The sequence below is a fragment of the Accipiter gentilis genome, chromosome 9, assembly GCF_929443795.1.
Source record: "Accipiter gentilis chromosome 9, bAccGen1.1, whole genome shotgun sequence".
Lineage (NCBI taxonomy): Eukaryota > Metazoa > Chordata > Aves > Accipitriformes > Accipitridae > Astur > Astur gentilis.
Window position 1 is genome coordinate 1,205,199 of NC_064888.1, and position 136,393 is coordinate 1,341,591.

Genomic DNA, 136,393 nt, shown 5'->3' on the forward strand with positions numbered 1-136,393 from the left:
TCCCCATGTCCCAGGACCCCCCAGTACCCCCCTCCCTGGTGTCCCTATATCCCAGGGGACCCCCCTGCCCGTTGTCCCCACGTCCCAGCACCCCCCAGGACCTCCCTCCCCGGCGTCCCCGTGTCCCAGGGCCACCCCTCCCCGGTGCCGAGCGCCCCCCGTTGCCCAGAACCCCTCGTACCCCAAGGCCACCCAGTGTCCCGGTTCCCCCCCCCCACCTGGACGGTGACAAGGAGGATCTTGGCCAGCTGCAGCCCCAACTTAACGGGCCGCCGCCCCCGGGCCCGGTACTTATCGCAGGGACTCATGAAGAAATACTTGAGGCGGCGCCGGAGCTCTTCTTCCTCCGCCACCGCCGGGGATTCCGTCGTGCCGTAGCCGGGGCCGCGGCCTAGCAGCCGCTCCGTTTCTGAGGCGGAAACGGCCGTTCACCGGCGAGTACCGGGGGCCTCTACCGGGGGTAAAGGGGGACGGCACAGGCCGGTACCGGCCCCCGCCGCCCGCCTCGGCCCGGTTCCCCCCCGCCCCGCCGCCGCCTCAGCCCGGTCCCCGGTTCCCGCTCACCGGACGGGGCCGCCATGGCGCCGCCGCACCGCGGCTTCACCCTCCCGCCTCACGTGACCGGAAGGCCCCGCCGTGGCCCCGCCTAGCGGCTCTTGTTGCCCGTGGCCACGCCCACTCGGCGCCTTCGCTCCGCCCCCCTGCCCCAGGCCGGGAGGGTGACATGGGACACGGGGGGGACACGGACACGGGGGGGACACGACACGGGGGGGACATGTGGCCTTGGGGGGACACGTCCGTGCCAGGACAGTGACATATGGTGTGGGGGGCTGTGTCCATGGATGCTCACATGTGGCCCAGGAGGACATGTCCATGTGGCATGGAGGGACACGTCCATGCCAGGGTGGTGATATGTGGCCCAGGAGGACATGTCCATGGATGGTGACATGTGGTATGGAGGGGACATGTCCGTGCCAGGACGGTGACGTGGCATGGGGGGACACCTCCATGGATGGCGGCATGTGGCATGGGAGGACATGTCCGTGCCAGGACGGTGACATGTGGCATGGAGGGACATGTCCAGGCTGTGAGGTGGCATGTGATCGAGGAGGACACATCCCCACGAGCCCCACCACCCCACCTCGTCCCCCTCCGTCCCACCACAACGCCGTCCCCTCCGTGCCATCGTTTATTCACCGTTCCTCCCTCGGGTGGGACATCCACCACACGGGGTGTCCCCTGTGTCCCCGTGTCCCTCAGGCCACCTCCGGCAGTGGCTCCAGCAGCAGCCAGAGCCCATCCTCGGTGCGGAGGATGAGCTCGGGCTTGCGACGCGGTGGCCGCCCCGCGTCCAGCTTGATGGCAAAGCGTGCCACCGTCAACGCCGCCACCACCTTCAGCTCGGCCATGGCGAAGCTCTGCCCGATGCAGTTCCTGCCACCGTGTGCCCCTCTGTCACCTCCGGCGGGGGGACACGCAGGGGACAGCAGACCCCCCTCCCCACCACCACCATCTGGGTGGTGGAGCAGATGGTGGAACCTCCCCAAAACGTGGGGATGGCGTTGTCCCCATGACACCCAAACGTCAGGGCTGGGGGACAACCGCCACACCTTGAACCCGTCCAGGCTGGGGGTGTGACACGTGGGGACACCCGTGTCCCCACCATGCCTTACCTGGGACCGGCAGAGAAGGGGATGAAGGCCAACGGGGACCGTCCCTTGCTGTTCTCCGGGCTGAACCTCAGTGGGTTGTAGACCTAGAGTGACAGAGACACCATCACGCCGTGGGGACATGGTTGTCCCTGCCCACGGTGACAAGGATGTCCTACTGTCCCATCGTCATGCCACCAGGGCCAAGTGGTTCTACCTGGGGCTCCGGCCAGATGTCCGGGTTGTGGTGGGTCCCATAGATGCTCATCAGGCAGATGATCCCTGGTGGGATGGAAACGGCGACCTTAGGGACAGGGGGACAAGAAGGGACAGTGACACTGGGGACACCTTGCAACCTGGGCGAGCCGTACCCTTGGGGATGATACGTCCGTCACGCAGGGCGATGTCCTTGGTGCAGCACCGGGACACGGCGGTGACGGGGGGATGCAGGCGAAGGCTCTCCTTGATGCACATGGTGGTGAAGGGCAGGTGGGACAGGTCCTCCCTGGGGGCGAGGGATGGTGGCATCGGGGTCCCCAAGCCAGGTGGCCGAGGGATGACACCGGGGACCTCTCACCATTTGATCTCCTCCGCGTCCCTGCCCTTGAGGAGCTCGCGGACCTCCTGGCGGCACCGTTCCTGGTAGTGGGGATGGCAGGCCAGGTTGTAGAGCAGCCATGCCAAGCCGCTGGCCGTCGTGTCGTGGCCTGCGGGGACAAGGGGTGAGCGAGGGGACATGTGAGTGACCCCTCTCCGATGGCACCCAGTGGCTCGCGCTCACCCTCGAACATGAAGGTGTCAGCCTCGGCCGCGATGTCCTCATCCGACAGGGTGTTGCCGTCCTCGTCCTGCAAGGAGGAGCTTGGTAGCCAAGGGGCCCCCCAGGGCCACCAGTCTATAGCCAACCCTCCCACTGGCCACCACCATGCCGCTATGGCCACCACCCTATGGCCAACCTTCTCCATGGCCACCACCATCTCCTTGGCCACCACCGTGCTGCTATAGCCACCAACCTATGGCCACCACCCTATGGCCAACCTTTTCCATGGCTGCCACCATCTCCTTGGCCACCATTATGCCGCTATGGCCACTGCCCTATGGCCAACCTTTTCCACGGCCATCACCATACCCTTGGCCACCACCCTACGGCCAACCGTGCCCATGGTCACACCACCTCACCCCGGCACTACCTTAGCAAGCAGGAGAAGGTCGATGAAGTCCATGCTCCGTCCCTGGTGGTTCTCCAGCCAGGCCTGGCGGCCAAGGCGGTCGAGGGCCTGGCGCCGGCGCTGCACCACGGCGGCGGTGAAGCTGTGCACGGTGGCACAGGCCCGGGCGAAACGCCGCCCGTCAGCCGAGAGGCGGTAGAGCCACGTTGAGTGATGGAGCAAGCGGTGATGGCGTTTCACCACCAAGGTGCTCAGCTCCACGATGGCTTTGATGTACTCGCTGGGCTGCCTGGGGGGCATCGGGGACCACTGGCAACGGCCACCACGGGACACCGGAGATGGCCACCCCCCCGGCCATGGCGAGCTTCGGTGGGGACATGGGGTGGCAGAAGGTCCCCTGCCCATGAGAACATGTGGAACCAGGCTGGGGTGACATCGGGGGGGGGACCCAGAGACCTGGGGAGGACACCCTGATGGGAGAGGGCAAAGGTGGAATAAGGGGGGACCCGAGGGGGGACAGAGTTGGGGTGGGGGGACCCTGAGAGGGACAGTGTTGGTATGGTGGGACCTTGATGGGTGCCAAGCCCAAGGGGAACCCCAGTTGGGGACCAAACCAGGGCAGGGGGGACCCGAGTCAGGGTAAGGGGTGTCCCTTGTGGAAGGACCCTGGGAAGGGGGGACGGTGCTGGGGTCCCTGGCAGGTGACAGGGTGACACTCACTCTTGGCAGTGGCTCTCGTGGCTGAAGATGCATTTCTGGAGGGTGTCCAGGGTGAGGAGGCTGAGCTGCTCCAGCACCTCCAGCCCCGCCTGCCCTCCCGCTGCCTGCGCCGCTGCCCGCCACTTGGCCTGCAGGCAGGGGTGGGGGTCTGGGTGCTGGTCGGAGGTTGGGTGCAGGTTGGGGTTTGGGTGCAGGACAAGGGTCTGGGTGCAGGTTGGGGTCGGGGTGCAGGTTGGGGTCTGGGTGCAGGACTAGGGTCTGGATGTGGGATGGATTCCAGGTGCTGGACAAGGTCTGGGTGCAGGCAGCGGGTGTTGGTTGGGGTTTGGGTGCAGGACAAGGTCTGGGTGCAGGACAGGGCTCTGGGTGCAGGCAGCGGGTTCTCACGTGCATGACGTGGGTGCTGTGGTTGAAGGCACCCACGTAGGACTTGAGGATGTCCCAGTGGAAGGCGGGTGTCAGCAGGCGCCGGTGCCGAGCCCACTTCTGCCCGTGGCTCAGCAGCAGCCCGTCCCCTGCGGCGAGACACACGGCTCCGTCCGTGGGGCACCCGTGGGTGCTGCCTCCCCCTGTCCCGCCACCCCTGAGCACCCACTCACCCAGCCAGGGCTTGAGGAAGCCGTAGAAGAGCTGATCCTTGGGAGCGATGAAGGCTGCGGAAGAGGGGAGCCGGGGCTGGTGAGGGGTGCCACCAGGGTGGCATTGGGTCCCCTCAGGAGCTTGCAAGGTGGGTGGGGGTCCCTAGGGAGAGGGGACCCTCTGTCTGCACCCATAACCACCACAGGATGGGGTTTGGGGTAAAACCAGGCCACTGGGCTGGCCATGGGTCACAGCTCTGGGTGGCCCTGGGGACCCTCAGGGAGAGGTTGGTGGCCACCATGGCATGGGCATTTGGGGACTCACTGGTTGGCCATGGGTCACAACTTTGGGTGGCCCTGGGTCACACCTCTGGGTGGCCCTGGGGACCCTCAGGGACAAGTTGGTGGCCACCACAGCATGGGCGTTTGGGCACTCACTGGGCTAGCCAAGGGTGACGCCTTTGGGTGGCTCCGAAGAGCCTTAGGGTTGGGTTGGTGGCCACCATCAGATGGGTGCCTGGACACGGCCAGGTCACTGGGCAAGCCACAGTGACACCTCTGGGTGACCCTGGGGACCCTCAGGGCTGGGTCGGGGGCCCTCGTGTCCTACCTGAGGCCAGGAGGATGGGGCGGAGGGTGTCAGGGTGGAAGAGGCGTAGGATGGGCATCCATGGCGAGATCCACCACAGGCAGCCGTGCCGGTACTGTGCCACCAGCTCGTCCACATGCTGCAGTCCCTCCTCGGTGCTCTTCCCCTGTGTCACGGGCCACCGCAAGGCTTGGTGACAAGCTTGGGGACACCCTTGTCCCCATGGTCATGGCCAACCTTGGGGACATGCTTGTGGCCAGCCTTGGGGACGGTCTCAGCTTGGGTTCCTAGGTGGTCTTGGAGTCACCCAGAGCTCATGTGCCAGCGCTGTGTCCCTGCTGTCACCCCCCCGCCCCCAAAGATGCCACCACCCTGTCTCCACCATCACCTCTCAGGTGCCACCATCACCTCCCCGCTGTCACCCCCGTCTACGTGCCACCACCCTGTCCCCAGCATTCTCTCACAGGCTTCACCACTCTGTCCCTACCATTCCCTTGCGGTGCCACCGCTGTCCCACCGCTGTCCCACCGTTGTCCCCCAGCGGGTGCCACCCCCCTGTCCCCACTGTGCCCCCCCAAGGGTGCCACCACCCTGTCCCCGATAACCTCCCCAGGTGCCACCACCCTGTCCCCACTGTCCCCCATCCTTGGTGCCACCACCCTGTCCCCACTGCCCCCCCCAGCTGCCACCACCCTGTCCCCCCCACCCCCAAAACCGACCCCTCACCAAACCGGTGTGACCCAGGATCCAGCTGCGCCACGGCGGCCGGGGGAAGCGGCGCAGTTGGTGACAAGTGGCCCGGAAGCGGGTGATGGTGACCGCGGTGTCCCAAAGCCACCCCAGCAGCAGGGCCAGGAGCAGGGTGACGATGGCCACCCCACCCAGGGGACCCAGCGCCCAGGTCACCGCCGCCATGGTACCCGCTCCCTGGGGACAGGGCGAAGGTTGAGCTGGCGGGGGGGGGTGTGGGGGGGGCACGGCACCGCGTTGTCACGTGTCCCTGCGCCGAGGTGTCATCCTGCGCGTCCGGGTGGCTTTCGTCGTAATGTGTGTCCTGGTGGCATCGTCCCCTGACGTGCGTCCTGGTGGCTTTGTCCCCCCACGCGTGTCCTGGTGGATTCATGCCCTGACATGTGTCCTGGTGACATCGTCCCCCCACGCGTGTCCTGGTGGCTTCACGCCCTGACGCGTGTCCTGGTGGCATCATCTCCTGACATGTGTCCTGGTGGCTTTGTCCCCCCACGCGTGTCCTGGTGGCTTCATGCCCTGACATGTGTCCTGGTGGCTTTGTCCCCCCACGCGTGTCCTGGTGGCTTCATGCCCTGACATGTGTCCTGGTGACATCGTCCCCCCACGCGTGTCCTGGTGGCTTCACGCCCTGACGCGTGTCCTGGTGGCATCATCTCCTGACATGTGTCCTGGTGGCTTTGTCCCCCCACGCGTGTCCTTGTGGCTTCATGCCCTGACGCGTGTCCTGGTGGCATCGTCCCCTGACATATGTCCTGGTGGCTTTGTCCCCCCACGCGTGTCCTGGTGGCTTCATGCCCTGACGCGTGTCCTGGTGACATCGTCCCCCCACGCGTGTCCTGGTGGCTTCATGCCCTGACGCGTGTCCTGGTGGCATCGTCCCCCCACGCATGGTGGCATCATCCCCTGCTATGTGTCCTGGTGGCTTCATGCCCTGACATGTGTCCTGGTGGCTTTGTCCCCTCACACGTCGCCTGGTGGCTTCATGCCCTGACGCGTGTCCTGGTGGCTTTGTCCCCCCACGCGTGTCCTGGTGGCTTCATGCCCTGACGCGTGTCCTGGTGGCATCGTCCCCCCATGCATGGTGGCATCGTCCCCTGATATGTGTCCTGGTGGCTTCATGCCCTGACGCATGTCCTGGTGGCATCGTCCCCCCACGCGTGGTGGCATCGTCCCCTGCTATGTGTCCTGGTGGCTTCATGCCCTGATGTGTGTCCTGGTGGCTTTGTCCCTCCCCATATGTGTCCTCGTGGCATCATCCCTCCATCATGTGCTGGTGGCATGGTCCCCTGACGTATGTCCTGGTGGCTTCATGCCCTGACATGTGTCCTGGTGGCTTTGTCCCTTCCCATATGTGTCCTCGTGGCATCGTCCCTCCATCATGTGCTGGTGGCATGGTCCCCTGATGTGTGTCCTGGTGGCTTCATGCCCTGACATGTGTCCTGGTGGCTTTCTTACTCCATGTGTGTCCTGGTGGCTTCACATCCCGATATGTGTCCTTGTGGCACCCACCCCCCCCTTCTGCACGCACACGCACACGCACGCACACGCGCACGCACACACACGCCGATGCGCGTGGGCACACCCGCGTGTGCGCAGACACACGAACGCACGCGCACACGGCGTGCACACCCCCACGCGCACGCACGCCGTGTGTACACACGCGTGCATGTGCACGCACACCCCACGCACACGCAATGCACACACACGTGGACACGCTTTCTTGTGCACCGCCCCCACGCCCCACGCACACACATGCGCACACGCGTGTAGCCCCTTCCTAGGCCCCCCACGCGTGTGCACGTACGTGCTGCAGAGCCGCCCCGCTGGAACCGCCCATGCAACACACACACGTGTGCCACCCTGCCGCACCCCCCCCCCAAATACGCGTGTCGTGTCCCCCGCCCCCGGTGACATTTGCGCTTGGGTGCGGGGACAAAGTCCAGCGAGGCCACGACACGGGACGCAGCGACGGGGGCCGTATCCTGCAGCATGTTCCCGTGGCTCCTCCTGGCGCTGAGCGTCTGCGTCTGGCCCAGCACAGGTAGGCCCACGACACGCCACAACACGCCACGACACGCCACGACATGCTACAATGCGGCAAAACACGCCACAACACCCCACAACACGCTGTGACATGCAACAACGTGACACAACGCGCCACAACGCTCCCTGACATGACGCAACATGCTAAAACATCTCACGACACGCCACAACACCCCACAATACCCTACAACATGACACAACACGCCACAACATACCATGACATGTCACAACATCCCACAACGTGCTAGAACACACCACAACATGCTACAACACGTGGCAACACCCCACAACTTGACATGCCATGACACAACATGCCATAACACCCCACAACACCCTACAACATGCCACAACACACTGTGACATGCTACAACACCCCACAACACGCTAGAACACGCCACAACATGCTACAACATGCCACAACACACTGTGACATTCTACAACACCCCACAACATGCTAGAACACACCACAACATGCCACAACACACTAGAACACAGCACAACGTCCTACAACACGCTGCGACACCCCACAACACGCCGCAACACGCCACGACACCCCACAACATGCTAGAACACCCCACAACACGCCACAGCACCCCACAACGTGCCGGAATACACCGCGTGCCACAACATCCCGCGACACCCCGCAATATGCTAGAACACACAACATGCTACGACACGCCACAACACCCTACAACGCCCCGCAACACCCCACGCCATGCCAGAACACCCCACAACACGCCACACCACGTCACGACACGACACAGCGTGCCACAAGCCATCACAACACACCCCGGCGTCCAGCCACACGCTACAACACGCCCCAGCATGCCACTACACGCATGTGGTGACCGCGGGGTCTTCTCCGAGCTCCTTTTTGGGGCCAAAATGGCTCTGGTTGCATTTTTTTCCCTAATTAGGGTGATTCTAACCGAAAATTTGTGCCCACCTGGGTGGTGTCTGGGGGGGTGGAGGGTGTCGGGGGGGGTGGGGGAGGGGCTGCACCCAGTTTTGGGTGCGTTCGGCTTGGGTCGGGCTTCGCGTGCTCACGATGGGTGCCGTTGCGCTGGCTTGGGGTGGTTTTACCCTTTTTGGGGGGTACTTTGGCTTTTTCGGGGTGTTTTCACCCTGGTTTGGATGCAGTCACCCAATTTTGGGTGCTTTTGCTACTTTTGGGGGTGCTTTGGCCTTTTTTAGGGTGCTTGCACCCTGTCCTGGGTGCTTTAGTCCTGGTTTGGGGGGTATTTTCACCCTGGTTTGGGTGCATTCACCTTGTTCTGGGTGGTTTTACCCTCTTTTGGGTGGTTTTGCCCTGTTTTGGGTGCATTTGTCCTTTTTCTGGGTGCTTTCACCCTGGTTTGGGGTGCTTTCACCCTGTCCTGGGTGCTACTGTCCTGCTTTGGGGTGTTTTCACCCTGGTTTGGGTGCATTCACCCTGGTTTGGGTGCTTTCACGCTTTTCCTGAGTGCTTGCGCCCTCCTCTGGGTGCATACACCCAGTTTTAGGTGCTTTCACCCTGGTTTTGGGTGCATTTGCTCTTTTCTGGGTGCATTTGCTCTGCTATGGGTGCTGTCATCCTGGTTTGGGTGCATTCGCCCTGCTTTGGGTCCTTTCACCCTGGTTTGGGTGCTTTCATCCTGCTTTGGGGTGTTTTCACCCTGGTTTGGGTGCGTTCACCCTTTTCCTGGGTGCTTGCGCCCTCCTCTGGGTGCTTTTGCGTTGCTTTGGGTGCACTCACCCAGTTTTAGGTGCTTTCACCCTGGTTTGGGTGCATTTGCTCTGGTTTTTGGTACGCTTCCTCTGGTTTTGGGTGCATTTGCCCTTTTCTGGGTGCATTTGCTCTGCTATGGGTGTTATCATCCTGTCCTGGGTGCATTCGCCCTGCTTTGGGTGCATTCACACCGTTTTGGGTCCTTTCATCCTGGTTTGGGTGCTGTCACCCTGTTTTGGGTGCTTTCACCCTCTTTGGGGTGCGTTTCCCCTCATTTTGGTGCAGTCACCCCGGTTTGGGTGCACATTCACCCACGCCGGGAGACTCTTGCCACCCCACGGGTGCCCCTCGGTCCCCTCCCACGTCCCCGTCCCCTCCCCAGGTCTCCCACCGCGCCACATGGACTCCGTGGTTCAGATCGTGGAAGCCCTTGAATCGACTGACCACGGCTTTACCGGCACCGTGCCGGAGCTGGCGCGGGCGCTGGGTGGCTGCAGCACCCCTGGGTGCCGTGCGGTGCTGGGAGAGCCACCCGACGTCCCACCAGCCCCACCAACGCTCAGCCGCGAGCAGTGGCTGCTCTTCACCCAACTCCTCCACCACGACGCCGCGGCACCCGAGCGCGGCGCGGTGCTGGCACCCGACGGCTCCACCGTCGCCCTCGGTCCCCTTCTTGCCGGCATCGAGGTTGGCCTCAAGCGGGCGGCAGGGTGGCCCGTCCCCACCGTCGAGCCACCCGTCGACGCGCTCTATGCCGTCACCATCGCTGAGGCTTTGGGGACATCCTTCCTCTTGGCTCGTGACGGCGATGGCAACCGAGCCGCGCTGGGACCCGGCGGCTGTTGGGATGACGTGGATGACCCCCAAAACTACACCCTGCTGGGACCCCCGTCACCCATTCCCGATGCTATCGCCAACGGGGCGATGGATGGGGTGCTGTTGGGTGCACGCCTGGCCCGAGCACCCATCCCGCTCGCCGACCTTCTCCGGAGCTACTACGGGACAGGCAACGGCACAGAGAAGGGGCGACCCCCCAGCAGTTACCGGCGGCGAGATTTTGGGGTGCTGACGGGGCCGGAGAAGCTGGAGGAGGAGGTGGCGGCGATGCTGAGGGTGCTGCGGGTGCTGCCACCCACCCGGGAGCTCTTGGAGAACATGGGGCCGGAGGACGTGGCGGCCATCGCTCGCCAAGCGGCGCGGGACTTCACGGAGGTCTACGTGGGTAGGGAGATCAGATTTCTGTGTCGTCCCCCACCCCCCCAAAAAAATTGGGTGGGAGGATGGGTGGAGAGCTGCACCCTGGGCGAGGTCCCCAGTGTCACTTTGGTGTAGGTGGCACTGAGGGGAGTCAAGCTCTGAGAGCTGACTGGTGACATGTGGCCTGCAATGGTCGGACACCACCATGTCCCCTGGATGGACATTGGTGTGTCCACTGGCTGGACACCGCTGTGTCCTCTGGATGGACGCCAGCGTGTCCCGTGGGTGGTGGTCCCTGGACAGGCACCACCATGTCCCCTGGATGGACATCGGTGTGTCCCCTGGATAACGGGTCCCTGGACACTGCTTTGTCCCCTGGATGGCGACCGACGTGTCCCCTGAATGGCCACCACCATGTCCTCTGGATGGACACTGGTGTGTCCCCTGGAGCCAGCCATGTCCCCAGCCAGAGGACACCTCAAGCAGATGCTCCACGTCCCCTAGCTGAGGGCACTCCAGGAGGACACTGCCATGTCCCAGGCCAAGTGGTTCCCAAGCCGGGCAGATATCCCCAAGACCCCAAAGGGACTCTGCCGTGTCCCCGACTTCCCATGGGACCAGGCGAATCCCCTTTCTTCCACCGCCTGCCTTCCCTCGCAGAGTGCCCGGCCATCGTACCCCGGTGCATGTGGGGTGCCCGTCCCTACCGCGGCACCCCCAAACTCTTGACCCTCCCCTTGGGCTCCGTCTACATCCACCACACCTTCATACCCAGCACCCCGTGCCGCACCTTCGCCGCCTGCGCCGACGCCATGCGCTCCATGCAACGCTTCCACCAAGACACCCGCGGTTGGGATGACATCGGTTACAGGTAAAACCCCGTCGCCGTCGCTCAACCGCGGTCCTCGTCGCCCATCTCCGGGCAGCTCAGGTTGACCCATGGGTGCTTGCAGCTTCGTGGTGGGGTCAGATGGTTACCTGTACCAAGGCCGAGGTTGGCACTGGGTTGGTGCCCACACCAAAGGTTACAACAGCAAAGGCTACGGCGTGGGCTACGTTGGAGACTTCTCGGCCACCTTGCCGGACCCTGACATCATCGCCCTGGTGCGGGACGGGCTCCTGCCGTGCGCCGTGCGGACCGGCCGGCTTCACCACAACTACACCCTACGCGGCCACCGCCAGATGGGTCACACCGACTGCCCCGGCAACTCCCTCTTCCGTGAAATTGAGACCTGGCAAGGCTTCAAGGTGAACACCAAGCTTCGTGGCATCTCCAGGGGTTGGAGGTTGGGGTGTCTGGTCCGCTCCGGCGTGACTGGGAGGATGGGGGTTTGGTGATGGTGGATGTGGGAGGTGATGCTGGGACTGATGGTGGTTTCTTCTCTCCTCTGCAGTGAGGATCAGCCCCATGGGTCCTGGTCTGGATGGGTGCGGGCAAGGTTGGATCAAGGTCTAGATGGGTGCTGGCCCCATGGGTGATGGTCTAGATGGACCCTGATCCACCAGATGTTGGTCGGATGGATGCCAGCCTGGGTGGACCCTGGTCCAGGTGGACACCAGTCCCATGGGTGCCAGCCTGGATGGACCTTGGTCCAGACAGAACCTCACCCAATGGATGCCATCATGGATCAGCCCTGGTCCAGCTGGCCACCAACCCAACGGATGCCAACCCTGATGGACGCAGGCCGAGAAGAACCCCAGTCTTGAAGGCTACCAGCCTGGACAGATCCTAGCCCAGACGGGCACCAGCCCGGATGGATCCTGGCCCCACTGGCCCAGCAGACCATCCCTGTAGCCACAAACCACTAGAAATCCCCCCGCAATAAAGTCAATGCCAGGACATCAGCTTTGGAGAGCGAGAGGGAAACTGAGGCACGGGGTGGGGGCAGCCATGGGGTCATGGGGGAGGAGTTAAGCGAGGGACCCAGGTGCCCAGGATCTGCTGCAGGGCTGGGTGCTGTGGCACACGCGTGCGTGTGTGTGCACACGCATGTCCGAGCAGCACTGTCCCCCCTTAACCCACCTTGGAGACCCCACATGACCCCCAAGGAGACCCCCACCTCCATATCCACCACCCCCGAGAGAAGCACCCACCCCCCAGGTGGGCATCCAGCCTTCAGAGGTGCCCATGTCACACCCCACACTGTAGTGGCCAGGAGCTGCCATCTCCAGCACCCGTTCACTCTGAAACCTAATGATGGCATTTCAGCTGGATGCACGCAACAGGCCACGAGGGTACCTAGACCCCACCGCAGGGTGGCCCGGCGTGGCTCACCCTTCTCGGTGTGTCCCAAGCCATGGCCCAGCGTGAGCCTGGCCGAACTGGGAGGGTAGATAACATCATCGGGGCAGAGGCGGAGGTGAGGGTGTGACTGAAACTCCTGCCTGGTCACATGGGGAAGCCACGACAGGAACCGGGGCAGCCGACTCCGGGTGCCGGAGCAGGCAGAGAACAGCCGAGGTACCGCGGGACGGGGCGGGGGGTACGTGGGGGGGGCACCCTGGGGTGATGCTCCAGCCTTGGGGGTACGCAGGGGATGCAGGGTGCTGGGGCAGGGTGAAGCAGCACCCTGAGGAGTAAGGGGTGCTGCAGGGGAGAGTATGGGTGATGGGGTGCTATAGGGTGCTGCATGCTGGGGTGGGGACCCCAAAAACTCTGGCACCCCCCCCCCCCCACCCAGGGTTTGAACACCCTCCGCAGCTCAGCTCTAGGGTGCTGGCACCCCTAAATTGGCAGGCGCCAAAGCCGTAGGTGCCCACAGCTGGCTTCCACCCTGGAGGCTGCTGCAGGGAGATGGTCCTGGGGTGCAACCGGCCCCATCCACCCCCCCCCAACCCTGGCCCGCACCCGTGTGTGCACCCTGGGGTGCTGGGGGGGTGACCCCAAGGCCTGGGCTCGGCGTGGGGTGCAGGTGCCAGGAGGAAATGCCGTGGCGGAGCGAGGGGAAACGCGGCCACGGCAGCGACGGAAGCATCTCCGGCACCCGCCTGCGCTCGGAGCCGAGGTGGTGGCGGGCCACCTGCCTGGGTGTCACCGTGTCCCCGGTGTTCACCGCGCCCCGGTGTCACCGAATCCTGATGCTGCCGCACCCCCCGGGTGCCACCGCGCCCTGGCAGGGATGGGTGCTGCAGGGGGCAGGGGCCGGCGTGGGTACGGTGGTGTGGGCACCCACTGGGTGGGGGACCCGCTCTGTGGGCAGAGGCATCGGCACCCACAAGATGGAGATCCTTCGGTGGGCAGGGGCACCCCAGAACATCAGCATCCACAAGATTGGGGACCCTTCGGTGGGCAGGGGCACCCCAGAACATCAGCATCCACAAGATGGAGACCCCCTCGGTGGGCAGGGACACCCTGGGGACATGGGCACCCACAAGATTGGGGGACCCATTGGCGGCTGGAGCACCCATGGAAATGGGGACCCCTTGGTGAGCAGGGACGCCCCACAGCAATGGGCACCCTAGGGTGCCCCAATGTCGGTGCCCAGATAAGGGTGCCCTGGATAAGAGGACCCAAATAGGGGTGCCTGGATTAGGTGCTCTGGAGAAGGGCACCCAGGTAGGGGTGCCCAGAGAGGGGCACCCAGATAAAGGTGCGTAAATAGGGTGACAAAATAGAGGTGCCCCAATAAGGGTGCCTGGATTGGGGTGTCGGGGTGGGGGCACCCGCATAAGGGTGCATGAATGGGGTTGCCTGGGTGAGGGTGCCCAGATAGAGGCCCCCAGATAAGGGCACCTAGATGGGGGTGCACTGGGTGTAAGCACCCAAATAGGGGTGTCTGGATAGGGTGCTCATACAGGGTGCCTGTAGATGGGTGCCTGGATAGGGACACCCAAATGGGGGTGCCCGGGCTTGGGTGCCCAGATAGAGACACCCAGATAGGGGTGCCTTGGATGGGGGTCTCCTGAATAGGTGTGCATGGGTGGGGGTGCCCCAAAAGGGATACTTGGATGGGGCACCCAAATAGGGGTGACTGGGTGGGGATGCCAGGTTGGGGGTGCCCAAATAAGGGTACCCTTTCCCCCCCCACCCCATGCCAGCCCGTGGACACCCCGTGGCTAACGTGGCTCTCCCCATCCCACAGATGGAAGTGGAGAAACCCCCGCTGGGACCCGAGCCACCAACTCTACTGAAGACCTACAAATGGCGAACGGCAGCACCCATGGGTGACCGAGAACCCGAACGGGGCACGGGGTCCCCGGGCAGCCGGCGTTGGACCCGGTTGCAGGGATGGAAACGTTCCTACAGCCAACCCGAATCCGATAGCCCCGATGATGGGGCTGGAAAGGGCAGCTCCGGCTTGGGGGCACCAAAAGCCAGCACCCGCCGGTCCCTCTTCCAACGGGCTTTTTCGGCCCCCTCCAAGGGGACCAAGGAGACCCGGGGACCCGAGGGTGGCAAGGCCACCCTGCAGAAGTACCTGCGCTCCATGTCCAAGAGGAAGGGCCACGTGGAGAGCGGTGCCAGGGCTGAGCAGGTGCCCCAGGATGCTGTTCCAGGTATGGGGGTGATGGGGAGGGTGGGGGTCAGGGTGCTGGTGCTGGGTGACAGTGATGGGATAGGGGCGGTGGTGGTTGGGGAGGAGTTGGGAGTGATGGGTTGGGGGATGATGGGTGGTAGGTGGTTGTTGGTGATGGGTTGGGAGCGATGGGTGGGGGGTGATAATGATGGGTGATGGGGTGGGGGGTGATGGGTGATGATGGGTGATGGGTTGGGAGTGATGGGTGGGGGGTGATAATGATGGGTGATGGTTGGAGAGTGATGGGTTGGAGGGTGATGGGTGGTGATGATGATGGGTGATCAACTGGGGGTGATGGATGATGGGTTGGGGGCTGATGGGTGGTGGGCAATGGAAATGGGTGATGATCTGGAATGCAATGGGTGATGGGCGGCGGTGGGTTGGGGGCAACAGTTAGTGGGTGATGCTGATGGGTGATGGTGACCACTGGGGTCTGGGAGGCGGTGGGTGATGGTGGGAGACAGAGGGGTGTAGGATGTGGCCAGGCTTTGCTGGTGTTGGGGATCTCCTGCCTGCAGGTGCCCTCCAGGGTTGGGGAGGGGGGCACCCATGGGTGCAGGATGGCTGGGTCCCACCTGGCCCCAAGGCCTGCTCCCGGACTCACGTGGCCCTGGTCCCCGTGTGTGCCCGGCACGGGGCTTGTTGGCAGCATGTGGAGCCGTGCCAGCCCCTGCGGCACCCGGATCTGGCAAAACCGGCTTGGCCCCGGCAGGGACACCCACGGTGCAGGCAGGGCGCTGGGGCAGGGCAGCCAGCCGGCTTTATCCCCGTCACGGCGTGGCCACGGCCAAGCGTGGCCTGGCATTGCCACACTGACGGCGGCACAGCCACCTGTCCCCCAGCATTGCCGCCCTGGTTGTGGCACAGCTGCAGCCACACGTCCCCCAGCATCACCATACCCATGGTGGCATAGCCACAGCCACACGTGCTCTGGCACTGCCACACCGCCCATGGGTGATGGGCGCATGGTGAGCACCCGGTCTCCCCCTCACACCCTGCTCTGCACCCCCAGCAAGCACCCATGGGGTGTCATCGATCCCGCTGGCTCCAGCACCCGATGCCCCGGTGTGGGATGTCTCCAACTTCTCCTTGGTGGACGGACACCTGATCCTCGTAGGCAAGGACGAGGAGGTGAGGACAAGGGGACAAGAGTCCCCTGGGCACCCAGGGGCTCGTGCCGGTGTCCCTTGGGTGACGGGGTGCACAGATGGGTGCTGGGGACAGCGGTGCCTGACCCCTCCGTGCCACCAGGCTTCGTGTAGGAACAGGAACCGGACGGGGAGCTCCATCTCCGACAGCACCAACCTGTACCCGGCAGGCGGCAGGAGGGACCCCGGTGAGCGAGGTCGCCCCGTGCCGGCACGCACCGACGCCACGGGGTGTTGGCACGTGCTGGTGTGACTCGTGTGTGTGCAGGTCCCGTGCGGCTCCACTGCACGGAGCTCCTTGGCCTACGTGCCATGGCACGCCCCGTGCCGTGTACCATACGATAATGCACCGCGCACTGTGCCAGGCATCGTGGCCGTGCCCCGTGCCATGCCCTGTGCCGTGCACCGTGCCGCTGTGCGCCATGATATGCACCGTGCCAGGCGCCGCGCGCTGCCCCATGCCGTGCATCCTGGCTGTGCCCTGCGCCGTGCCTCGTGCCATGCGCCGTGTTACCATGCACCGGGCAATGAATCGTGGCCGTGCCCTGTGCCGTGCACCGTGCCACGCTCTGTGCACCGTGCCCCGCACCTCATGTTCTTGCATCATGGCCGTGCCCTGTGCCATGCCCCATGCGCTGTGCTGTGCTCCACGGTCATGCCCCATGCCGTGCCCAGTGCCGTGCACCGTACAGCACCCCATGCCATGCCCCGTGTTGTGCCCACGCCGTGCCAGATGCCAGACTTTGTGCCGTGCCCATGTCACACACCGTGCCATGCAGCAAGCCGTGCCTCATGTCGTCTACCCTGCTAAGCCTCACGTCACACCGTGTCGCGTCCCGTGCCATACACCACGCCACGCACCGTGCCATGCACCGTTTGTGCACCGCTCTGGGCACCACGCCGTGCAGCACGCCGCATCCCGTGCCAATGCCGCATCCTGTGCCACGCACCACACAACGTACCACGCCGTGCCCTGTGCCATGCCCCACGCCGTGCATTCCATCGCACATCACGCCCCGTGCCCCGCGCCGTGCCCTGTGCCGCGCACCGCACCGTGCCATACCCTGCGCCGGGTACCGTGCTAGGCACCGCGCCGTGCTTTGTGCCATGCACCCCGCCGTGCCCCGTGTCCCTCACCAAGCCTGGTGCACGGAGGAAGCGCTGGGTGCGATGCTGCCTCGTACTGTCACCGCTTCCTCCATGCTGCTGCGTCTGCTGATCTGAGCGATAAATGCTTTCGGCTTCCTCCCCGCGCCCCTCACCGGCGTGGGCAGACGGCGTTGCCGCCAGCCATGGGGCCCCGCCGCTGGCTGCTCTGCACCGCGCAGGGAGGTGAGTTACCCCCACGCTGGCACCGGGGCTGGCACCCGCATGGCACCGGGGTGGGGACCATCCTGGATGGGTGCTCGGCATCGCAGCACCGGGGCTGAGCGCCGAGGCTGGGCGCTGGCGCCGTGCACTGGAGCTGGGGCAGCAGGATACATCCTTCTGCCCCCTTCTCCCTTGCGCCCATGAGCACCCATTTTCAGCACCCAAAGCTTGGCTGCATCTCCGGGCTGTAGATACTGTGAGGTGCTGGCAGGATTTGGCACCCAGGACAAGGTGCCTGGGTCCTTCTTCCAGCTTTGGTTGATGTTTCCCGGGGAGGGGGCGTTGCGTATGGGTGTATCCTGCCCCTTCTCAAGCCTGGCGTGGTGTTGGGGTGCTTGGGGTGCTGGTAAAGGCGGGGGGGGGTCCTGATGTTGGGTGCCCCTCCAGACCTGGCTGCAGATGAGAAGAGCACCCGGGGTGCTGGGAGAAGCGCCGATAGCGAGACCTCCTCCACCTCCCAGTTCACCAATGTCAAGGTGGGCACCTCCCCCCCCTCCCCACAGCCCCAGCCCCCCCTTCTCTGGGGTGCTCAGCCCCATCCATGGGTGACATGGCAGCCATCTCCTTACCCCATCCAGGGGTTGTTGTGGAAGAGGCTCCGGGAACGGAAAGGTCGCGGCGTCCCCAAAGTCGAGACACCGGCAGTGACGGTCCCCAACGGTGAGAGGTACGGCACCGCAGAGGGTGGCGGTGGGGTCACGGGTGCTGCTGAGGGTGCCCCGGTGATGGTCCTGTCCCCGTAGGGTCCCCAGCCGGAGCGGTTCACGGGAGTCGCTGCTGCCACCTCCCAGTGTGGCTGAACTGGACCTCACTGGGGACAATGTCATCATCCGGCCCGTGCACGGCAGCATCGTGGGCGAGAAGTTTTGCTTTCAGGTAATGGGCTTGGGTGGGTGCTCGGGGTGCCCCGAAGAGGCACCCGGGACACCCTGGATGGACACCCAGAGCACCCCAGGCAACCTGAAAGGGACCCCAGGGCACCCCAGGCACCTTGGAGGGGCACCCAGAGCATCCAGAGCACCCCAGGCACCCTGGGGAGGCACCCGGGGTATCCTGGAGGGGCATCCAGAGCACCTCAGGTACCCGGGGCACCCAAGACACCCTGCGCAGTCATCCAGGGCACGCAGGACACCCTGTAGGGGCACCCAGAGCACCCTGCCCAAGCCCCCAGGGCGCCCCCACTGAGCACCCCAAAGGGACACCCCAGCACAGCCCTTAGCCATGGGCACCCACACCCCAGAGCGCAGCACCCCCCAGGCACCTTAGGGTGCCCCCCTCCCGACACCTTCCCCGCACCCAGGTCATCACGGGCGAGGGCAGCCGGTCCTTTGGGTGCACGTCCCTGGCCGAACGCGACCGCTGGATTGAGAACCTGCGCCGGACCGTGCAGCCCAACAAGGTGGGACCACGGGGACACCCATGGGACGCCCCTGCCACCCCCAGGGGACGGGAATCCCCAGCACCCAGACATGAGAGGTCACCCGCTGCCCTCCTGCCTCCCCAATGGGCAGGATGAGGCCCGCTGGTAGGGCTGGGTGGGGAAACTGAGGCACAAACCCCCCACCCCACCCTGGAGCCCTGCAGGCACCCACAATCCTGATGTCCTCCTGGGGACTTGGTTGTCCCCCCATGTCCCTTCCTGTCCCACCATGCGTTTGGCTACCACCCATGTCCCCCTGAGGATTTGGTTGTGCACCCATGTCCCCATGTCCCCTCCTGTCCCCCCATGTCCCTTCCTGTCCCTCCATGTCCCCTCCTGTCCCCATTCCCACCCCATCCCCCCCATCCTGTCCCTCCTTGTCCCCCCCATTCCCACGTGTTCCCCTGTCCACCATGTCCCCTCCTGTCCACCCACAGAATTCCCTGTCCCCCTCAACCCCCCCGCAGATTCACCCACCCCCGCCATGTCCCCCACTGTCCCCTTGACCTCCCCACCCATGTCCCCCACCCCGGCAGGACAACTGCGAGCGGCTGGAGCTGGCGCTGAGCCTGTGGGTGTACGAAGCACGGGACCTGCCACCTCGGCGTCGCCTCCGTTGTCACCTCCACCTGGATGGCACCCTCTTCGCCCGTACCACCGCCAAGGTGGCCGGTCCCGACGGCGAGCTTTTTTGGGGTGAACTCTTCCAATTGGCCGCCCTACCACCCGCCCGTGCCCTCACCCTCACCCTTTGCCGTGATGACCACCCCGGTCAACCAGTAGCCTCCATTACCGTCCCCTTGGCCGAGCTGGCGGCTGCCCGGCAGCCCTTGGAGCGGTGGTACCCGCTGAGTGGTCCTGGGGGAGGTGAGCGGATGCCATCGGTGAGGGTACGCGGGCGCTACCGGGAGGTGCGGGTGCTGCCCATCGTACGCTACAAGGAACTGGCTGAGTTCATCACCTTCCATTACCGGGAGCTGTGCGCCCATCTGGAGCCCACCATCGCCGTGCGGCACAAGGAGGAACTGGCTGGTGCTCTGGTCCGCGTCTTGCAGAGCACTGGGAAGGCCAAGGTGGAGCGGGTGCTGGCCATCGGGGATGTGGGGAGGGTGGGTGAGGGCAAGATGGGTGCTGCCTGGGGTGCCGTGGGCATGGCGGTTGGGGTGGGAGGGACATCATGGGTTGGGGGTGCTGGGAGAGTTGGGGTGGGATGGGATGGGGTGGATGGGTTGGGATGAGTTGGATGGGTTGCGTTTGGTTGAGTTGGGAGGGGATGGGGTGGTTGGGTTGGGTTGGGCTGAGTTGGAATGGGATGGGACGGGACTGGAGAGTCAGTTTTGGTCGGGATGGGCTGGTCTGGGCTGGATGAGCTGGGATGGGGTGGATGGGAACTGCAGTTCAGGGGAGCGCCAGGAGGTCCTGGCACTTCCCAGGGTGGGTTGGTCAGGTCGGTTTGGGGCCATGGGTGCCCACTGAGCCCTTCAACACGTCCACCCGGCAGTCATTCCTCATCGACCTCGGTGTGGCCGAGCTGGACCGCTTTGACGACCGCGAGGCACTGATCTTCCGTGAGAACACGCTGGCCACCAAGGCCATCGACGAGTACATGAAACTGGTGGGGGGCAAGTACCTCCAGGACACGCTGGGTACGGCTGAACGTTACACGTCTTTGTGGGACGTTAGGGGGTGTGGTGGGGTGCGGGGCATGGACAGAGCATTGTGGGGCTGTAGGACACCCCCCGAACATCCACGGGGATGTGGTGGAGGCTTGTCACGGCCATGCCCACGGTGGTGGTTGGTTGGTCCCCTTACGGGTTGTTCCTTGGTGTTCAGGTGAGGCTGTGGCCCAGCTCTGCACCTCGGATGATAGCTGCGAGGTGGATCCCAGCAAATGCGCTGGCCTTGACCTCTCCGACAACCAGAACAACCTGCGACAGGTCTGCGAGGAGACCTTCCAACGCATCGCCACGTCCTGCGAGTGAGGGACAGCCCCTGCGCAGGCCATGGGGTTGGGCACGGAGATGGCCATGGGGGTGGGCAACTGCCCAGGGATGGGCTTGGGGATGGACACTGGCACGGGCAATGGGAGAAGCCTGGGGTGGGCACCAGCACCATGAAGACCTGGGGACAGGCTTGGAGATGGGCATGGGCACAGGGATGGGCTTGGGGACAGGAATGGGAATGGGCAGGAGGACAGGCACTGGCACCAGGATGGGCATGGGGATGGGTTTGGGGATTGGCATCATCCTGGGGATGGGTTTGGGGACTGGCACCATCCCTGGGATGGGCATAGGCACCAGGAAGAATCCCGGGACAAGCTTGGGGACAAGCACAAGGGACTGGCTTGTGGACAAGCACAGGCATAGTGGGCACCATGTCCCACGTGGCTTGCTGGGGTGGCTCCAGGGCCAGCCACCTGCCCCAGCACCCATCAGGGTGTCTCTCCCCACAGCGCCTTCCCGGCAGAGCTGGGCGAGATCTTTGCGGCATGGCAGGAGGAGTGCGTGGCGCGGGGCAAGGCGCCCATCGGGCAGCGCCTGGTCTCGGCCTCCCTCTTCCTACGGTTCCTCTGCCCTGCCATCATGTCCCCCAGCCTCTTTGGCCTCGTCCAGGAGTATCCCAGCGAGGCCACTGCCCGTACCCTCACCCTCGTGGCCAAGGTCATCCAGAACTTGGCCAACTTCACCACGTACGTCATGGCAGGGCACAGCACCAGCACCGGTGGGGAGGGACAAGCCCATGGGGAAGCCATGGGGCAGCGGGGACATCCCCTACATGCTGTGTGGCACATGGCGTGGACAGTCATGGGGCAGTAGGGTTGTCCCCAACATACCATGGGGTGGTAGGGTTGTCCCCAGCACGCCACGGAGCAGCAGGGATGTCCCTTAAATGTCGTGGGGCAGCAGTGACACCTCCTACATGCTGTGTGGCAAGCAGGGACATCTTCAACATGCCATGAACCAGCCATGGGGCAGCAGGGAACATCTCTACTCCATGCATGGGGCTGATGTATCCCAGCAGCAGGGCCTCACGAGTTACCTGTGGTGACCTAACCTATGGGTGGCTTGGTCCAAGAACATGGCAGTGTCCTCACATGTCCTGGCTTGTAGCCAGGGTGGTGACATGGTGCAGGGTCATTGCAATGACATGGTGCGTGATCCCGGAGGTGGCCTGGCCCATGACCATGATGGTCGCTCGTGACCATGGTGGTGGCCCAGGCCGTTGCCTTGTCCCCAGGCAAGCAGACATTGTGGTCCCCAGGTTTGGTGAGAAGGAGGCCTACATGGGCTTCATGAATGAGTTCCTGGAGCACAACTGGAGCACCATGACAGAATTCCTGCAGAGCGTGGCCAGCCCCGAGAGCAACGTCCACATGGCCACCTATGACGGCTACGTGGACCTGGCTCTGGAGCTCGCCACTCTCCACCTCCTGCTCTGCGACATCTTCTCCAGCCTGGACCAGGTGCCACCACCCATTTGTCCCGCAGGGCAGCTGGCAGGACTGGCTACCTCCTTCTCCCCACACAGAGAGCTGGTGTCTACCGCCCCAAGACCACCCATTGTCCCCATAACGTCCTTGTCTTGTCCTGGTAGGCCACACAGGAGGAGCTGGAGCCCCTACCCACCATCCTCACTGCCATCAGGGAGGGGACCCCCGTCCCCGTCTCTGTCCGTCTCAGCTCCACCACAGAGAGAAGTTACCGGTGGGTGGACAGAGGGACATATGGGACCAAGGTGGACATGTGGGGCCAGGAAGAGCTTTGGTAGAGGCATGACACTAGGATGGGTTTGGGGTGGTTCTCGTCCTGGCGGGGTTCAGGGGATAGTTCTGGTCCTAGTTGGTTCTAGGGTGACTCTGGTCCAGAATGGGTTCAAAGTCACTGGTCCCAGTTGGGTTCAGGGGATGGTTTTGGTCCCTGATGGGTCCAGCAGATGGTTGCGGTCCAGCTAGGGGATGGTTCTGGTCTGGACTGGATTTGGTGGATAATTCTGATCCAGGCTGGGTCCAGGAGATGTTTCTGGTCCCAGATAGATTTAGGGGGTGTTTCTGGTGCTGGCTGGGTTCAGGGTGGTTCTGGTTCTGGCTGGGTGTGGGGTGATTCTGGTTCTGGCTGGGTTTGGGGTGGTTCAGGTCAAGGCTGGTCTTGATGCTGGTTCTGGTTCCATTTAGGTTTGAGGGATGTTTCTGGTCCCAACTGGGTTTGGGGTGCTTAAGGCCCAGGCTGGGGTTAGGAGATGGGTCCAATCCCAACTGGGTTTGGGGTGCCTCTGGTCCAGACTGGGTTCAGGGTGGTTCTGGTCCCTCCTGGGTTCAGCACCACCCTGGTATCTGGCCATGCCATCACCCCATCTCCCCTCACAGCCCGGCAGAGAGCTTCAAACCAGGCTTCGTGCCACCACGGGACCTGAGCAAGCACAGCCCCCTCATCAAGAGCCAGTCCCTCATCAGCATCCGCCGAGTTCGGGGCCGGGAGGATGGGCCGGAACCGGAGCCAGCACCGGCACCGGTACCATCACCACCGTCCAGCCGGGAACGCCGCAACGTGCAACGCACCCAGAGCGTGCCGGCGCAGAGCAAAGCCACCCGGCGCCTACGCAAGCAGACCAGCGCCGAGCACGTGGCGGAGCCACCGGTCGATGACAACCCAGGATCCCTCGTCCCCCACAATGTCCCGGTAAGCCACGGCAGCCACCACGCTGCCCTCGTGTTGGGGCCGGTGGTCCGAGGAGTACGGCGGCGTTAATAAGTGCCGCCGGTGCCGTAGGGTCATGGGAAGCTGCGCTCATCGGCGTCGCTACCGCGCAAATCAACAGTGCCGTGGCAGCGCTACGCGGAGGAGGCGGCGGCGGCGGCGGCACAGGGCGAGCTCTATGCCATCCGCCCCTTGGAGAAGGTAACCCTGGGGTGGGTGACAGCCAAACCTACTGGGGTGTCCACCGATAACCCCCCCCACACACACGTCCCGTCCTCGTCCCCCTCCAGCATGGGCGGTTGATCGAGGCGCTGCGGAAGGAGGTGGCGGAGAACCGGGAGAAGTTACGGCTGGCAGAGACGCGAGCGGGAGAGATGGAAGCCCAACACTGCGGGTTGCAGCAGGAGCAGGGTCAGCACCGAGAGCAGCTCGAGTGTCTCCGGCAGCAGTTGGAGGAGGCGAACGCCCGTGCGGCCAATTTGGGTGCCAGGTAGGGATGGGGATGGGGAGTGGGTTCCCCAAACCGGTGGGTGCTCCACGCCAGCGGGTGCCCCACCACTGGGTCAGGGTCTTGGCTCATTCTCAACCCAATTAGGTTGACGGTGGCTGAAGGCACCAGGAAGAAAGACCTGGAGAGGCTGAAGACCAGCGAGGAGAAGAGCCGAGAGCTGGTAAGAGCTGGGATGTGGGTGCACCCATGGGTGACAAGAGGGACCAGGGTGGGGGCTGACGCGGTCCCCTCGCAGGAGAGACGGCTGTCGGCGCTGGAGAAGGAGCAGACGGAGCTGCGGGACGCCATCGCCCAAGCCCTGGGCCACCCTGGGAGGACGGGTCGCTGGATGGCGGCACGGGGTTGGGACGAGAGCGGTGACGACTCTCAGGCCACCAGTGTGTAACCGGTTGCCCCGATGTCCCCAGTGTGTCCCTGCAGCCCCGTCACCCGCCGTCTCCTGGGTCTTTCTGAAGGGCGTTTAATCCTGATCCCGTGGGGTGTCCCCTCCCCAGGCAATAAACAGCGTTGGTGTCACCGCCACGAGGTGCTCGGTTGTGTCCTGCCACCGCTCGGGGCTCTGTCCCCAGCACCCTACGCCTGCCTGGGACATCCTAGGACCAGTGACAGGCATGGCAGGGCCATGGGGACCTGGAGGAGACCCATGGGGACCTGGGAAAGTGACAGAGATGGCAGAGCCATGGGGACACTTTGGGGGTGACAGGACCATGGACACTCCTTGGGACAGGGCCATGGGGACACTTTGAAGGTGACGGCGCCACAGGGACCCCTCAGGGCAGGGCCATGGGGACTCTTTGGGGGTGATGGGGCCATGGGAACTTTTTGGGACAGGGCAATGGGGACACTTTGGGGGTGACAGGGCCATGGGGACTTTCTGGGACAGGGCCACAGGGACCCCTCAGGGCAGGGCCATGGGGTCACTTTGGGGTGACGGGTCCACAGAGACTTTTTGGGACAGGGCCATGGGGACACTTTGGGGGTGACGGGGCCACAGGGACCCCTCAGGGCAGGGCCATGGGGACTCTTTGGGGGTGACGGGGCCACAGGGACCCCTCAGGGCACGGCCATGGGGACTTTTTGGGACAGGGCCACGGGGACACTTTGGGGGTGATGGGGCCATGGGGACTTTTTGGGACAGGGCCATGGGGACACTTTGGGGGTGACGGGTCCTCTTTGGGACAGGGCCACGGGGTCCCCTGGGGGCTGGCAGGCCCACGGGTCCCGCCGGGGTCCCCTCAGGGCCGCCCCTTTCCCCGACCAGCCAGACCTTCCCCCTCCGCCCCCCCTAAAATGGCCGCGCGGCGCCGCCGTCGCTCTCCGATGACGCAACAACCCGCGCCGCCCCCCCCCCCTCCTGGAAGGTCGCCGCGCCGCCTCTTCCCTTCCCTCCTCCCCCCGCCACTCCCAAGATGGCGGCGGCGGCGAGCCGCCGACGTCATCATCCCGCGCCGCGCTCCGTCGGGGAGAGCGGCGGAGGGCGGCGGCGACGACGACCGCCGCTCCGTCGGGGCGGGCCGGCGGGCTGAACGGAACGGCGCGGCCCTTAACATGGCGGCGGCGGCAGAAGACGAAGAGAGGGCGGCGGCCGCGTCGGCGTTGGGTTCCCGTTCGCCGCCTTCAAGATGTCGGCGGCGGCCCGGTGGCGCGCGGCGTGACGTAGTCAGGCCCCGCCGGCGGGAGGGGGGCGGGGGAGAGGCCGGAGAGGCGCAGGAGGAGGAGGAGGAGGCGGCGGCGGCGGCGGCTGCGGCGGCGGCGGGACCGGGACCGGGACCGGGACCGGCCGGGCCCCCGGGGGGGGATTTAAAGGGACCATGTCCCCGGCGAGGCGGCTGTTGTGGAGGCCGGAACCGGGCAGGAGGCGGCGGGGGCGGCGGTTGCAGCAGCAGCGACGCCGCTGAGGAGGAGGAGAAGAAGAAGAAGAAGAGGCAGCGGCAGCCCGGTGGGCCTGGCCCCGGGGGACCGGTGGGGTGAGTACCCGCCGTGGGGGGGGGGGGGAGTGTGTGTGTGTGTCTGGTTCGGCCCGGTGGGAGACAAAACGGAGCCGTTACCGGGGGACCCGCGGTTGGGCTGGGGGGAGGTGACGCTGACCCCCCCCCCCCCCCCCCCCGCCTCGTACCGGCTCCGTCCCGGGTGCTGAAACGGGTTTGGGGGGGGGGGGGGCATAGATGTTTTTTTGGGGGGGTCCAGGGTCTGAGGTAACCGGGAGGGGGACCCAGGTGTCCGCGGGGGGGGGGAGGGCGTACGGGGAGCCAGGGGTCCCGGGGAGGGGGGGGGGGGTGGTGGTGATGGAGGGGTGACCCAGGTGTCTGGGGGGGTGTCTGTGTTGAGGAGGGGACCCAGGGGTCTGGGGGGATATAGGGAGGTGGGGGGGGTGTCTGTGTTGAGGAGGGGACCCAGGGGTCTGGGGGGGTCTGGAGGGGAAGGGGGGGGGGGGCTGTGTTGAGGAGGGGACTCAGGTATTTGGGGGGGGGCATCTGGAGAGGAGAGGGGGGTCTGTACTAAGGAGGGGACCTAGGGGTCTGGAGGGGGGGGGGGTGTCCTGTGCTGAGGAGGGGACTCAGGGGCCTGGAGGGGTCTGTGTTGAGGAGGGGACTTGGGTGTCCGGGACTGGCAGGGGCGTAAGTACAGGCAGCGTGCAGCAGGTGCCAGGCAGTAGCACTGGGACACCCAGTACCGAGCGGTGATGGATTTGGCATCCGCCGGCTGGGAATGTGGCAGAGATGGATCCAGACCCCTGCTAATTCTTCCCTTCACCCGTTCCCCGTGCCTGTTCACCTGCGTCGCGATCGCCGGCACCGTTCCTGCGCTGGTGGAAGGAGGCCGACCTCTGCTGGGCTCGTTAACCAAGGTTAAACGAGCATCCGGCGATGGGCAACCTCGTAATGTCCACCGGGAGCTTTTAATCTTCCCTCTTCCACCGGCCAGAGTGGTGTCGCAGCCGGCGGGGGGCTGTAAAGATGGCAATGCCACGGTGTTTCACTCCATGCCGTGGATGGGCCGTGCCGCCGGTGGGTTTGACGGCGGGTTCGGGCACGGTGCCGGGAACATTTCCTCTTCCCAAGCAGCTTGATGGTAGGGAGCAGGGTCGGAGCCCAGCCGGCACCGCTGCTGTATGGCACGAAGGCGAGAGCAGTGCCACCGTCACTTGGAGCAGCTTTCGGCTCATCCTGGCATGGCTCAGCGCCGCTTGGAGCAGCTTTTGGCTCATCCCGGCATGGCTCAACGCTGGATTTCCCTCCTTGGCACATCGTTTAGAGGAGCTGGCGCGCGGATCGTCTCTGCTCAACGCCACGAAATCCCCCTCCGACAGCGCTGACAACCCCGCAGCTGAGTTCCCTGAGGATCCCAGCGCCAGCAAAGCCAAGCATCCCAAGGAAAGCCCTCGGCACAGGATTTGCCAGCTTGTAGCCATGACCATCAGAGCAGAAATGGAAGAGCTCCCTGGGGGATGTGTCCTTTGCTCGTTCAGTCTCCGGGATGGGGGGAAAAAGCCACTTTTCTGCTAAACGAGCTCGTTAACTCCAGGGAGGAATGTCGCCAATCGCTTGAGGTTTCCCCGTGGAAGGAAATTATCCGGGATCCCAGCTCGAGCCCTGGGAGCTTCCTGGATCCTCCCTGAATTCCTCTCGCATCGAAATCCGGAGTGCTTGCTCCCCTTCTGAGTTGTTTTTCATGGCCGCAATGTGTTTTGCACGTAAGCGGCGTTGGCGCGAGTGTGCTGGACACTGCGCACTTGGTTGTGGCCTGGGACGGAGGGGGAAAGACCGGTGCCGTCCTCCTGCGTTGCAGCTCCGCTCTGCCATGCGAGGAAGAAGAAACCATGCTGGGAAGAAACACGCAGCTGGAGTCTGCCCGGTTCAAGCGCGCTGGGAGCGTGCTGGACCCTGCGATGTTGGCCGTGACCTGGCACGGAGGGGTAAAAACTGGCGGTGTCCTCCCACATTGCGACTCTGCTCTGCCAGCAAGGAAAAAACAACAACAAAAAAACACGTGGGGGGAAAAACCCCCACCCCTGTGGCTGGAGTCTGCCCGGCTTGAGCGTGCAGGACCCTGCGAGCTTGGCCGTGACCTGGCACGGAGGGGTAAAATTGGTGCCGTCCTCCTACATCGTGATTCTGTTCTGCCATGTGAGGAATAAAAACCATGCAGAGGGGAAAAAAAATACACAGCCGCAGCCTGCCCAGCTCAAGTGTGCTGGGAGCATGCCAAACCCTGCGCGCTTGGCCATGACCTGGCACAGAGGAGGGAAAACCAGCGCCGTCTTCCTGCGCCGTGTCTCCGCTGTGCCCCGTGTCTCTTCCGGGGAGGAAAAACAAAAACAAACCCCGCGGGGAAAAAAACACGCGGCTGTAGTCTGCCTGGCTGAAGTGCACCGGGAGCGCACAAGACCCTGCGTGCTCAGCTGTGACCCAGCATGGAGCGGGGAAAAAACAGTGCTGTTCTCCTGCATTGTGGTTCTGCTCTGCTACAGGTTTCTACCAGGAAGGGGGGAAAAAAACCATGCGGGGGAAAAAATACATAGGTGTAGCTTGCTTGACTGAAGCGCACCAGGAGCACGCCGCCCTGCGTGCTTGTCCACGGCCCAGCACAGAGTGGGGACAAACTGGCGCCGTTGTCCTGCATCGCGGTTCTGGTTTTGCCATGCAAGGGGTAAAAAAAAAAAAAACACACAGGGGAAAAACACGTGGTTGTAGCCTTCCCGACTCAAGCGTGCCTGGAGCGTGCCGGACTCTGCACGCTTGGCCATGAACTGCCACGGAGGGGGGAAAAAACGGCGCTGTCCTCTTGTGCTGCAGGTCCACTTTGCCACAGGCTTCTCCCAGAGAGGAAGAAAACCCATGCGAAGAAAAAGCCATGTTGTTGTAGCCTGCCTGACTCAAGGGCGCCTGGAGCGTGCCGGACCCTGCACGCTTGGCCGTGAACCACTACGGAGGGAGAAGAAACAGTGCCGTCCTGTTGCGTTGTGGCTCTGCTCTGCCACATGTTTCTCCCAGAGACGAAAAAAACCTACAGGAGATAAAAACACATGGCCAATAGCGTGCCTGACTCAAGCACGCCGTCAGTGCGCCGGACGGACCCCGCGCGTTTGGCTGTGACCCAGCATGGAGCGGGCAAAAAACCCTAGTGCTATTTTGCACCGTGGGTCTGCTCTGCCACAGGTTTCTCCCATGGAGGAAAAAAAAAAGTAACGTGGGGGGAAAAAATATGCGGCTGTAGTCTGCTCGGCTCAAGCATGCTACAAGCGTGCTGGACCCTGCGCGCTTGGTCGTGATGTGATCTAAAGGGGGAAAAACCAGCACTGTCCTTCTGTGTCATGGTTCTGCTCTCCCAGCAAGGCAAAAAAACCCCAAAAACAAACCCACGCAGGGAAAAAATACGTAGCTGTAGCCACAGCGCACCCAGCTCAAGCGTGCGGTGAGTGTGCTGGACCCTGCACGCTTGGCCATGAACCATCACTGAGGGGGAAGGAACCAGTGCTGTTCTCCTGCGTTGTGGCTTTGCTCTCCCTGCAAGGCAAAATAAAAAAAAACAACAAACCAAACCAGAAAACCCCGCAGGGGAAAAAACACCCGGCCAAAGCCTTCCTGACTCAAGCGTGCAGCAAACTCGCAGGGTAACCCACTGCAGAAACTGCCTGGAGCCGTTTGGCCTGGGGAAAGGCCCCTTCCTCTTGACTTCCAGGGAAGGCAGCGATTGTCCCCACTTAACCGGTTTAGCATTTAAATTGTCCCAATTCTGCTCCGCCTTTGCATGGCTCTGGGGCGATGGGCTGGGGGAAGGGTTTCCGCAGTCCAGCTCCCACCCTTGAAGCGAGCAGAGCTTGGGAAGGGAGCAGAGCTTGGGAAGAGGCTTTTTAAAGTTTACGGTGAGCGCTCGGGTCTTTTTAGGGTGCTGCTGCGGAGTGAGCCGGGGAAGAAAAGAAACTCCCTTTTATTTCCCTCCCCCCCCCCCCCCCCCCCGTCCTGATGAGCTTGAAAACAGCCAAGCGGGTTTTTGGGGAGGATGGTGGGTTTTTAGGTGCCGGGACATCAGATGGATTCATCTGTGTTTTTTTGGGAAGGAAAAAAAGGGAAAACTTGGAAAAATCTGTGTTTTTTTGGTGAGCAAGGTGGGAGACGTGGCACCAATGATGTGTGTCCCCCCCCCCGTCTGCTCCGGCTTGTGCTTGGTTGGGTTTGGGGTTTTGGTGGGTTGAGGTGCTGGTGGGTGATGTCGAGTGTGATGCCGGGGTGGGGGATTTGGTGTCATTCCCGGCACGGGAGTTTCGGCACAGCCACGGCGAGACGTGTTTCAGTGAGCAAAGGCTTGGAGCGAGCCGGCAAACGCGGTGCCGAAGGGATGCTGCGATTTATTGCCAGGGAAAGGAACTGGCAGTCCCCGAGGGATGCCAGATGCCGTTCTGGAGTTGGCTCAGATCAAACCCACATCCCCCCCAAAACCCGCAGCTTTTCAAAATAAACCCATTTTGTGGTTTTTTTTTCACCCATTCTCACCTGGATGGATCCCCCTGGCTCAGGGATGCGCTGGGGTTTCCACCGGCCTGAGATGTGGCTGCAATTAAAAAGGCAAAACTCCTCAATGGCTTTTCTCCCCCTGGATCCCAGGTGCCCCTGCCTGTCCCCTGCCTGTCCCCTGCCTGTCCCCTGCCTGTCCCCTGCCTGTCCCCTGCCTGTCCCCTGCCTGTCCCCTGCCAGCTTTGCCGGCACATGGTGCCTTGCAGTGCCTTTTTATTTCCCTGCAGCGCGGCGATGACACGTTTTGGGGCGACTCCTCGCCGTTTGACGGCACACCGGCAAACATGGGGAGAAACGCCGGTGCCGAACCGGCTGCTGGGCTCCCATCCTGCTGGCGCCGCTTGATGTGGAGGCTTCTCCAACGCTCCTTGCTGGCACGATGGATGAGCCACTGTGGCACGATGGGAGATGCGGTAAAAAGGGAGTGCCGTGTGTGTCGGACTGGATTTAAGCTGGATGGTGGTTAAAGATGATGCCGCAATCCACTGTTTCTCTCCGGTTAGCCGGCATGGATGGCTTCATCCCGGCGGAGCATCCCTCATCCCAGCCCACTGGCACCAAGCCGACACCGCAGCAAATCCCTAAACGTCAACAGATTTGGGGTTTGCTCCCCAAAAACCTTCCATGGAATTGGGGGAAGTGTCGATGTGGTACTGCTCTTCGGGGCAAGAGCGTTCTGCCGGCACAGCGTTGGCATCGGGTGCCATTTCAGGGCGATGTCGGTGGAATATCCGTACAAATCGAAGCCAGCCAGAGCTACCGATCCTCACAAAAGAAAGACACCGGCGCGCGGAGCCAACTTACTTTTCATTTATTTAATTGAATTTCTATTTTAACTTCCTATTGGCAAACTAACCCACATTGGCTCCGGGCATTGTTCCCCGGGGAAGCGGCAGGCACCGGTCGCTTTGGGGCAGGAGAGATTTTGGGGTGGCATTTTGGGGTGGCCGCCGGGCGTTGGGGTTTGCTCCATGGTTCTCCTCCCTCAGCCCCTGGGGCGGGGAAACATCTTGCACCAGCTTGAATAATTCCCTCTTCATTTGCATTCTTACCTTGAAGGTATTTATAGTCTCTTCTCTGCCTTCTCCTTTCTCGCTGGGGTAAATTTAGCTCATTCACTCTCCTCCTGTGCCTTTATCCTCCAGCGGAGCTGATAAGCCCGGCTTTTTAGCGCCTCTTTCCTCCTATTTTTCCCTGCTCCGCCTGCTTGAGTCAGGATTCGACCTGGCATCTTCACCCCGCAGAGATGAGGATCCTGAGCACTCTTCTTTATTTCCCCTAATGATTTTATTTTTCAGCCTTTAACCTGCAGCTGCAGCAGCGTCGGCTGGTGGAAGGTGTTTTGGGGTGGTGGTTTGTTTTTTGGGGGGGATCCACACTTGAGCAGCCGGCACCTAGTTGGCATTTGAGGGGTCCCCAAACCCTTTGAGTGTCGCCCAGTGTGAAGGTACCACTTTGTCCCATCTGCTTGAATTTATCCAGGGAAAAGGATGCAGCACAGCATCCCAAAACCCCATACGTGCTCTGGTTTTGGGGTCAGCTACCCCGATTTTGGGGCAGCTGGTGGTGGAGCAGAGCTGCCAGGGGTGCAAACTGGCACCATTCCCAGCGCCGCATTGTGGTGATTGAATGTTTTGAGGGATAAATAATGAATTTGGGGGTGATTGGGGTTTTTTGTGGAGTGTCTAGCAGAGGGTGGAGGGGGTGCTGTTCCCCTGGCAAATGGTGATGCAGAGGGGAGGAAAGAAGGTTCATACTGAGGAGAAGTGGCACCTTTTGGGATCTGTTGACACTGGCAGGGACCTGGCACCGTGTTGGCTACCGGCAGCACCAATTTTTGTGAGGGGGGAGTGATGGGACCCGATGTCTTGCCTGGCTCCAGGACACTGACAGCTTTGGTGACCATGGCGAGGCAACGAGACTGTCGGGTTTCCCGGCATGGGCGCAGCCGCAACTGTTTCTCCTCCACCTTGGCAAAATCCAGTCTCTTTTCTAATTTTCTCCTCTTTTATCTTATTTCTTGTAGATTTTTCCGGCAGTCCCTGGCCGCCAACCCTCCCGAGTGCCGGCGCGGTGTTTTTTTCCAAGTGACACAGCACAATCGGCAAGGGATGGAGAAAGCTGTCCCTAATTTCTCAGAGCGCCAAGGAGATGGAGGCAGAGCCCTGTTAATGACACCAGAGCCAAACAAAGAGACTTTTCCTGCCCTTGAGTGCCCCCAAGGCGAAGAACGAAGAGCCGCTTTCCTTCAAGATGCAAAAAAGCCCCTGGAGAACCCGGCTTTATCTGGGACGTCGGTGGAAACAGAGACAGAGCTCGAGGAAGATGCTTTCTACGCTGGGGATGATCTGGCGACAATGAGCAGGGAGGGGAAGGGACCCTCCAGCACCGAGCTGCACTCGTTGCAAGAGGATCCCGACTTTTTCTCGTCGCTCTCCCGTCAGGAGCCCGACATCGCCCTGGAAGCGCACGATGTGGCTGGTAAGTCCCCGGTCGGTGCCATTGGGGTGGCTTCTTGGGGGACAGGGACATCTCCTGGCCCTTCATGTGTGGTTGGTGATGCTCGGGTTGATTCAGTTGGTTTGCTTGATGGTCGCGCGATCATTCTGGAGCGGTTTGCGGCGGGTGTTTGCTCTCTTGGCAATTCTCAGCATCTCACGGTGAAGTGGGAACCACAGTACGGTGAGAAACACATGGATTTGATGGAAGGAGAAACAAGGGTGCAAATGCCAGGCTGGCATCCCTGTGCCCTTGTGCCGCCATCCGGCTTCAGCACCACAGACAGGCACAAAACCTGGCGGTGGGTCAAGCCGGTGGCATTTTGGAGACCGTTCATCTCTCCTGACGTGATATTGGGACCCTAAACCGACGGTGTCCCCAAATGGTGACACCTTGCTTGTCCTCGTGCTTCACTGCGTGTCGGTGTGGGACTGCTGCTGCGCTGGGAGGGAGCAGGTGGGTGCTGTGCCACGGCGGTGGTGACCCATGTGTTTTCGGTATTGCTGGTGAAGCCGCGGTCGTGCTGAGCAGAGCGAAACTGTGCCACCTGCGCCTGGCCTTGCTGAATTCCCCTCTTCTCGAAACGGAAACACTCCTCCAGCTCTGCTAAGGGTGGCTGTGCACTTGCAGGGTGAAGGCATCATCCTCTGCCCCACCGCTTGGTGCCGGGGAAGCCGTGCCGCCACTGCTTTGTGGGTGCCGGGGGATGAGCAGCTCTGGCAAGGACTGGTTAGCCCCCAGTGCCAGCATGGAGCTATACTGGGATGCCCTTGGCATCGTGAAAATCCGCTGTACGCATTGGCTGGTCTTGCAGGGATTGTCCCATTAGGTGGTGGGGGATCTCCGTCACCCATGGGTGACCCTGTTGGGTCCATCCCTGGCTCAGCTCCAGGCAAAACTCTCCTCTGAGGGCTCTTGGATGAGCAGTGAGGTTTTCATAGAATGGTTTAGGTTGGTACGGACCTTCAAAGGTCATCCAGTCCAACCCCTTGCCGTGGGTGGGGACAACTTCCACTAGATGAGGTTGCTCAAAGCCCTCTCCAGCCTGACCTTGAACACTTCCAGGGATGGGGCATCCGCAACTTCTCTGGGACAACCTGTTCCAGTGTCCCACCACCTTCATTGTAAAAAATTTCTTCCTTAGGTCTGATCTAAACCTACCCTCTTCCAGTTTAAAACTGTTGCCCCTTGCCCTACAGGTCTTGATAAAAAGTCTTTTTCCATCTTTCTTATAAGCCCCTTTTATATATGGAAAGGCCACAGGAAGGTCTCCCCAGAGCCTTCGCCTCTCCAGGCTGGACAACCTCAGCTCTTATCAGCCTTCCTTCATAGGAGAGGTCCTCCAGCTCTTGGGTCATCTTTGTGGCCTCCTCTGAACCTGCTCTAACAGGTTCTTCTCTATGGGGCTGCTCTCAATCCCCCAGTTTGTGATACTGGGGATTGCCCTGACCCAGGTGCAGGACCTTGCATTTGGCCTTGTTGAACTTCATGAGGTTCATGTTGGCCCACTTCTTGGCCCATCAAGAAGTCACGTTGGCCTGTCAAGGTCCTTCTGGATGACATCCCTTCCCGCAAGGTATCAACTCAGTTTGGGGTCACCCACAGACTTACTGAGGGCGTGCTTAATCCCACTATCCATATTGTTGCTGGAAATATTAAATAGTATTGATCCCAGTACGGACCCTTGAGGGACTCCTCTTGTTACTGGTTTCCACTTGGACCTTGAGACATTGGATGCAGCTGTCCGGCCGATTCCTTATCTATTGAGCGCAGCTACTGCAAGTTGTCCACTGATCTGTAGATCCCTGGTTGTCTGGTGTCTGTCCTCTGCCTGCTTTGGAGGATTAACCCTGTCCTACCTCAACTTCTCCATCATTTCATTGCCAAATGCAGGCTGGGTGCCTCCACCATTCTAAGTCCTACCTGAACCCCTCCATGCATTTGCAACCCCCCCGTCCTTCCCCATCCCCATGTCGTCACTGGTAAACGAGGTGGGTGGTGGCCATGGATCCCACTACTGGCCAGTGATTTGCCTTGTTACTTGTCCCCTGGCTGGAGGGTGGCTTTTTCCCCACCTGGAAGCGGTAACAGCAGTGGAGTCGCGGCTGCGATTCCTCTTCAATGCTGCTTTCCCGTAATGAGTTTGCCCATCTCTGCAAGCACCGGTTGACTTAAAACCTTATCTCCTGGTGCAGGTGATCTGCTTGGTGAGCCCCCCTATTATTTACCCATCTTGTGGTGGGTGGGGAAGGACCATGTTGCATCTGGGAAGCTTTTCGGCTCTTGGTTCCTTCACTGTGGTCAATGGGTGGAAAATTAGCTCCAGAGGATGGATATGGGTATTTAAAGATGGTGTTTAGAGGAGGAGGGAATCGGTGTCCCAAAAAGTAGTGAGGGCTGTGTTGGGAGATGGAGAATGTCCCCATCTGGGTGTCCAGCCTGGCTCTGGCTGGGTGGTGGGGCTCAGCTGGGGTCCTGGGGTGCTTCAGGTGGACCCAGCTGCAGCCCTGCACATGGGCAGACTTAAGGGGATGCAATCGGAGGGGCTGGGCAACCCCCCGTCGCTGCTTCTGAGCTCGAAATGTGCCAAAACGGTGTCCAAGGCTGGCACGCTGGTTGAAGGGTCTTGTGGGGTGGGAGGACCCTGCACAAAGGCTTGCGGTGCCACCGACCTCAAGGATTTGTGGCTTTTCTGATGCCTCCACCAGCCTCATCGCGGCAAAATTACCCGGGTATCTGCTGAGTGCCGCTGACCATGATGAGCCAGAGGTGGTTTGGCAGCTGCCAGTAGGTTTTTGGAGCCAGGCAAAGTCCATGCTGCTGCTGGGAGGTCAGCAAGTGATCACTGGGAGAGATGTTCTTCTCAAAAAGGGTGGTTTTTGGGGGTGCCGCTGGCGCCGAGTAGCGCCGCTTGCGCGCAAGAGAGTGCCAAGCCGGTGCCGGAGGGGCAGCACGCCCCGTGCAGCGTGACCCACAAAGGACAGCTGTGTAGCAGAGGAGATGGAGGAAGAAAACCTACATCTCCGCTTGCCCCAGTGCCAGTGATCGTGGCAAACGAGCGGCGGCTGGGCTCTGCAGTGTGCAGGCTCGTTAGCAGAGGAGCGAGCACCGTGGCGGCTCGGGCAGCTGCTTCGTTCTGCCCGACTGAGCTTTGAGCCAGCGTGGGGAGGGGGAAGGAGCTGCTGCTGGGGATTTCCCATCCGTGATCATGGTACCCGAACCGTCACCCCGTTTTTTTTCGGCTGGAGGCACCACAAGCAATGGGGGCGTGGTGCCACATCCCATGGGGACCCTTCTTGTGGCTTTTGGGTGGCCCCGCCTGCCCTCCTTGCTCTTTGAGGGGATGTTTCAGGCTGCTCGCTGGGATTTTTTTGGGGTGCTGTGCCACACAGGGGCCCTTTTGGAAGCGGTTCGGGTAACTTGTTGTTGCAGACGGCAGCAACGGGGCCAGAGATGCTCCAACCTTTACCCCCTTCCTATTTTGAGGCTCATCCCCGTGCCCCCCCAGGGTGAAGCGGGGGGTGCCACTTCCCCGTGGGACCTGGCGAGGTGGGATCCGAATCCTGAGCCTTTATCTCCAAGCTGCGGTTCCCTCCTTGTTTCCCAAGTTGCCAGCACCCTTATCAACCCACGCCCCGGGGGGGTGGGGGCAGTTTTCCTCCCCATATCGGCACAGGGATCGGCAGGGCGGTTGGAGCCGTGGTCGGAGCCGTGGTCGGTTGCAGCTCATGAACACGTCGAGCTTTTGCTCGGTTCTTCCTCCCTTACTACGTTCACGGCATCGTGTTGGCTTGGGGCTGCCTGGGGAGGGAATAGTCCCCTCGGTTCTGCCCCCCCCCACCCCCCCATTCCTCCCGGTCACCCGGCTGCGTGTCCCGGCTGGCGATGGAGCACGAGGTCGGACTTGTGGGACGGGAGGAAGGTTTGGAGGGGGATTTGGCGGCTGCAGGGGGTGAGTTGTGGTTGTGCTTTTGGCTGCACGTGTGGGAGGGGACAGCACCCGACTCCTCCTTGTGCTTGGGGATGGTGCCACGAGGTCCCTGATGCAGGGACTTTGGGATTGCTGTGGCAGCGTGGGGTGTCACAGGGTCCCCAATTTGGGCACATCTTGTTTTGGGGATGCCGTGGCAGTGTCGGGTGTCACTGTGGTCTCCGATGCAGGGTTGTTCTGCTGTGGGGATGCCGTGGTCGTGTGGGGTGTCACAAGGTCCCCAATTTGGGGGCATCTTGCTTTGGGATTGCTGTGGTGGTGTGGGGTGTGACAAGGTCCCCCAATATAGGGACACCCTGCTATGGCAGTTCACGTTGTCTTAATGTCCCTGGCGTGGGGACATGCTACACCAGGGATGTTTGTGGCTGTCACAAGGTCCCCGATGCGGGGACGTCCTGCTCTAGGGATGACGTGGCAGTGTGTTGTCACCAAGGTCCCCAATGCAGCAGCGTGTGGTGTCACCAAGGTCCCCAGTGCAGGGACATCCTGATCTGGGGATGCTGTGACAGTCTATGGTGTCACCAATGACCCTGATGCAGGGACAGCAGGATGTTCTGTGGGTGCTGGGGCAGTGTGGAGTGTCACCAGGGTCCCCGATGCAGGGACGCCCTGCTCTGGGGGTCCTGTGACAGCGTGGGGTGTCACTACAGCCCCCGTGGCATCGTGCAGTGCCGCAAGGTCCCCAACATGGGCTTGCCACGCTCTGTGGATGGCAGAGCCCCATAGCAAGTCAGTGCCGTGGGTTCGTGTACCCCCAGTGCCCTCCATCCAGGAGCTGCCGTGTTAATTAACCAAATTAATGAAGGCAAAACACGCGTTGATTTAATATGAGATGGGTAGAAGAGAGGAAATAGCGTTTGCGGTCCTGGCGTGAGATTATCGACCCCAAAATCTGCCCTTCCTGGCACTGGAGCTGCCAGATACGTCTTGATTTAGTCAAATCTTCTCTTTTGTGTCATATAATATGTTCAGTCACCGGCACAGGATCCGACCGAGCTACTGAGGGTCAGCATCAGGCTCCTCTTCTGCTCCTGGTCACATCGGAGATGGGGTTTGATTAGGTCTTGATGTTTTAATATCCCCAGGGTTGGCCCTGGCTTTGCAGGACCAGATTTTATCCATCGTAATATCAGACTAGAAAGCCCAAACTGATGCATGGTTCGACCATGTGCCAAACTGGGACAACTGGGAAAGCACCCAGTTTAGGTACAAACAGCTCGTGTGCTTTAGCTAAAAAGGAGCGTTTTCATCCCAAATTGCTTTAATGTCCTGCTGCCCACGCGTGATGGGCACCCCAGGGCTTTCCCATGCTGCAGGCGGTGAAACCCAGCCGCAGTGTCGTTTATTCCCAATTTAGAGCTCTTTATGGTTATTTTGATTGCGATCGCGGGGAAGCCACTCTTGGTTTAGTTTGGGGCCATTTCTAGCTCTGGGGGGAAAAAAGGAGCAGGATTTTCTTTTTTTTTTTTTTTTTTTTTTTTTTTTTTTAGGATCCAGGCGACTAAATAAATCCACCGTGTCTTTTTTTGGGAGGCGACGTGAAAGGGCTGGCAGAGAACCAGAGCCCACAGGCTTGTTCAGCACCATGCAGCACCCTGCGCTGCCTGGTCCTCTTGGCAGGAGGTTTCTAGCAGGAGCAAACCCCTCCAAACCCTACCACCTTGGGGGGAATCACCCCTTTGAGCTGCCCCCCCCCAAGGATGCTCAAGCTTTTAGAGCATCAGGCGGTGTGGCTGCTTGGGAAGCTGGAGATAGGGAAGTTTTTACAGACTTTTTTTCTCTGCCTCATTCAGGAAGAGACGATGCTGCGGAAAGGAGGTAGGGGAGGTGCTCGTGGCTCCGGGGTTTTAATTTATACAGGTCTGACAGCGAGGACAATACCCAAGATGGACTGCATGTGGCAGGGGCTGAGGCTCAGCCTTTGTCCCACCTCCGTATCCCTTTTGTTTCTCCACCTATTTTATTTCCCCCCGGCTTCTCCTTTCTTTTTAATCCCTTCTTCTGTGTCCCCTCTCCATCCTTCTCCCCTTCCCCCTCCAGTCTTGACTTGCAAGAACCGCTGTCACGGGCCAAGAGTCTCTTTTGATTCATCCCTCCAAGCACCATTAAGGAGCTCTTGAAGTTGAGATTGCTTCTGGGAAAGGCTGATCCCGACGCTCAGAGATCCCCTCCCCTCTCCAGCACCCACTTGCACGATCCGATTATTTTTTTTAATATATATATTTTTTTTTATTTATTTTTTTTTCCCCCCTGCTGGAATGAAACTCAACAACCCTCTTGAGCCTGGAGTCATGCACAAGAGCCCCAGGAAGGATGCTCAGAGCCGTGTTTGCCTCTACTCCCGCCACCACCCGATGCTGTTGGAAAGTTGAAGGGCAGGGCACGACATTCCCGGGCAGAGGTGGGCTCGGTGCCTGCTGCCCCCGCAGGGAATGAGCCCGGGGGGAAGGCGCTGGCTTGTCCTGACAGCTCAGTGCTTGACGATCCTGTGGGGCTGTAGGTTGTAGGTATTTTTTCTTTCTGAATACTCCTGGAAAGAAATTAAATGGCAGAAATAAGCTGCAGGGTGTGATGGTCGCCAGTGCTGTGTGTGTTGGGAAGTTGTCCCCATCTGTGTCTACAGCCTGGAATGGTTTGGGGACAACTTCAGGTTGGCAGTAATTTGTGTTTTAATTGCCCTGGGGGAATAACCATGCTCACCCATTCTGTGGGGCTGAGGAGAGCCTGGTTTTGGGTCACTGCTGCCCAAAGGGTGGTGTCTGGCTTAAATTATCTTAAAAAGGTATAATCTCAAGCTGCAAGGCTCCATGCGTGACTCAGTTTCTCCTTGCACCCCTGGCAAAATCCCGCTGCCACAGGGGGGTGTAGATCTGGGCTGTGCACTTGGTTTCCCTTGCAAAATGAGAAGAAATCTACTGGGATCGGGGATGGTGGGAGCTGTGCGGCGTCTCTTTGTGCGTGCTCACAGAGTGTGTCCTTGTAGATGTCCTCGGTACTGGCCTCTGAGATGTTGCCACCTTTGTCATCGTTAAAGCTTGTTAGATGCAGCACGGGCTTTTCTAGGGGCATCCTGCTAAATGGGCGCTGCTCTCCAGGCTGAGCATAATGGGCCATGGGGATCTCGTGGGATGAAGGAATCACCGGGATGAAATTGCCTGAATTTGGGTCACTTTGGGGTTGGTGGGACCAGTGACAAATCACTGTGGGTTGAGCTGGCTCTTAATCCACGTTGTCACGTTATCCAGCTCCCCACCCACCTTGGAGCATCTCCAGGGGGAGGTTTTTACCCCCAAAACATGCTCATCCTCACCATGGGAGCACAGGAGGTGGTGGATGAAGACTGAACAACTCTCCAAACCCGCTTCTCCCCTCCAAAAGTCCCGAGTATCCTTTTGGAAGGGATCGGAGTGGGGAAGAGGGAGCAGGGAAGAGGGCAAAGGTGTTTTTCTTTGCTTAGAAAAGCAAAGTCTGCATGGTGCTTAAATAACCAAACTGCCATGGAGCAGATGGAGATAAGGAGAAAGTAGCTGGAAAAGCACTGGTGGTGGCAGCTTGGCTGCACGGTAGAAATCGATAAAACCTGGCGGTGGATGGATGTCGGGGTCCAGGGATGCCTAAGCTGGATCCGGAGGATGTGGCTGGGTGCTGGGCTCAGGCTCCTGCTTGTGCTGGATCGAGCCCTTTGGATGCCAGGTGCTGGAAAAGCTGGATTTAAGCTGTATGGTGTGGTTTTTTCCGTTCTTGCGCAGCAAGGATTTGGAGATGGAGATGTGCCGGGTAGTCCATGGATGCAAGGTGTTGCAAAGGGCCATGCGTGCTGCTAAAACTGGGTGGTAGGCATCAAATATTGCTGCAAATGGCAAATGTTTGCCAGTTGCTTTGCACGGCCCCGAATTGGGGTGTCGAGTGTTGGACGGAGCTGGTGCATGGCCCTGAACTGGGGTGTCGGGTTTTGGACAGAGCCTGCTCCCCACCATGACACGTACCTGCCCGTTGGGGCTTGGCAAAGCTCCTCCAGGACTCGCATGCTGCAAAGCTGAGCCAAACAGATCCACCACTAAAAGAAAAACCCAGTAATTGCCATTTTTGAGCCATGAATCGCTATAGTACAGCTGCCTTCCGGACATCTCGCTGGTACCTTTGAGCATGGCCAGTCTGGTGCTAAGTAAGATTACTTTGTATTGCGTTAATCTGGATGATGTTGAATGGATGTGGATGTGCGTGGTCCGGTTGCAATTTTGCACTAAAATATTGAAAAGCATCTGCACCCAGAGGGGCACCCACCCAGAGCCGGATTGGGAGCAGCTGGAGAATGGGAGATGATTTTAGAAAGTGTGATTTGTAACACCAGGAGCCTGCCATAGGGACCTCTGATGGAGCACAAATCAACCCCATGGGGACATGGGTTGGCTGGAGATGTGCTAAAGTGGTGGCATTTGGTGGCTGCAGTTCAATGCTGTCCTCCGGGGAAGGTAAGGGATCCTGCACATGCCCGAGATGGAGAACTCATGTCCGGAAATTGCACAAAATAACGGTTTAACATCATTTCACTGCAGCTGAAGGAACATCTTTTGCTTTGCTCTTGGTGGTGTCCTCCTGTCCCCGAGCAGGTCACCGGTGTCGGGGCTTGTTTCGCGTTGGTTGCCAACAGCTATGAGCAAAGAGATGGAGAAGGGAAGCGGTGTTTGGGGCTTGCACGAAGGGAGCGTTGGTCTCTTAAATGGCAGTTTCTGAAGAGCAATTTCTGCGATTGCTCAGCTGTTGGTTGAGTCTGTGTGTCTGTCTTGGTCTGAGCTGCCCCTGCCAGCCATTGTATAGCCATGTGCCCAGGGAGACACCAAAAAACTCTAAGAAATTGGTCCTTAAAGTCTTCTGGTAGATGTTCACATGATTTACAAGCTCGACCCTTCAACTCTCCCGTAACCAAGTCTTAAATTCTTGGTCACAGAGGATCTGTGAGGGTTTTGAGCTGCTGCCATCTGTCCCACCTCTTCCCAATCGTCGTTGTTCCAAAGAGCATCTGCATGATCCTTCCTGGGGGTAGGGACTTGGAGATGAGAGGCAGGAGCAAAGAGCTGGAACAGTTGGTTTATGGGAGCCTGGGAAATAAAATTAACAGGATGAGGCGGCCAAAGTATACTCAGCCCTTGCAAAGGTGGGGTTTGTCCTGGATCTGGGCTTTGGTGGGGTGATGAGACATGGCACTGTCCTAGTTTTAACTGTGAAGTGTCAGAGTGAGTTTTAGGGGTGTTTGGGGGGAAAAAAAAGTGTCGTTCTTGCAAGGTGAGTCCCCACGTGAAGTGGTCCGGTGTAGGAAATCATGCTTTGGTTTGATCTTGGGTTGAGCAGAGAACTTCAGGTGCCTCTAAACCTTATTCTGGAGCGGAGCAGCTCACATGTAGCCCGTCCCAAGGTGTGTTTGCCAACCGCTGGGCCACTTTTTTTTTTATGGCTCGCCTTTGAACTCCATCCAGAAAAGATATGCAAGACATGAAACCAGACACCCAACAGAGGTGCAGCTCTTGCTAATCTTGCCTTAGCTCTTCAGGACAGTCCCCAATGCCTACATCCAGTGGCCTTTTCTGAGGTTTTTTGCATGGGCAAGGGGCTGCTCCTGAAATCGTGGCTGTTTCCCAACATTATTGTCTTCCTTCCTGGTGTTGGGCTGAGTTTAAGCTGTTGGCTTTCAACCTCTCTTAACCGGGAGGTTGAGCTCACAGTCCCAGTAACCTTCCTCACTAATTACCGCTTCGTCAGCCTCTTAGCCTGCGAACGGTGCCAGGAAAGATGTCATGTTGTTGCCTAGCAAATAAATAATTGAATACTTGAGTCCAAGACAACAGGCAGGGCTTAGCTGGAGCTGCAACGTGGAGTACAGTTGGAAACCTTCAAGTTGCATGGAAAAAACCCCACGCTACCTCTCCTCTAACGCGGGGTTAACAAAGCTCTCAGCCGTGAATCTCTTCCCAAAGACTTTTGGGGTTAGTAGCTTTTCACCTGTGCCATGGGTAAGCACCAAAATAAGGAATTGATGGTAGCGCGAGGGTTGGGTTGAGTGGTTTCTCATAAGCACGGCAATGTTCCTACGGGGTGGGAAGGTGGGTCACGGTGTCGTCCTCAAACGTGCCACCAAGAGAACAGGGTGAGTGTTGTTCAAGGCGTTTTCTTTGTGGGTGGTCTTTGGTAACCCAAAACCGTGGCCCTGAATGGGTAAAGTCTGCGGCGAGGAGGGCTCCTGTCTGGTGCCCAGTGGTCCTCCTCGGTGTGCTGGGAGAAGGTTTCACACCCGTGCTCGGTAGCGGTTGTCCAAGGCACAGAGCACCTGCCATGCCCATCTTTCGGCATCTATAAATAACCTCCCAAATCCAGCACCCCCTAACAGCCTCTCTCCCCTGTGCCATCGCTCGTGCTAACCGGGCCACAGTTTAAAAATAAGCCGGGGGCAACACTGAGCACGGCTGTGGATTCTCCTGCTGCCTTGCAAAGTAGGACATGGCCCAATCCTTCTTCTCCACCGGGCGTTTATAGGGAGGAAAGGTTCTGTGCTGGTGCAAGCTTGTGTTTTGGCCATGCAAAGCCAAGTTCTTGGTTGGGGCAAGTGGGGCGTAAATGTGTTGTGGCTGCAGTGCTGGGTTTTTCGGGGTGGCTTACTTCTGTTCTACAGTCCAGGCTGCTCTCCTGCTCTAGCTGGGCTGCCAGATATGTGTAAAACCTCGGCAAGTGGCCTAAATCTAGGTGTTTTTTTTCTCGGTATCGGGGGGATAAAAGCTATTCGGGAGCGTGTAAGGGGTAAGTGGCAGTGGTAATGACCCCTTTTGCAAGAGCAAACTGCTGCTGGGTCAAGCTGGGGATGGAGATACCGTAACCTTCTCCCAACCCCAGCAGAAATGAGCTAATTCTTCGGCATGAGGCCACGTTAATCCTTCTCTGGAGTTTGCTGCTGCTGAGAAAATGAGACTTGTGTTTGCACTGTGCCTCCTGCAGCACCGTGTCTAGCCAGTAATGTGGTGTGTAACAAAAAAAAAAAAAAGTTTTTTTTTTAATTATGTTAACAACAAAAGGAGGACTAAAGAAAACATTGGTCTGTTACTTGATGGTGTTGGTCACCTCATAAATAGGCATGAAGATAAATCAGAGCCATTTCATGCCTTTTTCCACCCCTGTCTTTAACACCAGTGATGGGCCTTGGGACCCTGTGGAGCCTATGGTTGGAGGACCACAACTGGGAGAATGATAAACTCCCAGTTGACTTGGCACTTGTATGGGATACGCTGCAGCAACTGCATGCACATAAGTCTATGTGGCCTGATGGGATTCATCCCAGGGTACTGGGAGAGTTGGATGATGTTATTGTGAGACATTTCTGTTATTTATCAAGGGTCTTGGGACTCTGGAGAGGTCCCAGTCAAGTGGAAGTTAGTAAATGTTACTCCAATTTCCAAGAAAGATGACCCTCGTAATTATAGGCCTGTCGGTCTCGCTTTGGTGCCTGGTGAAATTATGGAGAAGGTTATTCTGGGAGTTATTGAAAAACACTTGAAAGATGTTGCAGTCATCGGTCAAAGCCAATATGGGTTCATGAAGGGAAGGTCATGTCTTCCTAACTGAATATCCTTTTGTGACAAGGCTGCCGGCCTTATGGATGAAGGGAAGGCAGTAGATGTGGTTTTGGAGGATTTTAGCAAAGCTTTTGATACTGTTTCAGAGCATCCTTCTGGATGAAATGTCCAGCATACAGCTAGACATGAACACAACACGTTGGGTGAATGGTCAGGCTCAAAGAGTCAACAGGGCAACATCTGGCTGGTGGCCAGTGGCTAGTGGTGTTCTCTAGGGGTTTTTCTCTCTTCAGTGTTTTTATCGATGACCTGGACATGGGAATTGAGTGCACACTCAGTAAGTTTGCTGATGATAGTAAATTAGGAGAAGCTGTTGATTCCCCTGAGGGTAGAGAGGCCTCACGGAGAGATCTCGATAGATCCGAGCACTGGGCAATCGCCAGCTGTATGACATTGAACAAGGACAAATGACAGATTCTGCACTTGGGATGGTGTCATCTGGGATGCATGTATAGATTTGGGGCCAAGAGGCTGGGGCGTAGCTCTGCAGAGAGGGATCTGGGGCTTTTGGTTGATGGGAAGTTCAACGGGAGTCAGCCATGTGCCCTCATGGCGAAGAGGGCCACCTGTATCCTGGGGTGCATTAGGCACAGTATAGCAAACTGGTCGAAAGATGTGGTTGTCCCACATTTTGGTGTGACCTCACCTTGAGTCCTGTGGGCACTTGGGGGCTCCACAATCTGAGAAGTACATAAAAGTATTAGAACATGTCCAAAGGAGAGCAACAGAGATGGTGAAAGGAGTAGAGGGCTTGTGAGGAGCGGCTGAGGACACCAGGGTTGGTCAGCTTAGAGAAGAGGAGACTGAGGGGTGGCCTCGTTGATGTCTACAACTTCCTCATGATGGGGAACGGAGAGGGAGGTGCTGATCTCTTCTCTCAGGTGTCTGGTAGAAGGACACAAGGGAACGGCTTAAAGCTGCATCAAGGGAAGTTCAGATTGGCCATTAGGAAAGGGAGTTCTTCACAGAGAGGGTGGTCGAGCACTGGAACAAGCTCCCCAGGGATGAGGTTGTGGGCCCTGAGCCTGCTGGTCTTCCAGAAGAGTTTGGAGAAAGCTCTTAGATACAGGGTTTAACTTCTAGATTGCCCTGTGTGGAGTCAGGAGTTGGGCTTGATGATCCTTGTGGGTCTCTTCCGACACAGGAGATTCTATGTCCTTGTGTCAGTGGGACACACAGGTTTCACCCCAGCTGGTGCTTTGTGGTTTTGGGAGCATCTATCTGGTTTTTAAGTCATGAAATTCTTGCTGCGGAAGCATGGTGTCCTTGTAGGACAACAAGGTGGCACGTATCCCATTCGGGTTTGTCTCTAGGGTGCAACATGGAGCTGAGCAGCTGCTTCCCTTCCTCCCTGGTGGTTTGTTCTCCTTGTATCCATGTTATCTAGTGCGTTACTATTGTTTTGGGCTGTCCATGTCGTCAAAATCCTTCCTTTTCTTGCTGTCTCCTGAAAATATCTGTATCTGTGGGAAGAGACTTCTGGCGCTTCACCATCAAGGACACCCAGATGTGGAAAAAAGGATTAGTTCAAGGACAGAGGGGCTGGGGAAAGTGTTTCTCCCCAGTTTATACTAGATGGTCCCTTCAGAGATGTCCAAGCTCTGGGTCAGGGCTGAAAATATTCTCAATTTATCTCTATTTTCCAGCAAGCGTTGCTGGTGGCTGGTCACTTCTTGCTCATCCTGGGGCCAGAGTCCTGCTTTTCCACCCTGGGGTGTTTAGGACCCCCCCAGCCCTTTTCTGTGTAGAATGGTTGAGTGGAGGAAGGATCTCAGCAGCTTTTTGGGCTCCCATCTCCTTATCACTGGAGCCTGGCACGTTCCCGCCAACCCTGACATGGAGGGGTGAGATGCTGCCAGGCGAAGCCATCCAGCAATTCTCCGTAACACCAGCACTTGGCCCCAACGCCGTGCCAAGGTGGCCCCGAGAGCCTGCACTCGTGCCAAGGACCAAACCCAACCTCTTGGCTCGGTTCGGGGAAGCATCCGCACTCGGCAAGGCTTGCCCATCAACATCGCGTGCTCTCCGGAGCGCTCCTGCACGTACGCCAGCGTGATTAATAAGCGTTCCCAGGTCTTTGCAGCCGATGGTGGGTTTCGGTAATTGGAGAGGACAGCTTGTTACAGGCTGACAGCAATGAACAGCGAAAAGAAGATCCCTCAGGAGTCTTCTCTGTGGCGTTATAACATCCAAAACAGCCTTTGGGGATCTTCTTGCCAGCTAATATTGCAGGTACAAAAGAGTTAAGGCTTGTGGTGGCTTCCCAGGGCTCCCTCACCTTTGCTTTTTAGGTGATTAAAACCCTGTTTTAATGATACTGAAGCCAAAACCTGCCTACAGATGAAGGAAAAAGTTTGTGGGGGGTGAAAGATGTGGAGTTGGAGGGACCCAGGGCACAAAAGGGGATGGCGATGTGAATTGCCTGCATTCATCGCCGGTAAAAACACTGCCACTTTTATGGGAGCCGCCGAGATCTGCTAGAAATTTAATAGAGATGGATCCAAACAAGATGAGTTTGCAACAGAGTCTGGATGCCTTTCAAGCAGCTTGGATAGAAACTGTTCTTTCATTAGATGCTGGATGTGTCCTCTGCTGACGAGGAAAGTTTTCTGCCGCCCGTCACATAAATCTTGCTTAAAGCTGGATGGAGCAGAGTAGGATCTAGAGGATGAATTTGCTCGGAGGCCTGATAACTCTTTAAGGGAAATAATAAAAATGAAAGGTTTTCAAGGATCGGCTTGGAATCACCTCTGAAAAGGCTCAATTTGGGCTCTTAGCTGTAGGTAAAAGACTTGAATGGAGGGCTGGCACCCTCGGGCAGTGCTCTTTCTCACTTGCCTTTTGTTTTTAAAAGGCTTGGTAATGGGGGAAATGCAAAATTGGAAGCACCCTGGGTAGAAAATACCCTGTTAAACAGGTATTTGCACCCTGATTTGCAGAGGGAGGTTTCTGCTGCATGGTGCAGCAGCTGCAAAACCCGGTGTAGATGCTGGATGCAGGACCCACCACAAACAGCAACCCTCAGAGGGCGACCAGTGGTCCACGATGCTTGGTGCAATCCCCATCCCACCAGATTTGAGGGTATGGCCGGGGAGCCCCGGGGGTTTTAAGCGGTAAAGGAATGGCCAGGTTTTACGGAGCATCTGCACCCGGTCCGTCCGCTCTTGTGAAAATACTTTGGGAGATGGCTTGGTGCTGTGCCAGCGTGCTTGGGGCTGTGCGAGACAGGGTTGGCGAAGGTGAGCTTGCGAAAAAGAAGTCTTTTTTTTTGGGGTGGGGGGGGCAGTTAGAATTCTTTTTAGAGGATAGACATAGAGCAAATGCCTTCCCTGCCCGAAGCAGGCAGCAGGTACTGGAGAGCAATTAGCATTTAGGAGCTGGTGTTGCGTCTCAAACACTTTCAAACCTCAGTGCTATTTTCTGAAGCATGTGAAGTTTTTGCTGGAGGTTTTTTTGGGCTCAAAACCGGAGGCTTTGGCTTTGGGATTGCCGTCCCAGGACCAAATGGGGTTGGTTCTGTCCCGAACGGTGCTGTTGGCTGAGCATCTCTGGTGCAAGTGATGGTGAGAGATGGCAGCGGGATCCAACCACGGTGGGGAAGGAGCAGCAGCATCATCCCGACCTGATGCAGGTCTCACTATCAGTCCCAGGTTTGGGGCACTGTGTGTCTTGCCCTCGCCCCACTGTCTCATCGTGGTTCTGCGGGAACCTCAGAAATAACACCGGAGCCCAGAATCGTGCAAACATTTGGAGTATCCTGGGAAGTCTGTATCACTCTGGAGCCTGGGAGCAAGCCGTCGAGCCTGGGAGCAAGCCCTCAACCGTGTCTATTGGCCTTGTGCCACCAGCTTTTGCCTTGGTGGAAACACAGCCCAAAACTTTGCCTTGCAGTGCCTGGAGCTTTTCGGATGGGTCTGGGCTCTCCATCCCCCCACGCTGTTGCTGGGAGTGGGGCACAGCTCCAGTGCATCCCCCCAGGCTCTGCAAATACCCTGAGAGCTGAGAAAACCCAAGTATAACTCATGGCCTCTGGCCGGGGAGCGCGGAGAGGCTGGAAATAAGAGCAAAGCTTCTCGCTGGGAAAGTGTCGGGTTCCCTCTCGGCCGTGCCAAGCTAAACAAGCCACGCTGTTTGTCTGCTTGCAGCAGAAGAGCTGGTTTTCCCCATGGTAGCCCTTCCTCGCACCTGTTTCAGTTTCGGTTAATCTCACTCACACACCAGTGATGAAACCCTGCGCAGGGTCTCGGCATGGACTCCTTGACCCGTTGTGCACGGAGTTTCCGAGAGGAATGGGGGGTTTTTCCTCCTCATTAGATTTGCCGGAGGTTTTCCAGCGGGGAGCAGATGCCTGCGGAGCAAGTTCAAGCTGCTGACAGCAGGCTGGCTTTTCTCCGCTGCCTTTCGAAGTTGTCCGTGAACTGCAGGTTGCAAACCACAGCTAGATTTTATTTTTTTTTTTCTTCGATTTTTTTGGTGGTTTGTTTTTTGGTTTTTTTCGTGTTTTGTTTTGTTCTTCCCCAACCAGATCGTTGGTGACTCGCGGTTCCCATGTGACTGGTGAGTGTGGCCGGTCGTCCCGTCATCCAGCTAGCAAGCTTCCCATCCTGTTGTGGTCCATCACCCCTGTCTCTCTTCCTGGGATTACCCCGGCTTTGTTGGCACAATATCCCCATCCTTTTCCCTTGGAATGCTGCTGGCTGGCTCTTCTCTGCATCAGGGACCTTTCTAAGGCACCCTTCGGGGTCAGGAGCAGGTATGGGACATCATCGGCGGCTGCTTGGGCTCTCCAGGAGACTCTAGTGCAACCCCTGATGCTTCGTTTTTGGTTGAGTCTTTGCCCCTATAGATGTTTTTTCTGGTGGCCTTCATGATCTTTTCTAGATCTGCCTCTCTGTTTGTGGATCCTGCCAGCTTTTATGCTGCCATGATGCTTCTCCTTCTCCACCTTGAGTGGGTTGGTCCTGCTTGGTCTCCGAAGCTGGTGGGTTTTATCACAAGCCCTTGCTGTTGGGTTGTGGTGGCCAAAACTACAGTGGAGACCCCCCTGCTCCAAGTTCCCTGGGCTGCTGTGGGGACATCTCCCAGCTCTGTTGGTCATGGAAGGGTGCGGCCCTTTCTCCGGGCAGTCGGCTCGTCCTCTCCTGGCTCTACTTTTTGGCTCACAGACCTGCAGGTTGGCCTCTTTCTTGGAAAAGAAATTGCGTGTCGCTGTGCAGCTGTTTCTGAGAAGATGACAATGCCCAAATGGTGGAAGTTTGGGAGATACAAATTTAACGTGTTCTTCTGGCCACCCGTGGGCAGTCCTGGCAAGTCCTACAAGGGCTGGAGGGACCGTGCCATCCTGGGAGAGTTGAAGGAAAGTGTTTGAAGCTGCGATGTGGCTCCCATCCAGACACTTAACATCTTGTTTCCACCCTGATGGGACTTCCCCAGCTCTTGGTGACCGGTGAGATAAGGCACCTCAGCACTGGCTTCATCTTTTTCCTCCTCGATCAGAGCTCAACCGCAAGACAGGGTCTCTGGCAGAGTGGCTTTGGGCAAGCGAGTCATACCATGCCGCTCCTCTCTCCGATGAAGATGTGCCAGTGCTTGCAGTGGGATGGCTGCTGGAAGCTAACAGCTGTCCTGCATTGTCCATGTTGAGGTCCTGCTGCTCTGGCTTGGGAGTAACGTGGCGCTCACCAGCCCCGCACCAGGACGGCATCTCTGGTTGAGCCTTGGTAGAGTCCTTCATCCAGATGTTTATGTGAAGTCTGTGAAATCGTGGCAAGCTCTTGCTGACCATAAACATCCTGGGGAACAGAGCCAACATCTCAAGATGTGTCATGCTTCCTACGGCTCTGTCTTCCAGAAGCGCGCAAGGCTTCCTGAGCTCTGCTGACTCGGGCAGCTTGAATGCAAGCCCATGTGCACGAGCCAACAGGCACTGGCTTAGTTTAGTTTAGGTTGTGTTTGGTTTTTTTTTTTTTTCCCTCCAGTGTGAGCAGTTTGCTTAAATCCAGCGGTCCCCACGGGACCCCTGCCCTCTCGGTGTGAAAACTTGGGTGCCGTCTTGAGAATTGACAGTGGCAGTGGATGGGTGTTTATTTCTGAGCCGGACACGGAGATCTCTTGGGTGATTCTTTATTTTCCCTGAGCCAAAACATGAGGATCTCTTGGAGTATAATGAGCTCGTGGTGGGGAACGGTGTGCTTCAGCTGGGGGGTTGTTGCTCTTATTGGTGCTAGGAGGAGAAGTGCCACTTGAGCTCAAGTGGCTGGTTGGTGCCAAACGGGTGCCAAATCTCTGAGCTTTGCATTGGACAAGTGAGAAACACGGCTGCCGAGCACATGGGGAAGCCACTGCCTCCCATGAAACATCTGCTCAGCACCCAAGGATGGCCCACAGAGCATTCCAGGGCTCACTCGATAATGCAGAGGTCTCATCCAGAGAGGTTCGAGTGGGTTTTTGTACAGATGCAACACACACTGATCTGTCTGCACCGGCAAGAACAAACTCTGGAGCTGCTGGATGGAGCGTGCCTGGGCAGAGCCAAGCTGAGAGACAGCCAGGGTGCTGGGTCTGTGTTTCAAGGGGAAGAGTTAAGCTTGGGCGTGACAGCAATGGCAGGGAAATCCTGCACAGTGAGAGCCAAGTGAAGGAGGACCAGGGCTGGTGGCATTGGGAAACCCTCTGTGGAAAATGGGTGCTGGTGGGGTTGGAACCATTCGGTGTTTCTCTGGGTCCGTGGTGCATCGCTTGGCCTCGCTGCGCAAGCAGGATGCCGGAGAGGAGCCAGGGGGGTCTTGCATGCCATGCTCTGAGCTGCTGCGTTGCCGGGACGAGCTAGAGCTCGCTGGGATGCCGAGTCAGCACATCCAGTACCCTCCCCTTGCAGCAGTGCCGTTCCCCACCTCCGTCTGCTGCAGAGACCACTTCCTGAGCAGGCGTTGCTTTTCTAACTGCTCGAGGGAGAACCGGTTGCGATAGCGGGGACAGGATAACCCCGAACTGCTGCCGGTGACGGAGGCAAGAGGGACCCACTTGTCCCCGCGTGTGTGGTAGGACGCCGGGCCACGTGCCTACGGTCTCGTGTGGGGTCTTGGAGTTTGTGGTGTCCAGGCAGGGTGAAAGCAAATCCTATTATTCACCTAGAAACCAAACAGAGGATCCAGTAGATGGGATCGATTCCATGCAGGGATGTGATCCCTCCGCTCGTGTGCGAAAGGAGGGTGGAAACCCATGGGCTCTAATTTTAGGGGAGGTGGGAACCGGAGGGGAGACTGGTGCTTGCCCCAAAGCCCATCCATTGGGAAGAGAATGGGTGCTCACTGGTCGCTTCAAGGTTTGCAGTGCCCATTGAGACCCGCAGCCATCACCACGTGTTGCTGGTGGATGGGGAACACAGTGTGGCTTTGGCCTGGAGCCAACGTGGTCACCGTGGTCTTCTCCTATGGGAAATGTCTGCGCGTTTGTCCTTGCTTTGCAGCTCACAGTTGTCTTAAAATTTTCTAGTAATGCTGATATTGGGGTGTTGCTGGCTTTGGTAGTGCCTGGAGGTCCTTGTCTCCTGCTCTGGGGTTCCCGGTAGTGTGGTTTCTCTTGCCAAGAGCAATCTGGACTTGATGGGACCAAGATGTTGTGCCTGTCCTCTGGGTTGGGCAGTGAGGAGAGCCAGTCCCTGACTCATCTGCCATCCAGACCTGCCCCTCCAACCTCTCAGTTGCTTTATGGTCCCCCAGCCTCTTCCCACACTGCTGTTTCAGGTGATGCTCCTGGGCTCCTGGGGCTTCCCGAGCCCAAAGTGAGGCAATCACTGGAAATGGGATTTGATTTTTTTTTTTCTTTTTTTCCCCCCCTCCCCAAATCAGGCACAGGCCAAGGACTTGCTGAAGCAAAAGGCAGGAGGTTTTGGCTCCTGCACCAAAATCACTTTATCTTCTGCCTTAGCAAGGCTTTGGGAGGTCTCTGAGCCCCCACTGAAGGCTGCTACCCCTTGAAGTTCAGTTGTTGGGGGGGGGATGATTTCATGCCTGGATTAATACTGGGAACAAGCAGAGAGCACCAAGCGCAAAGCCTTTATGAAGCTGGGGAAAAAATATTTGGGGTGCTTCTTGTTTAGCCTCAACATCTTTTTCGGTAGAAAGGAGGAGTTGGGTCAGAGGGCTAATGTCAAAGCAAGAGCAGTTTGTACAGCTTGGAAGATCTCCAAGGATGGAGATTCCACGGTGTCTCTGGGGGGGTCAACCTCCATCCCCATGTACAAAACGAACCTGAGGAGACCAAAGGATGGGAATCGTGCTGATCCCTGGCTTCCCAAATGTTTTTTGGATGTCTTGCATCCGGCCTCTCTCGGTGGAGAGATCCCACACGAGTCACTATGTTGAGATAAGCCTCAAGTCGTGGAGGAGAAGAGCTCTGACCTACTCCTCTGGCAGCTGTCTCTGTCCCTCCCTGGAGATATCTGCAGTCCTTGCTTTTGAGCCCAATCCCATCTCTTCCAGTACTTCTCCACTGAACTGGCTCAAAAAAAGAGCCAAGCCGGTGTAAGGGATAGCTGGGACGTGTGGTGCTGGCAGGATGGATGGCACCACAGCTGCCAGCACTTGGAGCACCATTTGTTGTGGTTTTGGTCTGTATTCATGCTGCCTGTACTCCGCCTGCACAGTCCTGCCTCCTCTTTTTGCGTCGTCTCTAGCATTGCTAAGCAGCTTGAGGAGCCAGAGGGACCACGTACGGATGGTTCTGCTTGTACTGGGATTACTACAGCTTGGTGTGGCCTTGGTGAGTCGATGGGTGAATAATTTGGCAGAAGGTAGCACTGATGCAATTAAAAATGTGGGATCCTTTGGCTGGGGAGCACTGAGCTGCATCCCTTCACGATGCTCTTACCCCTGTGTTGGGTTTTTCACCTCATTACGGGGCTGGACATCGTTCTTTCATCAGTAGAGTCTGCTTCACCCCCCTTGCAGCGATCATACAGAGTCCTCCAAGCTCCCCAGTCCAGCCACTGCCGCAAGCTGAGCAAAGTCCCAACCCAGGCAGCTCCTCCCAGGCCAGAGCGTGGGTTAAAACACAAGCAGCTCCCAAGGGTGGGTTATTAATCCCACTGCAATGAGCTGATCCCCTTGAGTGCGAGGCTATGGCGTCCATCTCCTGGGACTAGAGCAGACACATTGGGTACATAAGTGTTTATCTGCTTCGCTCTTCGTGGTCTGCCATCGCTCGGGCCCTTTGTGGTGTCTTTTCCTGCCTGTACAAAGTCCAGCAGCAGAAATATCAGCACCTGGATGGTGGTTGCACAACCCTGGGCGTTTCCAGCTCTTAAACACACGAACTTCCAGCACCCTGTGCCTGCGGAGGGGTGAAAAGACCCATGCCGCTCCTGGGAAGCCCAAGCAGAAGCGAACACGGAGCTGTCGGTGTTGGGTGAACACAACGGCACCATCCCCGGCACCATCAGCAGCCAGCTAAGCCTGAGTCAGATGAGACGCGATGTGCTGCCAGCGTGCCGTGCTTTGAAGAGCTCCTGTCCTCAAGGTCACCTGCCTGCAGGCTTAGGAGCGTCCTTAAATACTGCCCTGAACTGCCACGCAGCGCAAAGGAGAAAGAAATGTCTCTCGCTTCTATCTGCAAATGGCCGAGAGCTTTCATTGGAGCAGAACCCAGAGCTATGTGCAGGCAAACCAACCCCAAACGTGCCCATTTTCAGGAGGAAATGTGAAGTTCATGTGTCTGGCCAAGCCCTCCCGCAGCAAAGCCTGTCCTTACACCAGCTCATCTGTATTCAGGAGCATGAGCAAAATCTCCAGCTTGCTTCTGGCAAGCCATAGCAAAGAGTTGGAGAACATGATCGTCTTGTCTGGCTCCAGGGAGAGTGTTTGGATGCTCACGAGAGACCGTGGGTGAAATGGTTTCTGCTGAAGAGTGGCTGTTCCAAGCACAGAGCAATGGAAGCGATGTCTACCCTGGGGATTTGGGGCAGGAATACCATCAAAGAGCTTGAATCTGGCATGGTTGGCCACCCAAACAGCTCCAGGCTGAGCGTGATGCATGCAGAGCACGCAGGCTGCTTATCCAGGTGCTTTTGGTGGACAGGGGGATGCTGGGGTGCAGGTGGTAGTCTTCTCTTGTGCAAGGGAAAAGCTTTGCCGTGGAGCATCTCATGGTCCTCATGCAAAGCCTTGCCTTCACGTGTTGGCCCTATTTAGAGTGGGTTGGAGAGGAAAGAGCTGCTAGTTGCACCTTCTTTTGTAGCATCTCCATGGTTTGCTTCTGTTGCCCGCTCTCAGCCCGGAGCCACGTGCTCGTGTCCAGGGAACGTCAGGATTGCCAAGCAAAAGCCTGACAGTACCTCTGCCCACCGAATGCCACTGTTTGCACTGCAAACACAAGCCCAGCGTGGCTTGGACCTGCTGTGGCTCTGCTATCATGGACGTGGCCTTGGAGAGGTGGGCTTGGATGGCTGTTTTGGGCTGGAAGAGCCAAGTTTGGGGCTGTGGGATGGATTTAGAGATGGGCTGGGATGTGGGAAATGAAGCTCCTGCTTCCCTGCATTTTCAGTGAGATTTTGGGGAGCTAAATAGCTCCTATGATGCTGGGGGCTGGAAAACCCCTCCTATTTCTTGGCCATCTCCTAATCCTGGGTGACTGAATGTTTCCAGCGTGGGATTGGTCATTTCACTGGTAAGAAACTCAAATCTGTGCTATCCAATGCGGCAGAAATCCCCATGGCTGGGTTGGGTGGTAGCATGCCAGTGAACGCCCAGCTGCTTGCCCGGGCACCGCTTGGCTCCAGCACCACCATGGCATGGGGGCACAGTGTTTTCCCACTGCTATCAAGCAGTAATCCCACTATGCGGGTCTGCTGGGTTTTGTGGCACTGTTGGTTACTCTTGTGTTTTTGGACCACGGAAAGCCATGCGTTGAGCCAGAACTTTTTTTTTTCCAGGATATTTACAATATGCAGAACCTGTGTCAGCTGCTGGTGCCAGTGAGCATTTCTTCTGGTACCTTTTGCTCTCAAATTAAACACCTGAGATTAAAGCATGAGCCTTAAGTAGGACCTAGTCTTTAATTCCAGAGCTAAATCATGCCTTGCGACATCTTGCGTTACTCGGAAGATGATGCAATAACTCACCCCTTGCCTAATACCATTGCTCAAATGGCAAGGTCCCTGAGCCCAGCTGTAGAGAAGATAAGCTTTTGAGGGCTTTTGGAAGCACTCAGATTGCTCAGAAAAGTGGTATTGCAAATTCCTGTCCAATTTGCTTAATTTTTGATTTTTTAAGAGTCTAGTTCTGGTCCAAACCAAGTCGTCACCTTCTGGAGGAACCTCCTTTTTTCCTCCCTTGATTGGAGATGGGTTCACCGCAGCCTCAGACCAATGTCCTTTGGAAGTGCCGGCCCTTCTGCAGTAGGAACTCAGCTGATCTGGAAGCTGCTGGAGAGCTTGAGTTGGAGCTGAGTCTCCCTCCTCATCCTTTATTGCTGAGATATGAGATGGGGAAAGCACGTTGAGGTCAGGTAGGTGTCCTTCCTCCCATCCTGGAGGATTGTGTGGAAGGGAAACCTTCTGTTGTATTCAGGGGATGGAGCCTTATGCAGTTGAACAGCTTTTTAAGTTTGGGAAAGAATAGTATTTTTTAGATTTTAGAGTTTTCTTTAAATTTTCGCTCCTTTATGCTCTTTTAAACTGTCACTAGACATCTTTTGGGAGCTGGGTAGAAAACTTTCTGGAGAATATTGTTTCTTGGTTGGAACTCTTCAGAGGAGAGATTGTCTCCCTGTTTTGAGGTGGTTTAGGGTCTTGATGGAAACCACCATCCAGAAGACCTCTTGGCTTTAGACTGTTGAACTTCTTTGGGTTTTTAGTCCTAAAATCACAGAATAATTGAGGTTGGAAGGACCCTCCAGAGGTCTTCCTCCCACCCTTGTGCTCAAAGCACAGCCAGCTTCAAAGTTAGGTTGTTCAAGCCCCATCAAGTTGAGTTTTGAGCATCTCCAGGGATCCCCCACTCTCACAAGGAAGAGCTTCCCATATTGCAACTTCCTTGTCCTCTCGTTGTGCGTGTCCAGGAGGAGTTTGGCTTTGTTATTTCTACACCCTCCAATTAGTGGCTGTAGGCAGCACCTTCATGCTCTCATCTTGACGTGGAATGAGCCCAACTCCCCCGGCCTGGCTTCATCCATGACGTCCTCCAGCCCTTGATGGCTGGGGACCTTCATTGGCTTCGCTTCGTTGGATGTTGGATCTATCAACAGCTGTGAGCTCCTGACGCAGTGGAGCAACCTTGCTAATTATCACAGCTACCATTTGGTGTGTCGTTAGGCTTAAAATACATGTTGAGTAGTTCTGGTACAAAATAAACCAGACCCGTTGTGTAGGAAGTATCTGCTGTATGAAGAGCGGTGACGTGGAAAAGCACCTCAAGGTGCATCCTGGTGTTTTTTGGGGGGGTGGTGAAGGTTTAGGCAAAATTTTTGCAGCCTGATACATGACTAAGCCTCTCGAGCATGCCATTACCCTCTGCTTATCAGCTCTGACAGTTATGGCCTCAATGAGCCAGGGCTCTTTTGGCTTTTCTGGAGATGTTGGTATTTCTCAATCTGTGACCTTTGAAATATGTTACGTAATTAACCATCGCTGAATTTGTCTAGAGCTGGGTCTGCCGTGTCTAGGAGAGCTCCTGGTCTCCGCATAACTGCTCCTGTACTGGGAAACTCACGAGTTTTTCTCTTAGCTCTGGTTTTCTTTGTGTGTTTTGGCCATGGGCTCATGTGATGGCTCAATTTTGAAAGTGTCTCGATGTCCTGGCTGGGTTGCTTTAACTCTTGGGATAGAGGAAAAACAGAGAGGAGAGACCCGTGGCCCCGATGCAAGGGTGTTTGACCTCTTGAAGGAGAGACGGTGAGCTCAAAAATGAATTCAGATTTGCCGTGCTCTCTCGGGGAAAAGCTGCAGCCACACTCCTGTGGTTAGAGGAGCAGCTCTTGCTGGATTACCATAGAGGGTAAATTTGAGCCTCCTAAGTCCAAGACATTAAACTCCCTCATCTCTCGCTGTTTCCAAGAAACCAGGATTTGCAGGGAGTGCAGTTACGTGCTCATCAGGAGAAAGATAAATCACCGCATGTTTTCCTCTAAAGGAGACAGTTTCTAAAAATAGGAGCCGTGCTGGAGCTCCGGAGAACAAAAGAGTCCCTGGAAGGCTCCTGCCACCACCATCCTTTCTTGCTATCGGTGCTCTCTGCCCCTCTCCATCCACGCGCTGGGGATTTATGGAAGTGTTTAAAATCTGCCGATTTGGGAGGGTTGGGTTTTTTCCCGGCATTCCCGCCCCGGCCGGTTGGTGACTCAGGCTTTCCTGAATGAATGCTGCCGGTCTCCCGTGACCTCGGCAGCTTGGCCCTGGATCCTGCTGGGCTTTTCCAAAATGTTTTTAAAGCCAAAAGGACCTGATCTGGGAGCTAGGGATGCTGCCACCTCTCCAGGACAGGCTCTGACAGCACAGATGCCGGATAAACCCAGGTGATGCGTGTGGTCCCAGCTCTGCATCTAGATGAAAGAGCTCCAACCTCATCATCTCTGGATGAGACCTACAGGCTGGAGATGCTCAGGCTTAAAAGTCTCGCCTCTAAGGTGGCTCACCTAAGACGTTAGAAGGATGGGAAGCCAACCCTGGCTTTTCACATCCTTCCTCTGCTTTCAAGGCAGGTCCTGCCCTGCCTCCCCCATCTCCATAACCGGTGTGGTGGCCTGAATACCACATTCCTCCTGGTTTTACAGCACACAACCAGTAATCCATAGAATAAATGCAAACTCTGAGCGGCTGCGTGCATCCCGGAGGGGACAGAGGTCAGTTTGGGCTGTAGAGGCTCTCGTAGGCTGAGCCCGCAGACTGTTGCAGCAAAACCCATCTCCTTGGCTGTGTGTTTCCAAAATGCTCCCCATTTCCTTTGCAGGATGCGCAGCTTGATTCTGCTCTCTCTCATCTTTGTGTTCAACATTAAAGGCTCCCTGGGTTGTTAGATGGTGTGTGGCGGAGGCTGAGCTGCTCCTTGCCTGTCCCTTTCTTTTCTCTATGAGCCCTAGGCATGGTCTGTGCTGGGTCTGCACGCACCTCCATCAAGCTGTGGACACCTCCTTCCCATGGCTTCTTAGTTATTTCCATGGCGTTGGTGAGCTCCAGGCAACTCTTGGGCTGCTGGGCATCCCATGACCCAAGATGATGATGATGGGAGCAGGGATGCGGCTCAATTCCTTGTCCTAGCAGCAAGCTTGCTTGCCCGGGACCAGGCTGCCCATGACCTAAGATGATGATGATGATGATGGGAGCAGGGATGGGGGACAATTCCTTGTCCCAGCAGCAAGCTTGCTTGCCTAGGGCTGGGCTGCTGGGCATCTCATGACCCAGGATGATCATGATGGGAGCAGGGATGTGGGCTAGTTCCTTGTTCCAGCAGCAAGCTTGCTTGCCTGGGGCTGGTTCGCAGCAGGAAACAATGTGGATTCACCCAGCTACGCCTCAGCTTCCCCAAGCTCCCAGCCTTGCCTGTAATAAGTAAGTCAGTGCTTTCCATACAGCTGAGACGGGTGACGCGTGGCTGGACCAGGACACGGGGGATCCGGCATGAGGAGCAAGACCCCCATGTCCTGCCCCAAGCTCAGCCCTGGCTGACGGAGTCTCTGGGCCAGGTAGGTTCGATCCAGACGTTTTTGTTGGACACAGCCAAAGGCTTTCCTCCTCTTGAGGAAGGATGTAGCTGGGTCTGATATATCTCAGCAGACCCTGCAGATCTTTGGGAGGCGTTTGCTTGCCTCTCATTGCTGCCTGAAATTCTGCCTTGCATCTTCTCGCGAGTAGGATTGGAGATGATTTAGCCCAGGAGCCATCCTGGGGGTTTGGCCAACAACGGAGCGAAGCAAAGCTCCTCCAAGCCCCAGATGATACTTGGGCACCCAGAGAAGCCCTGCATGCTGGTCCAAGGGCAGAGAAGAATGCCGGTGCCAGAGGGGCTCGTGATCCCCAACTGTAGAGCTGGAGGAACTGGTCTTCTTCACAGCGTGGACCAAGACAACCCTTCTCCAGCCACTCGGCCACGGTTCCATGCCGGATAACTCTCCAGCGAGCAGGGGTGGCGGGAGCACGGCCAGCGGCGTGTGCATCTTCCTGTTAAACTGCTTAGCTGCAGGAACGATTATACATCAAATAGTTGTGCGCGGGATTAAACCCTCTTAAGTGTGGCTTGGAAATCCTCCCGTAATCCGGACCCGGCTGTAGAAGGGAAGGATGGGCAGCAGGAGCAGAGGGGGTTTATCTGCTGGGAAAGCTTTTTTAACACACACACGCAAAAATCACTTTATTGCAAATTGCATTGAAGAAGCCTTACTTGGGCACTGACCTTGGAGCTTTCCTCTCTGTTGCAGATGAGCCTGATCCTGCCCTCTCCGGTGCTGTCCCAGCCACAGCTCACAGGACCGAACACGGGTAAGTCCCCAAGGGATGTCACAGAGCGGGGAGCGCCTGGGAGCTCGTCTCCCCTTGCTAATGGTACTCCAGTTACACAAAGCCCCAAAATATCTCCCTGGCTGTCCCCAGAGAGGGTTGTCCCACCATTGAGGACGTCAGCAGGTCCCTTGAGAGCCAGCCAGCACAGTCCCCTTGCTGCAGAGCGGTGTTGGTTGCTCTAATTAATCTTGTTTGTCCTGCTTCCCAACAAACCACCCGGCTTCTGCCTACTCTAAATCACCCCTCGGAGCCATCCTGGTTCCCCTTGGTGTTGCTGGGGCTGTCCCTGCTGCAAGGGAGAGAGAGATGCTGGGAGGTGGCTGCTTGATATGGTTGTATTGGGTGTCCTGAAGCTGTTAAGGGGTGTCCCACGCAGTTCTGAGTACCCTGAAAAAGGCAGATTTTGGGGTGCCAGCACAAGGCTCGTGCAAGGCAAGGGTCCTTGTCCTTTCTCATGGCATTGGGGACCCACGCCTGGCTCAGAATCACTCTCTGTCTTAGACTGTTTAGCAATGCAACCAATGCCCAGCACGTTTTAATGGGCTTATTTTAGTATCTGCTGTCGACTGATCCTTCCTGGGCCAGCGGTTTCCTTAGCGAGTTATTTTTAATAACATTTGCAGGGTTTACAGTGCATATGGGAATCGCATTTCCCTGATATCACGCCACAGACAATGGTGAGCCCGTCCTCCAGTCCGCAGCAATTTCTCATGAGTAAAAATAGGGAAAGGTTTGGAGCCGGGAGGGCGAGTGTGGTAGGGTAGGAGGGTCAGTTCACCCCTAAACCTGGCTTTTTCCAGGAACAAGCTGGAAATAAATAGGTTTAAAAAAGAAGGAGAGAGAGAGGCAGCACAAGAACCCTGTGGAACTGGCAGCCCTGCTGCCTCCAACAAAGGTGCTTTGTTCTCCTGGCAGCACAACTTGACCTGTGAGATAGTGTTTTGCTGCCCCTGGAGAAGCTCCTTGCACGAGGTCTCGAGTCACCGGGTTTCTCCCGGCATTGGGCTCTGTGGTCCAGCAGGTTTCTTCCCTAGGGATGGTTTAGCAGGTGGCAGGAGCGGCGATGTGGTTTGCATCCTGCTTTTGGCCGTGCATCCATGCCACGGATGCTGTGTAGAGGGAGAAGCCGGCCATGAAGCTGGCTGTGGAGGACAGAATCTGGGTTGCACCCTTAGGGCAGGGATGGGGATGCGGAGGAATCTTGCCTCGCTCTGCAGTGCGGTGGACGCGTCAAGTCTGCTCACCCCCAGAGCCAGTATCTGCCAAACCCCCGTGAAGCTGCCATTAGGGCCATCGGGGCTCCTGGGTCTCCTGGGCCCCAGTTCAGAAGCCTAAATGTGGGGAACTGGTACTGTTTGAGGCTCTCTGCTTCCCCACCGAGCCTCTCCACCACCCCCCACAGAAAGGTTTGAGGCTTTTGTAGATCCTGTCTCATAACTGTTGGTCCCGTGCCAGATGTCTCCAATCCCTCGAGGCATCTCGGAGAATATCACGTGCCTCTATTGCACCCTCACAGCCCTCACCGTGTCCCTTCTTATTCCCAAAAAAAGCCTCCAAGCCCAATGTAGGATTTTTAAAACCACCAGGCTGGGACTGCCTGTGGGCGTGCTTCACCCCTCTCTAACACACAACATGTCTTTGGTGCCACAGTGGTACCCAGAGCACCCGTCTGAGTGGCATGGGGCCACCCAATCCCACTGTAGAGCTCACCCCGTGGAGGCTTTTATGTTCTCCAGCTGTTTGATGGGGTCTTGCCAGCTTTGGCGTCCTTGCGGAGGGTTTGGAAGAGGATGGAGAGGAACCACTCTGATCCACTGTGACTTGGGGTCTCTGCACAGGGAAGAAAGACTTCCCACCCCTGCTGTGGAGAGGGATCACGCACGAACTTTCATTTAATGACAGAGACAAACCATCCTTTGGTCCCAGAGACCTTTGGTATGGTCCACATTGGCACTTAAATTCGTTTTTATGCAACTTTGAAGAGCTCCTCGGCTTGTTCTTTGGCCTGATAGTGACAAGTGTCATCGCTAGGAGCAAATATCCCTGTTGAGCTGTGTAAAAAGGAGGCAATAAGGTGTCCAAGCATCCCGAGAAGTTAAGAGGGGAAAGGCAAGGAGAAGCAGAGAGTGGGGTGGAGCAAGGGGAAGATGACTTCTGGCTCAAGGCAGGAATTGGTTTCGTGGTGATGGGAACTCAATGCTCATGTTGTGCCTGGCATGAACGCGGAAGAGCCACTGTAGGGAACAGATACGGCCGTTGCTGAAACGAGCTTGAAGCAAGTCTAGGAGAAAATGCAGAAATGATTCTAGCCAAGGGAGGGTGGAAAGGGATGGACTCATTTTTGTCCCAAGTCTTTAGTATTTGGGGCAGTACGGAAGTAACCGCGAAACCCCCAGCTGGTGTTATGCCATAACACCACGCAGGCTCGCTCTGGTTCTAGGACAACCCTTTTGTAAATGGAAATGTTTGTATTATCCCATTAACTGGTTACTAACTCTCAAAACTTATTTGCAGCTCCACGAATGAAGAGCATTTGGAGTTCAAGAAGGCTTTGTACAGAACAGATGCCAGGAGCTCCCTAGACTTGCGAAACATTACTGTGTCTGGCAGCATGACCTGGGACACCTCTGCCCTGGAGACGAGAGTGAGCGATGGGAGAGAAGAAAGCACTTTAGAGAGACTCTCTGGCTTGAAGGACTCGAAAGACTCGCGGTGCGTAAAGGAGTCGGCATTCGCCATGGAGTCCCAGGTTGTAAATACTGTGCAGGTGGATCCTGAGCAACTGGAGAGCGACTCCGAGGACCTGGACGGTGGCAAGGTGGCAGCAGAGACGCCCAGCCCTTGTGCTGGGGCATCGGTTGGCGGCGGGGAAGAGAAATATCTTAAAAATGAACCAAAGCAACTTGAAGGCCTCAGCAAAGAGCACTTAGATAAAAGTAAGAGGGGAATCCAGAGGGTTGACTGGATTTCTAGACCCAACAAAAGCCCAAGTCCTCACTACAAAGACATAAGTAAGCCGACAGATGTAGCAACCAACTTGCCCTTTCGGGGACAGTCCGTGCGTGAAGTGCCTCCTCCGCTGACTCCAACGGTGTTCAGAAAAACGCTAAACCCTGTCCTTGGCAAGTCCAAATCCCTGGAGAGCTCCTCGTCCCACAGGAAGGGGCTGATGGTTGACTCGGACTTGGGTGAGATAAACCCACTCAACACGGCTGAGTGGACAATCCAGAAGCCGGGTCTTCAGCTCGGCACGGACCTCACCGTCGGCAAACAGTCCTGGACAGTAAATGCCGAAGACTCGGTGGAGCGGATCCCGTTGATGTCTCTGGAGCCTGCTCCCTGCAGCTCCTACGACATCGAAATGAGGCCCTACGTGTGTAGCGTCTTGTTGGAGGAACAGGGGAAAGAGGAGCTGGGTCCGGAGGAGGACCCTACGGTGTACACCTGCATCGAGTGCAGCATTTACTTCAAGAAGAAGGAACATTTGATGGATCACATGCTTCAGCATAATCGTGGACCAGGGAGGGACCAAGACAGAGATGCTTTGGGAGGGCAGTGTCAATTCTGCTGCAACGAGTGCGGATGGGCCTTTGGAGACCCCACGTCTCTGGAGCAGCACAAAAGGCTCCACCAAGAGTCTAGGGAAAAAATTATTGAAGAGATTCAGAAGTTGAATGAGTTTCCAGATGAAGGCCGGGAAGCCCGGCTGCAGTGCCCCAAGTGCGTCTTTGGCACAAACTCCTCCAAGATCTTTGTCCAGCATGCCAAGATGCACGTCAAGGAGAGGAAGGACCAAGGGGCAAAGAACATGAATCTCTTTGGGAGTGCGGGCAGCGGAGAAATACGGGATAGCCCCGTGCACGGCATCTACAAACACTTCAAACCAAATGAACACGTGTCCCTGCAGATGCAGGTACCACCTCACGGCAGCAGCAAAGGGCTCAGCACCTGTATGCTCTGCAGCTTCCCAGCCCCCAACGAGAACATTCTCAAGGAGCATATGAAATACGCCCATTCCCACCTCTCCTGGGACACGGAGGTGTATGAAGATGATCCCAATCAACCAGGAACTAGCAGAGATGCCTACAGCCCAGCCAGGACAGGCCGGTTTGCAGAGACTGATTATTTTGGCAAAGCAGACCGGCTTTTCCCTCCGCCTCACCGAGAAAGCACATCTCATTACGAAGGTGTTCACGGTTTTGCCCTAACTCACCCAAGACTCGACAAAAGCAATGGGGCTAGTAAAAAGGACTACCAGACATCAGGGTTTCATGCCAGGAAAGCAGCTCCGTACGCTGCCCCACATAAAAACCTGGGGTTGTCCGGTTTTTCTTCCGCTAAAGCTTATTCCCAGTATGCTCTGCAGCAGTTGAAAAAAAAAGCAGCAGCTCAGCACCTTGAAGGAGAAGGCGACGGTCTCAGGAGCCACCCGATGGGGCTGGAGGAGCTCAGGCACAAGTGGATGTTGGCCAGCGACACTGGGAGCATGGAAGAGGAGATCTCCGTAAGCACAGAAATAGATTTGAGCGAGAACAGAGGCATCAAACCCGTCACCATCCCTCAAGCTGCCTTGGACCTCAAGAGGACGTTCAGAGACACCTTGAAAGCCACGGACTCTTCGATAGCTTCGGAGGAGCAGCAGCAGCAGTTGCGGAAGATGGTCCCCATCGTCCTTCTGGAGGAGGTGAACCTGCACCCCAAGGCGATGAAGCGGCCCCGGGGGAAGCCGTTCAAGAAGAAAACAACACCCCCTTCCCGGGAATTCGTGATGGAAGAGCCCCTTCCCTTGGATATGCTCCTGTTGGACGCTCCTCTGGAGGGTCCTCTGGAGCTTGATGACCTCTTGGACTCCGACTCACCCATGCTGAAGAATGAGGAGAGGAAATGTCCCTACTGCCCAGACAGGTTTCACAACGGGATCGGGCTGGCGAACCACGTGCGGGGCCACCTCAACAGGGTGGGGGTGAGCTACAACGTCCGTCATTTCATCTCGGCGGAAGAAGTGAAAGCTATTGAGCAAAAATTTTCCTTCCAAAAGAAGAAGAAAAAAGGTAGTATGTATTCAATTCACCGTGCTTTCTATTTTCTTATTTTAATCGGTGGGGTTTTCTCCTCCCACCAAGAACTGGGTATGTATGGTACTGTAGTCAGCTTGAACCACGGTGGCCACGGCACAACCGGTAGCATGCGGTTGTCTCGGGTGCATCCCTCCCCCCCCCAACCCCCGGAGGCCTGAGCCAGGGGTTTTAGTGGCATCGCTGACTGTCTGTCCTTCTTTCCGCAGTTGCAAACTTTGACCCGAGTACTTTCAGCCTGATGCGATGTGAATTCTGCGGAGCCGGTTTCGACACGCGAGCGGGTCTCTCCAGCCATGCCAGAGCCCACCTGAGAGACTTTGGTATTACCAACTGGGAACTCACCATCTCACCCATTAACATCCTCAAGGAGCTGTTGGCCAACTCATCGGAGCATCCGATGCTGCAAGCGGCAATGGGAGCGGAGCCCTCATCCCCGAGCCGAGAGAGGGAAGCTCACGGCTTCGTGCCTCGCAAGAGCATGACACCCATGTCTGAGTGCAGCATTCCACGGTCTCCTCTGTCCCCATTCCCCCCGTCCTGGGGAGATGAGTCCCTGCAGTCCTACAGAGATGGTAAGTGTTCCACGAATGCCCTGTGGAAACCAGAAACCCTTTTGATAGCCCCAAATCATCACGTCCTGCTGAACAGAGCCTTGCTGGAGGAGGGGTATTTACAGGGAAGGGTTTAATCGGCCTAACCTGGTGTTGGTTTATCCAGCTCCATCGCCGATGCTCTGGGTCTTGTGAAATCTGCTGCTGGTTTAGGGCAGGTGGATGGAGATGCTGGCAGATGAAAGAGTCGGGCGGTGTGGTCTCTTGAGGGGTGGATGGAGGGGTCACATCCCCCCAGGGAGCCGTGCTTTGGACGTTTGGGCTTCGTTGGAAAGTGTTGCGTTTAGGAACGAGGTTTCCGTAGGGGAAACACCTAAAGCTTCGTAAATCATGGGGCAGAGAGTGGCTGGAGGGAAGGAGAAGAGTGTGGTCGCTGGTACCGGTCCGGCCTGGCAGTGCTTGGCCACGCAGAAGGCAGGGTGTGACCTCTGGCTTGGGGAGCTGTGTTCACCCCTCAGCTGCTTTTTTTCCATAAGTGGTATGTTACTGTGGTGGGAAGTGTAAAGGGTCCTTGCCAAATGGATTTGGGTCTGAGCTCGTCGCCCTCCATCAGAGGAGCTCCAAACTATTCAAACAGAATTATCTATTCCAGAGCAGAGCCCGTCCCAAACAGCTTCCGGGTTTCTTTTGCAAGGCTCCAAAAAAACTGAATTTGCCCCAAAAACTTGGCGACCTACCATTCTGCCAAAGACTAAAAACTTGCTCATGCATTAGGAAAAACAACCACCTACAGACACCTGGCGCTACTTGGAAGCGTCTTGAAGTCCCTGAAGCAGCTTTTCGTTAGGTTCTGCTCAGCCTAATCCTATGTTAGATGCAGCCCTGCGGCGAGAAGCTATCTGTCTTTAATTGAAATATCAAAGAGCCTGTAATCCTGGCTCTCCAGACTGTTCCACATGCCTGGGATGCTCTTTGGAAGGAGTCTTGAGCGTAACGAACACAAATTAAAATACGAACAAACCCAAACTCTTTTTTTTCTTGGCATGGCAGACCTTGGAGGATGAATAGCTACCAGCCCGGGGTGGTGGTTGATGCCAATGAGAGGCGTTTTGGAGGGCTCAGCTGGGTTTCTGCTGCCAGTGGCTGGATGCTCCTGCTGACTGTGACTATCGCTCGGCAATTTTTACGTCTCCTGGTGCCCAGATTTCACTGGCATAAGCCGTTACAGATAGCGCCGCTGTTTTAAAAACTAGGGCTTGGGTATTTTGTAGTTAAGAAGGGTGGAAAGTATCTTGGTGAAGAAAGAGTGCGGCCACCTTTCGGTAACAACTGCTCATCAGAGAAGAGGTTAATGCAGTTCTTAACACAGCAAATCTAATATCAAATGTCCCCAGTGTGAAGTTTTAGAAAAAAAAAAAAGTGGGTCATGTCTTGAAATACGATCTTGCTTATCGGTTCGGGCAATGTCAGTCAAGTTTTTTTTCAGCATGTGATGTTGGCCCGGGGCTGGGAACTTCTCCTGCTCCTTGCTGTGCCCATCTCCAGTTGCCTTGAAATGCTGGTGGGTGCTTGATGGAAGAAATCGGGTCAGGAATTGTCCTTTGAGTTGAATGAAAGCTTGATTTTGGTCTGCTTCAGTGTTGTATTTAAACCCAGATAAGGCTGAGGATGGACACGTGGGTTGAGCGGAGGGTGAGCGTGACCTGCACAAGAGCAAGAGCTCAAACACCCCCTTCAGCAGCACTCCTAGATTTAAACTTGCGTGCTCTGTATTCCGTTACGAGTCATGTCTTTGGGGGACAATGCCAAGAAAACGGGTAAATTTGGAAAGCTTAAAAATCCCCAGCCCAGCAACCTGTTGTGTAACCAAAGCATGCACAGCAGATCACGTGGAGATAGCGGTCGGTGGACGGCTTTTGTATTTAAATCCAAGCCTGAAGTCTCTTAGTTACGCTCCCAAGCTCATGGAGACGACTTGCCATGAGTCAAAACCCTCCTTGTTTTCCTTCCAGCCCGAAACGACGCTTTCAGGGCGCTCTGGCTTCGTGCTGAAAGTATCTGTTGCAACTGATTTAAGAACGAAGCGGTGCCCATTGCATTGCAATATTTATTTAACTCTTGCTCTGGGTACGGCTGCAGGGAAGCAGCTGAGCAAACAGTGAAGCGGGTTTGGAGATTGGGGGATGCTGAATCTGCAGCCAGGAGGATTTTAGCTGGTTTTTTTTTAAGCCCACTTGTCCCCATGTCTCTTCAAATCACTCATGAGATGTGTGAGAGCTCAAGTGACCTGCTTGCTTCTGCGTGGGTCTTTGCGGCTGTGCTAAATCCTCTATCGCTGCTCCCAGGCTGGAGCAAGGAGCTGCCTTAAGGGCACCTGCTTAGTGTTAACATCATCTGCTTGTGTTTTATGCTAATTCTGTAACTTACAGAGGGTTTTAAGCAACATAAACGGGATCAAGGCTGTTAGCAAGTTATAGTGGCAGGAGGATCTCGTGAACAGTCGGTGGTGGCACCGCACCAGACCTGGCGGCGTCTCAGCTGGTGGCTCTGTGTCGTGGCGCCGGCAGCCCCGTGCCGTGGGAGCAGCGATGCTACTCGCGCTCCGGGACAATGTCACAGCTCAGCATCTGCAGGCAGCTCTCCGCAGACAGCTTCCTGCTTCCTTCCTCTCCACTTCCAGACGCGTGAACTGCCAGAAGGTCTCCACCAGCATTGCAAGATGCCTCTGGAGCTGTTAAGAGCTAAGAATATCGGTAGACCCTTAACTGAAACCTTCCGTCACGGGGGCGGGCGGGGAGAAATCCCCTTTTCGTGGAACGTTTTGTGAACCGTTTTCTGCGCTGGCTGTGGTTCGTGGTTTCTAACGAGGCTGCAGTGGGAAATGAAGGTGGAGGATTCAGCTCTGGGTGCCGGGAGATTGATTCGATGAGCATGGTGGTGCTCTCTGTTTTTGGGCTTGTAACCAAATCACCACAAGACCTGAGCATCTTGGTCCTCTTGGGGTGAAGTCTCCCTTCCCGGAGCTGCTTGCAGGTGGGACGTGAAGAAGAAATGAAGAGTGGCGTTGGGAAAGGGCTGTGGGTTTAACACACACTCACTCTCTTGCTGGTCTCGTACTCTTGGCTGCATGTTTTAAAACAAAAACAAAACAAAACAACCTCTTAGAGCAAAACTAAAAGTCAAAGGGAGGAAGTAGGTGTTTGGGTCTGCAGCGAGAACTTGAACTTGGCTGCACTGGTTGTTTAGATGGGAGCGTGTGTGGCAAAAACAGGATGTTTTGAGATACCAGGGGAATCTCAGAGGTTACCTGTTCCCTCCCTCCCACTGCTTCCAGGCAAGTCCATGGTACTTAAACCAGCCTGAACTTGGCTGCTCTGGGCTCTGATGGAGGCTCCACCACCACCCTCAGCACCCACGCTGCCATCACCAGCCGTCACCCTTAGAAAGGCGATGGGGTCCTTGGTATTTTTAGTATCTAAATCCATTGCTGTTCATTTTACTCAAAATAAGCCAAGACAACAGTTTGTGCTCTTCTGTAGACCCAGATCTTTCGATCTCCCCTTTTTGTATGATTTTAGATCCTTGATCACTTGTGATTCCCTCCCCGATATGTCTGAACCCTCCCTGAAGTGCCGTGCTCAACATCGGACGCGTCTCGGCTGCAGTGCTGCAGAGAGCAGGAGGGTTATCCCGGCTCCTGCCCATTCCAGAACAGGCTGTGACGTAGTGGGGGTTGCAACATTCATTCTGGCTTGGTTTTGAACAGCTTAGAAGTCTGAAAACTTTTTTTTACTCCCCCCGCCCTCTTTTCTGTGGAAATGCTGGCTCCTGAGCTGTCCCCAGCTGTCCCTGGGGAGTTGGTGGCTTCTCCAGGCAGGTCCCTGCACTCAACAGTGGCTTTCCCTGTATGTTGTGACGGGCAAAGGTGTGTCCTGCTGCTGCAACCGCCTCCTTAAAGCCTGGCTTGGCTCGTTAGCGAGGCTGTTTGTGTATCTCCTGGCTCTGAACCTATTGGCAGCCACCTCGGAGAACACGTGGCGCTTCTTGGCAGGCGTTGGGAAGTGTTAGGCAATTGCATCCTCCTCAAAACAGCTTGCAGTTCTCCTTCCTTGTAGCCTGCCTCACCTTGCTCTGTCCCCTGGACTGCTTCGCAGGGTTGGCACCATCATCCTCTGTTCTTTTCCCCTTTTTTTCCCCTGGATTTAACTCCCTGTAGTCTCTCTTACTGCCCCAAACTTGCAACGTCTTCTGCTAGACCTAGATTTCTCTTCTCAATCTCCTCCCCTGCAGCAATAGTGACATTTCATCCAGGAAGAGGAGCAAACGTGCATTTGCTGGTTGACCTTCCACCCCACGCTGTCTTTCCTTCTGGAGTGCATCTGATGTAGCATGGGTTTTTAGGAGGGGGAGAGCGTCGGTTGAATGGCACGGGCTCAGGGAATGATTTCCCAACTGCTCTGTCTGCTCCTTGCTTGTGTTGAGCCCCCAGATGAGGACTCAGAAGTGGGGCTTGCCCCTACCATATCCGAGGTCCTGCCTTGGCTGAAGAGTGTCTTCTCCCTCTGTAGAGCATAATATTCAGAAACATTCTTAGCATTTCCTGGCTTGGAAGGGACCACGAGGATCATCAAACCCAACTCCTGACTCCATGCAGGGCAATCTAGAAGTTAAACCCTGTATCTAAGAGCTTTCTCTAAACTCTTCTGGAAGACCAGCAGGCTCAGGGCCCACGACCTCATCCCTGGGGAGCTTGTTCCAGTGCTCGACCACCCTCTCTGTGAAGAACTCCCTTTCCTAGTGGCCAATCTGAACTTCCCTTGATGCAGCTTTAAGCTGTTCTCGTGCGTCCTTCTACCAGACAACCAAGAGAAGAGATCAGCGCCTCCTTTTCTTCCCCCCATCATGAGGAAGTTGTAGACATCAACGAGGCCACCCCTCAGTCTTCTCTTCTCTAAGCTGACCAACCCTGGTGTCCTCAGCCGCTCCTCACAAGCCCTCTACTCCTTTCACCATCTCTGTTGCTCTCCTTTGGACATGTTCTAATACTTTTATGTCCTTCTCAGATTGTGGAGCCCCCAGGTGCCCACAGGACTCAAGGTGAGGTCACACCAAGACGTGGGACAAGAACATCTTTCGACCAGTTTGCTATACTGTGCCTAATGCACCCCAGGATATGGGTGGCCCTCTTAGCCATGAGGGCACACAGTTGACTCCCGTTGAGCTTCCCATCAACCGAGACCCCCAGATCCCTCTCTGCAGAGCTAACACTCCAGGACACGTGGAGAACAGAGCTCTCCTTTCAGCGGACAAGGGAAAAAGGGACAGGGTGTGAGTGTCAGGGGCTCCAGAACTGATTTTTAGGGCTGTTCAGGGGGAAACCTGGTGTGGTCTGCTCAGAGATATAAGTGGGCAGAGACCCCATAGCCACTTTGATTCCTCCCCCCGCCTCTTTTTATCCAGGATGTGCGAGCCAGCATGGCCAGGGCCAGAAGGAGCCTGTGACTTTGTGTTGCCTGGGGTGGGGACAACCACAGCCCAAGCCTCAGCACAAGGGGGTGTGGAGAGGCTGGAGGAGATCAGAAGGGGAAGGCTCTTCCACCAGCACAAGTAGGGCTGGAAGAGGACGTTTATTGTAGATTTTATGTTTTTTTTCGAGCCTCATATCTTCCTTGACACTTTGACTTGAGAGTGAAGAGCTTGGTGCAGCTCAGCAGCGGCTCCAATTTCCATTCCGACCTTTGCTTCCTCTGGTTAATTGTGGTTGCCCTCCGCAAAGGAATTGAGATGCTTTGTGGATGTGGCCTTTCGTCCTCCTTTCTGTGGAGGAGCACGCCTGCGCATCTCGTGGCGGCTGCGTTAATCGCAGATGAATGGAGGTTAGCAAAACCTTCTGGAGGTCCATACCTGACCCTGGCTGCCAGCAAGGCCAACTTCAAAGCCAGGTTAGGTTGCTCAGGGCCATGTCCTTTCGAGTTTGGAGAGGGTTGGAGGTACCACCACCTCTCTGCTGGGTTAATGTGCCCTGAGGACCCTCCTCGTGTTACGGTTCTTGGGTCACGCTCTCCTTTTGTGTCGGCCTCTCTGATTTTCCTCCCTGTGTACTCATTCTGCGCTCACCCGCAGCCTGACCTACTTTCCACTGTCTTTGATTCCTTTCTTGAGTTCCAGGTTATTGAAAAGCTCACGTTGGCCTCCTGCTTCCCTTCCCTCCTTCCCCTGCACGGGGATAACACGGGCTGTTGCCCTTGATACTGTCTCTTCTCCTGGTCTCTGAAGATTTCTGATGGTAGGCAGCGCCGCAGGGAGGCTGGACGTTGGTTTTTAGCCTGAATTTGAGCTCCGTTTTCACCGCTGCTGATCTGTGCCACAGGAGACAGCGTGAAATCTCTCAGCCAGGTCTTCCAGCACAGTAATCGTAGAGTGAGGATCCCTGGGGACACCGCTCGAAGGCAGATGGTCGCAATAACCTATTTCGGTCTTGGCAACCAAGGATAGAAATTGTCCCTTTCCCTTTCCTAATGTTTTTGGGAGACCCTGGCTTGTAACTGCTGGAGAAGGGAATGTTGCGGGGGAGGGGGGGTGGGGGGGAGCCCCTGAGCTGGAATGACCCAGGGATACCCATGGGTGCTGCAACCAAGGCGTGTTCAAAACCAGACTCATGGCCACATCCGCATCCCAGCAGGATATCAGCGGAGAAAGGAACAGCAACTATTTCTTGTATTTCCCCTTTCTCCTTTAAATTTCGGTGAGCTCCTGTGCCTGCCACAGCGATTCCTCATGACGTCCTACTCCTGATGTTGGTTTTTCTCCAGTTCCTTTAAGCCAAGGAGAGGTTTTATATCTTACTGCTCCAGTAGAGAAAGAAGAGAGGAACTTTAGGAGCGGTTTATTAGTAGCCCATCCTGCTCAGCAGAGCCAGCGAGGGGAAGTACTGTGTTTAAAATGATTTGATAGCTCAAAAGCACGACAGAGAGCTGGCAAAACCCCCTTGGCAAGGAATCGGCTTGTATAGAGCTCTGGACGCTGTAGGCTGGCCAGCAAAGACAGATGCTTTCATCCTCACCCCAGACAGAGCCCGTTAGCAAGCCAGCCATCAGGCAGTCCTGCCTGTCCTGGCGTCGCCTGTACCCCTTGTTGCCTTTGCTGGATCTTCTTCAGGAAGATTTGGCTCATGTTTGGGGAATTATTTTTTCAGACCACGGGGCAAAGCTGAGCTCTGCAGCTTGGAAGCGGCACCGGCTGCTCCACAGATCAACCCTTGAGTCCGGGTTAAAGCAGCAGGTTATCCAACCGGAGCCCTTTTGCCAGGCGCGGTGGGGTTGTTGGCTGCTACGAGGGGCTTTTCTCTCCCCTCTTCTGAGCGTGGTTTGTTGAGAATTAGCGTGAGGATGTTTCATGGGTGTTTGAGGACTCGCGAATCTCTGTGCTACCTCGCAGATGTGAGCACGTGTCACCTCAGCACCTGAAAGCTGCCAGGGTGAGACCCTCCGTGTTGTCGCTGCACAGAGACTGAAGCCCCTGGGGACCTCTGGTTACTGCTGCAGGCTTTGAAACTCCCTGAAAATGTCAGGATTTGGCCCATTGTGGCTTCTTTAACCTCGCAAAAACTGGTGGTAGATGGATTAACCCCCTACTACCCCTTTTTAAGCTGTCTTGCGATGCAAAAGTAAGTAGGAATTTGAACTTCCAAAGCTTCCCCATGCTGAAAAACAAAGTGTCTGATGCGGGTCTGGTTTTGTTTTAGCGGTGGCTCTCGTGGGCTGTCTCCTTTCCCCCCACTGCCTCTTCTTGGTTAGGTTTTGTTTATGCACTCTGGGAATGGCAGGCGGGTTTGCTATCGCACGTGGGTTTTCTTGGGGTAATTACGGACCGAATCGGCCAGCTTTGAGTGTGTGTTTTCGACTCGTAAGCCCACAAACTGTAAGGAAATGCTTGTGGCCACACTGGGACTCTGCTTGTCCTTCCCCAGGGAGGTGAGGAGGAGGATGGAGCTGAGCAGAAGCCATCCAAGGTAACGATTACACACTCTGTCTTTCTGTATTTCTATTTTGGGCTCCGTAAGTAACTTTTATTCACCAGTGAGCTCCTTCGGTTAGAGCCAGCTTCCTCACCCTGATGTGCCCAGAGTGGATGGGGACGGTTCCTGTGGGGATCGGTCCTCGCCGCTCGCCGCTGAGGTTAACGGTCTGCGCTTGTTACGGTTCCTTTGCGATCCAGGTGGATTTTGTTTCCCAATCTGGGTGGATTTTGGTTTCCTACACATTTCCACCACGTTCCCTTCTCCTTGTCTTCACGCTGCGCTCCTGCAGCGTTTCCCTTTTCCGATAGGACTCATTGCTGCTCTTTGCCTCAGTGCATGGCCGCATCTCCCTTCGCAGGGCTTGCTCTCTCTCAACACCCGCTGTAATTTTGGAATAGCTCTTGTTGAAAACCCGGAGTTCTCAGCCAGTTCCGGTAGGTCTCGTCAGTCCGTTTAGGAACGGGGCTTTCGGTGAGACTTTGCTGCCGTTGCCTCTGTCCCCTTGGCTGAGAATCTGTCCTCAGGTGCTATTTGTGCCCCCTGCTTTAAGGAGAGGTGGCAGTGCTTTAGGAGACAGACGATGTGCCCGTATCCCTCCTCTGGACAACAAATTGCTTCTCTTTTGCTTTTTATTGAAGCGGCTTGGAATAGAAACCCCTGGGGCTGCAGTGGCGGGGGTGAGAATGGGACAGAGAAGGCTTTGGGTGGCCTTTTCCATCTCGGTGGGTGTCCGGGTGGTCCCGTCCTCTGGGTACGGGACTGTTGGGATGGGGACAGCCCCGTTAAGTGAGGGGCAGGTTGAGAGAGAGCCTGGAGGTGTGAGGGGAGCCATGGAAGGACACGGACCCTGGGGCTGGGCCTTGTCCCGTACCCCGAGCTCAGGCCCCATGGAGGACTCGTGGGGCCAGGGTGAGAGCTGAGCCTCTGGGCACATCGATCCTGGGGCTGAGCTGGACCTGGCCCCCCGGGGCCTCGTCCCCTGAGCGGAGCCCAGGCCTGGGCCTCGCACCCCGCCATGGAAGTCCCTCTTCCTACCCCACCCCGCTCGATCGCTCGGCGCTCCCCTTTCCTCCCTGTCGCCACCTCCCCGCACGCCTCTGCCAGCCGGGGTGCCGATTGCTCGGCGCTCGGCCTCCCGCCCCGGCGACGGGTCCGTGTCCGTCCCCGTCCCGTCCCCCCCCACCCCCCGCCCTCCGCTTTCTCTCTGTTCCCTTAACTCGGCGCTCGCCCGTTCGCCCTGGCGGGCGGGCGCGCGCCTGCTCGGCGCTCGGCCTAACGGCCTGGCGGCCGCCCCGCATGTGCCGAAGCCAAGATGGCGGCCTCCACCTCCTCGCAGCCCAAAGTGACAAAAGCGGCGGCGGCGCCGCGACCCCGGGACCGGGACCGGGGTGGGGACGGCGAACCCGAGCCCGAGGCAGCGCCCGAGCCGGGTGAGCTCCTTTTTTTCATCGCCGACCCCGCCCCGCCCGCGCCCGGGCCCACCCGCGGCCCACCCCCCCACTCCAGCCCCCCCCACACCTTCCCCTTCCACCCCCATCCTCATCCTCTTCCCCGCCACGGGCCCGACCCCGGGGGTCGCCGCCGGTTCCGGGCCCGGTTCTGACGAGGAAAGGGAGCGGAAAGAGAAGGAAGAGCCGGCGAGAACCGCTGTCGCCGAGCCGCCGCCCTCCTTTGTCCGTACCCCGGCCTCGCTTTGTCCCCTCACGGGGGCCCCCCCACCCCCGGATCGGGCCTGTCCCGCTTAAAACGGGACGCGCCCGGTTCCTGTCACCGCTGGGGACGGGATGGGGGGGGACGGGACGGGGATGAGGTTGGGGGGGGGGGGAGCTTTTCCCCTCCTCCTTGCCCCCCTGGGGTGGAGGGTTGGGGGTTGTGGGGGGGGGACGGGACGGGACACACGACACGATCCGGGGTGTGTGTGGGGATGTAAATCCCGGCTGTGCCTTAGGGACCAGCCCGGGGTGGGAAGCGATGCCCGGTGAGCCCGAGGAAGCCCCCAGCCCACCCCCGGGCCCGGGCAGGGCTGCCAACGCCGCCCCCTCCCCGTCCCCTCCCCGCAGGGAGGTGGCACCATCCCCGTCCTCACCCCCGCAGGGAGGTGCCTCCATCCCTGTTCCCCTCCCCTCAGGGACCTGTCACCTTCATGTCCCACCCCCCAGTAGGGAGCTGTCACCTTCATGTCCCACCCCCCCCAGCAGGGAGCTGCCACCATCAGTGTCCACCTCCCCACAGGGAGCTGCAACAATCTGTCCCCCCACTTCCCGCAGGGAGCTGTCACCATCCATCCATCCTACCGCAAAGAGATGCCACATTTATGTCCCTGTGTTGTCCCCCCACCCACCCCAGGGAGCTGCCACCTTCGTGTGTGTGTGTCCCCCCCAAGAGAGTGGCCACTGTCCCCTATGAGGGAGCTGCCGCCATCTCCCGTCCTGCAGGGAAATGCCACCATCCTCCCCCCAAGCACCCCCAAATCTCTCTGGCAGGTCACTGCCATCCCAGCACCGTGTCACCTGCCACCGGGATGGGTGTCCCCCTCTAAAATTACCCACCAGCCCCGTGCAGAGCCCCCTTCTCTCCCATTCACCCTCTTGAACTCTCTGGAGCAGCCTAAACCTTCGTGTCATGAAGCCACCTCCCCACACTGATCTCCCTTGTTCTCGTTATCCACCCTTGGGGGCTGACGATCTTTTTTTCTTGGCAGTCCTGGCTCCGGAAGAGGAAGAACTGGTGGCCATGGAGGTGGGTTCACCCCCTCTCCCGAAAAAAAGCGCTCCCGCCGGGCAGCTGGATCAACCCCCCACCAGGATAGGGACCAAACTGTCTCCTGAGCCGCCTGGGAGCAAACCAGAGCCTCAGGACTCCAAAAGTGAGTATTTTGCCCGGTTTCTTGTCATTTCCAGCAGCCGAGTGCTGGGGTTTTGCTGCGAGGAGAGAATGGGGAGCCTGGCAGACATTTGTTTAACCGAATCCAGGAGGATTTTTAGGTTCTTTTGCTTAATTAATCCTCTTATTATAAGAAGGTGGTCGTGTTGTACTCTGGTATCGCTGGTTTACATCACTTTTCTTTCCCTGGCACCAGCAGCTTTCCAAAGGTCACTGGGACTGACTTGCACTCCCTGTCCTCCTTAAACCACCTCAATCAGTCCTTCATCTCCTAGTTAATGACGTTCCCCTAGAATGATCGCTTTGAAATCCCTCTGCCTCACTGACTGGGCTTTGGAGCCTGCCTGTGGCTCACCAGTTGCAGGGAAGGCTTCCAGAAACACTCTAGAGAAAACATCCTTAAGTGGGAAAAACAGCTTTCTTCTATGCTAGAGCAGTGATCCTTGTTCTCCCACGGCTCTGCTCGCTCTTCCCCACTTTATTGCTGGCTGCACAGGGATGCACGGAGCATCTTGATGTTCAAAATTAAGGTTGGGGGTGTTAAAAATCCCTTGGGAGCGTGGCCAGATGCTGCTCCTTGTGCATCCTGCCACGGCCGTGCCCTGATTTTCTTTTTTCTCTCTCCTTCTTTCTCTTTTCAGCCCAGAACCTTACGACGTGTGAAGTGTGCGGCGCCTGCTTCGAAACCCGCAAAGGCTTATCCAGCCATGCCCGTTCTCACCTACGGCAACTCGGCGTAGCCGAATCGGAGAGCAGCGGGGCTCCCATCGATTTGCTTTACGAACTGATGAAGCAAAAAGGCAAACCCGATGGCAGCCCCATGTCTCCCACCCTCGGCAAAAAATCTGGTTCCCCCAAAGACGCCACCACCGGTTCCCCTCGACCCACGCTCCTGGCGCTCGGCAAGGCCGGCGATCGCCCACCAGATGGTCCCGTTAATAAAGCCATCAAATCCCCTCCCGGCTTCTCAAAAAATCTCTCGCAACCAGGATCCCCCATCCTTAAGAAGGTGCCGCCCGCTCTTTCGGGGTCCCCGTCTCCAAAAAACCCGGAGGAGAAGAGCTCCAAGCTCTCACTGAGCCCTCTGCAGAGCTCCCCGAAAGCACAGTGGCCACAGGCGGATGAGGAAGGTCCCCTCAATTTAAGTGAGTGTCTTTTGGTTTTTTTGTTTTCCATGTTTCCTATTCAGCTGAGGGCAGGGGAAATCCCCGGCTTCTCCCATCCTGTTTTTGCCAAGCCAGGCATCCCTCAGCAGCTGGGAGGGCGCAGAGCTCGGTGGAGGAGCTGGTGTTTGGTAACGGCCATGCTGAGGAGATACGGGCCGTTTGGTTGCAACCATCGGAGGGGACAGTCTTTCCTGAGTGGGCAAATGGGGATTCCGGTTGGGATTTCAGGAAAACTACTGGCTTTCTGCTCTCTGAGCTCTTCACATCTCCCTCCCTTGCTTCTCTCACCTCTTTCGGCGCTGTTGGGCTGTGGTTCGGCTGGTGTGGAGCACCCTCCTGTGCTGTGGCTCGATCCGGCACAGCCGGCTCCCTCTTCCCAGTGGAGCGTGGTGGGTTTGGCTAGCATCAGCTCGTTCCCCGCTGCCATTTCCAGCATCAGATGCGCTCGGAGAGGCGCTGCCGTGGCTCTTGGGACCGCAGCCCTGGTGCTGCCGTGTCCCTCTTTGTCCCCAGGCTCCGTTGGTGACTTATTCTGACACCTTGGGACCAAAATGGTTTTCCCGGCAGCAGCCGGCTCTTTCCTCCTCCTCCCAAAGCACTGTGTCCTGCTGGGAACGTCTTCATCAACAGCTCAAAGGGCTGTTTGGCTTCTCTGGCTTGTTAGTTCTTTGTCCTTGTTACTGGGGTTGCCCGGCAAGCCTGTCCCACTGCTGGCAGCACCAAAAGTCACTTCATCTTCCCCAGTGGGAATCGTGGGCGTGTTTGGGGGTTGTTTGATGCAATACGGCGGAAGACGGCGTCCTAGTTTGCGCTGTGCACTCCTTCCCTCATTGCAGGAGTGGCTTTAAGACCTGATATCCTTCAAAATCCCCATGGCTGGGGATTTCCTAACCCTGCCAGGTTTCTTGGAGCTATAGGGCTATAAAATTACTCCGTCCTGGCTACCAACTCACTTTTCATAAGCTGAAAAGCTCCAGGATGGCAGAGTTGGATGCTGGTCGGTGGCGGGAGAGACTCTGTCGCTGGAGGATGCGCCTGTGGGTTTGCTGGAGCAGAGACACTCTCTGGGTGCTGCTTCTCCGCCGGTGACAGAAGATGCAGAGTTTGGCCTCGGCTTTTCCTCGCAGCCCTTTAAAGACTTGGAGCAGCAACAAAAAAGCACTTTATGCCTGTCTCGTAGCCAGTGCCATAATTCCTCTTTGTTAGGGCTGCCAGCTAATGAAGCCATAGGAGCAGACAAACTCTGGTCTGGCTGCTCAGCTTGGCATGAGCAAAGTCTCCAGCACGCTGCAGGCTGCAGCGGCTGACAGATCCCTAGTCATGGCACAAGGAATCGGCCGATCTTCTCCCTCCTTCCCCTCCTCTGGCCAAGAAACTGAAGCTGTGGCTGTGCTGGCTCTTGGCCGGGGCCAGTCTGTGTGGTCAGCAGGCCTTTGGCTGCTGCAATGCCTCTGCTTCGTCTTTGTAGGCCCCTTGGTATCAGTGCAGCAGCACCCAAAATTCTGACTTTGGTTAGAAATTACCACCCTGGCCTCCCTGGTGAGCAATTTCCACTGGTAGAGACAGCAGCATGGTGCCCGGGAGCGGCTGGACAAGTCGTGCCTGCGCCAATCTCCCCTGCACCTGAAATTATCCTGCTCAAGTCTCCCTTGCTGTGCAGGTTTAAGCCGCTGGCGTGGTTTTTCCCCAGTTCTAGGCAGGGATCTACCTTGATTTCTCCATCCTGACACAGCACCGATGGTTTCTCCCTTCCCCTCCGCAGACGGAGGGCAAACAGGGACCAGGGAAGTTAACATTTCTCCTCCAGGATATTGTGTGGCTCAGGGTGCAGCTTGGTTTTGTGGTAAAAACTCTTCCAACTTCGTCCTCCTCCTCCTCTTCATCAGTGTGCTGGGAATCGGCACTTCCTGGAGGCAGGAGATGCCCCTGCTCGAGGGCCAAGCGTCCAGCACCGGGATTAGCAGGGACGCACTTGGTTTAGGCACACAGTGTTTGTCCCGGTGCCACTGGCCCCACAGTGTCTTCATCCAGAGCCCTTCCTCCTCCCCGCAGCGGCTGGGCTTGGACGCTGCGGCGTGAGTGAGACTTGCCGCTTCCTCTGGACGTGAGCGGGGAAGGGACACGAGTGTCTGTGTTATTCCAGCACTCCGGGCCACAGCTTTTCCGTTGGCCCCACTGGGAAGCCCTCTAGCTCCCCACAACCCCCGGCCGTTACATTTTCCTGCGGTACCCCAATGTGTTTGAGCCTGCTTCTGATTTCGGGCAGGGATTGGTTTTGCCGCTGTGGGCTGTGTCCATTTGTCCTGTCCGTCCATTGAGCCATGCTGGTCTGTCTTTTCTCTCTCTCCCTCCCCTTCCCCTCTCTCTCTCCTCCTCCCTCTCTCCGCAGCCTCGGGGTCGGAGCCGGTGCGAGATATCCGCTGCGAGTTTTGCGGCGAATACTTCGAAAACCGCAAAGGTTTGTCAAGCCACGCTCGATCCCACCTCCGGCAAATGGGGGTGACCGAGTGGTACGTCAATGGTTCGCCCATCGACACGCTTCGGGAGATCCTCAAACGGAGAACCCAACCGCGGAGCAGCGCCTCGAATCCTGCCGGTCCCGGGCAAAAAGCCATGGCCAAGACCCTCTTGGGCAGCATGGGATCCTTGGAGCCGCGCGGTCCCGGAGAGATTCACATCCCCACCCTCCCCAAGAAGGTCCAGCAACCCGGCAGCCCCATGGGGCAATCTCCTACCTCGTCCCCACCTCCCACCGCCCGGAAGATGTTTCCAGGCCTTTCTCCTCCCTCCTTGCAGAAGAAACTCAAACAAGATCAACTGAGGGTGGAAATCAAGCGGGAGATGATGTCGGGAGGACTCCACGGAGAACCTCACCCGTCCGACCGAGCCTGGTCCCCGCGGGAGGAGATGTCTCCCTTGAACCTCTGTAAGTGAACGGCTGTCACCTTCCCTGCTCAGGCTGTGGGGCCGAGTGGGACCGCGTTCCCTCAGGGACAGGGACACGGGGGTCCGTCTTGCTTCAGGAGGGGCTGAGGGCTCTCTCCAGTGTTTTTGGGGAGCCCACATCACCTTCTGTGGGCCGTGGTGTCGGGGGAACCCTCGCTGTGGCTGGGGAGGAGCGGAGAGGCGGGGGGATGTTAAGCACAGTCCTTCTCCCTGCCCCGACCCCACGTCTCTCTCCGCAGCCTCCCGAGCCGACCCAGTGCGAGACATCCGCTGCGAGTTTTGTGGCGAATATTTTGAAAACCGCAAAGGTTTGTCGAGCCACGCTCGATCTCACCTCCGACAAATGGGGGTGACCGAGTGGTCAGTCAACGGTTCGCCCATTGACACCCTCCGGGAGATCCTCAAGAAGAAATCCAAACCCTGCGTTATCAAGAAAGAACCCCACGCCTCCAGCATTGAACCCCCTAAATCTATCGGGGAGGAAGGGACAGACCCCAAGTCCCCTGGAAAAATCCTGCAGGGCTTGGGCCTGCCTCCCCTGGGCGGACGGACGGGGAAACCCAGCCCCGGCAGTTCCACCTTGAACCGGGAGATCTCGTTGTCGCCTCTCACCAGCAAACCCCAGGGCAGTTTCCTGACGCCGTTGTCTGCCAAGCGGCCGTTGCAGGACGATCGGTTGGGTCCTCACGCCGAAGTCAAGCACAAGGCGTACATCCAGACCGAGCTGCCCTTCAAAACCAAGTCCGTGCACGACAAACCTGCGCACACGTGTAAGTGGGGGATGCGGGGAGGGAAAAACACGGTGTAACACCCCCCACCCTGACACCGCCCTGGGATGTCACTCACGCGACGGGGTGGGCACGGGGAACCCCCAGCCCCGTGCTGTGAAGGGTTTTTGCCTCCTGGGGATGCAGAGCGGGGCGAGGGGAGCAGAGATTTGGGGTCGTTGCTTTTCCCTGATCCAAATTAGCTTGGCTTCCTGGAGACCACCAGCCCCCTGTGACGGGCCGGGGGATGTTTCTGGAGCTGAAAAATACGGGGAATTTCGATCCCACGGAGAACCCGCCTCCGTGCAGAGCCGGTGTTGATGGGGGGGAACTGGCTCTGGGCCGCGTCCCTGCCTTCTTCGCCCGCTCACCCCCAGCCTGGCACGTTTCCCCCCCCTCACCCCAGCCAGCGAAGCTTGCTGCGAGCTGTGCGGCCTCTACTTCGAAAACCGCAAAGCCTTGGCCAGCCACGCGCGGGCGCATCTCCGGCAATTCGGTGTCACCGAATGGTGCGTTAACGGTTCGCCTATCGAGACCCTCAGCGAATGGATCCGACATCGACCCCAAAAAGCCGGCGCTTACCGTAGCTACATCCAAGGCGGACGACCCTTTACGAAGAAATTCCGGAACTCTTCGCACGCCCGGGATCACGACGGCGGTGCTCGACGAATGCCGCTCAGCCTTCAAGCCGGCGGCGTGACCTTTCTGAGCAAAGGATTGCCGGGGGATTTAGCTCACGGCGATGCCGGAAAAATCCTGGATGGGGGAAGCAGCGGTGAGCGGCCCATGATCACTTCCCCCCTCTCCTTGGTGAAGGTGGAGGAACATCAACGCTCGAACATCAACAGTGAGTTGGGGAGAAGCCAGCCGGGAGAGGGCAGAGGGGGTCTCCGGCACCAGTGGAGCACCGGGGGAAAAAACCCTGCCCTGTCCCCTCTGCCCATTCCCGGCAGTGCCGGAAGGGGGGTTCTTTAGCTGAGACCCCACCCCTCCTCCTCCTCTTCCTCTTCCTCCCAGGGACCCGGTTCCCCATGATGAGTCGGGGCTGCTCCTCGCATTGGGGAGCCGAAAGCAAGAGCGGCGGTGCCATGCCGGCGATGCCGTGCCGCCTTCCGTATCCCCCAAACCTCGATCTAACCCTTCCCGTTTCTCCCATCCCAGAGTTTGAACGGAGGCAAGCGAGACCCCTGGACAACCCCCTCCACCGGGAAGAAGAAGGGACCGAATTCCAGCAGAAAATGGAGGAGACGCGGCAGCCGCCGCCGCGGATGAGGCCGGTGCCTTCCCTGGTCCCTCGCCCACCGCAAACCTCCCTGGTGAAATTTGTGGGGAACATCTACACCCTCAAATGCAGGTAGGTCACCTCGGGAAAGCGGGGGGTTCATTCTGTGTCCGTAGGGATTCTCTTTCCTAGCTGGAAGCGTTGCCTTTCCTTGCTCCGTGGCGTGGATCTCTTTTGGTTTTTTTTTTGGGGGGGGACAAAACCGCGATTCCCAAGCTGACGCCGTGTCCTCTGTAGGTTCTGCGAGGTGGAATTCCAAGGTCCCCTCTCCATCCAGGAGGAATGGGTACGGCATCTCCAGCGACATATCCTGGAAATGAATTTCTCCAAAGCGGATCCTTTACGGGGCGAAGCTCCCCCCCCACCCGAACCCCCCACCCTCGCCGAGGCTCAGTAACGGGAACCCAAATCCCCGGCTCTCTCACCATGACAGAGCCGGCACGGGGAAGCGACCGCGGATGGTGCCGGAACATCCTTACCCCCCCGCTGCCCCCCTCCCCGCCCCCCTCCTCACCTTCCCATATCCACAATTCCATTTTTTTTTTTTTTTTTTTTTTTTTTTCCGGAAGCGGGGAGGGTGGGATCGATCGCTGCCTTCGCCCCTCCGGAGCTTTTCCCCCCGTTTTCCAGGGGATCAGCTAGGCGGGGGGGGGGACACACAACACACACGACCCCCGCCACAAGCACTACATGGATCAAGACAAACCCTCGGCTGATCCCACGGGAGACACGCGGCAACCGGGATCCGGCACTGGATCGGGGAGGGAACGACTTGATGCTGGTCCCGGCATGGAATGGGGTGGGGGGGCCCATGGATTTTTCCCTCCTTCTCGCTTTCCAAAATCCTTTTTTTTTTTTCTTTTGTTTCTTTTTTGTTGTTGTTTTGTTTTTTTAACCCAAAGAACAAACGGTGTCGCCGTTATCGGCGGCGATTTGGGATGGAGCCGGGCTGGAGGGGAATTTTGGGAAGCAGCTGCGTTCCCGGAAAACGCTGTGGATTTTGTATATGACCCTTAGAGTTAATGTATATTCGATTTTGGTTTTTTTTTTTTTTTTTTTTTTTTTTCCATAGGCGACGATGAAATTTAGTCTCGCATAGATATCGGAATCCCTCAGTTCTGAGGTTGCATGTTGCCCAAAATCCCCTTTTCCCACACCAAAAAATCCCCCCTAAAACGCCGCCGCTACCCTCCCGCTTTTCCACCGCGGCAAAAAAAAAATACCCCACCCCCCCAAAAAAGCCGGATTCATACCGTTTCTTGCCCCCCCCCCCCCCCCCCCCCCCTCGCTGCTGTACCCCTTTAATTTCACCGGAGCGGAGCAGTGGGTGAGACCCACTGGAGAGAAGAAACTCCAGTGGGAACTGGAAAAATCCCCAGGGAATTCCCGATATTCCCATCGGAATTGGCTGCGGTGGCGGGAGGATTCGGCTCAGCGCCCCCCCCTCCTTTTTTTCCCCCCATTTTCACCGTTGCTTTTATTATTTCTTTATTTTTCCCGTTTTTTTCCTCGTCTAGCTCCATAGCCCTTCCGCCTTTTTTAAACTCTAGATTTGTGTAGAAATAAGGAATATTCATTTTTATTTGGAAATCCCTAAACTTCCGAATTTCGGAAGGAATTTTAACGGATAAATATTTTTTCTGTTTCTTTTTTTTTCTTTTTTTTTTTTTTTTTTTTTTTTTTTATTTCCAATTTTTTTGGGGCATATTCTGGTGATTCTTGTACCTGGGAATATGGGACGATGGATTAAATTCTTCTGGAAATGAAGCCGGCGGGGAGAGCGGAGTCTCTGGATACCTGGAATGTCGGGATGGTTTGGGGGGGGGGGGGATGCGATTTTGGGGGGCATTGGGGTGGTTTTAGGTCTCCCTGGGGAGGTTTAAGGTGTGGGGGGGTCAGGATGTGACCTTGACCCCTGGGAATTGGGGACGCTGGGGTCAGGCTGAGGTCATGTCCTGGGTCACTGGGGTCAGGACGTGACCTCGACCCCAGGAATTGGGGTCACCGGGGTCAGGATGATGAGGCCACGCCCAGGTCACCACCCAGCACCCCATGACGGCCACACCCACAGCAGTCACGAGTGGGGAGGGGGCTCCCCTCTAGTCCCTCCCCCCGCCGGGGACACACCTGGGGGGGGCAGACCCACGTGATCCGCCGGGGGGGGGGGTTAAGCTGCCCCTGCGCGTGTGAGACACGCGTGTGCACACGAGGCCCCGCCCCCCCCGAAAGCAGGCAATAGCAGCAGGCGCCGCGGGCTGGAGGGGCGGGGCGAGGCGCGGCGCAGCCGGTGTGGGGGCGGGGCTAGCGGCCCCAGGCGGGTCTGCCGCGCTATTGGCGGAAGCGGGATTATCTCGCCCCCTAGCTGACCAGTGAGAGAAGAGAGCGGTAGCGGTCGCGCCTCCTCGCGAGGCGACAGCGACGCCGACCAATCAGCCCTCGGCCTTGCCGGTTCCATTGAGCGAGGAGCCCGCCGCGCCGCGATTGACACCTGCGCCCGCCAACTGCCGCGAGGGCCGCCCAATGGGAACGCGCGGGAGGCGGTGAGCGGCATCCGCCGGCCGCCAATGGGAACCGCCGATCACGCGGGGAGGTTGAACCAACGGCTGCCGGGCGCGGGGAAGGGGGGTGGGGGTGGATCGCCGACCAATGAGAGCGGGGCAGGCGGAGCGGCGCGACCAATGGGGCGGGGGGGCGGGGCTCGCGCGCCGCCGTTACCGTCTCGCGCAGGAGGAGGCGGCGGCGGGCGGCGGCGCCGCCATCATGAGTTACTCAGGTGAGGGGCGGCGGCGCAAGATGGCGGCGGGGGCGGCCCCCGCCGGGGAACCGGGACGCGGTCGAGGGCTCTGCCGCGGTCCTTGCCGGGTCTCGGGGGTGGTCGTGAGGCCGGGGACGGGGAGAGGCCGGAGCTGTGCGGGATGACCGGGCCCCTTGAGGGGTGACGGGCGCTGTCGCCTCGCCCGGCCTCGTCCCGTTCCCCTGTCAGCGGGGCTTCAGGGCCGGGAGGGGGTTCTGCCGCCTCGGCCCGTCGGGTTCTCACCCCCGGGATTCCGGTCCGGTGCTCCCCGGGTACTCTCGGGCCGGGGGCAGGGGGAGCCGCCAGCCTCCTCCCGGCGGAGAAAGCGAGCAAGCTAGGCTCTTCTTTCTGACAGAAAATTGATTTATTTTTTAATCAAGCTTAATGAGGTTCCCTCTGATTTCCGCCTGGCGGTGGCGGCTGGACAGGAATTCCTCATCCTCACTCAGGTCAGGGCTGTAACTCTCCTCCTCGCCTGATTTAGTGGCAATTTTGCCTTTTTCTCCTTTTAATCTTGACGTTTTGAGAACTCTGCTGGCTCCTAGAGCGGCATCTCTGCTCACCTGTGGAGTACGGTGGGTGTAGGAAGCGATTTGCTGCTTTATTCAGCGTCAGCTGTTTTGGCTGGAAGTGGCTCAGGTTGTAACGGTGACACCGGGGGGGGGGGTGAGGAAAAGAAAAAGAAAGTTAATAAATTAGCCTTCTTCTGGGAAGAGGAGTTTCTAATTAAGGGGGAAATCACAATGACAACCTGCAAGGTAACATCGCTTTCCCACAGCGTGCATGTAGCTTCGTGCGAAGCAGAGCCGTGTGCATACGTACCCTGGTTAATGAGGGTGTAATTGCTTTGAAAATTAACATTGGGCTAACGGTTTCTTGACTGGGGAGCATGGGATGTCAGTGTCCAGACCGCGTCTTTCCATCCCGGTATCTTCCCATCTTCCAGCTGGTTTCCTGCAAGGGCAAAGTGCAGAGATGCCGTCAAGATAGGTTTTGCCTCAAAGGGCGTCTGAATGTCAGTCCTGGGAGGCTGCAGGTTGGCGAACGATGGGATTAAAACTTCCCCGATGTGTCCCGGGTCCTCTCTTTTTAGGCGTTAATGGGAGCGGGGTTTATTCTGTGCGAGACCCCTCTCGCTTTCTCAAACGCTTCGCCTCTGCTCCCAAAATACTTGGTCTTGGAAAGCATTACCAAGAGCTCAGCTTGAAATTAAACCCTGGATTTTCTTTAAGAGGAGCAAAGGATGTTCCTCTTGTGGGGACGTCATTGCTGGGGCGACGTTAAGGTCCGATTTCTTCAATATTTGGTGCAAGACTTGTGGATTATTGGGGGCGTGGCTCCATTTTGACGCTGGGTAACGAGAATGTCTTTGGCCGCAACTGCCACTATAACAGTCAACTCATCTCTAATTGCTTTTTGCTTTTTTCTAGGTTATGGAGACTGGAACTCTGGGACGAACAGAGGCAAGTACAGTAAAAACTGGAGTAATGGTTTATTACCTTCCACTTCAGATCTGTTTCCTGAGCCTGAGGGAGACGCACCGAGGTCGGTGACGAACAAGCACCGTCCCTGCCGCAGCACACACCCCGTGTAGTCTCTTACTGTTCCACCTCTGTGATGTTTTTCTTCTTTATTTTAAAAATCCACGTTGAAGCCAACAGAGAACTTTGTTGCTGTTTCTGGTTGCACAGGAAAACTATTCTAGGCGGAATATTTGGGGTTTGGGGTTGTTTTTTGCCCCCCAAAAAAACCCCTTTCTGCTACTTGGAAAACCTGAATGAAGTCAGTGCAAGTGATGATGTAAATCGAGGCTTGGGGAGACAGCAGAAATACAAACTCCCTCTCCACGCGTGCCAGCAGCCAAACAAAAGGGCTGGGGAAAGAAAAACCTAAATTTTAAGCCTCAACAGGCTTTTAATTGGCTTTGTCTGTTATTCCTACACTGGGGTTTTTTTGGTTTATAACAGTTTTGGCTGCTTTAGCAAGAGGAGAAGTCTCTCTGTCGCTTTCTGATAGAAAATGTTTGGAAAATGCTAGGCCGAAAGTGGTTTTGCTTTCAGTGTTCGGCTGTACTGTCTTTGGCAAGGGCAGGTACGTGCTATAGCGTCATCCTTTTGGATTTAAGGGTTATAAAGCAGTTTAATAGGTTCTGGCGAAGGTATGTCCTAGCTGCATTCGTCTGGCTACCAACAGCTTCGTATCAAACTAAAAACCGGCTTAAAATGGTTCTTTGTGTTCTCCGTGTTACCTCAAAACAGGTTTTTATGGAGGCTCTGCCTTGGTCATGTTTATTCCTCTCCTGAGCAGGTTAGAGGGAGGAAGCTGTAGGCTGTGGCTGTGTTTTATGGGACTTGGGCAAGCAAATTGTTCCCTTAAACCTTTATGAGCTCAACAGTTCAAAGTTTATAGGTGACTTAGATAGAAAGTTGAGTTCGTTTTTTTGTTTGTTTTGGTTTTTTTTAACTCCCTGTGATGCTTGCTTGGGGCATCTTAATTCAAATTAAAATATTCACGAACCTGGATAACTGGAAATAAACCCAGCTCTTATTTTTGTTGTTCCAGGTTACGAGGGATACAGTTACGGCTATGGATACGGCCAGGATAACTCGGGTAATTACGGATATGGCATGGCCACTTCGAACTCCTGGGAAATGGCCAATTCGGACGTTGACATGAACCCCGACGGTTCAGGTGGCGGCAACGCCGATGCCGTCATCGCAAAAATGAACCAGCGCTTAGACATGGTGTCACACATGGATACAGACACGATGCAAGGAGGGCACTACGGATCTGGTGGAGACAGGTGAGTGCAGGGCACAAGGTGAGGAGATGCTGTAACGATCTGCTGCTCATTACGAGTTGTTGCTGCTCTGTTTGTTCCTTGCTGGTCTCATTCTTGCCTTTTCTGGTGTTGTGACTCAAGTGAGCGTCCATAGCTGGCTCAGCTATCCTCCTCTCACCTGCTGTAACTGTAAAATAGGATTTTATACTAAGTTTTCATCCGTGTCTTGCAAAAAAATTACACATTTGGGGCTTACAGTGCAGCTTTTCCAGCAGTGGCTGAAATTGGGGGTTCTTCAGTGAAATGATAATTATAAGCAATGTTCTCACGAGCTTGCTTATGTACTTCTAGAGCAGTGCTAAGGAAAATAAGGCACTATTTCATGCTTAAATCTGAGTTTAAATTACTGATTTTGATTAATAGATTGACTTCTGCTGCTGCAGTGAGGTTTTTGTAGCCAGTGTCACAGTAGATGCTCGGCTCTACGACGTAGTCAGCCCCTTGTTGATCTGTGTTAATGTTTAAGTACTAATAAACAGGATTCTTTCCCCAAAGACTTCTTAGTTACTAACACGCACTGTGAGTTTTGAGCGAGGACTTGGTATTTCTGCAGGGCGACTACTTTTTCCAGGTTTTTAATGCCTTAAATAAGTAAAGCTACGTTAGACAAAGTAAAATTCAGGAGTAAATATTAGTAAATGGGAAGTGACTGTTTTCTACTCCACTCTTACACTTCCAAAACAGTAACTCTCTTAAGAAAAGATACGTTCGTACTACTATATCAAATCGATTTGTTTTGGTCACTTGCTCGGTTTAACTGTGCTGGAAGGGGTTTGCCGAATCATTCCCTGGACTTTTGTCCATTCAGACATCATTTTGGGCTTCTCCACTTTGATCTCGTGCGCCAGCGGTCGCCTGCTTGCAGGCATGCTCCTGCCGGCGGTGTGTTTCCACTGACTTGGCACCGCTGCACCAGTTGGGATGGGATAGGTTTTATTAAAAAGCTAAAAATTTTTTGCTCTGTGCAGGAAATAATGAGAAACACGGTAAGGGAAAGATAAATCACTTGGAGAATATCAGCTCTAGGCTATAACGAAGCAGAAAAGGAGCTGCTCACCCTCCAGTTGCTCTGGCTTACGTGTAATCGGACACTGGCAGTTCCTCCATCGGTGCCTGGTCTGATTTTGTAGCCCCAACTTCTCTCCTTTTATCAGTGGGGTGACTTTCTTCTGACCTTGGAGCCATGATAACATCTTTTCCCCCTGCTGATTCAGATCTCTGTGGTTTCAAGGCCTTGCTGTAAAGCGCAGCGGCGAGGAGGTCATGCTTTGATGAGGCTCGTTAGTTCAGCATCACAATCTTTTCTTGTGCAGCAGGTTTCCTCCTTGCCTGCCTTGGTCAGAGTGCTGCCGGCAAGCACGCAAAGCCTTAAATTCCAGTACGAAGCATTTTAGTATTGCAGAATGTAAAGCTAAAAATCCTCCGTGGCCTCATTTTTAGGAGGAAAAAAGGTTTTAAAATAGGTGGGGCGTATGTTGGCTTTCCAGCTGGTGGGGACAACAGTTCATTAATGGATGGATTGCATATGGGGAGTGAGGAAGGGTGGGTCTGGAATAGGTCTTTGATTGTGCCAAGATGTTCCTCAAGTAGCAAATTTCACTGTTCTGGGAAGTATTTCTGGATAAGGTGAAACTTGCTGTGACAATGAGCAGCTCTTGGTTCTCTTCAACTGCTCCTAAAGTTCTTTTTGAGCCCAATATTTGGGAGTGGGGACAAAGCGATAAGCCCCCACCTCAGCTGGTGAAGGAACCTTTGCTCAGTGTGCTTGGTTTTTTTATTCATTTAAAATATTCTGGTAATTCTGGAAGAAACGGATGGTTCAAGGGGCTCCCTGGCATCAGGGTTTTCCGGTGTCTAAAGGTCTCTGGTTCTTCCACCAGCGGGACTGAAACCTTGAAGCTCTGTCACCAGCTCCTGCTGGTCCATGTCCTGTCCCGCTCCGCAGTGAAATATGTCCCATGTTGAGTGACACATCTGCTGATTGAAAAATAAACTTAAAAATCTGTTTGGAAGGGTTTTGTTTGCTTCTCCTCTGCTGCTGTTTCTCAGTGGTGTCTTGCTGACGCATCTCTTGCAGGTATGACTCGTACGAATCCTACGACTCGAGGTCTTCGATGAATGACCGTGACATGTACCGATCCAGCTACGATTACAACGAGTCCGAACACGACAACGATAATGCCTATGAAGGTCACTATGACAACTTCTACGGGAACCGCCGGGATCAATACCAGAACAGAGCACGGGATAACTTTGGTCAACGGGGTCAGAATTGGGGTAGAGACGGACGCAATAACAGACCCATGGCGTCTTCCTATCCCGGGCGCATGGGCGGACAGTGGAACGAGCCTCCGCAATCGATGGGATCGCGAGGTCTCGGTCCCCACGGATCCTCCAGGCTTCCTTCCCTCTTCTCCCACAACATTATCCCAGAACTCAGCATGTTCCAGGGAATGCGAGGTTTCTCGGGAAATATGCGTTATGGAGGAGGAATGATGAAACAACGGATGAGGAGAAACTGGAAAATGTGGGACTCGGATTTTAAAGTAAGTACTCGTGCGATATCCTCCCACCTGCTTGGCTTGAATGAGAGACTTTATTTCCCAACAGACCCACATGTCCTGCAGCAAAGGGCTCCAAAATACTCTCTGGGAAGTGATAATATATAATTCTGCGTGTTACTGGCTCTGTAGCATGTTTTATCCTAAGCAAACTGAGGAGGCTGCGCTCAGTTGCAGAGCAGTATTGATACATGAGATGTTTTAATCCTAAAAACTTTGTTTTCTGAGGGTAGGAGAATATTGCAGCCCTTCACGGCTTAATCTTCTATATTACGGGATAGAGGTGTGGTGGATTATGTCCTTCCTGATCAACTCTGCCTGTCAGAAACTCGATGCAGGAAGCTTAACTCACTAAAAATGAGTAAAATAAGATATTGCTGGCTGCAGAGGGCACCTGCTCGTGTTGCAGGGATTAACCTTTCTCTTCTCTCGCAGCCCCAGAAAAAGAAAATCAAAAAAGATCCCACCGCAAAGAAGCGAAAGCAAACAAACAGCTCCGATGAACCTGACAGCAAGGCGGCAAAGACGGACGGCTCCGATAACTCCGACTCTGACAATGGTAAGAGTGGAGCAGCTTTGTGACATGGTCGGGAGCAATATAAAGCTGCCACTGTCTTTATTTTCGGTAGAGCTGTCGTGCTTTGCCGCACATTTAATGTGGTGGCAAAATTGTTGGTGTTGATCTGGGTAACCTCTCTTGATGCTGTGCTGTTTCTTTCAGAGGAGGGAACAGAAGGAGAATCAGGAGAAAAAGAGGAGAAGGAGGGCTCCAGAGGTGTAAGTAACTCTTGAAAACTACTTTATTGTGATTAAAAGCTGTAGTTCTGGTTGGTGAGGGCATATCCCTGGACTCGCATGTTACTCCCACACCGAGCCAGGTGGCGGAGGCTTGGACAAGTTGCGGGGAGTGGATGGAAGCAAAATGCTCCACCAAGGGATGCGTGGACATTACAGCGGCTTCCCAGCTACACCCACCAGCCGCAACATCACTGCGAGACGCTTTACTCTGTCAAAACGCAGTAAAACACCCATACGCAAAGAGCTTTAAGTAAGGAAAAACCCCAAATCAATTGCCTGCGACGTGGAGAATTCGCAAGCATGGGATTATGTTGCCTCACTCTAGACGGGGACTGAAGGCACCTGTCTGCCGGTGTCCTTCAGCTTGGTGGAGGGAGGTCTCTCATGTATAAGACCTGCAGGCGTTGTAGAAGCATCTCCTGCCAAGTGAGCGGGTGCCACGCTGGATTTCCCCGTGCTAAGGGAGCGTGGAGCAGCCAGATCTGATGGAGATGTTGCTTCTCCGTGCGGTGCTTTGAGTGCCTGGGGAGGGTTTGAGAGGCAGCAGGCTGGTGAAGGTGTCAAACCAGCCTCCAGATGTTCGCTTTCGCTAGACGGTTTTAACTTCCTGACATTGCATTTTTAGGAAGGGGAAGATGAAGAAGGAAAAGATTCGGAGAAAGGTGAGTTGGTGTGCGCGACAGCTCATTTGCGCTCCGAAGCTCTGCGCAGAGCACAACCCCCCTCCAGTCGAGTGCTCCGACCTGGCCAGAAGAGATATTTCCAATTAAATCCGATGGGTTTATTTAGGCTCCTTCGGTTCTTAAGAGTCCATTTGCCTTGTGGCTTCGCTGTCCCTTCTGGTCCGTTGTGTCTTGGTGACCTGAGCTAAACCTCTGCACCTTCTCGCTGAAGGGTAATTTGGCTTCTGCGCGTGTCCCCGAGTCCCCTGGGGACACTTGTCTGGTGCTGTGATAGCCATCAGAGGTGGGGTCCTACGAGCGAGAGCAGTCGAGGCTCTTGTGTGTGAGGCTCTGGTGGGATTGCATTGCCGTAGCCAGGCGGAGAAATACGGGGAGGGCTCTTCCCAGGGCACCGGTTCATTTGCTCTTCAGGATGAGACCTGTCAGATCTCCGCTGACGGGGGGACAGGGGACTAGCTCAGCTGTAATGTCTGCATTTAGTCAGATGAATCCCATCCTTTGTGTCTGCTCAGGGATAAGGAAGTGCTGTAAAAGCCCTGCTAGGGAGGAGCTGGATCCCTTGGTCAAGGTAGGTTGGTGAAGCTGCTAGCCTGGGGCTTAGGGAACCAGATTTAATTTCCCAGTGTGCCCTAGACTTGACTTTGGGTAAGTTGTTCGGGCTGTGAAACGGGATGGCGCTTCCTGGCTCAGAGAGACAGGGCCGGTCGGAGAAGCACCGCAATACCCAAAGGGAGCAGAGAGAAGCAGGAGGGCTGGAAGGAAACCTCCTGGCAATATGGGGGGGGGGGGGGGGTCCTTGCTGCCCGTCCTGCCAGTGGGCAGCGTAAATTTGAGCCTGGGACGTGCCCATGCATATGCCAGGGCAGGCGGACAGAGAAGCAGCTTTTCTGTCCCCAAAGTGGTGTAAATTCATCCCCCTTACCCAAGCTTTATTGCATTGCCAGTGTTCACTTTGAGGCTGAACAAATCTGAGCGGGTGGTACTAAAAAAAAAAATAAATCCTGTAACTAATACTTAAAATCTCATAAAACTAGTAGTAGCAAACAGTAATTAAAATAAAGGGCTGGGAAACCACGTTGGAGTCTTTCTGCTGTGGTTCTCCCCTCTGCCCCCCACCTGCCAAGCTTGTCCCAGTGCAGCTTTTTTTGGAAAAAACTAATTTGGGGGGGGTGGGGGGGGCGGGCAGCACTGTTGTATAAACCAGAGGTTTATCTGTAGTTGGCTGGTGGGAGCAGCTTCTCGACTCTACGGTGTTTCTCGATTGTGTGGGTTGGTCGGGCTGACGACTAAACTTGTCTAGGGAAATTCTCTTTAATCAGGTGGTGTCCTCAAGTAGTGCCCTGAAATACAACCTGCTTTAAACACTTAGGTGCTTTAACAATTCAAGAAGAGATCAGTCAAATCAAACGCAAATTGCAGGCGGGCAAGAAAACTCAAGAGAGGCAAAAGAAGAGGCATCGGGATCGCATGGTAGAAAGGTAACATCTCCTATTTTATTTTGGCTTTTTTAGTGATGTCGCTTTCTTCTCTGGGACTGTAGTACTCGCAGCCAGCGTCCGTCCTTTTGTTCCCAGTTGTCCCAGTGTTTTGTCTGTTCCTTGTAGAAACTGCTTTGCTCTCCTGCCAGTCTTCTTGCCATCCATGCTTAAAAGATAAATAGAAATGGGAAAGCCTCTGGGAAACATCCCGTAAATGTTTAAAGGGTTGGAGACTTCATGAGTTTATCTGCCACCCCTTAAACAGAGTGAGGGAGTAGATGCAGTGAGAAAGCAGTGCCCTGTAGAGCTGGAATGGACTGGTTTGAATATCACTTCCCTTCACCCCCAACTCTCTCAACAGGATCCAGTTTGTTTGTTCATTATGCAAATATCGGACCTTCTACGATGACGAGATGAACAGTCACCTTGAGAGTAAATTCCATAAGGAACACTTCAAGTTTGTTGGCACCAAGTTGCCTCAACAAACAGCTGATTTTCTCCAGGTGAGCCTCTGGTTATGTTTCTGTCCTCTGGGTTTCAGAGTTTGGGGTTGTATTATTATTATTTATGATATTGGAGATGCTGTAAAGCTCCTGAACTGCCTCTCTAAGTAACTGTTGTGGAAACCGCTAGAGAAGGTGGAGTAAAGTTGGGCTAAAGCATCGGAGCTCTGCCTTGACTGCCCTCTTCTTTTGAAGAGGTTGTTTAACCTCTGGTTTTACTGGTTGGACTGGTAGGAAATAAAGTACTTGCCCACCATGGATTTTGGTGGCTGGAATGGGTGACTTAAGTGCTGAAAGGCAGTGCTACCTGCAGGACAATGTGTGGTGGGATTTGTAGGATCTTTAGGGTGAGCACACTAGAGAGGTACACCTAAAAGTGGTGGTGGGGGAAAAGATTAATATGAAATATTCTGCCGTACAGGAATACGTCACTAATAAAACTAGGAAAACTGAAGAGCGTCGTAAAGCAATTGAAGACATTAACGCGGTTATTCAGCAGATTTACAGGGACCAAGATCTTACGCAAGGTAAGAGTTCCTACCTGTGTGCATGCGAGAGTTCCTTTGTCAAATGTATCGGCTGCCTTGTCAACTCTATAAATAGCAAAACAGTAAAAAGTAGTAAAAAGCGGGAGGGGAGGAACCTGCTGGTGTTGCTGAAGAGTAAAACCTACTGTCTGCTCAAGTGCATCGTCAGGCGCTTCAGGTTATTAGCTGGCTTTGTGGACACCAGCTAAATGATTAGCTGGCTGAAGAGATTTTTTTTTTTTTTTTTTTCCTTGCAAACCTGCAGTGCTGATGCAGCTGCAGCTCGTGTCACTCGTTGTTGCGGCATGCAGCCAGGCTTGTATCTGGGCCAGCGGTATTCTGTTAACCTGGCTGTATATAACACATGCTCCGCTTGGCTCCTCTCCTGCTCCCTGGGAAGGCTGTTTTGATGCCAGTGGAAGGGTTAAAACCAAGTTTGTGGTGGTTAAAACCTGAGTTTCTAAATGCAGGCTGGAGTAAAATCTGGAACACAGCACAAATCCCTAGATTATTTTCCACTTAATACCATTCTTATCTTCCTTTTCAGATGTTGGTATGGAGCATTTTATTAAGAAGGTGGAGGCGGCTCACTGTGCTGCCTGTGACCTCTTCATCCCAATGCAGTATGGCATCATCCAGAAACACTTGAAGTCGCTTGACCACAACCACAACCGCAGGGTGAGTGGGCAGCCTGGTGCCTCATAGGTCTTGCAGGCTTCAGCTGCAGTAACAGGAGCACGAATTTGGATGGGTTTAGTTCATGTCGTTCCTGAAACCAGGTCTTCATCCTCTGGTGCTTCTCTCCACAGTCTGCAGTTAATTTTGATGATGTGTCCCCAGAAACTTTCCCTTTGCAAAAGCTGGCAAGCAAGGTGTTAGTGGGATTATAGCACCTTCGGCAGAGCCTCGTGCCGATCTGAAAACGAGATCTTGTGTCTCTTGCCCCATTTCTTGCAAAATAAACAGCTTTCTTACTCCCCCACTTCCACGTACATGTAGGATGATGTTGTTACAAGCTTTACTATACCCACGAGCAGTGATCCGAGGTGATGGCTGTCAGACGACAGCTCTTTCTAAGATACATCTATCGGCACACAACTGTAAATCTTGACACGTTACTGTGGCGATGTTGAGCAGGCTGCATTACCATCTGCACCGCTCGGCTGTTCAGCTGTCCTTTGCTTCCCCACACCTCAGCAAAATCAAAATTCAAAATTTCAGACTGAAAGATGAAATGATCCTGCTGGTAGAAGTGTGTGAAACAACCCACGCGGCTTTTCCTTGGCTGCCTGATACCTTTCCGAAGCACAGAATTTAGGGAATGTGCAGAAAATAGCAGATTTCTTAAATATTGCTGTGTTGTCACCTACCCAAATACTAAAGTGTGCTCTGTAGCCTGTTGTCCGCTGCTGAGCTGTGCCTAATGATTGACCTCGTGAGTTAATTCAGAACAAAGTCTAAGTGCAGTTTTTTGTCCTCCCGTACAGGCTATGATGGAGCAGTCCAAGAAATCGTCACTGGTAGTTGCAAGGAGTATTCTCAACAACAAACTAATCAGTAAGAAACTGGAGCGGTACCTGAAGGTAGGTATTTGTGGAGCAGCTTGGTGTGGGGTCAAGCTGGTAGCAAGGCTTCCGTGCTGCAGGAATTTCACGGTAGCTGCTGTCGACTGCTGAAGGTGCTTATTAGCTGAACCTTGAGGTGATTTGGGGAGTTTTTTTGATAATATGTCAGATTCCTGGTTGCTGGTCATCAGGTCTCAACAGTGCAGATGACTTCATCTGTCATCTTCTGTCTCACATGTTACACCGAACCCTGAGCGAGGGGGATGAGCAAGGCCTCTAGCTTAAACTTTGGCCACAGGCCTGACTGTTGCGCTGTCACTGCTAATATTAGTGTTGATTTGAATTCTCGAGGCAGCATCTGCTTTCAGGAGCTGCTCACTTGACTGCTTTCAGTGCAACCATTACGCTAAAATTATTGGGAGGGTTTGCTGGCATGTAGCCGGTGTGAATTCCTCGAAGCAGCCAGAGATAAACTCACAGCAGATGAATGTTTGTCTTGTGTTTTCAGGGTGAAAATCCTTTCACGGATGACCCAGAAGAAAAAGAAGAGCATGAGGAAGGAGAAGGGGGAGCCAGTGGAAATGTGGAGGAAGGAACAGCAGAAGGAGCAGATGGAAACAAGGATGAGGAGGAAAATCCGGAAGAAGAAAATCCAGAGGAGGAAAATCCGGAAGAAGAAAATCCAGAGGAGGAACATCTGGAAGAGGAAAATCCAGAAGAAGAAAATCCGGAGGAGGAAAATCTAGATGAGGAAAACAAGGATCCTGAAGAGAACCCAGAAGCAGAAGGTGCTGAAAATGAGGGGGAGCGAGAAGAAACAGGGACAGAGACAGAAATCGAGGCACAAGCACAAACAGAGGTGGAGCCGGATGCAGAAAACACAGAGGAGCTGACTTCCCCACCTGCAGAGGAATCTCTGCCTGAGGAAGAAGAGCAACAGCCAGTAGAAGGCGTGGAAGTAGAAGATGAGGAGGAAGAAAGTGAGGAAGCTGCTGCAGCACAAGAGGATGAGGATGCGGAGTAAACTCTGGAGGGGGAAGCTGATGTGTAAAAGACCTGACGTATTTTGTTGTGATTTTTTTTTTTAAACATAACTGTATCTGTGAATTTCATAACATGTGTTTTGAGTTCTCATTCTACTAAACTCACTTAGGCAGTGGAAGCCTTTACCTGTAAAGTGATTTTTTGGGAAAATAGAGGAATTTTTTTTTACCAAATCTTCATTTTAGTAGCTAGGTTTTGTGCGTTCTCTGTTTTTTAGATGGCTTTGTACTAGGAGAATTTCCTTTTGAGCATGTGTGCAAACCAGTGCTACTTCACAATCTGGCAAACGAAACCTCTTCTCTTCCCCTTGAATTTAAACTTTTCTATATTTAACAAAGATGTGGTTTGTTCCCTTAGCCTGTCTGTCTGGAAACATCAGAAATTTGGTTCTGGGGTTTTAATTTCTGCAGTGTACGCCGTTAAGGTTCTGCGTAACTTTCATGTGACTGTAATATTCCCCCCTGATGTTTTATTCTTCCTTTTAATGCAGAGCGAAACTAAGTGGTGTCGACATTGTATTGTTTGTAAAATGCTTTCATTTTAAAGGTGAATGTTTTGGTGGGTGGAGATAAAAGGACTATCCTGAGATTACCTGTGACTCTGCCTTAATTTCTGGTGCCCTGGTAAAGCTTGTGAGAGGTTGGAGGCTTAGAACCAGTCTACAAAGCCTGTGTCTCCATGTTCTGATTCGGGATTTGGGTTCAGCTCAGCTTTCCTCTCTTCATTCAGCACTGCAGATGGAGCCAACTTAACCTGCGTTAGCGGTAAACACTTGGTTGAAGCTGTCATCAGTTAATCATCACCTGGAGTACGGATTCTCCTTCCTGAAATGAGGGAGAAGTAAAGAAATTAGTTTCCATGACACCGCAGAGGTTATTCCTGCTACGGAGGAGTGGCTGGGAGCTTTCCTGCTGGATGGGTTGATGGATGAGGACGTGCTTAGCCTTGAATCGCCAGTGTGACGCCAAATCCAGTCTTACAAACTTCCAACTTGGTGCAAATTGTTTGTACGAGAGAAGTTTTCCTCAGCAATGCGCAGAAAGGGAGGTTTAAGCATCAATATGAAGACAAAGTGCTGAGACTGCTCCCGACCTCAAACCCCTTTCCTCCAGCACGGGTCCCTGGCGGCAATGACTGCCAGATGCTTCAGTTGTGCCCGTGAAGTCATCTATGAGCTAATAGGATTGCGAGATGGATGAGAGGAGCTCCATGAGAGGGAATGTTTCACCTGCTCCATGCCAGGGAGATTTATTACCCGTGAAAACACCGAGCTCAAGTCCTGAACTGTTTATCCTGGTATTGCCCACTTGGCTTCCTGAGCAGTGAACCCATCTCCTGCAGACAGACATCTCAGACTAGTCCTGGAGGATTCTTTTCCAAACATAATTAATAGCCCAAGTCACTAAATAACTCATCGGGGCTGGAAGGAATTTGGCTCATTCCTTCTTGTGCGGGTATGGCTTGATCCCGAGGTTGACCTTGGGAGCTGTTGGGTGTCGAGGGAGTTGGCTGCCACTTGCTTCCACCTCTTGCATGGGTTTAATCAGACATCTAGCAGTTTTGAGGTGTTTTAGCATATTAAGCCTGATCCCCCAGATCTTTTTGATGCATGTTTGAGCTCAGAGTGGCGTAATTACCGCTGAGCGCCATTTGCATGCTGTGGGAATGAATGGGGTGTCTTGGAGGGCACTGGTGGTGCTGGGGGATAATTTTGAAGGCTGTAAAACAGGAGAAGGGGGTGCCTCAGAAGCGTAATCTTCACACATTTTTGCTATGAAGGCAGATGGGCATTCAGCTAGCCACCATCGTCTGTTCAAATTTAGCCTGTGCCAAGAAAAGAGTCTCAATTCTGTCACCTCCTTTTTACAGCTGCTGGCTTTTCCTCCTTACTCAGCAGAGTTTTGTGGTGATTTCCAGGTTTCTTCCTGCTTTTCTCTGTAGAAACCCTCTGATCTAGATTTAATTAGCTGATGAAAACAACTGGGCTTGGCTTCATTGAAGTGTTAAGACCTGTGCTCTGCTTGTGTTTTACTGCGTTTTAATTGGGGTGGAGTTTCAGAAAGCATTATTGGGAAGTACCTTTGATTTAAGGTTTACTTAAGATAATTGAGATTCTTTAATCGGGGTAGGCTGCCTGTAACCTTAAATATTCGGTCCTGAAAATGGTGAGATCTCTGTGAGCCAGATGTTGTTTTTAAAAACAGACAAACCCCACCTTTATTTGTAATACAGTGAGCTACACCTTCCTTATAGCTTCCCCTTTCTGCTTTATTTCCTTACTTTCACCTTTCTGCTGCCCCTATTTCTCTAACGTATTATTATACTGGCTTGAGAAACGAATTTTGAGAAGAGGGACCTCAGTGGGCTGCAGGTTGTGTGTTAAACACGCTGCTTCCCAGCTGGTTTTTCGGGAGATGACTCTTCACCTCCTGGTCAGCAAGATTGGTGGCTCCTCCTGTCCATCAAAACATCTGCAGAACTTTCAGCAGGGAACAGCGAGTGGAGTTTGGGCTGTTTGCTGCACTGGTTATCTTCTACCTGTTGTTGGTTTGTTTGGTTTTATTTTTTCCACCCTGATTATCAACAGAGGGACAGAAAATCAGCTGTCAGTATGAAAGAACAATTTGTAATTAATTCCCTTGTTGGGTAACTGGGGCACAGCCTGAGTGAGGTTACCTTGGTCTTCCTGAAGTTCAGGTTGGAAGGAACATCTTGCCTCCTCATAGCAGAATCCACCTTCCCCTTGTAGAGATAAATTTTATCCCTTCAATAACTGCCTTTCAGGTCGCTTAACGGGCAAATTGTGCATTTCGGACACTCCCCTGTGCTGTTCTGCTGAGCTTTCTACCTTCTGGTGAGGGATTAATTGTACAACAGCCCCTCCCTTGGACTCTGAGCTTTGTGTTCCCTTTCAAAGGTCTGGCCAAGGAGCGAGTCCTTCTTGAGAGGCAGCTGGTGCGTGTGAGGAGGTTCTCAGCCCAGATTGCCATCTGTGCTGCCATATTGATGAGGTCAGGGCTCATCCAGTTTCTCGAGAGTGTTTGGGTCTTTACGGTTGCAACGTAACCGGGTCCTTATACACTAAATATTGCTGTGGGTTTGGCTTCTGAGTCAAAATCCTTGAATTAAGTGTAGATATAGATAGGCTGCGTAGGAAATGCTTAGTGCTCGTATATGTAGCATTAAGGTTTTCATGGCTCTGTGCTCCTCTAGGATGCAAGCAGTAAACTCCAAACATCTGACAACAATTAATTAGTCGTGCTAACTAAAACCCCCTTGGACTGCTCGAAGCCAAGCAGGATGGACCTCAGTCTGCTCATGATCCGCAGGAACATCCAAGCACCTCGTCCCTAGAGATGCCATGGACTCAGAGCATGTGAGCAGAGAAGAGGAGAGGCAAGGAAGCAGAAACTGGCTGGGAAGGGCTCAGAGAAGTCAGCGGGTGCTAAAATCCTCCTGCGTCAACTTCCCTGTAAATGCTTTCCCTGAACGAACCATCTCTTAAAATTGCTGATGAGTAAGCGATCGTGTAGAGTTCACCACAGCTCCTTCTGCGTGCTGACTGCTATGAGGGACAGGCTTTAGGATAGAGGTGCTATACCTCTGGCCGTTAGTTCGATTTACCCGTCATGATGGTTTTTGGACGCTGCCACTTTTCCTCAAGGCGAGCCGAATTATTGCTTTGGCTTGCTTCCGTCCACACTTCATACATCTTCTAGCCCTATCCTGTGTTGATTTGTTGGAGAACATGCAGTTAAGTGCCACAATTTGAATTTATGCAGCTCAGCATAAATAAGAGTGGGTGGGGTTTTTTTAACACAGAATGCCCTTATGTCTGCTACAGCTACTGTGATACCCTCGGCAGTGTCCCTGGCTCGGTGGTGGTAGCAGGTTTAACTTTTATTTTCTGATTGTTCAGCCCAGATTTCAGTTTCTGCTTTTGGGGTATTTTATCATTTTAGTTAATAATTACAATAATTATAATCACTTGCACCGCTCTATAAATCCTGCCTGATCACCTCTGTGCCCAGCACAACCTGCTTCTCTCCTCTAAAGTGGTACTTTTGTAGCACCTAAACAAGAAGGATCTGGGGAGAAGATTGCAGGAAGAATCCAGGGAAAGAAATTGCAGGAGGTTTTGAGGCAAGTTTTGGGGTGTTTTGGAGCAGACAGCCCCATCTCCCAGCAGGATTTCCTGCGAATGTGCCCGGCCTTGTACCTCTGCTTCCTTCTGAGGTCTCCCAATGCTGTAGGGAGCATCTTGCAGCGAGGAGGTCCGAGGCGCTTAAGCTTGCTGGGATGTCTTATCGGTCATCAGCAGTTAAGGATGGCTGGTAGAACTTGTTTCTGTGGCATTACATATAGAAATGTACTGATAATACAGCAGGGCGGCACCCATTTAACTCCTTACTCTGACTGTGAAGTTGCCAACAGCTTCATGTTCATTTATTTTGATTATTTTAGATGAGAAATACACGAACAAGACTTTAAAAGGTATTAGATTGAGGACTTCTTTCAAGAACGTATCACCCAGAGCATCGTTTTGCAGTCTGAATGTTTCCAGGCTAGAAATCCAGATGTAATCCATAAGTAGTATTTCCCTAAGGTATGGAAATAATGGTAGTAGGATTCTGTAAGTCTCCAATCGATGTGCTGACGTGGCCATTTGTTATTAACACAAACCTTAAATCCTCCCAATTTCCTTCTCGAATCAGGAAATCAATTTATCTCGGCTCTTAATACCTGGCTCCTGTGCTAATTTCCAGAGTTAGCGGGTAAAGATTTTCTTTAGGCACCACCAATCCATCTTCCACAAGTTCCATTATCAGCCTCTGTGCCGTTCTGGCATCCGAGAGGGATAGAATAAACCCCTCTCTGCTCTTGGAGCTTTTATTGCGCCCCCCCCCCCCGACTTATCTCACAACACTTATGCTCCTGCTCCAACTTCTCCATCACAGCTACAAACAGAACATCAAATTAAATCACCAAGTGGCAGCAGCACAAACAAAAGGAGGTTGTTCCTTGCACAACTCAAACTGTGGAATTTCTTGGGTTTCAAACGGATTAAAATTAAAAAAGCAGAAAAAAAATCCCTCAGTGAGCAACAGGCATGGCTGAGCCACAAAATGGGGATATTTTTGGGAAGCAGTGTTAACGTCCTCACCCTGCTTTTATCTTCTGAAGAAGAAACATTGACCTGATGGTCTTAACTCTACCACTGCTCCCCTCTTCCATGATGAGCCGTTGCTGTTCTAGGAGTTTTCCTGGTTCTCCCACTGGAAGAGAAGATTTTTCTCCTTCTTCCACATCTTTTCTCTTTTCTTTCAAGCTCCACTGATCGAACCTTGCTGGAGTTGAAGGATTGCTCTCTCCCTTGCAGTAAGTAGGTTCAATTTATACCAGGCTGAGCCGAGGTGCCGCAATTGTTCATCCTTTATGTAATTTATAGCGATTTCTTTTGGAATTTACAATAAAAGTGTGTCCTTCAGCCCTTTGCTCTTTGGTTCAGGCAATAAAGGAATGAAACGGGTCTGGAAAAGGATGTGGAGCTTGACGAAGACCACAGCATGGTTACGGCCAATTTTGGCCTCTCCTCACTTGTTTCCCTGCTGCTGCTGGTTGCTTTTAAGCGTCTTTCATCTGGGTTTGGGTGAAACCTGAAGGGGGAGGAAAAAGCCGCAGTCTCACTGGGCCGAAGCCTTCGTCACTGCTGCTTTTGTCAGTGGCGTAGATCCCATGTTGGGGATCCTGCTGCTGCGTGAGGTGAAGGGTTGTCGGGGGGTGGGGCGGGAGGACGCCATTGCTGTGAGGGGCTGGGGAAGGGCCTCGCGTCGTGGGTGGGGCCTCGGGGGAAGGTCAAGGGTTAGTTTGGGTACTGAGGGGGCAAAGGTGAGAGGTCAAGGGGCGGGTGAGGGGTGAAGGCCCGCTCTGAGGTGAGCCGCGCCGCCCCCATCATGCACCGTGAAGGACAGGGCCCTGCGCCGCCGCCCAATCAGGAGAGGGAATGGCTGTGATTGACAGGAGGGAGCCCCGGCGTCGGCCCACGGAGGAAGGGTCTCCGCCAATAGAATCGGGGGATCGATGCCGGCTGGGGAACACTGACCAATAGGAGAGGCGGGAGGGTCGCGCCTCTCGCCGAGCTTGGCCAATAGCGAGGGCGGGGACGAGCTTCTGGAGCGCGGCCAATGGAGAGCTTCGTGGGCGGGCCAAAGCGGCGGCGGGGCCCAATGGGAGGCGGGCGCGGCGCGCCTGCGCAGCGGGCGCTCGGGCGGGCAGTGCGGCGCCGCTGCTGCTGAGCCGGAGGCGGAGGGGGAGCGATGGAGCAGGGATACGGCGGTAGGTGCGGGGCGGCCCCGGGGCCCGGCCCTTCCCCTCACCCGGGGTGGCGGCTCGGTCCTCTCGCCGGCTTCGGCGGCGGTTTCCCCGTTAACGGCGGGGAGGAGAGCGGGAGGTTGGCGGTGGCGGCGGGGGGGGTTCAGCCGCTGTGGGAAGGCGTTGTTCCCGCCTCCCGTGAGAGGGCGCCGCCGCTGATTGGTTCAGCGCCGCGTCGCTCCGCTCTAGGGCGCCGCCGATTGGTGGAAGGGTGTTATTCAAGGTTGGGGGGGGAGGGAGGCCGTTCTCTCCTCCTCACCCCCCCCCCCCCCCCCGCCACCCGCCCCGGGTGTGTGATGGGGCGGCGGGGGGGGGGGCGGAAATGGAGCCGGTCCCATTTCTGAAGACGACACAAAATGGCGGCCGCGCGGCCACGCCCCCCGCCGCGTGCGCGCCGGTCCTCCCCCCCCCCCCCCCCCCCCTCCGGTTGCGCCCCCCCCGTTCCCGGGAAGGCCGCTTAGTTGGGAGGGTGAGCAGCATCTCCTTGCGCTCGCACAAGAGATGGGCTGAGACACACTCTTCCTCCCCCACGGGCACCGGTTTCGCTCCGGGTGGGGCCAAAAATCCCCCGCTTCCCCGTTAACCCTGGGGGGAGCAGCAGCGACTCGGTGAGGAGCGGGGGCCCGATCCGGGGAGCTGTCACAACCATAAACCCCGGCGGTGGTTCTCCCTTGGCTGCCCCCCCCCCCCCCCCGCCTCAAGCTCTCCAGGTGTGTTTTTGCCCCCCCTTCCACCCCCGAGCTGTTTTCCTTCTCCCCGGTATAACAACAACGGGCAAGAAGGCGTTAAACAAAGCATAAGGCAGCAGGTGAGAGCCCTCCGAAACACTGTTGAGCATCAAAACACCGGGGAGAGGCTGTTTACGTCGTTATGCTTCGTTTGCCGGTGTGGAGAAGTGATTTGGGGTGGGGGGGGACGGGGACGGGGGACGGACGGACAGACATGGCCTCCTTCATCAAAGCACTAACGGCCTCCTTCATCAAAGTGCTAACCAGCGTCGAGTTCAGTAACGTTGGCGCGCTCTTCCAGCTTCTGCTGGTTTTCAACGTTTCTTAAAACTACAAACCAAGGCTCGCAGCAGTGGAAAGTGAAAGTAAGTCACCCAAATTGGAGTTTAACAGATGAATATTGGTTGTTTAAAGTCCCTTGATGAAGTTTATTGGGATGTGACTTAGCAGCACATGGGTAAATGCTCCCAGACCTGAGGCTGAAGCAGCTCGACAGCCTGGATCCTCTCTCACTGCACCCATTTGGAGCCCTCTGTCCTCTTCCCACCTTGAATTTATGCTTCACTTCACTTCTGGTCATGTTCAGGGATGTGAAAGTCCCACCAGGGTGATTTTTAACTTGCTGTTGAAAACATTTCCTTGGGTTTTGTAATGTAATTATGACTGCAGCAGGATTTTATAAATAATACAGCAGTGATGCCGTTTCTGCGTGTGTTTTACCAAGTTCCTAATATCCCGCACGTCGCTTTTTCTGCAGAGATCATTCATAATTCATCTCGACATCGTGTTGAGACAGACCTGTTGACAAGTTGCTCTTTCCAGGTTCCCTCTGTCTCCACTTTCAGCTTGGTGGAGACTTGATGCCCAGCATCTCTTGCATTGTGCTTTTCAATGCTTTTTAAGTGTTTTCTCTGTTCTTTGGGCATAAAAATGGGGTGAAAAACTGTGAAAGGATTAAAACCACCTTAAATGTGTGTTGAATCATCCTTTACAAGTGCTCGTTTCTCTCTACTGACAGCTGAGCAAGTCCTGATAACAACTCAGAAGAGTTTAGGCAGCTAAAAGCTATTCCTGAGAAAGATTTTGTTGGCTTTGTGAAGTTAACAAGCTACTTAAAGCTGGGATCTTCCCTTTGCCTTGCAGAACTGTTAATAGATTAAAACCCCCAAGTGCGTTGCAGCTTTAGAGTTTTGGTGTGGATTTTTACCGTTACACGGTACAAAAATGAATGAGTTCTTGCATATTTTGGGTTTTATAAATAGTCCTCGGGTGTAGTCAGTTCAGCCTATAACCAGGCCCTTTATTTTTAATTCTCTGCGTGTTGAGAATTGTACAGTTCCACGCGAGCGGGTTTTTGAGGACAGCACCCTTTACAGTTGAGGCTTGCATAGGAGCGTGTCATATATAGGTTTAATTTAAATAGCTCGTGATTCCAGCAGAAGACAAACTATATTCTCCGCAGATAAAGTCCTTTGTTGAAATCAGCGGGAGAACCTTGGACTTCTGCTCTCAGAAGGAATTGCCTCCTGCACCCCAGCTTTTTTTCTGTGGGTGTTGAAACTTCTCAGTGCTTCACATAGACTGAACAAAGTAAATCTCTTGACATTGCTCTGTCGTCTCCAGATTCTCTTTCTGCTTCTACATGTGTGTGGAGAAAAATGGTTCCCAAGCTTTTTCCCCCACCTCAGGGAGCGCCATCTTGGGAATCAGCTGGGAATCGGGACACGCAGCGCACTCAGCTCAGTAAAATTCACTCCTTAGTCCCTTCCGAGCTGTTTTTTTCCTGCTTTGCCCTTTGTTTTGTGTTTATTTTCCCAAGAGAAGTCAATGATGATTTATTCCGCTGATTTTTTTCCCTCCTGGGGATGTTCACGGACGTGCTGTGCTGCTGCAGAACTGACGAATACAACCTCTGCTCATTGGTACCAAGTCATTAATACCCGGGTTTCTCATCTAGTGGGTTTTTTAGATAATATTTAGTTTCAAAATTAGATGCTGAACTCTTAATTACCATGTTCTTAGGTTGTACTGAAAGCTTGAGGTCTTTGCGTAACCCAGACTTCTTTGTTCCTTGAAAAAATATGATAATCGTGGTAATACCTGCATGAACATTACATGCCCTACGTCTCAGCAAGCTGGATGCCAACGTATATGCACATAACAAAAAAGCGGGGAGCTTTATCCTACAGAATCTGGAGGTGCAAAGAGGTGGGACTCTCTTTGGCTGAAAAATGCTTCATTTTGGGCCAAGCAGCCTCTGTTTTCCTCGAGGGTTTTGTGCTGGGGCCAGGCTATTTTTGCTTCCTGAATTAAGGTACCCAAGGTTTTATCAAAGACGACTTAAAAATCGAAGGAGAGGAGCTCGCTTTTGATCCAATGTCTGCGTGCGGTCGAAAGCGCGAGGGCTGTTGCTATTTTTGGTGTCGCTGGGTGAGAAACCAAGCGACCTGCCCGGAGAAAAGCTTCCCTGCACTGACTTGGCTTTTTCTTCTCACTATTCTCCGGCGATGAGTGTGTCCGGAGGCAGGTGTTGAGCTGGGATGATGCCTGTGACATCTGGGGGCTCGGTGTCACTTGACATCACTAGAAAGGATCATGTGCGCTCAGCAGTTTGTTTGCAAGAGGTGAGTTAATGGGAGGAAGAAGCGTTAAAATTGAGCTGTGGATTTAAAGTCAGGCTTTGGGGTGGCTGCAGGCGATGGCTCAGAGGTTTGGCCTTAATTTCCCTGCTGTGTCGCGATGTGATCCTTCCCACAAGCCCCACCAGCAGCTGGAAAACCTCATCCCGGCACCATCCTGCTCCCGCTGGAAAGCGAAGCTGAACGCCAAATGACTCGACCTAAAAACGCCAACGGTGGGAAAGGAAATTACTCGGTAACAAGGCTCCGATTTGAAGAGGCGTTTACGTGTTGCGGTTCCTGTTTTGCTGGTGCTGCGGTTTCTATAGAAGGGCGAAAATACAGCGGTAACAGTTTTGCCGGCCATTTCTTTAGGTTCTGTGCGCTTGAGGTGATTGCCTGTGGAGAAATAAAGTCGTTAAGAGGGAGAGGTGTCCTTGGTGGGTGTTAGACAGGTTTGTTCAGGGAGCTGGGGCGTGCAAGAGAAAAGATTTTACAGATCGGAGGCTCTCTCGAAAAGTACATGGTTTGCAAAATTGAGGGTTGTTGCCAATAAAGAAAAGTTTTTGGAAAACTGGGGGGCTGCCTCCAAAAAATAAAAGCTTTGCAAAATTGGGACACTCCCCTCCTGCTCCAGAAAATAAAAAAGCTTCGTGAAATTGGGGGCTGCTGGCAAAAATAGAAAAGCTTTGTAAAATTGGCAGCTGCCTCCAAGGAAAAGGAGGTTTTGCAAACTCAGGGGCTGCCTCCAAAAAGTAGAAAAGCTTTGCAAAATTGGGGGCACTGCCAAAAATAGAAAAGATTTGCAAAATTAGGGGCTACCTCCAATAATTTAAAAGCTTTGCGAAATTGGGGTCTGCCTGCAAAAGTAGAAGAGTTTGGCAAAATTGGAGGCCCCCTCCAAAACTATATAAAAGCTTTGCAAAATTACTGCCACTAAAAAAAGAAAAGCTTTGCGAAATTGGGGCCACCTCCAGAAATAGAGAAGTTTGGCAAAATCAGGAGCAACCTTCAAAAAAGACAAGTTTTTGCAGAATGAGGGGCTGCCTCTAAAAAAAGAAATGTTTTGGAAAATAGGGAGTCGATTCCAAAAATAGAGAAGCTTTGCAAAATCGGTGGCCACCTCCAAAAATATAAAAGTTTTGTGAAATTGGTGTCTTAAAGTGCAGAAAAGCAACCTAAACCTTAAAAGAAGGAAGGAAGGAAGCGTGTGTGTGTGATTTTTTGGCTTGTGCAGGCTCTTCCTCAGCTGGCGAACGTTTGGAGGGAGATGAGGTTGCTAAAGGGAAGGGGAAGTCCAGATCCAGGGCAGGAAGGCAAGGCCAGAACAGAAATGGGGAGAGGTTTGGGGTAATACAGTGGCTGTTGAAATAATTTGGATCCGTAGGAAGCCGGGCATCAGTAATTTTGCTTGTGGACCAACTTATTTTTCTGATCAGATAATAAAATTGTTTTCCTGCAGAGAAGTGGTAGCCAAGACTCTGGGAAATGCTTTCAGCAAAACACCCAGCGCATTTTTGATTTCAAGATTTAATTTAGATGCTCTCGAGGTTTCGTTGCAGCACGGAGCTTATTTATCTGATGTCCTTTGAGAGGATGAAGGTGTTAGCTGAGCTCGCTGCGGGTCTTTCAGGGATTGCTGTGGTGCCGGGGATGCTGATTCCACCCTGGAAACTTTGGAAGAGGTTTGGAATGGAGAGATGATTTATTTTGATGAGGAAAACAAATCACTGCTGTGAAATAAAAGAGCCGGTGAAGTCACAGCAGGAGCTCCTGTGTGTCGTGGCCCTTTGCTTTTTCTTCCACCTGGGCAAATGCTTCACCCCGCTGCTGTTTTCGGAGACACCATATCGAAGCCGCCTCATTAGCGCGAATTTTGTAATTAGTGCTGAAAAGTGGAGAGTGCTCAATTTATTTAATTGGCTCATAGAATAGCAGTACTCGCCTCGGATCACGTATGAGGATATCTGATATTCTCTAGGAAAAAGGACGCTTCTGCTGGCATAACACAATTGAAATGTCCATTCTTGATGCCGCTTCAGTTCTTCGGGTGATTCATCCCGCAAATTTTCTCCTGTATAAATGTAGCTTTGTGCCGTTGTTAACATCAAGCACCTTTTAAAACTGATTTCTCTTTCAAAACGCAATTTTTTTATTTTTTTTTTTTTTAATTCTTGGTGTTTTAGAACATCTCGTTGACCTTTAGACTGCTGAACAATCTGAAATAAAGCATCAGGCAAGCTTCAGGCATGTTTCCCAAACAATAAAAAGCAGAAGTGCAGCTGTAATTAAAGACATTATTGGTTTTAGGGTCAACTAAGGGAAGAAACAAACCCTGTGGTGACAGCAGAGGTGATCCTTCTAACAGCTCTGTTCTTTTTCTTGCAGGTTATGGCACCTGGAATACTGGGGCCACCAACACTCAAGGTGAGTTTTGTGTATATAAAACCAGATCTGGGGAATTGCAGTTTTAGAATATGACTTACTTTTTCGTCATTCTAGCCAGAATAGTGCAATATAGAAGCAGTTTTTTCAGTCTTTCTTCTCCTCTACCTGTTTTAGTGACTTTCTACTTGTTTTTCTGTAAAAGTTTCCTCTGTGATACACTCCGATTCCCAGCATTGTATACTGGAGGAACTGGTCACAGCCTTGCATATGATTAATAACGTGCATTGCTTTATCACCTGGGGTTTATTAGTGCTGCAGAACAAAGTGTATCCTGAGGTATTTGGGAGTTTGGGCACACTCCAGCATAAACAACAGCAGAAGCAGTGAGATGCTCCTTAAAGTGATAGTTTTAACAAACATATTTGCTTTTGCCGTGGTTTTACTGCTACTTGAGGGTTTTTATTGAATCACTTGAGTTGTTCTCAAGTGCACATACTTGCAAGTGTTTCAAAAAACATAGTAAAAAGTATATATTATCCATTTCATTTTCATAATTAGCTCTTGGAAGTCCCAGCTTCTTTCTTTCCCATTCTGTGCAAAAGGATCCATAGTTTTCACCACCTGTTAAACTGAATTATATATATTTAGGCTCTGAACTTTTAACTTTGTTGCTTTTAGAGCTGAAACTCTCTTTTCTTTTTGTCCCGTTCAGGTACATACGCGACGAATGCGACGAGTTGGCAAGGTACGTGTTAAAAAAACTCGTTTGTCTCTGGGTGTTGGGGTGCCTTCCTCAGTGTCTCGAGCTGGCTGTGGCGAGCAGAGCTGTTTTCTTGCTCGTATGCCGTCTCCGCATGGAAGTCAGTGTGAAGTAACGCAGCAATGTACTTTTAAACTGCTCTTCTTCACCAATTCATTTTTTATTTTTACCTTGCTCCGTGATTGTGGCAGCTGCTTCTGCTAAGGGAGCAGTTCTGTCCTAATGTCTGGCAGCTGTCTGTTCCTTAAAGCAGAAAAATTAGCTCATGGATGAGAAAAGTTCATTTCTTTTACGTCTCCATCTCTCGTTTGATCTGGGACAGCCAGATGTGTACATTAATAAATTGATTTTACTGAGATTATATTGTTTTCCTCTCAAAACCCAAGGTTTGCCTATGTAATTCTGGCAGATTGATGGTACACAAATGCAGTTCTCTGTGCAAGCTGGTGCTTCCTCAATAAAACATGATTTGCTTTCACTAATAACTAATTCCTCCGAGGAGAAAAGTTTAATTGGCCTTGGTTTGGATCCTTAAGCTGGTCTTAACACATTCCCAAGCAAAAGCCTGAGATTCTTTTAGAAAACATTATTTCTTTGGTCCTCACAATATAAAATTGAATGCTGCATGTTGGGCTGTGGATTCAAACCTCCCAGCTCAAGTCATTGCTGAAAATGAGGGGGTTTTTTCCTTCTATTATTCCTCCTTTTTATAAAGCCTGGGTGCCCCTGTCAAGGACTCGCGCCCTGTTGTGCTGGGTATTGTGCCGATGTAGAGCAGAAAGGCCGTTCCTGCTCTGGAGACCTTATCATCTAATTGCGCAAGTCGCAGGCACACGGGGGAATACAAAGACACAACGAGGCCATGCTGGTCAGCACAACGGGCAGCGGCATCATCACACTGGTGGCTTTAACAATGTCAATTTTATCACAAGCATCACAGAAAAGGAGAATTATGAGGGGTTATTATGGCGGTTGCTTTAGAGAGCCCTAGAACTGGTAAACTGAAGGGTTTAGCAGGTCAGAAGCAGTGAGCAGAAGCTCGCTGCATAGCTCGTGGCACTTGTCTCTGCCGGAGCAACACCGGATTCGAGCCGGGACCGTAGAGCTGCGATAAGGAGTGTCGGGAACACGTGCGCATCCTTCGGTTCCCATCTTGGGATAGCACAAAGCATCCGGCTGCAGCGCGTTGGGTTTTCCACAGCGCTGTGGTATCTTGCTGTGAGGTGCTCTTTGAATACAACTGGGAGCTTTGATTTTCTGATTAATTTATTTAGTTGTGGTCCTTTTTTGATGGATATACGGTGATGTGCTCGGCAGCGCATCCACTTTGAGTTTTTTGGTGTCATTTTGTGGGACCGTGCAACGTAGATGGCTCGGGGTCTTGTTCTGAAATTGCAAATACAACCAGCAGCGCTCCCTTTCTGCAGTTAAAATCACCCAAAGGAGGAAGGTCCCTATGCTTTTAGGGTTGAGCAACAAGAATCTTTGATGTAACTCGCTTTGAGAAACCAGATTTCCTCAAAGGAGGTAAAACCCAGCTGCAGCCTTGCCCAGTAGGATCCGTTCGCATCTAAACTCTTCCTCCAGGTTCCCATGTCTTCATAATATTGTATTAATATCAATTTTATTTTCCTTTCCTGCCAGGCTATGAAGGCTATGACTATTACAACACCCAAACCACTGCCGCTAATACAGCGGCCACGTACAACTACGCCGCAGCTGCTGCCACCTCCAGCAGCTGGGAAACACCCAAAACTTCAGATATGAGCATGAATGCCGACGTCAACGCCGCCATGCCTGTTGCCTCATACGGCGCCGAGACTTCAGCGAACGAGAATTCGGATTCCATCATAGCCAAAATCAACCAGCGTTTGGATATGCTGTCGAAGGAGGGCAGTGGCGGAACAGGGGAAGGGATGGAAGACCAAGAGAGGTGACTGTTCCACTTATTTATTTTTACTAGCAAAAAAATAACGGCTTTTAATCACTGTAACTTCAGATTAAGCTGTTCTGATTGCGTAGGCACGATCCAGCATTTGCTCCTTGGAAAATAAACTTATTGGCTTATTTTTTACCTGCCCTGATATGTGTGTACGCTCATGCATGTACATATTTTTAATATATATATATATTTGTCTATCAAACTTGATGCACATGTCCACCATTAAAAGCAGCTTCCATTGGTGATTCGATTCCTAGATTTTGCATAAGGTTTTTTATTTCTAGTTTTTAGGTTTCTTAAAGTATTTTTTCCTCTGCGTCCCTTTTTCCTCATAGCTGCCCAGTAATTATTTTTGTTTCTCCCTTTGGGTTAAATTATGCCAGTCTGGAGAATTGTTTCATATTGGTGCGTGTTTTGCTGCTGAAATAATAATGCACATCCTGGCGAGAGTTACTGAATAAGTGAAGTTTTGCCTTTTTTTTTTGCCATTTTGATGCTTGCTGCTGCGGTCAGACAAGATGCTGAGGGATTTATCTGCATTAATTCACACCTGGAGGCACAACTAAGAGACAATGTGAAGCAGCTTTTACCTGGGAAAGCTTTTGGCATCTGCTTTTCTGCTGGCAAAACATTATTCAGAGTGGTTTAGTGCTATAAAGTTAGTGAGGTTATGACATCTCCGAAGGATATCTGTTCAGATACTCTGCAGAAAACCACGGGTCTTTGATACTTAAATTATTTTCCCTGAGAATAAGGAAAAGGTGATGCGGGATACAGAAAGTGATCGCTATGCAGGGTTTAAAAAGATTTTTATTCTGTTTTTCTGGCCAAAAACATTTGGATACCAACGCCTGTATGATGTGTGGAAACATTATTCTAGCTGCTGACTGTTGTCTCCTCCTCCGCAGCTCTTTCAGATTTGAGTCTTTCGAATCGTATGACTCGAGGTCTTCAATGAACGACCGTGACATGTACCGATCTGGCTACGATTATGGAGAAGTCGGAACCGATCGGAATGATTCCTTCGGGAGCCAGTTCGACAACCGCAGGGATCAGTCTCGCAACCGAGGAAACAACTACGGCCTCATCCGAGGACGGGGTCAAAACCGCGTTCAAAATCGAGGGCGTCTAAATGCTTTCAACCGCACCGACCACTTCATGCCCTCCTCCAGCTCGGAGCGCCTCTCGGCTCGTTGGAATGAGTTGAACTACATGGGTGGGCGTGGGATGGGGGGTGCCGGATCCAACAGGCTCCCTTCCCTCTTTTCCCAAGCCCTTGTTCCTGATTACGGTGACTACGGAGACTATGGAGATTACGGCGACTACGGCGACTATGGGGATTATGGTGATTATGGCGACTACGGAGATTACGGTGACTACGGAGACTATGACTATGGCATGATGGGGATGTCGGGCATGGGAATGGGACGGTATGGGAATATGCCATACGGAATGGGGAGGCAACGAAACAGAGACAGGATGGGTACAGTGCCCTGGCACATGAATGCGCTCATGGTAAGTCGTTACTATCGTTTTTTTTCTTGTCAAGATTGCTTTTTGCTTGCCTCAGTGGATAGGCTTCGCTGTTCGGCTGTAAAGCGGAGTCCTTTGGGGAAGTGCGAGTCTTAATTCACATTGCTTCCACCACAGAATAATTTAAATCTTCCTGGATAGAGTGGAATGTCACCGAGCTTGTACATACCCATTTGCATGTAAAATAGAGCTTCTGAATGCTTACCCCATCCCAAATCTGCGCTCTAGGAATGCTAACCCAGCTATAAAATCCTTTTATAGCCAAAAATAAGTTGGCAGGGTCATAAGATTTTAAACTTTTTTAGGAGATGTAGCAGATGGGTGGAATAGTTTGATTTTTAAACTTTTTTGGTGCCTCGAGTTGATTGATGACGACTGGTTTCTTCCCACTTTAGCCCAAGAGAAGAGGTTTCCGAAACCGTTCAGGAGGGCGATCGGATGGCGAGGGAGGAGGACGCAAACGAAAACAGTCACAAAGTGGAGATGAGCCAGACAGCAAACAGGCAAAGACTGACAGCGAAGGAGACGACACCGAGAACGGTATGAGCTGTCTTCACCCACTAATATTGGCCATTTCCCCAGTTTTTAAGTGTTTTATCTTTCAGCTGACTGATGGTTGTTACATTTCAAAGCTATTGTATTATATTTTTAAGTTGTTAGCATTGTTATTGTACTTCTGCAAGTGCACAGGCTTTATGATCTTTGTATTTTGTGGCCTGGGGCAAAATTTAATGCCCGAGTTGAGCGTTGTGTGAAAGTAAGGACCAAGTTTGCAGCAGAGACTGGTGGGCAAAGAGAAACCAGTGAGGTATTTGTGATCTTCACTGGAGTTTTGAGCCGTTACGTTGGTGATTCATTAGGGGCCCCTTGGAGTGTTAAGTGGGAGAAAAGACACCCCCCCAACACCAGCTAAATTATTTCTCTTGTGTGCAGCAGATGAGGCCGAAGGAGAGGAAAAATCAGGAGATGAAGCTGACAAAGGTGTAAGTAACTTTGGGTTTTTTATCAGTCTTTGTGGCAAATGTGGGAACATTTAAGCTCTCGAGCAATTTTCTCTGCTCTTTTGACTGCGCTGAGGGTCAGAATATTTAAAATCACCCAGAAACAGCTTTTTGAGCCCATACATTGTGCAAGTATTTGCTCCTTGTAATTTCCCCACGCCTTTCAGCAGGGGTTACTGGCAGATTTGCTTGCACAGAGGTGCCCGAAAAGCACTTGTAGTGGAGACGTTGGGATCCTGTGCCTTTACTTCTGCTTTTGGCAAGGCTCATTAGGGCTAAATTCCAATTAGTCGTTGGTTTCTTTCCTCATTTGTTGGTTTGCTGGGTTGGATGGGGGTCATTGCCATTTGTCTCGCTTGTGACTGCCTGTAACCCTCAGTACGGTGTTCCTCGGAGCGGCAACTCAGCTGCCAAGTATTTAAATTTTGATAGTGAGAAGCGATACTTAGCAATGCCATATAACGTGATCTATAGAAAACAACTATTTTGTAAACACTTATAAAAATGGATGTTTAATCCCCAAATTATGCGACCCTTCGCCCACTCTGTGGTCTGGCTTGGTGGACCGTGAAACTTCCACATCGTGGTAAATAACACCAGCATCTTTTTGTGTTTCTCTTTTCCAGGAGAATGGGAATTGGGGCAATATGGCAGACGAAGGTAGGGTGTTACCCCCACTCGCACAGTCCTCCCGGATTACTCCTACTGCGAATCCATCTGCTTTGCCTCGGGGTGCTACCAAGAGCTTGGATTTTTTTCGGTCAGAGGCTGATGCAGCTCCTGCTGCAACCTGTTAACCAGTCCAAAGCTCCGGCACTGCCCGTCGTGGCACAGAAGTGCTGCGCTGGTTAGCAGGGGAGTGCCAGAACGGTTTTGTGTTTTCTGGGCTTCTCAGCATGGACGGTTGCCATCTGTAGGAATGGATATTGGCCACAATGTTAGTTTATTTTCCTGCGCTGCTTGGAGGACAGCGGTGAGGATGTGTGTGTCTCACAACAGGGCAGAGGAAAAATACCATAAACTAAATAATTTTGAGTGGAGGCTTCAGGCACTGGGCTAAACCTGGTTTTGTTTTAATTTTTTTCCAAACAGATGGGAATATATCGAGGTATGCTAGAGCACTGATTTTAAAAGTGTATGGTCTAAAGTAGCTGGAACCACTTCACCTGGTTTTGGATTGTAATTTTTGGTAAAGACGCATCAAACCCAAGCACATTGTGCCTTCTGCATTAGAGTGACTTGGGGAAAACCACATGTAGGACTCTTGTTGCCACTTTTAGGTTGTTTCCAGGATTGAAACTGAGGTGTGGCTGGATGTTAAAATTCTTTTTTAAGCCTCCCTCTGATGCTGGGGTCCAGTCTCTGGGCTTCTTTACCTGAAAACGTTGCAGGTGAATGATTACCTGAGTCCTGTGAGGCTGATAGACCTCTGACTTGGAGCTTTCTGCCCCAAAACACGAGGTCAGCTGAATCTTTAGTTCTTTTTTGCTTTCTCAATAATTACCAAGGAATGATTGGGAAGATGACATGAGGAATATAGCCAAAACTGTCCCAAGGAAGCAGATCTGCTACTCAAGCACTGCTAGCATCTCTGCTGGTTTTTATTGCTTAGCTTTCTGGAGTAGCATTTTCAGCCTTGTGAAAAATAGGGGGGGGGAAGTGTATTTGGGGAGAAAGCAGTGGCTTCTCCCAAGGAATGGAGATAGAGAGGTGTCTTTGCAGCATCCTAAAATTCAGGACTCTTTCTGCTAATGGCGTGTCCTGTCGCTGCCTATGAAGACTTGAGTTGCTGTGGAAAGTTCAGGGAGCTGGAGGAGAGGAGGGTTTGGGTTTTACAATAACTCCTGGAGACCTTGGAAAGAGCCTGCTGCTTCCCTGCGGTTGGAAGCCGGCTTGGGAGGGGGAGAGCTTCCAGAGACCGAAAGATGTCTTGACTTCCCAGAGCTGAGAGTAAGGAGGAAACTAAGGGACTTGGGCCCCAAAATACCTCAGCCAGCAAAGTGGGTGATTCTGAGCACAGTAATTCTGATTGATTTTTCCCCGCCTTAGCATCTGGAGATGGCTGTGAAGATGATGACGAGGAAGTGAAAAAGAAGAGGGAGAAGCAGCGGAGAAGAGATCGGATGCGTGATCGTGCTATGGACAGGTAAGGAAAGCGATCAGCTGGTCCGTTCCCAGCACTTCTGTGAATAATATTGACCAAGGATAATTCCTCTGCACAAATGTGGGAGAAATCTGCTGGGGGATCGTGTTTTGGGGCTCTGCATTCTGATGTCAGCATGGTTTTTTCCCCTTTTTGTGTGTTTTACGACTGTTTTAAGATAAGGAGAATATTGTGGTGTTCAATACATACATCAGTGTGTAGAGTTACAAATTCAGAAGGGTGTTTTAAGTGGCTATATATGCATCCTTGCTATTAAAACAATAAGTCTTCTCAAGACAGACTGACCAGCAAAGGCAGCACCAGCGTTTCTGTTATTTCAGGGCTTTCCCGCATGGGGGAGAGGATCTTCCTATCAAAGAGTGCTGATTCACCTCCTGCCCTATGAATTTCTCTAGTTACTTTGAAACTCATGCAGGGTTTTAGCAGCCGGTCCTGTAGCATTTAGTTTAGTGAAGAAGTAGGGGCTGTTTAATCCGCACAGGTTCTACAGTGATTATAAAAGTCCAAGACAAAGTAAAATTGTGTGGGGTGACACTTGGAAAAAAACGTGCGAGGTAGCAAACTACAACAGGAGCTGTAATGGTCATAATTTTCTTGATGTTCTCGTTAAGTTGAGCTCGTTCCTCATTAGCGGTACGATTGCTGTGTTTAGAATCCAGTTTGCCTGTTCCGTCTGCAAGTTCCGCAGTTTTGAGGAAGAGGAGATCCAGAAACACCTCCAGAGCAAGTTTCACAAAGAGACCTTGCGATACATCGGTACCAAACTCCCGGATAAAACGGTCGAGTTTCTGCAGGTAGGTGGGTTGCCCAGCGTTAGCGCTACCCTTCCTTGCATCCATGGTGGGATTTCCAGGCTTACACGGAGAGTGGAAGGAGCTACAGATTCATCCACACATGGCACCCTGCTTGGTTAGCTCATGTCACCACTTGTTAACGCATCACCCAATGACATCAGTTTGCATTTCTCATGGGTTTCTGTGTTGGGAGGGAAAGTTAATTGTCTATATTTGAATAAGGCGGCCAGAAATTAACTTTCCAGAGATGGTCTTCACCATTTACACGTCTAGAGCTGAGAAAGGCAAGATAAAGACTGGGGTGTTTTATTTTCTGCATGATCACTGTTTGCATTTTGGGGGCATTTTTCAAGGATTTTGGGTCTCTCACAAGGAATCTGATGGTGACATGGGAGCAGGCTTCTGTCTGGCTCCGATTTGGATCTTTCTGTCTCTTTCTCTGGAAGAAATGATGGGATGGGGAGGGGAAAACACCCGCCTTGTCTAGTTAATTCACCAGCCGCCATCTTCCCTGTGGGTTTTCTCTGGAGAGCTCATTTCCCTGTTGAGCCGCTCTATCGTTTCGGTGCATTGTGTGGAGGACAGCAAGTTTTGTCCTTTTCCCTTCTAGGAGTACATCGTCAACAGGAATAAGAAAATTGAGAAGCGGCGCCAGGAGCTGACCGAGAAAGAGGGCACAAAACAGAAGCCGGATCCTTTTAAGGGTAAGTGTCTATTCTGCGTCCAGAGACCAAGTGAGACCAAGAAAAATAAATACTGCTCCCACAGAGATACAGCAGCACAAACATGAAGGATTTGGGTAACTCAGCCTCAGGTTCTGGGTATTTTTTTGCCAACTTTGTGAAATGAATCGTCATGGTGGGGAAGGGCGAGTGCCCATCCTCGCTGCAGTTTCTCAAGCAGCAGATCCACGAGGCTCATGCAATGTCAGAGATACTAAAATGAGGTAAATGGGGAAAAAAACCCAGGAATTGTTGATTTTTGTGGCTGTTCAATTAATGCAGCCGGATCCCTCGTTCGATTCTAATGTTAAGAGAAAGGGCCGAAGTTGATCTGTTGTGGCAACAAGTGTGATTGGGGAAAAATCTGCTCAGCATCGTCAACGTGCCTGTCCCTGATACGGTCTGCAGTGCTCATCGACATCTGTACTGGGAGTGATGAGTGGAGTTTAGTTAAGCCGCATGTCGGCTATAACATCTGGCAGGCAGAAAACCTGAGCTTAAGTAGGGAGGAGGAATGAACCCAGAGCTGGGGGAAGCGCGAGTTGTCCCTTCCACCTTTACTTAAACAGATTTTTGGCGAGCAAGCTGGTTTTGGCTAGGACTGAGGAAAATAGTAAGTCGATGGCTCTGTACCTCAGGCTGTTATCCCCGTCTCTCTTCCTCCTACACTTGGGTACTGTGTCAGTACGATCTGTTTTGGAGCAGAATAACTCCTCCCCATCTTAGAGCAACGTATGTGATATTTCTTTTTTTTTTTTTTTTTTTTCCTCCTCTGAAAGCAGCAACTGGAAGGAATATGCTGAATTAGTGCGTTGGCTGTGATGTGGGGTTGTTAGAGGGGGTGGAAAGGCAACGTTAACCAGCCGAACATCTCATTTGTTTGGGATTTTGGCTGACGTCTCGTCACCTCTGTAGGTATTGGCCAGGAACACTTCTTCAAGAAGATCGAGGCGGCTCACTGCATGGCATGCGACATGTTAATTCCTGCCCAGAACCACCTCCTTCAGAGGCACCTGCGATCTGCCGATCACAACAGAAACCGCAGGGTAAGCAGCCCTGCTCACTTCCGACTGGAATGTTTCATCTCTGCTGGTGTGAGGGGACGTTGGTCCAGGCGCTCAAGGTTTATTTGTGGCTTCTAAAAACTGACTGGGGAATTATAAAGGGTTGTGGGATGCTTGTGGATGGGCTGTGCAAGGTTTGTTCTTCTGCGGGGAAACGTGAGCAGATGAGAAATGGGGAGGTGAACAGAAAAAGTGATCTTAAAAGGGAGATCTGGCTTTTTCTTCTGCGCTGGGGGTTTAGCAGGGTACATTGTCCAGCTATACTGTGCAGACGTGCAGGCTAAACACCTCCTCTTTCTAGATTTGCAGTGCTTGCTAAAAATTAAAGTTAAAAACTGCCTTTGAGGGCGCTTGGGGAATTCATAAATGAGATGTAATCGATGTCTCATTTGGCATGGGCTGGAGAGGGGCTTTGGACATTGCAGATGAAGACGGGGTGAGCTGCGGTCAGTGTCGCGCATCCCTCAGGGTGGTCTTCGTCTCCTCCGAGGGTCGGATGGGAACGTCACTGTCCTGGACTTGATCTCAGAATACCTTGGAGATGTTCCATCTGCTGGTGCTGAAACACAGGCGGGCGCTCCCTTGCGTCCGCTTTTTTTGTGATGTTTTCTGGGATTTGCGATCAGGCTTCCGATGCCCTGCAGAGGAGGAGGGAATACAAACTCTTGAGCTGAGCTCCTCGTTGGAACTCTTCCCCTTTTGAAGTGACCCCAATGTTCGGTTCCTTTGCAGATGGCTGCAGAGCAATTCAAAAAGACCAGCTTACACGTCGCCAAGAGCGTCTTGAATAACAAACACATCGTAAAGATGCTGGAAAAATACCTCAAGGTGAGTGAATGAGAGAGTCGGCAACTCGTGCCGAGTTCCTGGAGCAGCACGGAGCCACGTCTCGCTGTGTGCTGCGTGCCGGTGACAGGACGCCTTGCTGCGTACGATGGGGAGAAGCGTAGGTTCCACTCTGTTGCCTTTTTATCTCTAAATCTTGGGTCTGGTTTCTTTTCTCTGTAGGCGGTTTACCACTTCTCGTGGTTTGTTTTTGGTTTTTTCATTTTGGTTTGGTTTTTTTTTTTTACTTAACTGTCATTCCCAGGCGCGCGTAGATCAATTTACGAAACCGTCCAAAACGGAAACATAATTAAAGAAACCAAAAATAGCAAAAAGGAACTCCAGTTCCCCAAAGCCACCCCTTGAGCTGTGGCCTTGGGGGGGGACACCAGGTTTCCCCCAGCGCAGGGAAGCGAGTGTGTGGGTCGGGAAGCCGCTGCTTGAGTCCAGTTGGGATTGAATCATGACGTGGACGGCTCCTGGCCCACCCGCTCGCCCTGCACCGTCGGGGGGGAATTTTTACGCCATCTAAAAGAGCCGGGCTCTGCGGCGCTCCCGGCAGCTCGACCAAATGATGGAGCACCCCGAGGCGGGGAGGTGCATCCGATTCCCGGGAGTTGAAACACCCTCGTTAGCTTCCCCCCTCCTACCCCCCACCCCAGCTTTTTTCCTCCTCTTCCCTTGGGAAGTGGCAGAGAACGCCCCAGCCGATCTTCAGAGCCGAGACGGAGCACGAGGAGAGGTCAGGGTAGGGTTTGTTTAAACCCAAACCAGCGTTCGGAATTACAGAAAGAAGTCCAGAAGGCAAGCGCAGTCTTCAGAGCATGGGGGGGAATCCGCTCCATGCGGGAACGCCGCCGAGCGAGCCAGCCAGGCGGTTATGTCCGGCCTAAAAGTGCCTCGCGGTTATCCGCGGGTCTGGAGGCGGCGTGGGTTTAACGGGCGAGGTCCGCATCCGAAAAAGAGAGAGAGATTGAGAGAGGAAAGGTCGCAACCTCCTCCGCCAGGCGAAGATGAAAAAAAGAAGCGCTTTTGGCTACTTGCTTGTTTCCTGGGAAATCCGGGAACAGCCCAGGATCCGACAGGAGAGAGCCCCTTGTTTGCAAACCTGGCAGACAAGGGCAGGCAGATGCCCACACACACACCCCCCCACCACCAGCACGGGGGAGCAGATGTTTCCCCTGTCCCACCGGCGTCATGGTTTTTTATTTTTTGGTCTAAACCCGGACTGAGCTACCTCTTGTCATGCCCAGTCTCTGCTAAAATCTAGCCCTCCCTCCCCCCAAAAAATAAAAAAATGAATAAAAACTGCAACTCCACCCTCTGGGTCCAGTGAAAAGAGACTCTGAGCTGAGAGTTTGTCGGCGTAGGATGGCCGCCTCTCGCCTTAAACCGGCCTCTCATACACGTTGAACAGGAGGGTGAGATAAAAACCCTGCGGTACCCCACAGGAGAAAGAGAGCGAGCGAGCCCTCAGGGCAGACGAGGTGCAAACCTCTGGGAATCTCTCAGAGAAATTAAAAAAAAAAAAAAAAAATTAAAAAAAAAAAAAAAAATAAAATCCCCAAAAGACCGGAACCACTCAAGTGCAACTCCGTCTACCCCTGCCAGGGTCCGCAGGCACGTCCACATCTCCTCATGATCAACGGTATCAAAGGCTGCCGGCAGATCTAAATGAATCAGCACGGGCACCTGACCTTTGTCCATCGGCAGGAGGAGATCTTCGGATCCATCCCAGCACGGTCTCCGTATCATTCCCAGGTGCAAAACCAGACTGAAAAGGGGTGGAGGAAAATCTGAGGATTCCAGGTAATGCCAAGAGCCGCCTCGCCATAAACGTTCTCGGCAAACCTTCCCCCATGAAAGGAAGGCCAGAGACGCAGGGCGATTAATTAATCAAGACTTGGCCGCATCAAGAGATGAGTTCTTGACCATCGGCCTAACGATTCCTCCTCGGAGGGATGGCGGGACGCCTTGCCCTTCCCAAGGGAAACCGTGACAGTCTCCACCACGAGTGGACTTCACATCCCCCGGTAGATTTTTCCCGGCGATAACGGACGTTGGGGTCCAGATCGCGAGGTAGAGCCCGATATATTTTTTTTTTAATATCTTCTCCCTCCACGACCTCCGGAGGTTGTGATCCTCAGCCAGAGAAGATGAACGTTGAGGTTTCTCCTCCACCTGCATGGATCTTCTCGCATGGAGGCAGCCAACCTGGGCTGAATCTCTGATCGAGGCAGATATTAACCCCGGGGGGGAGCGCGGAAAAAGGAGGAAGGGTCCGGAGAGTTCGGTTTTGGTTTTCTTTCCCCACCCCGTCCCATCCTGCTTTCCAGAACCTCTTCCCCCCATCCCCCGCCGCCGTCCATCAGATTTCAGGCGAAGTTTCTGCCAGTCGTCGGCATGCCGCCCGCCCTCCTTCCCTTCCCTTTTTCGCCGTGGTGACCTGCGAGGGGTTGGGGCGGCTCTGGGGGGGGCCTGGAAAAAAGGGAATTTTAGAAACTCGGATTGCAGCACAGGGTGTGTGTGGGGCATCTCCTCTCTGGCAAGGTGGAGGTTGTAGGACAGCGACACCCCTTCTTGGACCCTACAAGCGCTCACCCCGCACTCCCAAACTCTGGAAATGCAAGCAGAGCCCCCTCCTCGCTCCCCAAAACCGCGGGGGGGAGCGGTGCTAGGATCCACTGTCGGCCTGAAAAAAGGTAACAAGGTCAAAAAACAAACTTAAGGAAAAAAACCACCACACAATAATGCCCCCCCAAAACCCAAAATCACCCCCCAAAAACCCACCCCTCCCCAAAATCTGGAGGGTCTTGGTGTCCCCAAGAGACCCCTCACGGTAGGATGTAGCCTGGGTGAGAGCTCAGGCTGCGAGGTCACGACCGCATCGTCTCCCGAAAAAAAAAAAACCACAAAAGAAACCAAAATAAAGGCGAGATGAAAACCTGGAAGCGTCGCCGCTCTTCCCGGCGAGGGAAGGGGAATCTGGCCATTGGCGGTTGGAAACCAGGAACGGAGAGTTAGGAATTCCTTTTGGATTTTAAAGCGTCTTGGTTAAACCCAAATTCCTCCTGGGTGAGGAGCGGAGCCGATAAACTCCAGCAACACTGGCACCGTTCTCCCGCACCGGAGCTTTTAGGTTTTTTTTTCAACTGATTCTTTCCACTCCTTCTAGGCGTGGGATCTTTTTTTTTTTATTATTTTTTTCTCCTGGGGTTCTTCTCTTGCTGCAAATCCTTCGGGATTTTCCACGACGGATTATTATTATTATTTTCTTTTTTCCACCGTATTAAGAATCATCCGTCGCTGAGCTGCTTTTTTTCCCTTGCCAAAAAAAAACAAACCCCACCACCTCTCCTGCGTTTTCATGGCGGAGATTCCCTTTGCCTCGTTGCAGCTCAATGACTCTTTGTCTCTTTCCCATCTCTTTTTTTCCATAGGGAGAAGATCCCTTTACGGATGAAATCGGGGATCAGGATGTGGATGAAGCTTTGGAAGGCGGAGATGGCGCCGGGGAAGGAGCGACCGAAACCACTGCAGTTGAGGTTGCCCAGGAGGGAGGAGGAGGAGGAGGAATTGGGGAAGTTACGGAAGCGGCAGAACCTTCCGAAGAGTTTTCCAAACCTGAGGAATTCCTTAAAAATCTAGGGGAGCAAGATCAGCCCCCCAAACCACTGCTGATGCCCCCGTTCCTGCAAGACGACGAGCTGGAAGCGGAGGAGATGACATCGGAGGTGACGTCGGAGGTGACGTCGGAAGCGACAGCTGCGGTGACTTCGGAAGCAGCACCGCCATCTTCGGAAGCAATGGAAGAGGTGCCCGTGGTTCCCGAAAATCCCCAAGAATCGGTGGTTTCCCCCCAAAATGAAACTGAGGGTTGGGCAGGCAAAGAGGAGGAAAACGGGAACGAGGCGGCGGCTGCGGCCGGCTGCAGCGAGGAAGAGGAGGAGGAGGAAGAGGCTCCACCAGCGGCTTCGGAGCCGCAACCGGAATAACTGTGAATATTTGCGTGAAGGTGATGGTATAATCCGTGATTTTTTTTTTTTTTGTTTGATTTCTTGTCCTTTTTCAGCGCAGCACCCGAAGTTGTCCAATTTTGATTTTAATTAAGGGGAGGGAACCCGGCTGTGTCATTAAGGAGCAGCCGCAGCGCTTCATTCATCTCGTTAAGATTAATTTCGCTTCGTTTCTGCAAATTCCTTTTTTGTTTTAGGACGAAGAGCGCAGGAAGCCGTACCTTCCCTGAGAAACCCTCCAGCTGCGGCTCTGCTTGGGGTTTTTTTTGTTTTGTTTGGGGTTTTTTGTTTTTGGTTTTTTTTTTGGCGGGGGGTGGGGGGTGGAATTTTAGAAAGAAAAAGGTGAAAAAAAGGAAAAAAAAAAAACAAAAACAAAAAACAAACAACCCCCCTAAAAAAGCTGAGGTTTGGAAAAATAATAAAAGCATCGATTCGATCCCAGCGGCTCGTTGGGTTTTAAGCGCAGCGCTAACGCCGGTGGGCCGGAGCCGTCGTCCTTCCCTCCTCCCTTGTCCTCCCTAACGCCTAAAATACTCCGGTGAGGGAATTTTTATTTAATTAATTCCCAAAATTTCCCCAAAAAGCAGAATTTTTCCTCTCGGGAAATGCATTTGTTTTCCTCTCCCTCTGTTACAGCTGGAGAATTTGGGTTGGTTATTAGTTTATGAAGGAGCAGCTCGATTATCTCTAGTAACGGGGCAGTCAGTTGCGCGGGAATTCACTCTGAGTGAAGAAAATTGTTAGCTTTCCCCTAAAAAAAACCTTTTTCTGGCAGAATTTACAGGTTGTGGCCGCACCCTCTGACTCCAAACCTCTTTCCTAAAGGATTCACCAAACCAAAACCAAAAATAAAAAAGAAAGAAAAGTCACGATTGGGTGAGGTGAGGCTGCATGTGGAGTAAATCCTTTTCATTTTTTGGCCCCCAACCCCCTTATTTGCCCCCAAAAAAGGGTGGTTTTTTTAACCAAAACCCCCTTATTTGCCACCCCAAAAAGTGGGGTTTATTGGCCAAAACCCCCTTATTTGCTGCCCAAAAAAGGGGTTTTTTTTCAAAAAATCCCTTAGTTGTCCCCCAAAAGGTTGCTTTTTACCAAAAAAAACTTATTTGCTGCCCCCAAATGGGTTTTTTTTGCCAAAAAAAACCCTTATTTGTCCCCCAAAAAGTTTTTTTTTCCAAAATCCCCTTATTTGTCCCTGAAGGTTTTTTTTTGGCCAAAAAAAATATGTATTTGCCCCCCCAAAATGTTGGGTTTTGCCAAAACAACTTATTTGCCACCCCAAAAAGTTTTTTTTTTTTGCCAAAACCCCCTTATTTGCCCCACAAAAAGGGGTTCTTTTTTCCAAAACTCCCTTATTTGCCCCCCAAGGTGGATTTCTTTTTTTTTTTGCCAAAAAACCTTATTTACCGCCCCCCAAAGTTTTTCGTTTTGCCAAAACCTCCTTATTTCCCCCCAGATAAAGGGTTTTTTTCCCAAAAACCCCTTTTTTGCCCCCGGAGTCCCGCCGCGGGCGGGTTTAGGGGCTGGCGGGGGCGATTCATTCCTGCACCGAGCTCTGCCCTGGTCTCAGCCCCCCCCGGCGCAGGGACGGACCGTGGTGGCGGGACGCGGCCGGTGATTTTTGGGGGGGTGGCGGGGAAGGCCGTGTTGTGTCGTCACTCCCCTCGCTTCTCTGCGTCACGCGACGTCACGCCCCGCATCACCCAGCGCGTGACGTCCCCCGGCGCGCCCGCGCGCGCGCGGCGTGGGGAGGCGGGGGGCGGGGCGGGGCTCCTCTGGGCTCGGCGGCGGGGCGGGGCGGGCTGCGCCGTGACGTCAGGCGCAGCGCGGTGAGGTCAGTGCGGCGCCGCTGCCGGACCCGCTGCCCCTCGGTGCCCGTCTCCCCCTCCCCTCCCCCCCGCCGCGGCCGCCTTCTCCCCCCCCCTCCCCTTCCCCCTTCCCCCTTCCCTCTTCCTTCCTCTTCCTCCTCCTCCTCCTCCTCCTTCCCCCGCCGCCGCCGCCGCTCCGGTGACGCCTCCCCCGTCCCTCAGGGGCCCCGCGGGAGCCGGCGGGAGGGCGGCTCGTCCGGGCCGGCCCCCTCCCGCTGCCCGCCTGAGGTAAGACCCCCGCCGGGGCGGCGGGTACCGGAGCCGTGAGGGGAGGGGGCGTTGGCGGGGAGCGGGGGGTGCCGGGATTCACCAACGCCTCGTACGTCGCTCCGCCGGCGTAACCCGCATTGCGTAATGCGGCCGCTGCGTCAGGGAGGGCCCTTTACGTAAACTGCGGCGCGGAATCCGCCCGGTCGTAGTGGTGGTGGTGGTTGTTTAGGGTTTGGTTGGTTGGGGTTTTGGTTTGGTTGGGGGTTTTTTGGTTTTGTTTTGGTTTTGTTTTTTTTTTTTTTTTTCTTCTGGAGCCCCCCTGCTGCGCAAACGGCGTAAGGCGGAGGTGCGGGACCGCCGTTAGCGTAGCGGCGGTCACGCGCCGGCTGCGTAGGCCGCTGCGCAAAGCGGCGGGAGGGGAGGGAGGGGAGCGGGGGGGGGGGGGGTGTTCTTCGCGCCGTACGCACTTTGCGCAATCGCCGGCCGGGCTGTTTGGTAGGGGGGAAGCGCGGCCCCGCCACCGGTACGAGGGGAGGGGGAGCGGGGGGCGGAGCGGCGGCGGGGGAGGGGGGAGGTGTCGCTCGGTTCGGCGGGGAGCTCCCTCCCGCCTGCGTTCGTTGGGTTACGCCGCTTGCGTAAGTGCGGCGCGGAGCTACGGCGTTTGCGTACGGGGGAAGGTGGGAACGGCGTAACCAGCGCGGCGGCGCCCCCGTCCCGTCCCGCTACGCCGTTAGCGTAGGTCCGGGAAGGGGGGGGAGGGGGGGGGGCTGTGGGGTGTGTGCGTGAATTGCGCCGTTGTCGTAGGGTCGGTACGGGGCGGGTTACGTCGTTGGCGGGCCGGTACGCAGAGTGCGTGCGGTGGGGCGGGGCGGGGCGGGCGGCGCGGGGGCACTTCCTGCCGCCGCCATTTTGTCGGCGGACGGGAGGAGGAAGCGGCGGCTCCTGCGCGGAGGCAGCGGCCAGGCCCGTCCCCGCGGCCCGCGGTAAGTGACGCTTTCTCCGCCTTCCCCCGCCTCACTCCTCACCCGGGGGACCCTCACCGGACCGGGTAGGACCGGACCGGGTCCAGCGAGGCGGGAAGAGGGTTGAGGTTGGGGGGGGGGGGGGGGGGGGGGAGGAGCGGGCTCCCGCCGCGCCGTTAGGCCTAGGCCGCCCGCTCGCCCGCCCCCGCCCTGGCCCTGCAGCTAGGCCTGGCGGCCGCTGGCTTAGAGCTGAGGTTGGGGAGGGGGGAACCGGAGGGACAGCGAGGACGATCGGAACCGGGGAGCTGAAGCAGGTTGGTTGGGCCCGGAGCGGGGTGTGCGTGTGCCCGCCGGCCCAGTGCCCTTGGCGGGATGGGGGGGGGGGGGGGGTGTGTTGGTCGGTCGGTGGTACCTTGCCGAGAAGCCCTGAGGTACCGAGCCGCCCGCCCGCCGCTTTCCTGCCATAGCACCCTCTCCACGGTCGTTCAGCCGCTCCTTGGGCCCCTTTTGAGCTTTTCACAGGACGATTTGCTTGCCTGGTCTTCAGCTGGCGCGGCTGGTGGGTTTCTTTACGTTTTCAAGCTGAATTTGCCCTTTTTTCCAAGTTGTTTTCTACTTTTGTAGGAGTTGTTTGGAAATTATAAAGCTGGAGGGCTCGGCACCGGGAGAAGGGAAACTCTTTGAGCCGCTCTCCTGCGTTTTTGGGCACCGTGTTGGGTGGGAAGGGGCAAACCTCAGCGCTCTTGGAATCTGAAGCCGGCCGGGGAGCAACTGCTCTTTCCCCGGGATTTTGTGGGTGAAATGCTGGAGGAGCGAGGTCCATTCACACCATCACTCGGTTCCTGCGCTCGTTTGATGCAGTAATTAGCTGCTGGCGTGAAAGTGAAGGAAGACTCTTCCTGCTTGTTTCGAATGCGCGTTGGCCTTAAGAGATACAGCTTCACAGGGCTAATTAACAGCAGGGAGTAAAAGAATGTTTGTTATAAACTCGGGCTGCTCTCACTCTCACCTTCATTAAGGAGCGCATCCTTATATCCCCCTCACCCCCAACACTTTTTTCCCTGGCTGCTTTTTGTTTCCACCGTTGCCTTTCAAACTTAAAAAAAAAACCCCATACAAATAGTTTTTACTCTGAATAAGGTTAAAGCTTCCCCGCTCTCTTTGGCAGGAGTTTTCCCACAAAAACTCCTCAAAAGCCCCGTTATTCTTTGGATATGTACCGTGTGCTCCCATCAAACAGTTCGCAGCATGGTTTTAAGAATAAACATAGGCAGTGCCGTTGCTCCTAGGGACGTACGTTATAACGTGAAGAATTAAGCTGGTAATTAAGGTAACGAGTTTGTTGCCCAGTAGCTTTACAGGGCAGCGAAGGTTCCCCCCACCCCACCCCCCCGCCCCTGCCTCTGGGTTGTGTGAGATGCCCCGGGGCTGTCGCTTTGCTGAGCTTGGATTATTGGCTTCTGGTTTTTGTATCTGCATCGTCCGTCAAAGTTTTGGGGTCGTCTGAGCAACTTAAAACACTCGCCGTAGTTTTATGGAGGTTTGGTTTTACCTGTTTGTGGCACAGCGACTTCAGGTTAAGCTTAACTGCTCTGTTTAAGCTTGTCGTGGCAAACTTTAGCTCGATTTAGGCAAGAAAATGAACCAAAGTGCTTTGGGCAACCGAAATATTGAAGATTGCAACCCTGCAAACACTTAAAAGGCTGCTGTAACTTCAGTGCATAAGTAATTCATCATCGGTGGGATTATCACCAACATAAGTGTTTGGAGAGATTAATGTAAATCAAATTTGAGTTACTATGAGTTTCTAGTATTCAGTTTAAGGCTCTGTGGGTTAAAGGTGGCCCTTGGCCGTTTCCTGGTGTTACACAAGGGCCCCTTCGTGGTATAAAACACGAGGTAGAAGAAAATATTTGAATTCTCCACACCTGAACTCAAAGAACCGCGATAGTGACTGTAAATAAATGTGATGTACGGGGGGGGGGGGGAGGGGGAACACCACCCGCGTGAGGCCGGCTGTTCCCACACGGCCTCTAATCTTTGCACCTTGGCAGAGGACGGGATTACTCATGTAAAAGTAGTAAAACACGATTTTCCTGATGATTTTATTCCCCTCCAACTACATTAATTACTTAAAGCTGAATAACTGTTGTTGCTGCATTATCTGATGATACTCAGAGTGTGACTGCGGTGGAGGTGACCAGCTATTAGCTAAATCACCACAGGCAGCAAAGCCATCATCGTTAGCGTAAATCCCGTTTCTGTTTTAAGAAGAAATGGGGATTGTGCTTTGGTTGGAGATCGGCGCGGGTAGGAATCGATCTCACCCAGGCAAACGACCTGCCGATTGCTCCGGTGCTTCTAATTACTTTTTATTAAGTTATTTTCAGTTTTCCGCACTTCGGTCGAGGGGAGCTGTGATTGAATGTATGTAATGAAACGCCCCTCGTTACGATTTCTTGATATTTTGGAACAATTTCTCCAAAGTAAACTTTATGGTCTGGTAATTATCTACTGGCAAACAGTGTTTGGACCGAGTTCAGGAATGTAAACCATTTATTTGCAGGAAGGTATTTTACCTTAACCCTGCACAAAATCCCGAGTATTCTGCCGAGAAGGAACCCAGGTGCAGCTCTGCCAGTGAAAACGGGGTGAAATCTGTGGGATTCGAGTTGGTGCTAATGCGTAATGTCAGCGTTCCCTGGATCTGGCGGTGAACGGGGAGGATGAAGGCGCATCCTGGCTGCATTACCACAGATGGGTGATGTTTGGTGAAATAACATTTCCTCCTCCTTAGAGCAGCGGGGTCGTTGCGAGCGTTGCCTTCCTAAATATAGAAGGGGCACAAGAATAGGACGGCATCTCGTTTTGGGAGGTAGCAGCGGGTGGATCACCGTAACCTGACCGCGTCTGCTTGGGAGGGCTCTATAAAGCCTAAATCTCCCTGGAAAGCAGCAGATAAGGGATGTTAACGTGCGCAGGGAAGGAAGAACAACTGATGGCGGCTGTTAGGAGGGGTTTCATATTCCCTCCTGGCTCGTTGCACACTGTCTGTGTTAAATTCTAGGATGAATTGCATCTCGGCTTTGACCAAAACAGTGAGCGGGGAAGAAATCTGTCCCTGATACTGCTGGAGGAAGGGTCTGAGTCCAGGTTTTAATCTGTTTTTTGAGCTTTCTTGCTATGAAAAGAAGGAAAACGAAGTCTCTATAAGCTTACGAGGGAATTGGTAGGGTTTTTTTGGGGTGTAATTGAATAATAGGCATTTTAAAGCTCTCTAACATCTAAATCCAAAAGCTTTTGGAGAAATATTGGCAGGGTTACTGGGTTTTTTTTGGGTGAGGATTAGTGTGATTCAAAGAGCGGCTCTGCAGAGCGGATGTGAAAGGGGAAGCTGCCCGGCGGAGCCAGGGAATCCCAACGCAGGGAGCTCGCGTGCCGCTTCTGAATCCACCTTCCTCTCCGGGTTAAGTCCCCTGGCTGATTCGGATCTTGGTTATTTCAAAGCAGAATGTCAAAATAACTTTCCTTAGCTAGGGTTAAGAAGACCCGGTTGTATACAGGTCATGAAGGAGTCGTTGTCTTGCTCTAAAACTTCCAGAACCGAGCTACGGATAACTCGCAGCAGTGGAAAAAGGACTGGAATTCTGCTGGACCAACACATAAATTAATTGATGCCATATCAGATCAGCGATGTGGAAGGGTGAAGGGTTTATCGCGTGCCGCTTGCGCTGCCGAAGCTCCTGTCAAGCGAGCTGGGATGTTGTGGTGTTGGTTTGTAATAAAAACCCTGGTTTTAGTTTCAAGCGAGCGCTCTGCAACCTCTTGTTTTTATTAAATAGCTCAAAAGGGTTTGATAGTCATTAAATATCGGTTTGGAGAAAATACTGAAAGGTCATTTTAGGTTGAGAGCAAAAGTTAAATTCCAGCGCAGGGCTTTTCCGCTCTGATTTCTCCGAGCGGCAGCACCTCTGGGAGCTTTGGTGGTATTTGGGGAAGGTGTCAAAAAACCAGCGTCGCGTTTCTCTCCGCTTCGATGACCAACGGGATTAAGAGTGTTTTTTGTGCACTACAAAGTTGTGGTTGTCTTAACTCACTTCTCCTGCCGTACAGTGGACACCTCTGTGCAGGGAAGAAAGACTCTGTTGGGATATGATGTTTTCTGTATGGATCCAAATATCGCTTGGAGAGCATCAGGGGAAAGGTGTCGGGATGGGGGAAGGATGTGAAATACCTCGAAGTGAGGCTGAAATTCCCAGCTGGGAACTGGGGAGGAGGACCCAAACGCGCAGAAACCCAAAACTTCCTTTTTAGGCATGTTTCATCCCTCTTTCTTGATACTTTTGAGCTTTTCCTGCAGGAACTTTGTGCTGTGTGTTGCCTTTATCTGGAATTGAAGGAAAATGGGGAGTTTTTGTCCAAAATTACTGAGACCAAAGTATTTGGGAAGTGCCAGTGTGCGTTTGAGAAGCAAAACTTGCCTCCTGGGTTTTTTTTAATCCTTATTTTAATGGGAAAAAGCAGCTTCGTTACCTTTCCCAGTATTTTGGGGAGGGGGAATTTTGTCCCTTAGTTAACCGTTCATGTCTGTGTTGCTGCTCGTTACTGTGAGCGGGAGGAGAGTTACTAATTATAACTTTGCCAGAAGGCTTGGGATGGTCCTGCCCTGACTCTCGCTCTGAGGCGATGGCGAAGCCTGAAAGAGGAGGGAGATGGCGCGGATCCAGAGAAACATAAAACAGCCTTAAAAAAAAAATAAAACCACCCGAAAACAGGAACTGTTCAGTAGCGACAAGGACTTGGGCAAACATCCTGAAACCAGAAACTCCGTGAGCGATAGCCCGGAAGTGGGAAGTCATGAATTGGTTTGAAATTTGAGAGATTTAAGGTTGGTTTGTTGCATTCCGAAGAAATATTCCTGATTTAGGAAAGGGAGGGAGCTGAGGGCGTGTGAGTTTGTCTCCTTCGTTAGTCAAGGTTTAGCCTAAACGCTGATTTTTGTTCAATTAAGTTGTTGTTATAACAACATTTCAGGCCTAATGACGCTTTGCAAGCTTCTAACGCAGTTCAGGAATGTTCCCGTAATGACAATATCAAAACTGCAAGTTAAAAAAATATATGTTTTTAAGACAAAATACCCCAAAACCTGGTGTCATGGGGGAAGCAAAGGGGTCTTGAAGCCTGCAAAGCAGATGTGGGCCAGCTGCTGAGCAAAGGAAGTTTCCTGGGACAGGTCTGTGTTCCTCGGTTGCAAATTATTTTGCTTTTTTTTGTATTACTTTAACGGACTGTCTGGGTCTGCTGGGTCTTTCCCATGGCAAATCGGCTAAAAATCAGGTAAACCTGAGATTTCAGCAAACTGTTGAAAACTAGACTTTGGGGGTGGTTTTCCTCCCAGAACCAGAGGTGGCTGGCAAGTAGCACATCTCGGGCTTATCAAAAAATATCTATAAATGTGGCAGAATTAGTGAGTAGCAGAAGGGTCATTGAAATACATCAGATTTTATTCTGACTGGACTGACGTGAACTTGCCGTGCAACTTCTGGGGGAGTTATTGGAGCAAAACTGCGTTTACTCGACTTAAATTGGTTTATTTGACTTATAAAGCATAAAGTTGTGCGTTAGTCACGTGCCTCCTCGTTAGCGCTGATGGATTATTAGGCTTAGCGAGCTGCGAGGGGGTCAGATGGGCGCAGAGCAGCACTAACAAAGCGGTTTGTGTTTTACTTGAATGGGCGCTGAATTAAATTAAAATTTGAGATTTATAGGTCAGGTTTTGCCTTACTTGTGTGACGAGCAGTGCACTTAAAAAATCTGAATAATGTTAAATGAATACACGCATAATTAAGCAATTATATGTTTAAACGAACCTGGGTTACTTCAGCAATTAAATAGTCTTTTACAGTATCATGTCAGCTTAATTTAATTATTGTCTGCCAGCACGTTGGCTTTAATAACCGAGATACGAAAGAAAAACAAGCTTGGAAACTTAAATTATGTCATACCTGCTAATTAAAATAACGTTTAAAACTTACTTGAGCTGTTCTGAGTTGATTTATCCCAGAGATTCGCGGCGTGCTTGGAGTGATCAGCCAGCAGGGTTACAGATTATTTAAAGAATAATCCTTAAGTTTATAATAAATTAATTATAGGAAATGAGGTGCAATAAATGAGCTATTTAACGAGCTGTAATCTCACGGACTGTCGAAATGTTTGCAATTCATTGTTGGGTTTTTTTCCCCCATCAGTAGCAGCTGCTTCTGGAGAGGCAAATCCTTGTGGTAAAAATTAATGGTAACAGGAGTGGAGAAGTAGGAAGGATGCTAGGAAAAAAAATGGAATATTTGAGGTGGTTTTTTTCAGCTTATTTTCTACAACGTGAGCAAAAGGATCCGATGTTTGGCTCAGGAATGTGCAGTTTGGTTATTTTTTTTTTTTAAATAAAACCTCTGTTTATAGAGATGCTCAGCCCACAGATGTTGGTGCTCGGATATATTCTTACCACAAGACTCAACCAGAGTTGGGGCTCTGCAGGGAAGGAGTTTGCAGGTGACCTGTGCCACCACTGGTGAGCTGTGGTCTCTTGGGGAAGTTTTGGGTTAAAACCAAGTGGAAGTGGTGCAGAGCAGGTGTTGCTTTTTATCCTTGTCTGCTTGCTGGAGTCTCAAGCACAACTTGGTTCATCTTTGGGTAGATCTCAACTTTAGGTAAGATCAGTTGAACCCTAAAAATACTTAATTTTAGCGAAATACAGGCAATCTTACCCCAGGGGTGGTGTCTGCCTGCTCCACAGCAAATCTGTGTGTCGCTATTTGTGTCAACAAATGTTATTGCTGGAGAACTGGGATTGTTCCTCCCCCAGACCGAGCTGGGGTGTAGGAACTTGGATACTGTAGGGTGTTTCCCTGCTCTAAAGCGTCTCCTCTTGCTCTGGGCTTTCTTGGCGGTAACCTGCTGTTTTCCCTCCTGCTCAAAAACCTCTGTGCAGCCACGTGGGGAGCTATCTTTTTATTTTTTATCCTTCACTGAGGGGTTATTTTGGGCTGGGAGGAGAGCGGGGCAGCCGGGTGGCACCACAGCCGGATGAAGAACTTCATCTTTTTTCAGACCAGCAAGGAGAAAGTTTGTTTTCACCTTGTTTTGGATTTATGCAATTTTCCTTGGTAAAAAAAAAAGATGCCTAGGATGTGTTTGCTGTGTAGGGAACCTGTCTGTACATGGTAGGAGTCTTGGTTTATGGTCAAGATCCTCGGTTAATGGTTACAGGTCAACTTTTGAATGCTTCTCCTTCCTTTTCCTCAGCTACACCCTCAAAGCTCTTTTGATACCTGGTTGGTCTTCCAGAGCAGCTGTGGGCTCCGTCATGCCAGAAAAGTAAGCTTTAGTGGCCTAAAAACTTCTCAAAATAAGTGTGTTCATTATTTCTTTCTCCATAATTTCTGTTGCTGTAAGGTCTTCCTCCCTGTTTCTGGTGGCTACGAATGGAGCAGGGAGGTGATCCAGCGGGCACAGCTCTTCTTCCACGGTCTCTGGTGGGTTGTAGGGATGTCACACTGTGGTTTCACCTCCTTTGTGCTTGGCTCAAGTGGAGGTTTTTGGAGTCAGCTTTGACTTAAGCCCCATGGCCGCTTGTCCTGTGGGAAGGACTTGGCATGGAGACGTTTTCCCTGGGACTATCCTCAACATGAAATTCCTTTTTTCTGGAATATTTGTGCTGTGCCCATCCTCTCTTGAGCTGTATTTTCAATTTGCAAAGGCAGAGTGAAAAATTTAGGGTTTATGTTGTTTTAATTGAATGCAGGGACAAAAACTCATCAAGGCTGGGTAGGTATGTTCGTATTTTGATGACTTCACGTTTTGGGTTGCATAGCTCCTTTTTTTTCTGCATTTTTTTACAGAGAACATGCAGTGCAGCGAGTTAAAACATTAAGCAGGACCAGCAAAGCCAAGTTCCTGAAGCACCTTCCTTCTTGGAAAGTCATGAGACAGTTCGTAATCACCCAGTTGCCCTTTTTATGCTAATTTGATGAGGTATTAAAGTGAGAAGAATAACCCTTAAAAAGTAATATCCTTGGGGCAGGAAGTTTTTCTCAGCTGAGTGGCAGTAACTGAAACCCTGGCAATTGGGACCAGCTGTGAGACGGGCCGGCTCTACTCAACTGATGTGCTCCTGAAACTTTTAAGCCTAGCTTAAAGCTTTGCGGTGCAAAATCCCTTTTACTCCGCACCTACACCCCTTACTTGCATAAGACCGGAGTGATGGGAAATAAGACCTGTGGGGTTGTCTTTGATAGATCATGACTGATTAATTAAACAGAAGATACTCAACAAAATTGTGTTGGGCTGCAGGCTTTCTAAAACCAGGACTAAATAACTGCTGTGAGACTGTCCTCAAAGGTCCAGCTTTCCTGAGCTCAATGCACCTCTTCTGTGTTTTTTTTCCTAAACTACCTGAAAACAGTCATTCTTCATCTTTTATGTACAAGCTCTTGTTTTGGAAGAGGATAATTTGAAAGGAGTGTGATTTATAGGCGATTTGTTTGGGTTTTTGGCTGGCAGGTCTTGATTGTCATTACAAAAAATACAGAAAACACTGAATTACTTGCCATGGGTTTTTTGTTTTTGTTTTGTTTTTTTTTTTAAATGAGCTAGGTGCCGAGCAGCTACAGATCGGGTCGGGAAATCTCTTCACTAACAACATCTCTGCTTTGGAAATCCTTTGCCAGGCTGGTTTATCCGGTTATCCGACAGCTCCGAGGA

General features: G+C 54.1%; 8 protein-coding genes across 23 annotated transcripts in view; 6 read left to right on the forward strand and 2 right to left on the reverse strand.

Annotated features, from left to right (window-relative positions):
- The window catches only part of MCOLN1 (mucolipin TRP cation channel 1), an 8,579-nt gene extending 7,945 nt beyond the window's left edge, over positions 1-634 (reverse strand). The window contains exons 1-2 of one of the 2 annotated variants that reach the window (XM_049809493.1): positions 565-634; positions 219-409 (exon numbers count right to left, since the gene is read on the reverse strand). In XM_049809493.1, coding sequence (XP_049665450.1) covers positions 219-409; positions 565-580 — 207 coding nt within the window. In that variant the 5' untranslated portion in view covers positions 581-634. Of the gene's footprint in view, positions 1-218; positions 410-564 lie in introns of those variants that run through there. The other variant, XM_049809495.1, reaches the window with a different exon arrangement.
- Positions 635-1,171: 537 nt separating this feature from the next.
- LOC126043039 (ultra-long-chain fatty acid omega-hydroxylase-like) lies at positions 1,172-5,686 on the reverse strand. Of its 3 annotated transcripts, none has more exons than XM_049810895.1 (12): positions 5,432-5,686; positions 4,727-4,871; positions 4,138-4,191; positions 3,926-4,053; positions 3,539-3,666; positions 2,840-3,107; positions 2,431-2,497; positions 2,227-2,356; positions 2,021-2,154; positions 1,867-1,931; positions 1,674-1,756; positions 1,172-1,434 (listed from the first exon to the last, which is right to left on the reverse strand). In XM_049810895.1, the coding sequence occupies exons 1-12, from the start codon at positions 5,618-5,620 to the stop codon at positions 1,257-1,259; spliced, it is 1,569 nt and encodes a 522-aa protein (XP_049666852.1). In that variant the 5' UTR covers positions 5,621-5,686; the 3' UTR covers positions 1,172-1,256. The 3 variants fall into 3 exon arrangements, with proteins under 3 accessions (XP_049666852.1, XP_049666854.1, XP_049666853.1); XM_049810897.1 differs by having other exon boundaries at positions 5,425-5,501; XM_049810896.1 differs by having other exon boundaries at positions 1,303-1,418.
- A 1,726-nt stretch (positions 5,687-7,412) lies between these two features.
- PGLYRP2 (peptidoglycan recognition protein 2) lies at positions 7,413-12,248 on the forward strand. 2 transcript variants are annotated; one of them, XR_007507284.1, is made up of 6 exons: positions 7,413-7,496; positions 9,589-10,428; positions 11,064-11,274; positions 11,357-11,651; positions 11,798-11,952; positions 12,000-12,248. XR_007507284.1 is itself a non-coding variant. In XM_049810367.1 (5 exons), exons 1-5 carry the CDS (start codon positions 7,445-7,447, stop codon positions 11,798-11,800), a joined length of 1,401 nt encoding a protein of 466 aa, XP_049666324.1. In that variant the 5' UTR covers positions 7,413-7,444; the 3' UTR covers positions 11,801-12,248. The 2 variants fall into 2 exon arrangements, 1 of the variants encoding a protein (XP_049666324.1); XM_049810367.1 differs by having other exon boundaries at positions 11,798-12,248.
- Positions 12,249-12,825: 577 nt separating this feature from the next.
- On the forward strand, positions 12,826-24,586 carry RASAL3 (RAS protein activator like 3). Of its 2 annotated transcripts, XM_049810359.1 has the most exons (19): positions 12,826-12,864; positions 14,486-14,900; positions 15,933-16,051; positions 16,172-16,256; positions 17,827-17,915; positions 18,018-18,106; positions 18,183-18,315; positions 18,740-18,838; positions 19,396-19,932; positions 20,361-20,505; positions 20,693-20,837; positions 21,312-21,548; positions 22,121-22,322; positions 22,454-22,563; positions 23,223-23,535; positions 23,626-23,754; positions 23,844-24,043; positions 24,149-24,224; positions 24,300-24,586. In XM_049810359.1, the coding sequence occupies exons 2-19, from the start codon at positions 14,486-14,488 to the stop codon at positions 24,447-24,449; spliced, it is 3,273 nt and encodes a 1,090-aa protein (XP_049666316.1). In that variant the 5' UTR covers positions 12,826-12,864; the 3' UTR covers positions 24,450-24,586. The 2 variants fall into 2 exon arrangements, with proteins under 2 accessions (XP_049666316.1, XP_049666317.1); XM_049810360.1 differs by lacking the exons at positions 12,826-12,864; positions 14,486-14,900; positions 15,933-16,051; positions 16,172-16,256 and adding an exon at positions 17,343-17,400.
- A 1,347-nt stretch (positions 24,587-25,933) lies between these two features.
- Positions 25,934-84,638, forward strand: WIZ (WIZ zinc finger). 3 transcript variants are annotated; one of them, XM_049810357.1, is made up of 13 exons: positions 25,934-26,031; positions 32,606-33,060; positions 60,097-60,157; positions 62,693-65,232; positions 65,463-65,828; positions 76,529-76,693; positions 77,352-77,855; positions 80,266-80,573; positions 80,673-80,802; positions 81,062-81,592; positions 81,996-82,436; positions 82,751-82,943; positions 83,109-84,638. In XM_049810357.1, exons 2-13 carry the CDS (start codon positions 32,691-32,693, stop codon positions 83,266-83,268), a joined length of 5,769 nt encoding a protein of 1,922 aa, XP_049666314.1. In that variant the 5' UTR covers positions 25,934-26,031; positions 32,606-32,690; the 3' UTR covers positions 83,269-84,638. The 3 variants fall into 3 exon arrangements, with proteins under 3 accessions (XP_049666314.1, XP_049666313.1, XP_049666315.1); XM_049810356.1 differs by having other exon boundaries at positions 62,693-65,229; positions 80,266-80,802; XM_049810358.1 differs by lacking the exons at positions 25,934-26,031; positions 32,606-33,060; positions 60,097-60,157; positions 62,693-65,232; positions 65,463-65,828 and adding an exon at positions 75,125-75,257 and having other exon boundaries at positions 80,266-80,802.
- Positions 84,639-85,564: 926 nt separating this feature from the next.
- AKAP8L (A-kinase anchoring protein 8 like) lies at positions 85,565-98,257 on the forward strand. The gene is made up of 13 exons (XM_049810582.1): positions 85,565-85,644; positions 87,096-87,128; positions 88,228-88,468; positions 90,585-91,053; positions 91,504-91,627; positions 91,790-91,845; positions 92,492-92,528; positions 93,919-94,027; positions 94,389-94,530; positions 94,952-95,057; positions 95,605-95,735; positions 96,545-96,640; positions 97,131-98,257. Exons 1-13 carry the CDS (start codon positions 85,632-85,634, stop codon positions 97,644-97,646), a joined length of 2,073 nt encoding a protein of 690 aa, XP_049666539.1. The 5' UTR covers positions 85,565-85,631; the 3' UTR covers positions 97,647-98,257.
- Positions 98,258-103,888: 5,631 nt separating this feature from the next.
- On the forward strand, positions 103,889-125,029 carry AKAP8 (A-kinase anchoring protein 8). 3 transcript variants are annotated; one of them, XM_049810266.1, is made up of 14 exons: positions 103,889-104,002; positions 109,773-109,811; positions 110,485-110,517; positions 112,177-112,465; positions 113,383-113,989; positions 114,403-114,547; positions 114,941-114,988; positions 117,058-117,154; positions 117,825-117,966; positions 118,577-118,670; positions 119,604-119,734; positions 120,485-120,580; positions 124,018-124,592; positions 124,791-125,029. In XM_049810266.1, the coding sequence occupies exons 1-13, from the start codon at positions 103,984-103,986 to the stop codon at positions 124,570-124,572; spliced, it is 2,295 nt and encodes a 764-aa protein (XP_049666223.1). In that variant the 5' UTR covers positions 103,889-103,983; the 3' UTR covers positions 124,573-124,592; positions 124,791-125,029. The 3 variants fall into 3 exon arrangements, with proteins under 3 accessions (XP_049666223.1, XP_049666222.1, XP_049666224.1); XM_049810265.1 differs by having other exon boundaries at positions 124,018-125,029; XM_049810267.1 differs by having other exon boundaries at positions 114,944-114,988; positions 124,018-125,029.
- Positions 125,030-126,554: 1,525 nt separating this feature from the next.
- Positions 126,555-136,393, forward strand: part of BRD4 (bromodomain containing 4) — a 74,160-nt gene continuing 64,321 nt past the window's right edge. For 3 of the 7 annotated variants that reach the window (XM_049810258.1, XM_049810256.1, XM_049810260.1), the window contains exon 1: positions 126,556-126,689. The gene's annotated coding sequence lies outside the window, so the exon portion shown is untranslated. Of the gene's footprint in view, positions 126,690-127,548; positions 127,655-136,393 lie in introns of those variants that run through there. The other 4 variants (XM_049810261.1, XM_049810262.1, XM_049810263.1 and 1 more) reach the window with 3 other exon arrangements.

Bases quoted from the DNA above. Each gene is read 5' to 3' on its own strand.
- WIZ (XM_049810356.1), top strand. From the start codon at position 32,691: ATGGAGAAAGCTGTCCCTAATTTCTCAGAGCGCCAAGGAGATGGAGGC. The intron at 82,437-82,750 runs GTGAGTTGGGGA...CTCCCATCCCAG, and splicing joins TCAACGCTCGAACATCAACA to AGTTTGAACGGAGGCAAGCG. The intron at 82,944-83,108 runs GTAGGTCACCTC...TGTCCTCTGTAG, and splicing joins ATCTACACCCTCAAATGCAG to GTTCTGCGAGGTGGAATTCC.
- RASAL3 (XM_049810359.1), top strand. From the start codon at position 14,486: ATGGAAGTGGAGAAACCCCCGCTGGGACCCGAGCCACCAACTCTACTG. The intron at 19,933-20,360 runs GTGGAGCGGGTG...TCCACCCGGCAG, and splicing joins AGAGCACTGGGAAGGCCAAG to TCATTCCTCATCGACCTCGG. The intron at 24,044-24,148 runs GTAGGGATGGGG...CAACCCAATTAG, and splicing joins GCGGCCAATTTGGGTGCCAG to GTTGACGGTGGCTGAAGGCA.
- AKAP8L (XM_049810582.1), top strand. The intron at 91,054-91,503 runs GTAAGTACTCGT...CTTCTCTCGCAG, and splicing joins TGTGGGACTCGGATTTTAAA to CCCCAGAAAAAGAAAATCAA. The intron at 94,531-94,951 runs GTGAGCCTCTGG...TCTGCCGTACAG, and splicing joins AAACAGCTGATTTTCTCCAG to GAATACGTCACTAATAAAAC.
- PGLYRP2 (XM_049810367.1), top strand. From the start codon at position 7,445: ATGTTCCCGTGGCTCCTCCTGGCGCTGAGCGTCTGCGTCTGGCCCAGC. The intron at 7,497-9,588 runs GTAGGCCCACGA...TCCCCTCCCCAG, and splicing joins CTGCGTCTGGCCCAGCACAG to GTCTCCCACCGCGCCACATG. The intron at 10,429-11,063 runs GTAGGGAGATCA...CTTCCCTCGCAG, and splicing joins CTTCACGGAGGTCTACGTGG to AGTGCCCGGCCATCGTACCC.
- AKAP8 (XM_049810265.1), top strand. The intron at 118,671-119,603 runs GTAAGTGTCTAT...TCACCTCTGTAG, and splicing joins GAAGCCGGATCCTTTTAAGG to GTATTGGCCAGGAACACTTC. The intron at 120,581-124,017 runs GTGAGTGAATGA...TTTTTTCCATAG, and splicing joins TGCTGGAAAAATACCTCAAG to GGAGAAGATCCCTTTACGGA.
- LOC126043039 (XM_049810895.1), bottom strand. From the start codon at position 5,620: ATGGCGGCGGTGACCTGGGCGCTGGGTCCCCTGGGTGGGGTGGCCATC. The intron at 1,932-2,020 runs GTACGGCTCGCC...CCATCCCACCAG, and splicing joins CGGACGTATCATCCCCAAGG to GGATCATCTGCCTGATGAGC. The intron at 1,757-1,866 runs GTAGAACCACTT...CTGTCACTCTAG, and splicing joins ACATCTGGCCGGAGCCCCAG to GTCTACAACCCACTGAGGTT.